Source organism: Ursus arctos, unplaced genomic scaffold (genome assembly GCF_023065955.2).
Source record: "Ursus arctos isolate Adak ecotype North America unplaced genomic scaffold, UrsArc2.0 scaffold_32, whole genome shotgun sequence".
NCBI classification, from domain to species: Eukaryota; Metazoa; Chordata; class Mammalia; order Carnivora; family Ursidae; genus Ursus; species Ursus arctos.
The window spans coordinates 31,119,696-31,263,874 of NW_026623008.1; the positions used below are offsets into that span (position 1 = coordinate 31,119,696).

Consider the following 144,179-nt stretch of genomic DNA (forward strand, 5'->3'; position numbering starts at 1 on the left):
GAAAAGTTTAAAAAAACCATTTTTACTCTGAGAGGCTTCAGAAAAGAAGCAGTCCTACTGGTGTCTTGATTTTAGCCTCCACGTCCTCCTCTTATGGCCAGCTTACTGCCAGCGAGGCATCCACAGCTCAGCCTGGCAATGCTGATCTGCTTATCTGTGCCTAAAGAATGGCCCCGCTGCTTTTACTTGAAGGTTCTGTGGATTCTGAAGTCTGATAGACTTACTGTATAATCAGTTTCTCTGTAGTTTACAGGCCCGATTATTCATATAGGCAAGGATTAATATTACTCATTAGAGAAGGCGGTATGTGATATGCTAAGGGAAGAAAGAAAATCTGTTCAGTGGAAGTTTTTGATGTATCTCTAAATAGAAGGAAAGCACAGATTAGCTTCCAGTATAGAGTCTGGATCGGCTCTCTGTCCGATGTCTGGCCTCCAGAAGGTGATGTTGCACCAATTAGAGATCTCTGTTTCTTTGGAAGCTCAGCACCTTCCCCTCAGCCCCTCCTCCCTGCAGTTAGGAGACTCAAGCATGCTTGCTGGCTTCTTTGACATTAAGACAAGTGAGATATTCAGAGGTCAGAAAACACTCAAGATCATCTGAGGAGTTTCTTTGCATTTTTGCCTCAACAAGGGACTCGTCTAGCCCAACCTTACTCACATATCTTATTTCCAAGAGCTGGGTTCCACAGCTGTTCTCCTGCTTGCTCAGATGAAATCTTCCAGAAAGAAACCTTCCACATCCCTGCTGCTCCTCCATGCTCCTGTTGCTCATCCCAGTACTGGGGATGCTTTCTCCCTGAGTGAGTAATATCCTATTATGGCCCCTAGTTCTACAGAACTAACTTTTCTTATGCAAATTTTAGTAGAAATGCTTTTCATAGCCACGTCTGCTCTGCATTCACTGAGAGAACATCGATTTTGCAGGAGACGCCGGAGCCCAGTCAGTGACCCAGCCTGATGCCCACGTGTTGGTCTCTGAAGAAGCTGCTCTGGGGCTGAGTTGCAACTATTCCTGTGGGACACTCCTGATCTCATCTGGGATGTGCAGCACCCCAACCGAGGACTCCAGCTTCTCCTGAAGTACATGTCAAGGGACACCTGGGTTAAAGGTATTGGAGATTTCGAGGCTGAATTTACAATGAAGTGAACCCTCCTTCCACCTGAAGAAACCCTCAGCCCATGGGAGTGACTCAGCCAAGTGCTTCTGGGCTGTGAGGGACACAGTGCTTGGGATAGCACAGGGAGCTGAACACAAACTCCGTGAGACAGTAGGGAGGATAAGTGCATCTGAAAGGTTTTGGGTTCTGACGCAGTAGGAGCCTCCGTGTTCTTATACACAGTGTAGAGGTGTTCAGAACTCGCTGAGCCGGTGTGGGGCGCACAGGCTCTAACAGGATGGATATGAGAGTTCGGACATGGCACAGGAAGGCTTTACTTTTCATTCATTCATTCGTGATTGTATCTTTCAATAAACTGAACAGAAGGTGAACTCCTTTGGTAGACTTACCTCCTTCTTACAAACTTACTGTCTTTCCAACTTGGTAATTTCAAGATCGTTTTCTTGGAATCTTTCTTCCTGGATCCACTCTGTGCCGGTTATTTCCCCTCATTTTTAGGTGCCCGTCTAGGACAAAGGAGATGATTGGGGTGGTGAGCGGCTCAAAACACAGTGCGCTTGTGGAGATTTTTAGATACTGATCAGGAATGTTGCAGAAAGAATGGTGAATAACTCACATTTCTTCAAGGACTACTAAAAATGTGGAAGACACTAAATCTAGATACCAAATTCTACTTGTTTTGAAGTTAAGATAGTTTATTTTTACCAACTATAACAATTGGTTTCCTTTCTTTTGACACCTTAAATTCTCCAAATCTATTTCAGAAATCTTCAAAATTGGTGGGATAGTAACTTTGGCCAATTTCCAACAAATGTTATCATTATTTTCTCTTTTACTCTTGTTCTATTTTCATATTATTTCACTGTTGGAATATTAAAAATTGGTTCTTATCTGTTTGGCATGTGAAGGGCAGGAAGACATTTTTCTTGGTCCAAGTTTCTTGCAGCTGGACTAAGAATTAAATTTACGGGAGACAGATTAACAGGAGAAAAATAAGCCAAATTTTTATTATTTGTACGTGGAAGCCTAATAATGAAATTGAAATCTAAAGAAATACCAAGACAGGAAGTTTTTAGACTTTTTAGCAAACAGACAATACATCTGCGAGAAATTGACAAGACAAACAAAACAAAACACACCCTTAACTTTGGGAACTTCAATTAGTAAGGATTTCTAAACTCACAGTGAGATTTTAATAAAGGGTTAAAACTCTCATGTAATAACAGAGGATCAGGTTTATCATTAGCTTAATTCCTGCTTCTCATGTGTGGGGGTTCTTTTCATGTTCAGTCCCACTATTTTGAAAAAATGGCAAATTCTAAATGACGATTTATGAAATGTTATGGTAGTCATAATCCACACTCAGGTACTATCTGGGCTAATTATTGCAGAGGTTTTCTGATTACAAATCACAGTTCGATTAGTGTCTCTAGGTTTAGACTGCACTTTACTTCGTGTAGATGAGGACTTAGTTCACGGACATGCTGCCCTGTATGCTACCCATGGGCATCTTCCTCATCCCTTTATAATATACTTCCCCACTTTGCTGGGGAGAAGCCCGACCTACATTTCCCACAATCCCTTTCTTTCACCATCTACTTTAAAATCTGCAGTTGAGAATCATTTCTGGGATTTTAAGAAAATGAAAGAGAAGGAGGAGCCATTATTCTTCAGATTACTGGCCATGGTTTTGTTTGGCTTCTGGGTTTCTTTCTGAGAATCACCCACTTTGGGGTTGCAGGTAGCTGGTCTCATTACACTTCAGAGTTTCTTTTATTTATTTATTTTTAAAGTTTTATTTTTTTAATCTCTTTAACCTAATGTGAGGCTTGAACTCAGGACCCCAAGACCAAGAGTCACATGCTCTTCCTACTGAGCCAATGAGGTGCCCTGACACTTCCGAGTTTCTTGTAACCAGTCTTTGCCATCTTTGCTTCATCAGCTCTTCCCATGTCTGTACATCTAATTCCCTATGTTAAATTTCTTTCTATTTAAAATATTTGGACTTGTTTCTGTTTTCCTGACTGACTTTTGACTAATACCTTTGGGTAAATCTAAGTCCCTTAAGCAGAGCTTGTGAGCTTTTGAAGGCAGGACATCTGAATAAAATTTATTGTTAGCTGGAAATTAGCTTAAGCAATTTTTGTTATTGATCACACATCTGACGCATTCCACTCAATTCTGCTACAATTCGTCTATGATACTCATCTTCTTAGGAACTCGTGGTGTGGATGACAGATTCCCTCAGAGGAGCTGGAGGGTTTTTGCAGCACAGCAACAGCAAGGGACAAGGCTGACTTGGGTGAGTGAAGGAAGTCATGGGACGGGAGACTGTTCACACGTTATTTCTACTTTGACTCCAGCTGGGGTAGGGCAGAGGCATGGACGAAAGGCTAGGGGAAAAGGAGGAAGACACTGCTTCTCACAGGGACTTGACACAGGGTAGAAAGGACGCGGAAGAGCGAGAAGTGATTACGTACTGAAACGATATCCAGACCTAAGTTTTCTACCCAAGTCTGAAGCTTGTTGCTGTTTATACCTTGTTGCAGTACTACGTAGTTGCCTTCTCTGACTTCATGGAGCGGTTGTTTTCCAGAAAGCACGCTGGAAAAGCCTTCCGTGTTCAAAGACAAATATTAGCGGGACTTGACACAAAGCATCCTTTTCCCTAAGTTTGTCCTGTGAACATTTGGAGTTTTGTGTGTTCTAAGTGGAATGGGCAAGCATAGTGGGAGGAAGCAGTAATTCTTTCTGCAGCTGTGACATCGGTACGACCATGAAAAGAGAATGGCTTTAAGGTTCTGTGAAGATTGTAGGCGTTTTCTCATGCTGACCCCCAGATGTGTTTCGCAGACACCACAACTGTCCTCTTAGTTCGGGGTTCTCGAAGGTTCTTTTGTAAATGTGTTTAATGTTGGCTACGTCACAAACCATTTGAGATATTTGTCTTCCCAAAGCTTACTTCTAGAGATTGTGATTTTGTAAGTGGAGAGATCTCCAAATCTGTACTTTTAAAAAAGATTTTGTTTATTCATTTGAGAGAGAGAAAGAGAGAGAGAGGGGAGGGGAGGGGCATGGGGAGAGGAAGTCCCAAGCAGATTGTGAGTTGAGCATGGAGCCTGACGCAGGGCTCGATTTCACAGCCCTGAGATCACAGCCTGATCTGAAATCAAGAGTTAAACACTCAGCGGACTGGGCCGCCCAGGTGCCCCAACAATATTTTATTTTAACTTAAAACACAAATGAGCATTCATTCAGTAATGAGAATGTGTCTGGAGATTGTAATTCCAAGTCATCTTGTTGCATGTATCTCTCTTAATACATCCTTATTTCTGATTTTTTCTGTCTTTAAAATGGGTGGAGGGACACCTGGGTGGCTCAGTCTGTTAACTGTCTGCCTTTTGTTCAGGTCATGGATCCCAGGGTCCTAGATCTAGTCCCACCTCAGGCTCCCTGCTCAGCGGGGAGGCTGCTTCTCCCTCTCCCTCTGCCTGCTGCTCCCCCTGCTTATGCTCTCTCTCTTTCTGACAAATAAATAAATAAAATCTTTAAAAAACAAAAACAAAAAAATGGGATAGAAAGGCAAAGATAATTTTTTTGAAAGATTTTATTTTTAAGGGACACCTGGGTGGCTCAGTTGGTTAAGCTGCTGCCTTTTGCTCAGGTCATGATCACTGAGGCCCACATGGGGCTCCTTGCTCAGCGGGGAGCCTACTTCTCCCTCTGCCTGCTGCTCCCCCTGCTTGTGCTCTCTCTCCCTCTCTCTCTGATAAATAAATGAATAAAATCTTTAAAAAAAAAGACTTTATTTTTAAGTAATCTCTACAGCTAACATGGGGCCCGAACCCACAACCCTAGAGTGGGGGGCTCCACTGACTGACCCAGCCAGGTGCCCCAGGGCAAAGATAATTTTAAAACAATCCGAGGGCACAACACTTCTATCACGTGAGCAAGGTTTCATGTGTTCTTTCCAGTCGCCTCTTTCCTGAAGACAATGACTGCTCGACTGCTATCAGCATAGATTTAGTTTAACTGTTCTAGAACTTTAAATCAATGGAATCATACGGTAGACACCCTTTTGTCCCTGGTTTCTTTCAGTAAACATGACACACCTATATCTTGTGTATCAGTCATTCATTACTTTCTACTACTGAGTATCCTATTAAATGAATATATCACAATTTGTTTATCCATTCAGCTGTATCCACCACTGGCTGGACACAAGATCTGTTAAGGGTAAAATCTTTAACTCCATTCATAAACTTTCAAGGTACAGAGTACCTTAGATTTTTATATTCTTTTGGTGCAAGAGTAGGGTGTGTCTCTAAAATATTTTAGCCAAAACATATATCTTAGATACCTTTATTTAAAGGTATGTTGGGTGCTTGGCTGGCTCACTCAGTGAAGCATGTGACTTTTGATCTCAGGGTTGTAAGTTCAAGCCCCATGTTGGGTGCAGAGTTTCTTTAAAAAAAAAAAAGCAAACCCAAGTCTAACATTCATTTAGCTATTTAATATACTGCTACTTTTCCAATAAAAACCTAAAATATGGTATGCTCTGTTGTTTAGTAAAATTTCAGGTGTGTGTCCGGATGTGAATAGCTGAATTATAGTTTCCTGTGCCATGGCATTCTATTATGATGCAAGCTGATCACCCCTGAAATTCGCTTTCTTGTCTGGGGCAACTGCCTCTCCTTAGAGTTGAAGCTTATTTAAATGGCACACATGCATGATTCCCTTATTGCCTCTGTTGAAAAAAGTTTTAATGTAAATTACACATCTTAACACTTTGATATACAGTTGACCCTTGAACAAGGTGGGGAAGGTGGCAGTGTATGGACGCTGACCCCCTGCACAGTGTCCTTGACCTTTTTTCTTCCTAGAGTAATTTCCATCTACTAGCCTCATGACTTATTCCTTCACTTTTTCCTAGTCTCAGCTCCTAGAGAAACATGTGCATACATGAATAAAGAATGCTCAAAAGGCTTTATTGTGTTGTGTTTCATAGATTTAAAAAATCAACACCTTAATGCTTCATTAATAGAGGAAGGGATGTATAAACAGTGGTATATTCATCATATGGAATACAGTGCAACAGAAGGACATATGTGTGTTAACACAATAAGACCTGCAAGATTTATTATTGAGTTTATAAAGAAAGTTACAGAAAGGTACACACAATATGTATCATTTTGTATTAAAACACTGTAAATAAAACTGTACATTTTCTATGGATTCATATATTTGGTATATGTGTGCAATCTACAGTAAAACACTTGGAGGCATCAACTTCAAATCGAATAATGAAAAGGTAAAAATTGAAAGTGGCAGTCAAAGGGGATTTTAGTCTTTATGGAATGCTTTATTCCTTTAATAATTCATATATCAAGAATTCCTATTGAAGTTATTATTAATAATAAGCAATAAGCTATCATAAAGGTTTATATTTTCCTCTATTCTTTTCATCAAAAAGGAGGAAAAGAGAGAATGACCACATTCTTCATAAGATTTTGTCCAACCACCCCACACAGAAATACTTCTCCCTCCTCTGGGATCATAAAGCTTTTCGTTCATACTCCTCTTAGGGCCCTACTCTCTGACTCTACTATAGTTATGGATATTTTTGTCTTCCCCGGTAGACTGTAAACTACTGTCTCATCCCTTTTACATATTCTTAACACCTGGTGAATTACCTCATTTATGGTAAAACTTCAGCAAATGTTTATGGATTTAGTTTGAGCTATGTAAAAGAAATCAAATAGCACGAGATGAGAATTGCCAAAGTATTTTATGATATTGATTTCCATGCAATTCCATTCTAAAAGTGGGACTTGGTTCACTTTTAATCCCCATTCACTCTAAGCAGTTACTTTGTTTTCTGATCATCTGCCTCATCAAGAAGCATGGAACGATGGTCACCGTACGGTACGTCCTTAGTTTCTGATGTAGGGATCCATGATTCATTGTTTGCGTGTAACACCCAGTGTTCCACGCAATTCGTGTCCTCCTTAATATATATCATAATAAAATTAATTAATTAATTAATTTTTAAAAAGAAGCATGGAATGACCATATGGGGCTCAGGGTCTGTCTGCTGAGTTACTTGGTCTCAAGCGGGCGTCATTTATGTTTTAGTCCACTAGGGGGCACTCTAGGCTTTACAAAAATGAAGGGGTTTTTTTGTGTGTGCGTTTTTTTGTTTTTTGTTGTTGTTGTTGTTGTTTTTGTTTTTTTTTTTTTTTTCTCCTGATGGTAAGAGAGTTGAACGGTTAGGAGTGAACAGAAAATATGCGAGACAATCAAATTATAGATAGCAAAGGTGGGGGGAAACAGGCAACCCTGTCTGTGTAAAGTTCATCTTAGGTTTTCAGTTCTGCCATTCCATATCAACTTCACAAAGATGGGACCTGTATCCATCTCTACAAATCCACTGTGAGGATGATTCTCTGAGACGCGTGGAAATAGGAGTATTTCTGGGCACTTGTGAGGAAGCTCAACAGAAAACGTCCATTAGCTGTTTTCAATTTTTTAATCGTTCTGAATAAAATCCCCCAAACCCACTGACCTAGAAATTATCTCAATACTCCAGCTATCCTACCTTTTCATATATCTTGGTTGAGAATGGAAGGAACAAGAATGAAGAGAAGAAAAAAGGAAAAAAGGGACAGAGAAGGAAAGAGAGAGGACAATATTGACTGTGACCGGCAATGTGTGGCCTGGCCAGACTCAGCTCTGTGGGTGAGCCAGGTGTCCACCAGTCGCACAGGAGAGATGGAGAGGTGGAAATTAAGTCAGAGGGGACAGTGTACAGACATTCTCTTTTTCACCAACCAAATTCTGGTTGGAATCATTTTCTATGCAGATGGTGACTGTCTTGGTTTCTAGAACTCTCTTGATTTCAAGAAATTGTATCTACTTCTGCAATACACACTGCATGCTATCAGTTAGTTTTCCTTTATCAGTATTTTTATTTTCTATTTTTTTAATTTTAAGTATTTTATTTATTTATAAGAGAGAGAGAGAATGAGTGAGGGGAGAGGCAGAGGGAGAAGCAGACTGTCTGCTGAGCAGGGAGCCCATGCTGCCAAATCCCAGAATCCTGGGATCATGACCTGAGCCGAAGGCAGATGCTCAACCGGCTGAACCAGCCAGGCGCCCCATCAGTATTTTCATATAACTGAATTCTCACATTGTCTATCAAACTATGTACGATGCTTCATGGTTCTGTGTAACCCCCTTTCCCCACTGACTCTTCTAGAAAATATGATTCACCTTACTTCACACGGATTTCTTACACAAAGTGTTTTAAGAAAAAAGCCCCTTATATCGTCCTACATTGGAACTATTGCCCCCACCTCCTGCACTGTTGACAAGCACAATTTTGGAGAGATTGCTATGAGTGTCACTGGGCCACTGTGGGTGGAGTCTCGAGTTCCCTGAGTGGCAGGGCTGAGGTGTGACTGGTGCTCAGCGGCTATGTTGGAACGATTGACTGTAAGACACAGTTTCTCTGGCCCCAGGACTCTACTCTCTGTACAGTAGGGTATCGGTAACTCGGCAACTAGACAAGGAATCATGAGCAGACACTGGGGAGCTCTGCTCGGGCTCCTGTGGGTCCAGGTGTGCTGTGAGTGGGGGCGTCCAGATGGGGCTGGGGAGCGGTCCACAGCCCACGGGGGTGGGGGGAGCTGAAACTGGGCTCCAAGAGGGTCCTACAGCCCCAGGGGTGTGTTTCAGGACATTTTACAAGTTTGAAATCTGCATCAGTGACCCCCAGTGACATGACTTGTGTTTGTTCTTCTCTTTCCACGCAGGGGTGAGAGGGCTGGAGGTGGAGCAGAGCCCTTCAGCCCTGAGCCTCCAGGAGGGAGCCGGTGCTGCTCTGAAGTGCAATTTTTCCTGAGCTGTGCGCAGTGTGCAGTGGTTCTGACAGAACCCCGGGGGCGGCGGCCTCACCTCCCTGTTTTTCATGGCTTCGGGCACGAAGCAGAGCGGAAGGCTCAACTGCACACTGAACACAAGGGAACGGTCCAGCACCCTCCACATCGCAGCCTCCCAGCTGGAAGACGCAGCCTCCTACCTGTGCGCCTCAGAGACACAGTGCTGCCTGCTGATCCGGGTCCTGCACGCCACCTGCAGCTGCGCCTGAGCCCCGGCCCCGGCCCCGCCACCAGGAGGCCCTGCACAGCAGCCGCGCCAGCAGGCTTGGACCATCTGGGGCTCTGCCGGGCTCCAAGGCGGGTGGCAGTAAACCTTGACAATGAATTATTACTAAATACAAGTGTGTATGTTGACGTTGCATAAAGCATATTGGAGGGATAGAAGTTCTTAAAATGTTTAGAAGCTCTAGTTTTAAAAATTACTGCAACATTAGAAAGCAAATATCTATAGGCTTAGAAATAGAAATTTAAGGTAAAGATAATAGCTTCAGTGGAAAAGAATACCATTTTCATGTGAACTTTGAACTTATTCAGTGAACCGATTTTAACACAGAGGATAATCTGAAATTAATTTGTCTTGTAACTTAAGATATAATAAGATGCATAAACAGGCATTCTGAATTGTATAAAAATCATGAAGCCACTTTTTAGTTTCATATACACCCTCCAAAAGTTACAGCAAATGTCAGAGAAAACAATAAAATGCTGCGGTATAAATTTACATTTAAAATTAAATTTAGGTTTACATGAAACTGATTGGTATGAAGAGTTAAATCGTTTATAGAACAACTGTTCCACCAGAGGCATCAGCTCTAGATTCACTTTATTTATATTTCAACTAATTTATCAGATATTTACGCTAATTTTGTCATAGCACATAAAATAGTCTTTAAAATCTGTAATATCAGTTGCACCAACAGAACTATCCTTCTCAAAATCAAAAATGTTCAAAAATTCCATTTGCAGCATCGTGTTTACCAATAGCAACTGACATTGCTTTCATTTATATTGATTGAAATGAAGTTACTGAAAGTATTAATTTAGATGGCCAAATAAATTAATTTGGAGAAAAGCAAGCCAGAAAAATATTATTACGATATTACACTACCAAAGTAGTATTATTTATTGCATTATACAAAATTTTTATAATACTTTTTCTAACTTTTTTTGGCAATTTGTCAATTTATATCTTATGTATCACTAAAATTCTATTGTGTTTTATAAGTAAAAAAATTTTATTTTTTAAAAAAAATTTAAAGCTTCTATTTATTTATTTGAGAGAGAGAGTGAGCCAGAAAGAGAGAGAGAAGGAGCAGAAGCAGAGAGAGAAGCAGATTCCCCACTGAGTGGGGAGCCTGACATAGGACTTGATTCCAGGACTCAGATTATGACCTGAGCCAGAGGCAGACGCTTAATGGACTGAGCCAGGCAGGTGCCCCAGTAAAAAAAAAAAAAAAAAAAAAAAAAAAAAAAATTAAAGAGAGCTTTATATTTTATTATATACTGTAACATTTTTTCCTGTATTTTAAACATGGGGCCCCAGATTTTCCTTTGTCATTGCATACCACAAATTATATAGCCATCTCTGCCTGGGAATTTTGAACACCTGAGTTAAACTTGAATGAGGGAGCCAGAAGCTAGAGAGCAATCAGGCCTTGTGAGAACGTACTTTTCGCTTTACATATGTATGAGCAAAAGCTCAGCCACCACAGAGCCAACCCCGTCTCCCTGCCTGTGGTGAATGTTATACTCAGTGAGTAAAGCTCCATTTTATTCCATTTTCCTGTAGATTTAGGTCCTCCTCAATCCATCTTTGGTCTCATAGAAGAAAAGAAAAGCCAGAGAGGATCTTACCCTGAAGACTCAGTCTCTGCTTGTGAAGCGACCACAGGGTGGGTTAGGATCAACCTCAGACCCACTAGGTCACATGTGGTTGGGAAAATGGTCTTGGGGTGCCATGATGCAGGCTGTTACCCCTCTCTGACACCAGTCCACATTGCACACAATGGTCCTCAATAAATATTTCCTTTGTTATATGGTATAAAAGAAATTTAGAGCTGGAAGAGCCCTTAGAAATCCTTTAGTCCAAAGGCATTTTACAAAATACAGACTGTATTCGGGACGACAGTAAGGAGAATCAGGTAGTAAATGAGCTGGGGGAGGGAGAAAGTGGGTTTCCTCACTTCCTCTTTGACATTCTTGCCCCCACCTCCATGCTGTAGGACCAACTTGCTGGGTAAAAAGAATGGGTCTAACGCAAGCCCAGCCACTTAGACCTCTGCAGTTTGGGTCTGAGAAAGTTGTGGTCCAGTCAGTTTCAATGCCTGAATGGAGAGGTCCAATTTATGTAAAAGTTTGAGACCTTGGGCAGGAAAGGAGACTCAGGCTGAGCCACTGTTGCTCTACCAGCAAACTCATGCCTCACTCACTGTTTCTGCAGGACAAAGCCGAAGGTGGTGGTGCCGTGTGATCCCCGACATGTGTTTCTAAGGAATTTTCCCCAAATAGCAAATATATTTATCATCCCAGCCCCTTAAATGCAATGTATGAATACAGAGCATCACTAATACATTCTTATAAAATGTAATCACTGAGAGGAGGAGTTAAGATGGCGGAGGAGTAGGGGACCCCTTTTTCAGCCAGTCCCCTGAGTCGAGCTGGATAGGTACCAGACCAGCCTGAACATCCACGGAATCAGCCTGAGATGCAGGAAGATGCATCTGGATCTCTACAAATGAATATCTCCGGTGTTGAGTATTGAGGTACGAAGCGGGGAGCCATGAAACCGCGCACAGATGTCGGAAGATAAACGGAAGAGGGAGGGAGCCGCCGCGTTCGGGCACCGGGAAGCGGCAGCCACCTGTACGGGGGAGCGGGCGGACTCACTGACGGCACCCGCGAGAGAGCAGACTGAGGCCATGAGCCGGGGAATGCGCGCCACCAGACTGAAACAGAGCTCCGGTGTGCTCACTGGAACCAGACTAAGACCGGGAGCTCCAGGAGCACGCGGGGTGGCAGGCAGCTGGCGGCGTTAGAAACACAAAGGACAGAGACGCGCCAGCCCTGGAAGTGAGGGCTGGGACGCCGGGTGTGGGGCGCACATCCCGGGACGCTGGAGGGTTGAGCCGCACCAACAGTAACGGAGTTAAAGTGGCCAGAACATCAGTGGAGAACGGTCCGCGATCCCTCTCTTCTGTGACAGAGGCTGAGATTCGGCCCCTGATGCTCTGACTCTCAGAAGAGGCACAGCAGACCACCAGGGAAAGCCGTCAGAGAACAAAAGCCTGGAAATACTGGCTCACAGAGTGCCCATCCCCATCCCACCCCTCACAGGGGACACGGAGACTCTACCCAAACAGGGTTGCCTGAGTATCAGCGCGGCAGGCCCCTCCCCCAGAAGGCAGGCTGAAAAATCAAGAAGCCCACATCCCTAAGATCCCTATAAAACAAGGGTGCACTGCCTGGGTCCCGGTCAATAATTTGGGCTCTGGACAACCCCGCAACCTCTCCTCATCAGAATGACGAGAAGGAGAAATCCCCCCGCCAGCAAAAAAAAGACAATAAGTCTGTGGCCTCTGCCACAGAACTAATGGATATGGATATAACCAAATTATCAGAAATGGAATTCAGAGTAACAATGGTCAAGACGATGAGTAGACTTGAAAAAAGTATTAACGAAAATGTTAATGAGTATATAGAATCTCTAAGGGTGGAAATGAGAGCAAATCTGGCAGAAATTAAAAATTCTATGAACCAAATGCAGTCAAAACTAGATGCTCTAACAGCCAGGGTGAATGAGGCAGAAGAACATATCAGCGAATTGGAGGATGGGTTAGTACAAGAGAAAGCTAAAATAGAAACTGGGCTCAAAAAAATCCAATCACAAGATTGTAGGTTACGGGAGATTACTGACTCAATGAAACGTTCCAATGTCAGAATCATCGGCATCCCCAAGGGGGTGGACAAAAACAGAGGTCTAGAAGACATATTTGAACAAATTGTAGCTGAAAACATCCCTAATCTAGCAAAGGAAACAAGCATTCGTGTCCAAGAGGCAGAGAGGACCCTTCCCAAGCTCAACCATGACAAACCTACGCCATGTCACGTCATAGTGCAAATCACAAATATTAGATCCAAGGATACAGTATTGAAAGCGGGCAGGGCAAAGAAATTTCTCACGTACCAAGGCAAAGGTATCAGAATTATGTCAGACCTGTCTACACAGACCTGGAAGGAGAGAAAGGGTTGGGGGGGCATTTTTAAAGCTCTTTCAGAGAAAAACATGTAGCCAAAGATCCTTTATCCAGCAAGGCTGTCATTCAGAACTGATGGAGAAATAAAGACCTTCCAGAATCGCCAGTCATTGGCCAATTTCGTAACGATGAAACCAGCCCTACAAGAGATATTAAGGGGGGTTCTATAAAAGTAAAAAGGCCCTATGAGTGATACAGAACAGAAAGTCACAATCTATAGAAACAAAGACTTTACTGGCAACATGGTATCATTAAAATCATATCTCTCAGTAATCAGTCTCAATGTAAATGGCCTAAATGCTCCCATAAGATGCCACAGGGTTGCAGATTGGATAAAAAACATGACCAATCCAATTGCTGTCTACAAGAGACTCATTTTGAACCTAAAGATACATTCAGCCTGAAAGTAAGGGGATGGAATACCATCTTTCATGCCAATGGACCTCAAAAGAAAGCTGGGGTAGCAATTCTCATATCAGACAGATTGGATTTTAAACTAAAGACTATAGTTAGAGACACAGAAGGGCACTATATTATTCTTAAAGGATGTATACAAGAAGTGGATATGACAAGTATAAATATATATGCCCCCCAACAGGGGAGCAGCAAGATACACAAGCCAACTCTTAACCAGAATAAAGAGACTTATAGATAAAAATATGTTAATAGAAGGGGACCTCAACACTCCACTATCAGCAATAGACAGAGCACCGGAGCAGAAAACCAGCAAAGAAACAAGAGCTTTGAATGCCATACTCAACGAGTTGGACCTCATAGATATATATAGAACACTACACCCCAGAACAAAAGAAGACTCATTCTATTCTAATGCCCATGGAACATTCTCAAGAATAGACCACTTTCTGGGTCACAAAAGAGGTCTCAACCGATACCAAAAGACTGAAATTATTCCCTGCATATTCTCAGACCACAACGCTTTGAAATTGGAACTCAACCACAAGGAAAAATGCGGAAAAAACTCAAACACTTGGAGACTAAGAACCATCCTGCTCAGGAATGATTTGATAAACCAGGAAATCAAAAATCAATTTAAACAATTTATGGAGACCAACGAGAATGAAAACACAACGGTCCAAAACCTATGGGATACTGCAAAGGCAGTCCTAAGGGGAAAACACATAGCCATCCAAGCCTCACTCAAAAGAATAGAAAATCTAAAATGCAGTTTTTATATTCTCACCTCAAGAAGCTGGAACAGCAACAGACGGACAGGCCTAATCCACACACGAGAAAGCAGTTGATCAAGATTAGAGCAGAAATCAATGAATTAGAAACCAGGAGTACAGTAGAGCAAATCAACAGAACTAGAAGCTGGTTCTTTGAAAGAATAAATAAAATTGACAGACCACTGGCAAGACTTATCCAAAAGAATAGAGAAAGGACCCAAATTAATAAAATTATGAATGAAATAGGAGAGGTCACAATCAACACCAATGAAATTGGAAGGATTATTAGAAACTTTTATCAACAGCTTTATGCCAATAAATTAAGCAATCTGGAAGAGATGGAGGACTTCCTGGAAACCTATAAATTACCAAGACTGAGACAGGAAGAAATTGATTTCTGAAACAGGCCAATTAATTATGAAGAGATTGAAACTGATAAAAAACCTTCCATTAAACAAAACTCCAGGACTGGATGGCTTTCCTGGGGAATTCTACCAAACATTCAAAGAAGAAATAATACCTATTCTCCTAAAGCTATTTCAAAAAATAGAAACAGAAGGAAAGCTACCAAACTCATTCTATGAGGCCAATATTACCTTGATCCCCAAACCAGGCAAAGACCCCCTCAAAAAGGAGAATTACAGACCGATTTCCCTAATGAATATGGATGCCAAAATCCTCAACAAGATCCTGGCAAATAGAATCCAACAATACATTAAAAGGATTATCCATCATGACCAAGTGGGATTCATCCCTGGGATGCAAGGTGGTTCAACATTCACAAATCGATCAATGTCATAGATTTTATCGAGAAGGAAAAAGCCAAAAATCATATGATTCTCTCAATAGATGCAGAAAAAGCATTTGACAAAATACAGCATCCTTTCCTGATTAAAACACTTCAGAGTGTAGGGATAGAAGGTACATTCCTCAATCTCATAAAAACCATCTATGAAAAGCCTACAGCAAATATCATTCTCAATGGGGAAAAGCTGGAAGCCTTTCCCTTAAGATCAGGAACACGACAAGGATGCCCACCCTCGCCACTATTATTCAACATAGTACTAGAAGTCCTTGCAACAGCAATCAGACAACAAAAAGGGATCAAAGGTATCCAAATCGGCAATGAAGAAGTCAAACTGTCTCTCTTCGCAGGTGACATGATACTCTATATGGAAAACCCAAAAGAAGCCACTCCTAAACTATTAGAAGTTATAGAGCAATTCAGTAATGTGGCGGGATACAAAAATCAATGCTCAGAAATCAGTTGCATTTCTATACACCAATAATGAGACTGAAAAAAGAGAAATTAGGGAATCCATCCCATTTACAATAGCACCAAAAACCGTACGTTACCTTGGAATTAACCAGAGACGTAAAGGGTCTATATTCTAGAAACTATAAATCACTCTTGGGAAACATTGAAGAAGACACAAAAGGATGGAAAAATATTCCATGCTCATGGATCAGAAGAATTAACATAGTTAAAATGTCCATGCTACCCAGAGCAATCTTCACTTTCAATGTTATCCTGGTCAAAATACCAATGACATTTTTCAAAGAACTGGAACAAATAGTCCTTAAATTTGTATGGAACCAGAAAAGGCCCCAAATCGCCAAGGAATTGTTGAAAAGGAAAAACAAAGCTGGGGGCATCACAATGCCGGATTTCGAGCTGTACTACAAAGCTGTGATCACAAAGACAGCATGGTACTGGCACAAAAACAGACACATAGACCAGTGGAACAGAATAGAGAAAGCAGAAATGGACCCTCGGCTCTTTGGGCAACTAATATTTGATAAAGCAGGAAAAAACATCCGGTGGGAAAAAGACAGTCTCTTCAATAAATGTTGCTGGGAAAATTGGACAGCTACATGCAAAAGAATGAAACTTGACCACTATCTCACACCATACACAAAAATAAACTCCAAATGGATGAAAGACCTCAATGTGAGACAGGAATCCATCAAAATTCTAGAGAACATAGGCAGCAACCTCTACGACATCGGCCAAAGTAACCTTTTTCATGACACATCTCCAAATGAAAGAGAAACAAAAGGTAAAATGAACTTGTGGGACTTCATCAAGATAAAAATCTTCTGCACAGCCACGGAAATAATAAAAAAAAAACTAAGAAGCAGCCCATGGAATGGGAGAATATATTTGTAAATGATACTACAGATAAAAGACTGGTATCCAAGATCTACAAAGAACTTTCAAACTCAATACACGAGAAACAAATAAACAAATCAAAAAATGGGCAGAAGATAGGAACAGACACTTTTCCAATGAAGACATACAAATGGCTAACAGACACATGAAAAAATGTTCAAAATCATTAGCCATCAAGGAAATTCAAATCAAAACCACACTAAGATACCACCTTATGCCAGTTAGAATGGCAAAAATTGACAAGGCAAGAAACAACAATTGCTGGAGAGGCTGTGGAGAAAAGGGATCCCTCCTACATTGTTGGTGGAAATGCAAGTTGGTACAACCACTCTGGAAAACCGTGTGGAGGTCCCAGAAAAAGTTAAAAATTGAGCTACCCTATGATCCAGCCATTTTACTACTGGGTATTTACCCCAAGGAAAAAGACGTAGTGAAGAGAAGGGCCATATGCACCCCAATGTTCATAGCAGCATTGTCCACAATAGCTAAATCGTGGAAGGAACTGAGATGCCCTTCAACAGATGACTGGATTAAGAAGCTGTGGTCCCTATATATAATGGAATATTACTCAGCTATCAGAAAGAACGAGTCCTCAACATTTGCTGCAACATGGACGGCACTGGAGGAGATAATGCTAAGTGAAATAAGTCAAGCAGGGAAAGACAATTATCATATGATTTCTCTCATCTATGGAACATAAGAACTAGGAAGATCGGTAGGGGAAGAAAGGGATAAAGAAAGGGGAGGTAATCAGAAGGAGGAATGAAGCATGAGAGACTATGGACTCTGAGAAACAAACTGAGGGCTTCAGATGGGAGGGGGTGGGGGAATGGGATAGGCTGGTGATGGGTAGTAAGGAGGGCACGTATTGCATGGTCACTGGGTGTTATACGCAACTAATGAATCATGGAACCTTACATCAGAAACCAGGGATGTACTGTATGGTGACCAACATAATATAATAAAAAAACAATAAAAAAAATAAAATGTAATCACTGCAGTTGGGAGACTAAGGGGGAACATCGTCCTCATGCAGCTGGCCATCCCTGAAGGTATTAGAAGAAAGCCTTTCTTAGGTCAACAAGTTTTGGTGATGAGTCAGGCAATATTCAATGAAATAATCCTGAGGCTATGAATGTTGCCCAGGGGGTGATCATACTTGTGCTATAGTTCGTTTATAGAACACTGCTCTGGATAGAGCATATTCAAGCTGTAACATTCAGTTCTGCATAACGTAACTCCAAAGGGCAAATACTGACTTGAAGTTACTGTCTCCAAGAAGAGGGAAATTCACCCAAAGAAGGATTTGGGAATTCTATCCTATGGAGTATGGATGAGTAGACAGAGGAAGATTCTTAGAATGGAGAAATTTTACGTATGTAAAAACACATTTTATATTCACAGACAAATTTATATGTTGATTTGGATTCTTCATCATAGTTGTCCCCAGATTTTCAAGGGTGTGACATGCGGATGAGGACTGTATTTACTCTGCACAACTCCAGAGGACCAGTGAGTATAAATCATAGGAAAAGGGCTTCGACGTATGGAGGTAAGGTAGTCTTGATTTCCCAGGGATCCTTTCTCATGATCACTAGCATATTTGTACTGTACCCTAGAAACATGGCAATATTTAGGCTTTCCTAGATTTTTTTCCATACAGATGTAATTGGAAAATATCCAGTTACTAAAGTAGTTGAGGAAGGGTGTTTGGCAGAAATGGATAATTCTGGAAATCTACAGGACTGAGGAACTTTGTCAATGTCTTGGGAAAAGGACACTGGAGTGGAGTCTGGGAGAAAATAAGAGTGTGGAATCTGAAACAGCAGAAATCTCTATGCTCAGAAAGTTGCCTCACACTTTAGAGGAAATTCCACTAAGGATTTGAGTCAGTTACTGCATTTAGGACCTGGCATTCCTTTTGATACTAGAAAATAAAAGCATCTGTAGAATAAATTTATATATGGGTACATTTTTGAACCTGAAGCCTGATGTATTCTGAGATTTTCTACTCTTTCCCCCAGTGTTTCCAGGATATAATCCATGTAGCAATAGGAATAGATTTCTTAAAGCATGTTGGATTTCTCAGCACAAATCAACCAGGTCTATAGTTCAAATTGTTTCCTAACTCATGGAACTTTTCCTCTGGCTCCTTTATCATTGGAATTTTTATGACTGTCATCTTAACCGATGGAAGAATCCACATTTTGACTGTTGGTGCCGTCAATTCTGTGGAAATTGCAAGGTCACAGGGAGACCAGCTTAGATGAGCAGAGTCAGAGATCAGAGGGATTGGAAATATCTAATCTTTGGCTTCCTTGTTCCTTTTAGAGTTTTTCTCCATAACAGACAATTGAGAACGGTAGATTTGGCAGAAAGGGAAGGTTTTATATTTTCTTTGTTTAAGAGATTGAATCTTGATTCCTTGCTGATGTCAGACATGTGCACCAGGCCCATCACGGAATAAACAGCGATAGCATCTACCTCTTTCCAGCTTACTATCAGTGACTCAGTGGTGCGCAGAGGTATAAATCTTGATCTCCACATTCTCGCTGTGCACTCCATCCCTGATCTAACATATAATTTGCTTGACTGATTGCCGCCTTGCTGCAGGTGAGCCCCTCAGAGGCACAGGTAAGGAGAAGAGCATTTCCCCGGTGAGATCAGTAGCGCTGTGACCACAGACGGAAGTGCACCTGCCTGCGCAGAACACGTGGAGGGCTCGTTTTCCTGCATCTGGTGCACTAGACTGTGGCAGGAGCAGGGCCTTTTTCTCATTGGCTGGGGGACCACGTGGGAAAGTCCTCTGTTAGAGGAAGGGGACGGCCTGACAAGAGCAGGAGCTGAGCTGGCTGGAGGCTGCAGTTCTGAAGCTGGTCTAATGGGGAGGAGCCATGAGGACATCCAGGGGAGCTTTAATCGTGTTCTCGTGGCTGCAGCTGAGCTGTGAGTTGTCAAGTATGGGACACGGAGGATATTAGTGGACGGTCTTCAGAAGTCAAGTCTGGCTTTACTCAGGTTTCCCCCGTTAGTGTAGAAAAGAGCATTTGGACGGGTAAGAACCTGGAATCTCTTCTCCTCTCTCTGACCTTTTCTTTCTGCACAGGGCTCAGCCGAGGAGAGACTGTGGAGCAGCGGCCTTCTACCCTGAGTGTGCAGCAGGGACGCAGCTCTGTCATCAACTGCAGCTATTCAGACAGTGCCTCAGACTACTTCCCTTGGTATAAGCAAGAGCTTGGAAAAGGTCCCCAGCTCCTTATAGACATTCGTTCAAGCATGACCACAAAAGAAGACCAAAGGCTCACTGTCTTACTGAATAAGACGGCCAGACATCTGTCCCTGCACATTGCAGACTCGCAGCCTGAAGACTCAGCTGTGTACTTCTGTGCAGCAAGCACACACTGCTCCCCAGACACCTGCTGCCTGCACTCCAACCTGCCACCGGGGCAGCCCCCTGGCCTTTGACACAGACCTTCCAGGATAGCGTTTGTGCTGTTGTTTGTCTGTAGGTAGAAGCTAATGTGTTAGACGTTAAAGGCATATAGTAAAATATTAGAATGGAGATGACACAGACAGGGTTAGAACATTTTGTTTGATGACTGTTGTTTAATGGATTCTTGAGTGGAATTAGTAATGTTTTTTTCTGAAATTCAGTTTTTAAAGAACTCTACATTTGCTATTAAGACTTGTCTCTTATTAATAACCCTTTAGTACCAACACTACAGTCCTTTTTATGGATGTGCACTTAAATATTGTGTCTCAAAATCATTTTTTATTTTGTGATCCTTAAACATTACATGCCAAATATAGAAATATGGAAAGTGCAAATATGAAAGTGATATTTCTGTAATCATATAATATTGCTAATATTCCTTTTGTCACTAAATATTTGTATTGTAATCAGTTTCATGATCTTTTCACTTTATGTATTTTGAGTTGAGCATTCCCCACTTCATCAATTCTTTACCTCAAAGTTCTTCCTTGTTTTAATTTCATTTTTAAGTTTTGATTTAACATGTGCTTTAAAGTACCTGAGATATTTTAATTAATTACATATTCATATAATTTTCTTCCTTCTCAATGGGGCATAATTTGACAGACCTTTCTATGTACTTTGATCCTTTTTTTGTTCAGAAACTGTGTCATGGGTCTTCCCTAGAGCCCAGGGATAGTATGTACTATTTGTGTGTTTGAGGGAAATTAAGGTCAGGAGTCAGTTGACAATGGGAGCTTCAGATAAAACTCACAAATCTATTCTTGTTTATAAAATTCTGTAAATATCTATTTGCAATAACTCTCTCATACAACTTAAGAGACAGAATTCTACATCTCATTCACTGCTATATTTGCAGTACCTAGCACAAACTTTTTCACATAATCGATTTTAGTAGGTGTTTGTTAAAGAAAGAAGGAAAGGTCAATTCTGCTACTTACTCATAGTTTTAATTTAAGTTTGATGTTTGAATTAGATTTATAAATTGATTTGTGAAAAATGAAGGACCTTATGTGTATATCTGATTATTTGATCGTTTTAGGACATACTCTTTCATTCCATTTATATGTCTCTCTTAATAAAGCTCTGTTGTTTTAAGATAATTCAATTTATTGCAGGGCTTGTAATTTTTTGTCATCCATGTAATGAAAACCTTTCTTTCTGAGATATATGGTAAAACATTTATATGCATGTAATAGCCACCTTACTATTATTAGTAGATTGCACAAAGGCATTTGAACTAATGGCTACTGTAGAGACGATGGGCTGCCAATCTCCCTGCCACGTGTTCGCATTTCATTGAATTAAGCATTACTAGCCACAACCTTCTTTTTAAAAAGCTTATTTCTCAACAAAAACTTAAGATGTACTATATGCTGACTAACTGAACATAATAAAAAAATAAATATTTAAAAAAAAGAAACGTATTTCTCTAGTTCTGTAGAGACATCGATGGAGTGAAAAAAGTTGTGTAAATATTTAATTCTCTCCTTCTCCCACTCCTGCTCAAGGGTAGGCTCCTGTCAAGGTCCCTTGAAGCTTTCCTAGCTAAGGATGGATCTAATTGGCCATTGTCATGGTGAATGTGGTTTCTCTTAGCTGAGTTATGGTTGTGAGTTATTGCTAACTGGCTTGCTCTGATTGGGAAACACATCAGATTAAATTCAGTTTATCACACACAACGAAGGAGGTCAGGACGGCAGCCCAACACATTGATGGGCTTGATTCTTTCCCTCCTTGTACCCCCAGCTCCCGGCAGCAGAAGCAACCTGACTCCTGATTGTCCCATTTCCTGCTGGCCTGACAATGGGGTCAGAAGGAAGCACCCGTCTATGTTATCAGTTCATTTCTTCTTAAGTCAGTTAGAAGCGAGACAGAGGGTGCTCTTGCTACAGGTTTGAAAGCTCGATCCTATTTAGCTGAGCACTGACGCAGTGGAAGCAGCAAGGGTTTAGCCAGAGTGCGCGGGGAGCCCGTAGCTCAGATCCAGACAGGGTCAGGCTTCACACCTTCACGCGGTGGGTGTGTCTGTCTCCTACTGCCTGGGACCGCGGAGCACCAACTTCAAGGCCTTCTCTCCATCCTGTGAGGCCAGACTGGGGCTGAGAGTCTCCCTTTCGTTGGCTTTCTCCAGGCCGGTGCTGACTGCATATGTGTGGTTTCTCCCAACCCGGGTGATGGGGCTGCTTTCTGCACATGCTCACTAGCCACTTACAGAAGCTCCCTCTTGCTGCCCCTGAGTGCGCTGGTGGCAGGTCGCAGGGTGCGATGATGTGCGGGTGAGGCACTGAGTGTTGTGTGTGTAGTGGTTCGTGTAATTAGGTTTGTTGGCTGTGAGTCATCTGTACTCATGTTAATTTCTAAGGGACCTGCTCTGTGTTCACTGTCTTATTAACACCCCCACCATGCGTGTCCACAGTTTGCATACAGGAGTTTGACCTGCTTCCCACCTGTCTTATCCACAAAGGATCATAACTAGGGGCTCTAGGTGGTCCCTGTGAAGGAGCAGAGTGTGAATTTTCCCTTTTGTGAGTTCCTGCTTCTCTTCAACACTCCTTCAAAGGCATTTTTTTTTTGCCTACATGTGACTCAGTTTGCATATGTCCAAGTCCTCCTTGTTTGATCAATGTTCCACACTCCAAAATCCTCACTCTCTTCATTTCCCTCCTTCCACCTCTACCCCCTTTTACTCAGTGCCTTAAAATTAGGGGCACCTGGGTGGCTCAGTCGTTAAGCGTCTATCCTTCGGCTCAGGGCGTGATCCCAAGGTCCTGGGATTGAGCCCCACATCAGGCTCTTCTGCTGGGAGCCTGCTTCTCCTTCTCACACTCCCCTTGCTTGTGTTACCTCTCTTGCTGGCTGTCTCTCCCTCTGTCAAATAAATAAATAAAATCTTAAAAAATAAATAAAATAAAATTGGATGGTAATGAATGGTTAATAATTGGTCTTGTAACACCCTCTTATATTTGTTTGTGAGGCAGATTTGTAGAGTAGAAATCTTAATTAAGTATATCCTCAATTTTTTTAATTATAAAATTATATCTTTTTCACATTCATTTTTACCATTTGAGCATTTTCATTTTTTGAGGGAACTGTTCAGTGTTACGAATACATTTACATTGTTCAAACAGCACCACCATCCACTTCTCGAAATCTTGTCATCTTGAAAAACTGAATATTTGTACTCATTAAACCATAAGTTTCCTTTACTCCATTCCTCAAGTCCTTGAGAACTACTGTTTTGCCTATCTTTCCATGATTTTAACTACTTTAGACCTCGTAGAAGTGGAATTATACAGTATTGGTCATTTTTTGATACATCTTTTAACATAAAGTCCTCAGGATGCACCCACTTGCATCACGTGTCAGAATTTCTTTGCTTTTTAAGGTTCAATAATATTCCAGTGTATGTCATACCACGTTTTGTTTATCCATTCCTATCTGTTGTTGGACTTTTGGGTTGCTTCCACGTTTTGGTAGAAACAGGAATTCAAAAACGTCTCAATATTTATGGTAAATATCCAAATTCTTTCAATTTTTGAGTATATATCATAACTAGATTGCTAGGTCATAAGGCCATTCTATTTTTTAAAAATTTAGACACATTTATACTGTTAATTGGAACAGCTATGCTCTAGACTGCATTATCACAAGCAAGTTTCTAGAAACAGAAACAGAGTGACCACTAGTCATGAAAGGAGCGCCAGTATATTGGTGAATCACAAAATCCTGGAAGAGTTTTTCACTCTTGCTACAGTACATAGCGTATTTCGGGTGTGAATAACTGGTTTGGGCAGAATCGTGAAGCCCCTACCCTCTGTCAGCTGCTGAATAGCAGTTTGGGCATCCATTATAATATGTTTTCTTTCCTCTTTTGGTAAAAGATCCAAACCTGCAATTATTTAATTCTTTTTTAGTAGTTCCATTTGCGTAAATAAAGAACCTATAAAAGACACTTTTAAAATATTTCAAAGGCTTAGGAAGAAGTCATTTGCTGTCTCTCTCTGAAATTTGACAATCTCTGGTGTCAAAAAGAGGGAACAGGCTTTTGCTATCATCCAGCTCTGTGTTCTAAACTATTAGCTCTGCCATGAACTTTCTTGATACTTTTGAGCTTTGTTTCATCGTTGGGAAAATGGGAGAATGTATCTTCTTTAGTATTTTGTTGTGACAATTTATCAATAATATACCCAGAGAGATTGACAAGTAGCAGATGAGCAGTTTAGGGGGGTAATCTCAGTAGGTACAGAAAAAGCATTTGACAAAATTCAGATTCATTCCTGATTAAAACTCCCAACAAATTAGATAGAATTGAAGGAAATTTCCTCAGCTTAGAAAAGGGCTTCAGAAAAATCTACATCAAATGTCATACTTGATGGTGAAAGCTTAACTGCTTTCTCCTCAGTTTCAGAAATAAGGGAAGAATTTTGGCTCTCAGCCAGTTGTGTTTAATATTGAAGTAGAGATTCGAGCCAATGTCAAAGGCAAGTAGAGGAAACAAAAGCCATACAGTTTGGAAGGGAAGAAGTGAACTTATCTTTATTAACAGAGAGCGTATTTGAGCAGAAAATGCAAGGGAACTTACAAAAAAGACCTACTAGAACATATTGGTTTAAGCAAGTCAAATGTACGCCTACCATATGATCCAGTCATTGTACTCCCAGATATGGACCCAAGAGAAATGAAAGCATATGTCTGTAGAGAAATTTTATGTGCAAATGTTCATAGCAGTTTTGTTTGTAAGAGCCCCACTGGGACTAATCGGTATGGTCATCAACAGGGAAATAGACAAAGTGTTTTATAGGCACGTGTTGGGATACCACACAGCAACAGAAAGAAACAAACTCTTGACAGTTATGCCTATGCAAGACTCTCAAAACAATTATGCCGGAAGAAGCTAGACAAAAGAGTACATATGATTCCATTTATACAAAGTTATAAATTATGTAGACTAATTCATGACAGAAACGTTCCCTAGAAATGGGAGTGGTGAGCGCTGAGAGAAGGATTACATTACCTCAGAGAGGTAACATTTAGGGCGATGCGTATGTTCATTATCTCAAATGTGGTGAGGGTTTCACAAATACATACATGTGGCAAACCTTAGAGAATTGTTTAATTTGGTGCATTTTATTGTTATATAAATTATGTGCTAAGAAAAGCCATTAAATATCAAGATTTACTCTGCTATATCTTCGCTCACTGGTGTGCAAGTCTTGTGTGAACCAAAATTCAAAATATTTCTCTGTAGGCCTTCTTTTTAAAGTTACAGATAACAACTGCTGCATCCATGTGCTATACTGTTTATTTTCTTTTTTCCTTTTTAAAAAGATTTTATTTATTTACTTATTTTAGAGAGAGAGAGAGAGAGAAGAACAAGTGGGGGGAGGAGGAGAGAGAGAGGAAAAGAGAAAGGGAGAGACTCCTGAGAAGTGTACAACTCCATGAGGGGCTCAACCAACAACCCTGAGATCATGACCCCAGTCAAAACCAAGAGCGCGAGGCTCAACCACCTGAGCCACCAATCGCCCCCTATTTACTTTCAACCATTATCATCCCAGCCTCTTTGGGATTCTCCCCGTGTATCTGAACACAAGGTTGTAGGGGCTTGTCCCAAATTCCTTCCTAGCATAGTTTTGTGGCAGGACTGACAATGTGATTTGAAAGGTGGAGGGGAAGGGAAGGCGTGTGTGACCCCAAACAGTATCCAAGCCAGAATTTCTTACTTCCCTCTGCATGTGGGAGACTTCCCGTGTTGGCTCTGGATTCATGAACCTCTTTGATCTATTTCTATGGAGAGTGGCCTCCAGGAAACAGCCTGAGCTAAGCTTCCATCTCTGTGTCTAGAGATAAATGTTTACGGGGCTTTACAGATGATGTGTCCCTCTCCAGAACATTATCCTGCTAATCCTGTTTTCTTACTTTGTGGGGATTATTATTTTTCTAAATCTTGGTAACAAAATGTGACAGAGGCATTGTAATGGAAAGCATGCTTGAGGCTACGACCTGCTAAGAGTGCACCATTAGCTTTTTTTCCTGAAAAGCTTTTAATAAAAAGATAGTATTCCTTATGATTGATATTATTTTAGGACCCAGTAAATACTGCATTTCAAATAAAGGCTGTTGTTCATTATTTTTTTTTACTTAACACATATTTAGTGAGTACATAAAAAATGACAGTCATTGTTCTAAATATTGGTGTACAGTGTAGAAAAACAGAATCACTCAGCAATGACTTGACTTATTATTTTTTTCCATGTTCAACTCCTGGCCCCTTTCCTGGCAGTCAGTGGGTTACAGACTGGCCCACGTGGACAATGAGAATATGAAGCACTGTAGTAAGATGCTTAGAAGATTGTTACCCTCCAGCTACAGAAACACCCTGCGATTCTGTGTTAAAGAACTTCCATATCAGTAGTGTCTTAGGAACGAATAGACCTGAGAGGACATGATTTCTGTTGTTCAGCATTCCAAGGGCACCTGAAGACTCACATGTGCCTCATGAAGTCAGGGATGAAAAACACGGTGACTTGGGGAGGATTCTGGCCAACACGCACGCACTCAGTCCCCGTCCACCAGGGGGTGCAGCTTCCCATCACAATCACATTTCCGGTGTGAAATGTGGGCTTCCCCTCATCATTTCTCTGTCACTCCAAGGTTTCTTCATGGTAAGAAAGAAGAACATTATTTAGGTGACACTGCAGAGATGAAGTGTTCTCCAGGCTTCCTGACTGTGATACTCTTAATGCTTGGTAAGTAAAATGCCTCTTAAAACTTGGATTCTTTCTTCCATTGTGTCTGCAAAATCTTTAACTATAATTTTATCCAAGAGCTTTATGCCCGAGGTGACACAGGTCTCTTTTCTCTTTCCTCAGGACAAACCCATGGAGACTCAGTGACCCAGACTGAAGGCCCAGTGACCCTCTCAGAAGAGGCTTCCCTGACTATAAACTGTACTTATTCAACAACAGGGTCTCCCACTCTTTTCTGGTATGTCCAGTATCCTGGTGAAGGTCTACAGCTCCTCCTGAAAGCCTTGAGGGACCAGGAGAAGAAAAGCAACAACGGTTTTGAAGCCACCTTGGACAGCAAATCCAAATCCTTTCACCTGGAGAAAGGCTCAGTGCAAGCGTCAGATTCAGCTGTGTACTACTGTGCCATGAATGACACAGTGACGGGGACTGCAGGGGGAGCTGAGCGCAAACTCTGAGCAGAACAGGGGCCTGGATGCTGAGCGTCTTTGACTGAGCCACTCTGGTTCCAGCTTACTCTGTGGTTGTTTGTACCCCAGTGTCTGCTTGATACAAAATCATAGAGATGTAGAGAGTGTAGGAACCAGAAGTAACATCCTCAACCTCAGCTGTTCCTTAGTGACACTGAGTACAGTTTGATGCCAAGAGTCCCTCAGCCAGGGCATAAGTAATTTCAAGGTAAAACCACGTAACAATGAAGGGGTCTCTTGCTCATCCTTGCAGTGAACGTCCAGCCCCACAAGTTGTTCAGGGCAGCCTGGTGGGTGTGACTGTGTCTGTGACACTTTTAGAGACACACAGTGTGTCTGAGAAGGTGGTGATGTCCAGTGTCTTCCTGACAGAGTGTGGCAGGAGAGGTGATGGGAGAGCTTCAGCCCCAAACCAGGTTTCAGTAGAGAAAGAAGGGAAGGGAAGAAAGGAGGAGGAACACATGTACCTGAGCAAGGAAAAGAGAGTCTGGGGACCTCTGCCCTGCTTTCTTTTCTAGTAAATCACCTGGCCGACACAGACTGATATTCACCATGAAGGGTTGGGGGCAGAAACAGATTTGAGGAAGTAGGTCATGTCCTGGAGGGTTAAATAGGTCAGTTGGCTTTCTGACAGTAAAACTCAAGTGAGATGGTGCAAACTACACACTATTTCTGTATCAGGACAAATTGTCACGAACAGTACATCAAATGATTGGATAAATTTCATTTGCAATGTGCATTAAGAAAAGTAATAGAAAAAGAAAAACTGCCCACAGAATAATCAGAACATGAATTCTCTCCATTCTTCCTCAACCCTTTGTCCCTGACTCCCCTCTGGCTAGAGGAACTTTCACCTGTTATCCTCATGGTTTATTCCTTCTGTTCTTCCTAGTCTCTGTTCTAGAAAAATATGTGCTCATGTGAGGAATATTTAATAAGGTTTATTGTAGTGTAGTATTTCCTGAAAAATAAATCATCTTGACTTTTAATCACTAGAGGAAAGGATGTATTAATGGGAGTATATCCACAGAATGGAATATAATGGAACAATGATGCATATAGGTTAATAGAGTAAGACGTATAAGATTTACTATTGTGTTGATAAAGGAAGTCACAGAAAGGTATACCCTGAATGCATATTTGTATTATAATAAAGTCTAAATAAAATACTATATATTTCCTTTTGATTCAAATTCAGTAAAACATCTGAAACATCAACTCCAAATTGTGAAGATGAACAAAAAATAGGGTAGTAAGTGACGAAAGAGTCAGAATTGGGAGTCATAGTAAAAGGGCTTTTCCTCTGTAGGTAATGTTTTATTACTTTTAATAATTCATATATTCACAAGTTTCTATTGTTAAAAGTAATAAAAGGCATAAAAGTCATCATAAAGATTTATCCATATTCTCCTTTATTCTTATCACCAAAATAAAATAAAATAAAATAAAATAAAATAAAATAAAATAAGAGAAGAGAATATTTGCCTTCTTGATAAGATTTTGTCCAATGACATAAACTATACTTATTTCTCCCTCCTCTGGGGTCATATGTTTTTAGTTTCCGCACCTCTTAGGGTCCTACTCTTTGACTCTATTAAATCATGTAAATTACATGTAGACTGTAAACTGGTATGTTTTCCATTTTTATATATTTTATCTGTTTGTTTATTCTTTCAATTTTATTTCCGGTTAGCTAACATACAGTGTTATAGTAATTTCAGGTGTACAATAGAGTGATTCAGCCCTTCCACAGATCACCCGGGGCTCATCAGGACAAGGACAGTCCTTCATTCCCTCACCAATGAACCCATCCCCCAAACCTCTCCCTCCTAACCATCAGTGTGTTCTGTTTAATTAAGAGTCTGCTTCTTCCTTTATCTCTCTCTATCATTTTTTTCTTTGCTTCTTTGGTTTGTTTTTAAAATTCCAAATGAGTGACATCACATGGTATTTGTCTTTCTCTGACTGACTTGTTTCCCTCAGCATTATACTCTCTAGCTCCATTCATGTCATTGCAAATGGCAAGATTTCATTCTTTTTTATGGCTGATTAATATTCCATTACTCGTTTACATATTCTGAACATCCCATTGAAACGAAAAGCTCAAGGATTATGGATTTCCTTTGAACTAAGGTAAAGAAATCAAATAAATAGCACAAGATGAGAATTACTTAATTATTTTCTGATATAATTTCCTAGAAGTTCCATGCTAAAGTAGGATTAGGTTCACTTGTAATCCCCATTCAATCCAAGCAGGTGTCTTCTTTTCTGACCAACTGCATTTCCTTCATCAGAAAGCTTGGAATGAAAAGGGGTGGGGATCTGGGTCTGCTGAATTGCTTGGTCTGAAGGGGTCTTTGCTGACTGCTTCAGTCCTCCAGGGGGCACTCTAGGCTTTACAAGAAACAAAGACTTTCTGAGGGCCCAGGGTGAACAGTTAGAGAACAGAACTCATGTGAGCCTGTCCAATTACAGATAGCAAAGGTAGGCGGAGAGGGGGGACAGGGATTGTGTAAAGTGCATCTCAGGTTTTGAGTTCTGCCATTGCATAGCAACTTCAGACATCTGGAGGCCATATCTCTAGAAATCCATTATGCACATAATTCTTCACAGATAACCAGGACAGGATTATTTCTCGGTATTGTGACCATGGAAACTCAACAGAGAACATCCCATTATCTGTTGTCAATTGTTATGAATAAAAACTCCCAAACTTACTGGGCTTGAAATTATTTCAATATCCCAGATATCTTACCTTTTCATAGGTCTCTGCTGAGAGTGGAGGGAACAAGAATGAAGAGAAGAAGAGGGGAAAAAATAAGGAACAAAAATAGAAGGAAAGGAAGAGGACAATATTGATGTTGAGCAGCAACGAGTGGCCCAGTCAGACTCAACTCTGTGGGTAAGCAGGGTGTCCACCAGTTGCACTGGAGAGGTGGAGAGGTGGAAATGAAATCAGAGAGGACATTATGCACACAACCTATTTTTCACCAACCAACTTCTGGTTGGAATGATTTTCTATGCAGATGGTGACTGTCTGTCTTGGTTTCTAGAACACTCTTGATTTCAGAAGTTGTAATTACTTCTGCAATACACAATGCATGCTATCAGATAGTTTTCCTTTATTGGTATTTTTATATAATTGAATTGTCACATTGTCTTCAAATTATGCAATTTTGAGAATGGTGTCACTCTTCCCTATGTGTCTTCAAGGTTTTTTGTAACCCCTTTTAGGCCCTGACTCTACTAGATATATCATTCACCTTTCCTCCCACACAGTGCCACAAATTTCTTACATAAAGTGTTCTAAGGTAAAGCCCTCTTATCCTCCTATATTGGAAATATTGCCTATATCTCCCTGCCCTGTTAGCAAGCACAATTTTGGAGAGATTCCTATGCAGTGCACCTGGGTCACTGTGGGTGGAGTCTCGAATTCCACGAATAACAAAGCTGAGGTGTGATTGGCTCAAAGATTCTGTGGGAACCCATTGAGTGTAAGAACACAATTTCTCTAGACCGAGGACTTTACACTCTACAGACTGGGGATGTGGGTTTCAGCCACAAAGAAGAAATATGAAGAGCCACTGGGGAGCTCTGCTGGGGCTCCTGTGGGTCCAGGTTTGCTGTGAGTGGGGGCATCCAGATGGGGCTGGGGAGCAGTCCGCAGCCCACAGTGGTGGGGGGAGCTGACACTGAGCTCCTAGAGGGTCCTACAGCCCCAGGAGTGTGTCTCGGGACATTTTACAAGTTTGGAAACTGCATCAGTGACCCCCAGTGACATGACTTGTGTTTGTTCTTCTCTTTCCAGGCAGGGGTGAGAGGGCTGGAGGTGGAGCAGAGCCCTTCAGCCCTGAGCCTTGGAGGGAGCTGGCCCTGCTCTGAAGTGCAATTTTTCTAGCTCAGTGCAGAGTGTGCAGTGGTTCCGACAGAAACCCAGGGGTAGTGGCCTCACCTCCCTGTTTTTCATGGCTTCAGGCACGAAGCAGAGCGGAAGGCTGAACTGCACACTGAACACGAGGGAATGGTCCAGCACCCTCCACATCGTGGCCTCCCAGCTGGAAGACGCAGCCTTCTACCTGTGCGCCCTGGAGACACAGCGCTGCCTGCTGATCCAGGGCCTGCATGCCAACTGCAGCTGTGCCTGCGCCCCAGCCCCTCCCTGGGGCATCTGCACCCACAGCAGCCTTGGGTCCTTTTCAGATTTTCAGATCCATGTTACAGCACCTTTTCCCTCCAAAATGAGATCCATCAGGGCTGTCATTTCACTTGCTTTTCTTGACCTTATTTTTCTCTACCATGGGCACTTTGGAGCAAGTGATAGAGATGCCCCTATCTACTGCCCTGGGAAAGCAGGTCTTCTGGCAGCTAGCATATAAATTATATGTAAATTACCCAAATGGAAAAGACTCAAAAAATAGATGATAATGAAGAAAAGAAAGAGATGACTAATTTTTTAGTTACCTATAGATGGTTCTACTATCAAAGGATAGTAATGAGAATATGTGTAATGTTTTTTCCAGTCTGTATTCATCTTTTTCCTCTTGGAAATACAAATATAACAAAATAATTTTAGTGGCGCCTGGGTGGCTCAGTCATTAAGCTTCTGTCTTCAGCTCAGGTCATGATCTCAGCATCATGGGATCGAGCCCGGCACTGGGCACCTCCGCTGGGAGCCTGCTTCTTCCTCTCCCACTCCCCCTGCTTGTGTTCCCTCTCTTGCTGGCTGTCTCTCTCTCTGTCAAATAAATAAATAAAATAGTTTTATTGAGGGTCAGGCACTCTAATTATTCAATTACATATACTTTTTATTTCAGCAAGGTAATACCCTGTAAATAGTACTTTTACTTCATGCAAGAATAAGTCAGGATCTTAGAGCGTAAGTGCCTTAGATGAGCTCATATTATTCCAAAGTTAGTGACTCTAAGGGGACATGAGAGCTTATCCTCTGAGCACCTGAGGAAGAAAACACTTAGAATGACAAAATCTTAAGGATTTCTATTGCTCAGTTTATACAATACGTACATATCACTGCCAGAAGTGTCCGTTTAAGTAATTTCTAAATAGCACCTTGTGGGAAGAGCTCATGGAAATTTTCACTCTGTTCCATGAAAATGTACTGCCCTTCCTTGCATTTTGAGTGAATCTACGACTCATGATTATGTAACATCATTCCTAGTTTGGTAAAGGGAGCAGGGAGCTTCCAGGATTACCCTAAATGATCCCCATCTCTGTTGTATCCAGAAACAAAGACTTCTGACCCCAAACCCAAAGTTGAAACTTGCATGTGTAAGGATTCCAGCACAAGGGAATCCCAGCCTGCTCTGGTTGTTATGTTGACAAAAGGGCATTGACAGGAAAGATGGGTCCCTGAAAATTCAGATGGAGATAAAGGGGTAGACTCCCAAAGCTGGGAGCAGAGCCAGCTTCTTGAACAGGGGACCTGGGCAGTTACACAGCCCCCTGCTCTCCCAAGGAAGCCTGCCCTTGGTTTAATGCTGGGCCCTCGCTGTCTTGAAATTCATAGTAATTTTACTTTGTCCTTGTCCTTTCTAAGTGACTCCCGTGAGTGGGAGGAGCAAGTGCCTGAGCAGAGACACACGTGGGGCAGCAGGACACAGGCAGGAGCGCAGGTAGGCTCGGGGTCTGGGTCACGGCAGGTGGTGTGTGCACTGAGCAGCGGGCAGGGCCACCTGGGGTCTGTGCCTGCTTTGGACTAACTGGGGCTTCGACGTCAGCAAAGGGCGTAGTAAATTCTGTCGGGAAATTACTACAGAAGGAAAGTGTTTACATGGACATTTCAATAAAGCTGTTTGGCAGTTTCTTATACTATTTTAACTAAACATACTCTTACAGTCCAATCCAGCAGTGGCTTCCTGAGTATTTACCCAAAGGGGTTGAAAACTTATGTCCACACACAGATTTGTACACAGGTGTTTTATGGCAGTTTATTCATAATTGCCACAACTCTGAAGTAAGCAGCATGTCCTTCAATAAGTGAATGAATAAACAAATGGTGGTCCATCCAAAATGGAATATGATTTGGTGCTAAAAAGTAATGAGCCATGAAGTGATGAAGAGATAGGGGAATCTTATATGCGTTTTACTAAGTGAAAACAGCCCATCTGAAAAGGCTACATAAGGTCTGATTCTTATGACATTCTGGAAAACGCAAAACTCTGGAGGGGGTAAAAGGCGGTGGTTGCCAAGGGTTGAGCGGAGCAGCAGGGATGAAGAGCACGGAGCACGGTCAGTGCAGTGAGCCCACATCTCCGACACGACAATGGTGGACACGTACTTACATTTGTTCACACCCACAGAATGTACAACACAGGCGTGAACTCCAGGAGACCTGCGGGCTTTGGGCAACCCGACGAGGCAGCATAGGCTCCTTCACCGTGGAAGGTGTCCGGGGGGGTTGACAATAGCAGAGGCGATACCTGTGTGGGGCACGAGGTGCACCGGAAGCCTCAGCACGTCTGCCTCGGTTTTCTTAGAACCTGAATGAGATGGTTGAAAAGAACAAAGTCTTTCAAAAATCAAATTCAGAGACATGAAACTAATATGTATGAAGAGTTAAAGCATTTTAGATAAATGGCTCCCCTAGAAACATCACCTGATGACACCTTTTCCCTGCTTTTTGAATAAAGATTCCAGATTTTCATTTTGAAATGATCTCACAAATTGTATAGATATCTGTGGCTGGAAATTTTGAAACTCCAAAGTAAGGTTTCAAGGAGAAAGCCAGAATCCAGAAAGAAATTATGCTCTTTTATTTTTTATTTTATTTTATTTTATTATTATTTATTTATTTATTTTAAAAAGATTTTATTTATTTATTTCCAGAGAGAGAGAGCAAGAGTACAAGCAGGGGGATCAGCAGGCAGAGGGAGAAGCAGACTCCCCACTGAGGAAGGAGCCGACACGGGACTCGATCCCAGGACTCTGGGATCATGACCTGAGGGAAGGCAGATGCTTAACTGACTGAGCTACCCCGGCATCCCTATTTTTTCATTTTTGTCTACAAGCAACTCACTTTATTTTTTTCACTTTTTTGTTATTTTATTTTATTCATTTTTATTTTATTATGATCTATTAGTCACCATACAGTACATCATTAGTTTTTGATGTAGTGATCCACGATTCATTGTTTGCATATAACACCCAGTGCTCCTTGCAATATGTGCCCTCCTTAATACCCATCACTGGGCTAGCCCATTACCCCCCCCCCCGAAACCCTCATAAGTAGAAAATATTCTATGAAACAATCAGGGAGCTGGGAATTTTGTCCAATGGATGGCCTCATCAGTGCAACAGTTAATACATAAAATAGCATTATTCATATGAATGGTCACATTCAGTCCCTTACATTCTGTTCTGCATGTCACGCCTAAAAAGCGCAAATATTGACCTAACTACCTATCTTGGAGAAGAGGGGAATTTTCCAAGAGAAGAGTCTGAGAATTCTTATTTAATAAAGAATGGGTGAGAGAAAGGAAATTTCCTCGAATCAAGACGTTTTCCTTTCATAAAAACAATTTCATATATTCACATATGTTTATATATTCAGTTGATGTTCTTCACCATAGCTGCCTTTAAATCTTTCAGGGTGGGAAAGGTGGAAGGAAGGTAAGTTTATTCTTTGTCAATTCAGAGGATCCATGAGTAGGAATCACAGGAAAGGGGCTTCCACTTTTGGAAATGAGGTAGTCTTCCTTCCCAGAAACCTTTTCTCCTGATAGTTCTTTAGGGCCAGGTTCCTGCTGGTACCATTCCTGGAACACATGCAATATTTATACTTCCCTGGATTCATTCTCACAGAGGTCATCAGAAATTTCCAGAAATTCATGTGAATGAGAAAGAGGTTTTGTCAGAGAGAGATAATTCTGGAAACTCAAGGACTGGAGAACTTTATCAATGAGCATCAGGGAAAGAACACTGTAGTGGCGTTTAGGAGAAATCTGATGGAGTATGGAACATGAAGCAGTGTTGCCAGGAAGTGGGAAGCGTGACAGGATAGATGGTAACACTATAGAGGAAATCGTCCTGGGGCTACGAGTCAGTAATTGCACTGGAGGACATGTTATTTATTTTGATTGGAGAAAATGTAATCACTGCAAGTTTAAAGTTACATACGGTTATATTTTCTGAGTTTGCATCTTGAGGTTTTCTCATCAGTAGAATTTCTACTCTTTCTTTCAATACTCTGCATTATATAAGACACAGAGGATTCAAATAGATTTCTTAAATCATGTCAGATTTCTCTATGAAAATTATTCAAAGCTTGGGTCAAAAAGTTTCCTATAGTTGACATAGTAATAACAGATGGAAGTTACTCCCCTGCTCCCTTATCTTTGAGATTTGGACTTTTACTTTTGTCACTGTCATCTTAATTGAGGGAAGATGAAACATTTTTTAAAAAAGATTTTTATTTATTTATTTGACAGAGACAGCCAGCGAGAGAGGGAACTCAAGCAGGGGGAGTGGGAGAGGAAGAAGCAGGCTCCTAACTGAGGAGCCTGATGTGGGACTCGATCCCAGAACACCGGGATCACGCCCTGAGCCGAAGGCAGATGCTTAATGACTGTGCCACCCAGGCGCCCCAAGATGAAACATTTTGACTGTTGGTACAGTCACCTCTCTGGAAATCACAAGGTCATGAGCAAGACCAAGCAGGAAGAGCAGAGTCTGAGCAAAGAGCCATTTGAAATATCAACTGATGCTCTCTCTCTAACTCTAATCCTTGGCTCCCATGTTCCTTTTAGAAATAGTTTTTCTCCATAACAGACCATTGAGGACGGTAGATTTGGCAGAAAGGGAAGGTTTTCTATTTTCTTTGTTGAAGGGAGTAAATCTTCATTCCTTGCTGATGTCAGACATGTGCAGCAGGCCCATCACGGAATAAACAGCGATAGCATCTACCTCTTTCCAGCTTACTATCAGTGACTCAGTGGTGCGCAGAGGTATAAATCTTGATCTCCACATTCTCGCTGTGCACTCCATCCCTGATCTAACATATAATTTGCTTGACTGATTGCCGTCTTGCTGCAGGTGAGCCCCTTGGAGGCACAGGCAAGGAGAAGCGCATTTCCCCGGTGAGATCAGTAGCGCTGTGACCACAGACGGAAGTGCACCTGCCTGCGCAGAACACGTGGAGGGCTCGTTTTCCTGCATCTGGTGCACTAGACTGTGGCAGGAGCAGGGCCTTTTTCTCATTGGCTGGGGGACCATGTGGGAAAGTCCTCTGTTAGGGGAAGGGGACGGCCTGACAAGAGCAGGAGCTGAGCTGGCTGGAGGCTGCAGTTCTGAAGCTGGTCTAATGGGGAGGAGCCATGAGGACATCCAGGGGAGCTTTAATCGTGTTCTCGTGGCTGCAGCTGAGCTGTGAGTTGTCAAGTATGGGACACGGAGGATATTAGTGGACGGTCTTCAGAAGTCAAGTCTGGCTTTACTCAGGTTTCCCCCGTTAGTGTAGAAAAGAGCATTCGGACGGGTAAGAACCTGGAATCTCTTCTCCTGTCTCTGACCTTTTCTTTCTGCACAGGGTTCAGCCGAGGAGAGACTGTGGAGCAGCGGCCTTCTACCCTGAGTGTGCAGCAGGGACGCAGCTCTGTCATCAACTGCAGCTATTCAGACAGTGCCTCACATTACTTCTCTTGGTATAAGCAAGAGTTTGGAAAATGTCCCCAGCTCCTTATAGACATTCATTCAACTATGACCACAAAAGAAGACCAAAGGCTCACTGTCTTACTGAACAGGACGGCCAGACATCTGTCCCTGCACATCGCAGACACGCAGCCTGAAGACTCAGCTGTGTACTTCTGTGCGGCAAGCACACACTGCTCCCCAGACACCTGCTGCCTGCACTCCAACCTGCCACCGGGGCAGCCCCCTGGCCTTTGACACAGACCTTCCAGTATAACGTTTGTCCTTTGCTGGTCTGCAAGTGGAAGCTAATATGTTAGGCATTAAAAGCATATGATAAGATTAGGATGGAGATGACCCATTCTTAACTCACATAAAATAGTCACCTTATGCTGGAGTCAACAGAACAGGGAGAACATAAGAGAATAATCACAGATTCGGGTGCCTGAGTAGCTCAGTGTGTTAAGCATCCAACTCTTGTTTTATGTTTTTGTTTTTTAAGATTACATTATTTATTTGGAAGAGAGAGAGAGGGAACAAGCAAGGGAAGCAGCAGAGGGAGAGGGAGAAGCAGGCTTCCCACCAAAAAAGGAGACTGACGTGCTGCTCCATCCCAGGACCCTGGGATCATGAATTGACATGAAGGCAGACGCTTAACCGACTGAGATACCCAGGGCCCTGAACTCTTGGTTTTGGTTGAAGTTATGATCTCAGGGTCTTGAGATCAAGTCCTGCATCAGGCTGCAATTTCAGCGAGGAGTCCACTTTCCCTCTCCCTCTCCCATTGCCTCACCCCTCACTTTCTCCTCTCCCTCTCGAAAATAAATAAATAAATCTTAAAAAAAAAAGAATCTGAGATCATTCTGTGGGATTCAACTTCATTTATGATGTTTCTTCTGTCTAGAATTCATATATTCCACCATTGAACAATTCTGATTTTCCGGAATATTTGACTATTAAAATTATTGACTATAAAATAGTGTGACTTTTCTTCTGAAAGCCTTCATTAAAAAGATAAGTATTCCTTATAATTGGTATTATTTTAGGACCCAGTAAATACTGTATACCAATTAAAGGCCATTTGTTCATTTCTGTTTAATTTAACAATTATTTAGGGAGTGCTTAAAAAAATGACAGTCACAGTTCTAAATATTGGGGCACAGTACCAAAAACGAAGAATCACTCAGCAATGTCCTGACTTCCTATTACTTTTTCCATGTTCAACCCCAACCCATTTCTGGCAGTCGGTGGGTTACAGGCTGGCCCACATGGCACATGAGAATATGAAGCACTGTAGTAAGATGCTTAGAAGATTATTATCCTCCCACCTACAGAAACGCCCTGCGATGCTGTGTTAAAGACCTTCCATATCAGGTAGTGTCTCAAGAACAAAATAGATCTGAGAGGGCAGGATTGCTGTTCAGAATTCCAGGGGCACCTGAAGACTGACATGTGCCTCATGAAGTCAGGGATGAAACACATGGTGACTTGGGGAGGACTCTGGCCAACACGCACGCACTCAGTCCCCATCCACCAGGGGGCGCAGCTTCCCATCACAACCACATTTCCTGTGTGAAACGTGGGCTTGCACTGTTCATTTCTCTGTCAATCCAAAGCTTCTTCATGGTAAGAAAGAAGAACATTATTTAGGTGACACTGCAGAGATGAAGTGTTCTCCAGGCTTCGTGACTGTGGTACTCTTAATGCTTGGTAAGTAAAATGCCTCTTAAAACTTGGATTCTTTCTTCCAAGTGTCAGAAAACTTTTTTTTTAAAGATTTTATTTATTTATTTGACAGAGAGACAGCCAGATAGAAAGGGAACACAAGTAGGGGGAGTGGGAGAGGAAGAAGCAGGCTCCCAGCGGAGGAGCCCGACACGTGGCTCGATCCCAGGACTCTGGGATCACGCCCTGAGCTGAAGGCAGACGCTTAACAACTGAGCCACCCACGCGCCCCTGTCAGAAAACTTTTGACTATAATTTTATTCAAGAGTTTTATGCCCAGGTGACACAGGTCTCTTCTTTTTCCTCAGGACAAACCCATGGAGACTCAGTGACCCAGACAGAAGGCCAACTGACCCTCTCAGAAAAGGCTTCCATGACTATAAACTGTACTTTTTCAACGACATGGTCCCCCACTCTTTTCTGGTATGTCCAGTATCCAGGAGAAGGTCTACAGCTCCTCCTGAAAGCCATGAAGGAGAAGGAGAAGGGAATCAACAAAGGATTTGAAGCCACCTATGACAAAGATTCCAAATCCTTCCACCTGGAGAAAGGCTCAGTGCAAGTGTCAGATTCAGCTGTGTACTACTGTGCCATGAATGACACAGTGACGGGGACTGCAGGGGGAGCTGAGTGCAAACTCTGAGCAGAACAGGGGCCTGGATGCTGAGCGTCTCTGACTGAGCCACTCTGGTTCCAGCTCAGTCTGTGGTTGTCTGTCCCCCAGTGTCTGCTTGATACAAAATCATAGAGACGCCGAGATTATAGGAACCAGAAGTCACATCCCCACCCCAGCTGTTCCTTAGTGACACTGAGGAGAGTTTGATGCCAAGAGTCCCTCAGCTAGGGAGTAGGTAATTTCCAGGTAAAATCACATGGTCTCTTGCTCATCCTTGCAGTGAACATCCAGCCCCACAAGTTGTTCAGGGTATCCTGGTGGGTGTTGCTGTGTCTGTGAAACTTTTAGAGGCACACGGTGTGTCTGAGAAGGTGGCCTCTGCCCAGTGTCTTCCTGACAGAGTGTGGCAGGAGAGGTGATGGCAGAACTTCAGCCTCAAACCAGGTTTTAGTAGAGAAAGAGGGGAAGGGAAGAAAGGAGGAAGAACACATGTACCCGAGCAAGGAAAAGAGAAGCCCAGGACCTCAGCCCTGGTTTATTTTCGAGTAAATCAGGTGGTAAACACAGGCTGATTTTCAACTGAAGAAGTAGAGGCAGAAACAGAATGGAGGAAGTGGGTCATGGCTAGCCAGTTAAATAGATCAATTGGCTTTCTGACAGTAGGAACTCAAGGAGATCCTTCTCAGAGCCTAGGAAATACGGTGAGAGAAAATGCTCTTGCACTGATGTTTCCTAACAATATAAATAGATAGGCGACACTGAGGGGGAGATCCTATAGATGTCTCTAATTCTTGTTTTGCAAGCTGTCACAGGGAGCCACAAATCATGGGATTGGGAGACTGTATGGGGGATAAGTGAAGTTGTACAAAGAATAATAGAAAAGCAGTTGTCTGTATTGCAGTGCAAGACTTTGCCAAAAAGGCTGCAATCTTCTTTATTTTTTAAAATATTTTTAAGGTCTTATCTGTTTACTTTAGAAAGAGAGTGAGAGACAGCCAGAGCATGTGGGGGGGGGATTTGGGGGGTGCGGGAGGTGGGGAGAAAATCTCAAGCAGACTCCTCATTGAGCGGGGAGCCTGACATGGGGCTTGATCTCAGGATTCTGAGATCATGACCTGAGCCAAATGCAAGAGTCAGTTGCTTAACCAACTGAGCCACCCAGGTGCCTGGTGATCTTCTTTAATTATTATCCACTTCAGTAGATTTTATGAATGAGCTGTGATTAGAATATTAATACATTTCCCTATATATTAGTGTATATTCTTGGTTTAAATCAATTTTTTATTGGTTTAAAATATAAACTTTTTTGAAACCTCTATCAATATAACTACATGTCAGAATGTACTTGAAACAATTCAAAAAGGTATATAATAAGGATTTTTCTCGGACATTTGGATAAAATGGTAGACTAGGGTTACTGTGAGCTCAGAAGGTAGAGCTGCTATTCTGGATCTCGTGGTTGTAAGTTCGAGCCCCATGTTGGGTGTTGAGACTACTTAAAAATAAAATCTTTAAAAAAAACCCATGCTAGATTAATAATGCATGTTTACCTCTTGATTTTTCTAAAACTCTATTAAAAAAGATAGTAAAGATATCTGAAAGGGCAGAAAGCTGCAAACACAGAGAGAAATAGAAAAGAAGCTCCTAGCAGGCAGTGACACCAACTAATTTTAGAAAATGAGCTGTAGATGGAGAGGGGCAAAGACTTGCATGAAAGACTAGAGAAGGGTTGGGGCTCCTGGGTGGCACAGCAGTTAAGCGTCTGTCTTTGGCTCAGGGCGTGATCCTGGCGTTACGGGATCGAGCCCCACATCAGGCTCTTCCGCTATGAGCCTGCTTCTTCCTCTCCCACTCCCCCTGCTTGTGTTCCCTCTCTCGCTGGCTGTCTCTCTCTCCGTCAAATAAATAAATAAAATCTTAAAAAAAAAAAAAGAAAGAAAGACTAGAGAAGGGGAAACCCAGGGCTGGTGTGGAAGCAACTTGGTGTGTGCTGTGCCCTCAGGAAAGGGTCAGGGAAAAGAAGTACCACATAGTTTGGATAATTGAGGAAGATGGTGTTGCCCACGTTGGGGGGTGTGTGTGTGTGTGTGTGTGTGTGTGTGTGTGTGTGTGTTGAAGGTATTGAGGTGGAGGGAATAAATTACGTGGGCCACATGAGAAACTGTCTAAGTCACAGAACAACCGTGTACTCCTCGGCCCTTTATAAGAAGCAATGATCACTTCTAAACCCAGCACAACACTGCAAGTTGGTCTTTGAGGAATTGAGAGGAGCACATAAATAATTTCCCCTCATCTTGTGTATTACTATGCTTTTAATTTTTGCTCATCAGTTCAACATTCCTTTACTTAAAGAAGTTTTTCCCTTCCTCCCTCTAACCCCTGGCAACCACTGATCTTTTTACTGTCTCCATAGTTTTACCTTTTTCAGAATGTCCTATAGTGGGTATCAAACAGAATACAGCCTTTTCAGATTGGCTCCAAGAAATAGGAAGATCCGTAGGAGAAGGAAGGGAAGAATGAATGGGGAGTAAACAGAAGGGGGAATGAACCATTAGAGGCTGTGGACTCTGGGAAACAAACTGAGGGCTTCAGAGGGGAGGGGGGGTGGGGGATTGGGATGGGCCGGTGATGGATATTAAGGAGGGCATGTATTGCATGGTGCACTGGGTGTTATATGCAAGTAATGAATCATGGAACATTGTATCAAGAACTGGGGATGTACTGTATGGTGATTAATATAACAAAAGAAATATTATTTTTTAAAAAAGAAATATGCATGTAAGTTTCCTCCACATCTCTCCATGGCTTGATAGCTCGTTTCTTTTTAGCACTGAATAAGATTCAGCTTGTCTGGCTATACCATAGTTTACTTACCCTTTCTTCTACCGAAGGACATCTTGGTTGCTCTCATGTTTTGTCAAAAATGAATTAAGCTGCTATAAACATTTGTGTGCAAGTTTTTGTGTAGCAGAATTTCCAGCCATTTGGGTAAACACTAAAGATTGTCATCGCTAGATCATTTGGTAGGAGTCTGTGTAGTTGTGTAAGAAACTGCTAGTCTTGTGTTCCAATGCGGTGTTACCATTGTGCATTCCCGTCAGCCATAAATGAGGTTTCCTGTTGCCGGACAGCCTTGCTGGTATTAAATAAAATCCAAACAGATAAGCCTTGAAAATTCCCTGGGCAAAGATCACTTCCAAATCAGTTTAGTCCTACAAATAAAGCTTGATTTAGTTTATTTTGTCAGACCAACTTGACCTGCATCGTTTTGGCTGTGCCTTTGGAAATCCTAAGCGAAACTTGAACTGTTTCCTAAGTTTGATGTGAGGCACCCACTGAGCCATCTCTGATATCAGTTACAGCAACTCTGGTATTATAACCAGTCACTGTGAAGAAGATACGCTCCGGTCTCCTCACTATACAAACTGCTTTCCGACAATATACCCCTGAGCTCCATTCCATGGTTAGGTTTGAGTGCTCCCAACTCATGAACTCTCTTTTTGGGATGTGCACATAACACTTGTACTAATTAACACTTTGGTGAAATTCATTGGATTGACCTGGACTATTTCTGAGTTTTTGACACCAGCATTTGGTGGTGTTAGTGTTTTGGATTTTGGCCATTCTAACAGGTAAGACCTGTGATGTCTATTTTTTTTTAATTTAATTGGTATCGTGTAAAAAACACTTACCATGAGATTTTTTTTCTGTTCCATGAAAATCCATTGCTATTCCTTGCATTTTGAATGACTCTATTACTCATGATTTTGTAACATCATTCCCAGTTTGGGAAAGGAAGCAAAAAACTTCCAGGATTACCCTAAACATCCCCATCTCTGTTGTAACCAGAGACAAAGACTGCTGACCCCAAACCTTAAGCTGAAACTTGCATGTGGAATGATTACAGCACACACTGAATTCCAGCCTGCTGTTGTTTATGTTGATGAAAGGGCATTGATAGGAAGGCCTGTGCCCCGAAAATTCAGATGGAGGTAAACGGGCAGACTCCCAAAGCTGGGAGCAGCCAGCTTCTTGAAGAGGGGACCTGGGCAGTTACACAGCCCCCCGCTCTCCCAAGGAAGCCTGCCCTTGATTTAATGCTGGGCCCTCACTGTCTTGAAATTCATAGTAATTTAATCTTTGTCCTTGTCCTTTCTAAGTGAGTCCGTGAGTGGGAGGAGCAAGTGCCTGAGCAGAGAGATGCATGGGGCAGCAGGACACAGGCAGGAGGCTCCAGGTCTGGGTCACGGCAGGTGGTGTGTGCGCTGAGTAGGGGGCAGGGCCACCTGGGGTCTGTGCCTGCTTTGGACTAGCTGGGGTTTCGATGTCAGCAAAGGGTGCAGTAAATATTGTTGGGAAATTACCACAAAAGGAAAGTGTTTGCGGGGATGTTTCAATAAAGCTGTTTGGCAGTTTCTTATACAACTAAACACAGTCTTACAGTCCGATCCAGCAGTGGCTTCCTGAGTATTTACCCAAAGGGGTTGAAAACTTATGTCCACACACAGATTTGTACACAGGTGTTTTACGGCAGTTTATTCACAATTGCCAAACTTGGCAGTTCACAGCATGTCCTTCAATAAGTGAATGAATAAACAAATGGTGGTCCATCCAAGATGGAATATGATTTGGTGCAAAAAAGAGATGAGCCATGAAGTGATGAAGGCATAAGGAGACTTTATATGCATTTTACTAAGAGAAAAAAGACCATCTGGAAAGGCTACATATAGTATGATTCCAATTCTATGACTTTCTGGAAGAAGCAAAACTATAGAAGGAGTAAAAGACTGTGGATGCCAAGGGTTGAGCGGAGCAGCAGGGATGAAGAGCACAGAGCATGGTCAGGGCAGTGAGCCCACATCTCCAAAACGACAATGGTGGACACGTACTTACATTTGTTCACACCCACAGAATGAACAACAGCAGGAGTGAACCCCAGGTAAACTGTGGGCTTTGGGCGACCTGACGTGGCAGTGTAGGCTAGTCCGTGGTGGAAGGTGTCCGGGGGAGTTGACCGTGGAAGAGGCGATACCCGTGCGGGGGCAGCGGTGCACTGGGACCTCAGGACACCTGCCTCATTATCTTGGAACCTGGTTGAAATGTTTGAAAATAATAAAGTCTTTAAAAAATTAAATTGAGAGACATGAAACTAATATGCATGAAGACTTAAAGCATTTTCAAAAAATGGTCCCCAAGTAACATTACCTACTGACACCTTTTCCCTGCTTTTTGAATAAAGATCTTACATTTTCATTTTGAAATAATCTCAAAACTTGTATAGGTATCCCTGGCTGGAAATTTTGAACCTCCAAACTAAAGTCTTATGGAGAAATCCAGAATCCAGTAAGCAATTAGGCTGTTTTAGAAAGTGCTCCCAACTTTTCATATTGGTGAGCTCACCCACCTCCCCTCGGTTGTCTCCACTGCGGAGATTCTTTCTTTTTTTCATACGATACATAAATAATATGTAACAGATACCTAGAAGAAATACAACTGCAGAAGAACACCCTGTTTACCCATGGCTCAGCCTTGGAGGCCCCTGGTCTCACTGCCTACAAAGGGCTTTCCACTCAGTGAATAAAGTTCCATTTTTTTCCATGTTAATTTGGATTTAGTTCTCCTTGGCACCTTACTGATCTCATGGAAGAAATGAAAACCCAAACAGGACCTCATCCTGAGGATTGTGTGTCTATTCTGAAGAGGGTCAGGGTCAACCTCAGACCCACTATACCCTGTGTGGTTGTGAAAATGGACTTGGGGTCCATGATGCAGGTAATTTCATCCCACTCTGACACCAGTCCACACTGCACACAGACAGTTCTCAACACATATTTGCTTTATAGTATCAAAGGAATTTGGAGCTGGATGAGCCCTTAGAAATTCTTGAGTCCAACTTCATTTTACAAAACAGAGACTGTAACCAAGATGACAGTATGGAACAATTAGGTACTAAATGAGCTGTGTGAGAAAGAAAGTGGGTTTCCTACTTCCTTTAAAACATTCTTTCCCCTGCCTCTGTGCTGTGGGACCATCCTGCTGCGTAAAGAGAAAGTGTTTAATGCAAGCCCAGCCATTTAGATCTCTGCAGTTTGGGTCTGATAAAGCTGTGGTCCAATCAGTTTCAATGCCTGAATGGAGAGGTCCACTTTGTGTAAAAGTCTGAGACCTTAGGCAGGAAGGGAGACTCAGGCTGAGCAGCTGTTACTCTACCAGCGAACTCATGCATCTCTCACTGTTTCTGTAGGACAAAGCCAAAGGTGGTGGTGCCGTGTGAACACCGACATGCATTTCTAAGGACTTTTCCCAAAATAGCAAATACATTTCTTATCCCAGGTGGACATCCCTTGAAGTCACAATGACTATAATGACTATATTTCACACATTGTCAGCAAAATGATCATTGGAATGAAGACTCATGTAGCTGGAAGTCCATGAAGATGGTAGATGAAGGTTTTCTAGGCCAACACTTTAACAAAAAGTAAAGCAATATTCTATGAAATCATCATGGAGCTGGGAATTTTGTTCCAAGAATGGCTGTTTCTCTGCAATAGTTAACTCATGGAAGAGAGTCATTCATATGAATGGCCATATTCAGACCATTACATTCGTTGTCAGTGTCACACCTCACAAGAGCAAATATTGTCTTATCGGTCTCTGAGAAGAGGGAAATTTGCCCAGAGAAGAGTTTGAGAATTCTTATTTTATGGGAAACCGGTGAGAGAATGGAAGATGCTCTGAATCAAGAAGTTTTCCAAACATAAAAACAATTTCATATATGTGCATATATTCATATATGTGCAGCTATCTTCACCATAGCTGCCTTTAAATCTTTCAGGGTTGGAGAGGTGGAAGGAAGATGAGTTTATTCTTTGTCATTTCAGAGGATTCATGAGTAGGAATCACAGGAAAGGGACTTCTGCTTTTAGAAATGAGGTAGTCTTCATTCCCAGAGACGTTTTCTCCTGGTCAGTTCTTTAGGACCAGTTTCCTGTTGGTACCATTCCTGGAGTACATGAAATATTTATGCTTCCCCGGATTTATTCTCACAGAGGTCATCAGAAATTTCCAGAAATTAGGGGCGCCTGGGTGGCACAGCGGTTGGGCGTCTGCCTTCAGCTCAGGGCGTGATCTCGGCGTTATGGGATCGAGCCCCACATCAGGCTCCTCCGCTATGAGTCTGCTTCTTCCTCTCCCACTCCCCCTGCTTGTGTTCCTTCTCTCACTGGCTGTCTCTATCTCTGTCGAATAAATAAATAAAATCTTTAAAAAAAAAAGAAATTTCCAGAAATTAATGTGAGTGAGAAAGTGTTTTTGGTAGAGAGAGATAATTCTGGAAACTCAAGGACTGGAGAACTTTATCAATGAGTGTCAGGGAAAGAACACTGTAGTGGCGTTTAGGAGAAATCTGATGGAGTATGGAACGTGAAGCAGTGTTGCCAGGGAGTGGGAAGTATGACAGGATAGATGGCTGATACTTTAGAGGAAATGGTCCTGAGGCCATGAGTCAGTAATTGTATTTGAGGACATGCCATCTATTTTGATTTGAGATAATGAAATCACTTCACGAATAAACTTTTGCGGTTATATTTTCTGAGTTTGCAGGTTGAGGTTTCATCTGAATTTCTACTCTGTCTTTCAGTACTTTCCAGAATATAAAACACATAGCATTCAAAAAGATTTCTTAAATCATGTCGGATTTCTTTATGTGAATTAGTCCAGTCTTGGGTCTAAGTGTTTCTTATAGTTGAAATATTAAGAACTAATGGAAGTTATCCCCCCTGCTCCCTTATTGTTTAGATTTGGTCCTTTACTTTCTGTTTTAGTCATCTTAAGTAAGGGAATAGTCCACATTTTGACTGTTGGTACTCTCGATCCTCTGAAAAAAAGCAAGGTCACGGGCAGGACTAGCTAGGAGGAACAGAGCCTCATATCAGAGGCATCTGAAATATCAAATGATCTTCTCTCTCTTACTCTAAGCTTGGGTTACACGTTCCTTTTACAAAGAGTTTTCTCCATGAAAAATGAGAATGATAGATTTGGCAGAAAGGGAAGTTTCTCTAACTTCTTTTTTAAGAGAATGAATCATGATTCCTTCCTGATTTCAAACATGTGCACCAGGCCTATCATGGAATACACAGCAGTAACATCTGTATCTTTCCAACTTACTATCAGTGACTCAGTGGTGCGCAGAGGTATAAATCTTGACCTCCACATTCTTGCTGTGCACTCCATCCCTGATCTAACATATAATTTGCTTGACTGATTGCCGTCTTGCTGCAGGTGAGCCCCTCAGAGGCACAGGCGAGGAGAAGCACATTTCCCCGGTGAGGTCAGTAGCGCTGTGACCACAGACGGAAGTGCACCTGTGCCGACGCAGAACACGTGGAAGGCTCGTTTTTGTGCATCTGGTGCACTAGACTGTGGCAGGAGCAGGGCCTTTTTCTCATTGGCTGGGGGACCATGTGGGAAAGTCCTCTGTTAGAGGAAGGGGACGGCCTGACAAGAGCAGGAGCTGAGCTGGCTGGAGGCTGCAGTTCTGAAGCTGGTCTAACGGGGAGGAGCCATGAGGACATCCAGGGGAGCTTTAATCATGTTCTCGTGGCTGCAGCTGAGCTGTGAGTTGTCAAGTATGGGACACGGAGGATATTAGTGGACGGTCTTCAGAAGTCAAGACTGGCTTTACTCAGGTTTCCCCCGTTAGTGTAGAAAAGAGCATTCAGAAGCGTAAGAACCTGGAATCTCTTCTCCTCTCTCTGACCATTTCTTTCTGCACAGGGCTCAGCCGAGGAGAGACTGTGGAGCAGCGGCCTTCTACCCTGAGTGTGCGGCAGGGACGCAGCTCTGTCATCAACTGCAGCTATTCAGACAGTGCCTCAGACTACTTCCCTTGGTATAATCAAGAGCTTGGAAAAGGTCCCCAGCTCCTTATAGACATTCGTTCAAGCATGACCACAAAAGAAGACCAAAGGCTCACTGTCTTACTGAATAAGACGGCCAGACATCTGTCCCTGCACATCGCAGACTCGCAGCCTGAAGACTCAGCTGTGTACTTCTGTGCGGCAAGCACACACTGCTCCCCAGACACCTGCTGCCTGCACTCCAACCTGCCACCGGGGCAGCCCCCTGGCCTTTGACACAGACCTTCCAGGATAGCGTTTGTGTTGTTGTCTGTCTGTAGGTGGAAGCTAATGTGTTCGATGTTAAAAGCATATAATAAGACTATTAGGATGGAGATGACGCAGACAGGGTTAGAACATTTTGTTGAATGACTGTTTTTTGGTGGATACTTGAATGGAGCTAGTAATGTTTTATTTTGAAATTCAGGTTTTAAGAAAATTTACATTGGCTATTCAGAGTCTTCTGCTGTAAATAACCACTAATACAGTCCTTATTATGAATGGGCACTTAATACTAGTTTCAAAGATAGCATTTTTAATTTTTCTGATTCTAAAACATCACATGCCAAATATAGAAGTATGGAAAGTAGAAACATGAAAGTGATAATTCTGTAAACAGATAATATTGCTAATATTCCTTTTAGTCTCTACAAAGATTCATTAGAATTACATTCATGATTTTTTCACTTTATGGATTTTGATTTGAGCATTTCCTACTTCATCAAATCTTTCCCTCAACGATCTGGGTTTTTTTTTTTTTTAATTTTATTTTTTTTTAAGTTTTCATTTAACTTGTGATTCAAAATAGCTCTGTGAGGTATTTTCATTAATTATGGTTTCATATTAGTTTTGTTCCTCTGTATTTGGCGCAAAGTTGACTGCTGAAATTTTCTATGTGCTTTGACCACTTTCTTGTTCAGAAACTGTGAACAGGTTTTCCTTTAAAGTGTGGGAGTGGTATGTACTATTTGTGCATTTGAGGGAAATTAAGATAGGGAGTGATTTGACAATGTGAGTTTCAGAAAACTCAGAAATCTACTCTCGTTTACAAAATTTTGTAGGTCTCTGTTCACAATTACCCTCTCATAGAATTTAGGAGACAGAATTTTGTATTTCACTCACTGGTATATTTTTAGTAAGTAGCACAAACTTTTTCACATAATTAATTACCAGTAGATGTTAAAGAAAGAAGGAGAATTCTGCTACTTACTCATCATTTGAATTTAAGCTTTATGATTGAATTAAACTTATAAATTGATTTTGAAAAGAAATATCCTTATTCTGTATATCTGATTATTTGATTGTTTTACAACATACTGTTTCTTTCCACATATATGCATCTCTTTTTTAATAAAGCTCAGTTGTTTGAAGATAATTTATTCTTGGACTTGTAATTTTCTGTTATCGTTATAATGAAAATCTTCCTTCTGAGATATGTGGGAAATTTTACATGTGTGTGTCAGCCACCTTACTAGTATTAGCAGATTGCACAAAGGCATTTGGACTAATGGCTAATGTAGAGATGACAGCTGCCAGCCTCCCTGCCACGTGTTCACGTTTGACAGAATTAAACATTACTAGCCACAATGCTCTTAAAAAAAAAAAAAAAAAGAAGTAGAAGTGGTATCTCTAGTGTTGGAAAAAAGTCAAAGGAAATAAAGAAGTTGTGTAAATATTTAATTCCCTCATTCTTCCACCCCTGCTCAAGGGTAGGCTCCCGTCAAGTCCCTCTAAGTCTTCCTAACTAACGGTGGATCTAACTGGCAATGGGCACAGTGAGAATGGTTTCTCTTAGCTGAGTTATGGTTGTGAGTTATTGCTAACTGGCTGTTCTCATTGGGAAACACATCAGATTAAATTCAGTCTATCACACAGAACAAAGGAGGTCAGGACTGTAGCCCAAGACGTGGATGGGCTCGATTCTCTGGCTCCTTGTACCCCCAGCTCCCCGCAGCAGAAGCAACGTGACTCCTGATTGGCCTATTTCCTGCCAGCCTGACAATGGGGTCAGAAGGAAGCCTGCGTCTATGTTATCAGTTCATTTCTTCTTAAGTCAGAAGCGAGACAGAGGGTGCCGTTGCTACAGGTTTGAACGCTCGATCCTATTTAGAGGAGCACTGGCGCAGTGGAAGCAGCAAGGGTTTAGCTGGAGTGTGCGGGGAGTCCGTAGCTCAGATCCAGACAGGGTCAGGCTTCACACCTTCACGCGGTGGGTGTGTCTGTCTCCTACTGCCTGGACCACGGAGCACCAACTTCAGGGCCTTCTCTCCATCCTGTGAGGCCAGACTGGGTGCTGAGAGTCTCCCTTTCGTTGGCTTTCTCCAGGCCGGTGCTGACTGCGTCTGCGTGGTTTCTCCAACCCAGGAGATGGGCTGCTTTCTGCACATGCTCACTAGTTGCTTACAGAAGCTCCCTCTTGCTGCCCCGGAGGGCGCTGGTGGCAGGTCGCAGGGTGCGATGATGTGCGGGTGAGGCACTGAGTGTCGTGTGTGCCCGTGGACCATCTGTGGGGGGCTGCAGGCTAACCATGGAGGCTGTGCCATGGTTTCTGGGTCCCTGTTGGTTTACTGCCCCCCAAAAGCCCTGGGTGCTGTTCTGCCAAGTGCACCCCGCTCCCCAGTGAGCAGTACCCCTCAGTGTTCTGGCTGGGCTAGAAAGAGGTTTTTCTCATGCAGCCTCCTCCGGAGCTGGAGGGCCATGTGTTCATTCACATGTTCTCACTTCCCTCCATGTGGAAATCACAGGCTGGAAGGTTTCTCTGGACTCGGAGCTGTGTCACATGGGTGGGGGTGAGGAGGGTAAAGTGAAATTGGTCTTCGTGCCCTCCTCAATCTGTCCAATCTCAGATTGTTCTGTTCCACGGTGTGCTGTGTCTCCTCTCTGGACTTCTTCACAGGCACTCTCTGTAGTTTAGTTATGACTATGAAAATCACTGGTTTTTTTGGGGGAAGGGATGGTGGAGATGGTAGAAAATTCCTATTTTGCCATTTTGATGTCAGTCTTGAAATTATTTATTTATTTATAATACCTCAATTGAGTTTTTAAAAAGATTTTTTAAATTTATCTGAGAGAAAAAGAGAGAGACAGAAGGGGTGTGCAGGAATGGGGGAGGGGTGGCGGGAGAGGGAGAAGCAGACTCCTGGCTGATCATGGAGCCCAATGCAGGACCACATCCCAGGACCCAGGATTATGACCCAACCTCCCGGCAGACCCTTACCCAGCTGAGCAAACCAGATGCCCCTACATTTTTTATTTTAAAATAATTATGTAGAAAATTCACTATTTTTGGTGTCCATTTCTGTGAATTTTGAAATTTAACACATTGTATAGATCATGTCACCATCGTACAATCACTGTACAGAATAGTTTCTTTGCTCTCCCAAGCTCCCTTGTGCCATTCTTCTGCCATTACACGCTTCCATATTCCCCACTCCTCGCAACATTGGTCTCCTCATATTTTTGTGTTTTAAAAGCGTCCAATTGATGGCAGCATGCAACACATAATCGTTTGAGAACTGCATGTCTCGGTGGGAGGAACCACATGCCACCGGGCACACCCATGACCTCACCTCTGTCACCACTCTCAGTGTTTCCTACCACTGAGATTTTGAACTTTGACGTCATTTTCATAGGAATAGCTCATCATTTCAAGTGTTCGAATTCCTTTAGAGACTTGACACATAGTCTACAAAATATGTCTGCCAGTTGATATCGCAGAGATGGTGCTGAAGGTTGGATCAGCTCATATAATCAAGATGAGTCACGTGCTGTGCACGAGTTTTGTTGTACAAACGTCATCTTAAATTTTTATCAGTAGATACTTTTTCACATTTTAAGGGTAATTTAATTGATGAAGATTCACTCTCTAGCAGTGCCAATTAGGGTATGGTTATTACTTGTTTTTTCCAGGAGTTCATATGAAATGACACATCCAGTGATTTTTTAAAAAATTATTTCATTTATTTTAGAGAGAGCTCAAGTGGGAGGAGCACAAGAAGAGGGAGAGAGAATCCCACACGGGCTGCCTGCTGAGCACGGACCCCAATGCAGGGCTCAATCTCATGATCTTGAGATCTCAACCTGTGCTTGAAATCAAGAACCTAGTGCTTAACCAACTGCTCCACCCAGGCAACCCTGCAATAATTCTTAAACTTTGTCGCACTGGCAATGGCTGTGCTGAGCTGAACTACAGCACCGTGGTGGGTATTGTCTCAAATAAAGGCTATGCGCATGCAAGTTATTTTATTAATAGGAGAACAAAGTCAAGATAATCAGAAATATGTAACACTTCACCATTAAAATGGGAAAATACCTCTAAAGTTTCAAAATAACCTCAAAAGAATGCAAAGGATTAAAATTGGTGGTTCCAAACATCTAGGAGAGTTCTCTTCTAATGGCCTGGGTGGAACTGTCTGCTTTATGCAATTACATGCTCATTTCAATACGTGCGTGCACAAGTATTTCAATGCTTGCATGTACTCTTATCTGTGTGCTGTTTCTGCTGATTCTCCAGAGAACCTCAGTTTAAGATCTCCAATACAAGTAACTCTCTCAATTCCTGTCAGTGAAGGATGCATAATGTCATACTAGTCGATAAACATGTAACCAAGGATCCATTTCTCCTACTTTATCTGCCAAACTGGTAATAAATTGTATATATAAGGTCATTTCATATATCTCAAGGGCAGTCTTTTTCTGGGATTTTGTTCAGAGCACCAAAGGTTTAGGTCATGTGATGGTGATTAAATGACTGTCCACAGAGCAGTCTGTACCTGGGATGAAAGGAAGAGGGTCTAGTTCAGTTTGTGAAGGTTGGAATGCGTGTGGTTGGGGCATCTGAGTTATGTGGGCCACAGTGAGCAGTCCATCATGAGACAGCCCAGGACTTGGAAGGATGCAGGGCCGTGAGGGCTAAGGCTGTACCAGGCCGCAGTAGTTCAAGGGGAACTGCTACAGTGACTCATTTCAGTGTTAATATTCCATTTGATGTTTCCACTTTTCCAGAGGGTTGGTGTGTGACAGGAGAAGTGAAGTTTCTGTGTGAGGCCTAACCTTACCTAACTGTCCCAGAGAAATTTCCTCTGCTACCTAGAGAGTAATTGAAATGGCACAGGCAGTAACACAAAATCCAGTTGATATTTAACTCTTGTGATTGCTGTGGCTTTCAGGCAAGAGACTGGTTCAACCCACGTAGAAAATAACATACCATTACCTGTCCACCCTCATAGCTCATGGAGGGAACGCAACTGTGTCAGATCCCTTCGGAGATACTCAAATGTTTCCTTAGGACAGTATTTCAGGGTGTATTCTACCTTCCAGATTTTATGGGATTTCCTTGACTCCCAGAAAGGCATGGACAGCCCCATTGTCAGCCATCCTAGAAAAGTCTCCCCACTAGTGTTTGTTTAATGTTGCGTCCAGTATATTCCCAGCGTGAAGTATTGTCTCTGGTGGATCATAGCAAGTGCTCCCTAGAGATCATTTGGTTGCACCAGGCAGCTGTCCTGACTTTGATATATCTTGTTTCCACGGATCAGGAAAATCAATCATTCATAATGATTCTTTACAAAATTTAGTGCCAAATTTTCTGTAACTAAGATTGGATTATTGAACTTTTCCATGCTTTTGTCTTTATCTTTTTAAAGAGGTGGTTATATCAGGCTCTTAGTTGGAAATGTATATTCAGATGACTTCCCAAGCATTTTTTCTTAGCTTTTACATTGTCTTTTTACTGTGAGACATTGTATTTCTTACACTATTTTTTTTGAATTACATGAATACATCAAATACTCATGAATTTGATGTGCATTTCTAATAGGATGCAGGAGACACATGAAAGGGTTAAGAAAAGTTAGAAAGTTAAGAGACCTCATCTTCTTTATAGTATTTGGAAGTTGTGACCAACATTAAAAACATATTGACCGACACTGACCTCATAATTTTTTTGTAAAATTACATATATATGAGATTTTCATTAATTCATCTTCTTGAATTAATGTAGCTTCTCCAAGGTTTGGATTTTATAAAGGGGTCTGGAGTAGCAATTGCATGCCCAGCCTCATGTTGTCTCTCAGTGTTTTAAGGACTCTGGCCAACATGCACTATTTCAGTCCCCGTCCACCAGGGGGCGCAGCTTCCCAGCACAATCCCATTTCCTGTGTGAAATGTGGGCTTGCATTGATCATTTCTCTGTCCCTCCAATGTTTCTTCATGGTACGAATGAAGAATATTATTTAGGTGACACTCGAAGATGAAATGTTCTGCAGGCTTCATGACTGTCGCACTCTTAATGCTTGGTGAGTAAATGTCTTTTAAAATTTGGATTCTTCCTTCTTTTGTATCAGCAAAAGCTTTGACTATAATTTTATCCAAGAGCTTTATGCCCAAGGTGACACAGGTCTCTTTTCTTTTTCCTCAGGACAAACCCATGGAGACTCAGGGACCCAGACAGAAGGCCAAGTGTCCCTCTCAGAAGAGGCTTCCGTGACTATAAACTGTACCTATACCACAACTTTGTACCCCACTCTTTTGTGGTATGTCCAGTATCCGGAAGAAGACCCACAGCTCCTCCTGAGTGTGTCGAGGGACCAGGAGAAGGGACGCAATAAAGGATTTGAAGCCACCTTGGACAGCAAATCCAAATCCTTCCACCTGGAGAAAGGTTCAGTGCAAGCATCAGATTCCGCTGTGTACTACTGTGCCCTGAGTGACACAGTGACGGGGACTGCAGGGGGAGCTGAGCACAAACTCTGAGCAGAACAGGGACCTGGATGCTGAGCATCTCTGACTGAGCCACTCTCGTTCCAGCTCAGTCTGTGCTTGTCTGTCCTCCAGTGTCTGCTTGTTATAAAATCATAGAGATGTCGAGAGTATAGGAACCAGAAGTCACATTCCCACCCCAGCTGTTCCTTAGTGACACTGAGGACAGTTTGATGCCAGGAGTCCCTCAGCCAGGGCGTAAGCGATTTCATGGTAAAACCACGTAACAATGAAGGGGTCTCTTGCTCATCCTTGCAGTGAACGTCCAGCCCCACAAGTTGTTCAGGGCACCCTGGTGGGTGTTGCTGTGTCTGTGACACTTTTAGAGACACACGGTGTCTGAGAAGGTGGTGATGTCCAGTGCCTTCCTGACAGAGTGTGGCAGGAGAGGTGATGGGAGAGCTTCAGCCCCAAACCAGGTTTCAGTAGAGAAAGAGGGGAAGGGAAGAAAGGATGAGGAACACATGTACCCGAGCAAGGAAAAGAGAGTCCGGGGACCTCTGCCCTGCTTTCTTTTCTAGTAAATCACCTGGCCAACACAGACTGATATTCACCATGAAGGGGTGGGGGCAGAAACAGATTTGAAGAAATAGGTCATATCCTGACCAGTTAAATAGGTCAGTTGGCTTTCTGACAGTAAGTACTCAAGTGAGATAATTCTCAGTGTCCAGAAAATACGGTGAGAGAAATGCTCTTGCACTGATGTTTCCCAACAATATAGATCGATACGTGACACTGGGAGGGAAATCCTATAGATTTCTCTACCTCCTGTTTTACAGCCTCTCACAGAGAGCCACAAATCATGGGTTTGGGAGACTGTATGGGAGTCAGTGAAGTTGTATAAAGAATAATAGAAAAGCAATATCTGTGTTGCAGTGCAAGACTTTGTCATTATTGTTCAATCTTCCTTAATTATTATCTCCTTATCTGCAGATTTTATGAATGAGCTATGATCAGAATACTAATATATTCCCTATTATGTTAGTTATATATTCTTGGTTTAAAGTAATTTTTTATTTACTTGGTTTAAAATGTAATTTTTATTTTCCAACCTGTGTAAATATAAATGCATGTGAAAAATATACTTTAAACAATTGGAAGGATATATAATAAGAGTTTTCTCAGACATTTGAATAAACATGGTAGACCTGGGTCCCTGGCTGGCTCTGTGGGTAGACCTGGGACTCTGCATCTCAAGCCTTTGAGTTCGAGCCCATGCTGGGTGTAAAGATTACTTAAAAATAAAATCTTTAAAAAAAACCATGGTAGATTAATAATACACCTTTATCTCTTGATTTCTCTTGTATTGTTTTTTTAAAGGATTCTTTATTTATTTATTTATTTATTTATTTATTTATTTATTTATTTTTGAGAGAGAGTGTATGAACAGAAGCAGGGGGAGGGGCAGAAGGAGAGGGAGAAGCAGAGTCCCCGCTGAGCAGGGAGCAGGAGACAGGGCTCAATCCCAGGACCCTGAGATCCTGACCTGAACTTAACTCAGAAGCTTAACTGACTGAGCCACCCAGGCGCCTCTTTAAAAAATTTAGGAAAGACATTCCAAAGGGCAGAAAACCATAGGCACAAACAGAAACATGAAAGAAGCTATCAGCAGACAGTGATGCCAACCAATTCCAGAAAATGAGCTGTATGTGGAGAGGGGCAAACTTGCATGGAAGACTAGATGAGGGGAAACCCGGGGCTGGTGTGGAAGCCCCTCCATGTGTGCTGTGCCCTCGGGAAAGGGTCAGGGAAAAGAAGCACCACACATTTTTGGAGAATTGAGGGAGATGTCATTGCCCACACTGGTGCACGCCTGTGTGTGCACGGGTGTGCATGTGTGTGCATGTGTTGAGGGTACTGGGGGGGAGAGAAGGTATATAAGAAGACCGGGTGGTCCCCTAGAGGGCTCAGAACTGAGCGTACGAACCATGGAAGCTTACTAGGTTCAACTGATGTAATCGGAAAAATATAAATTCAAAAGATTGATAACCTAATGACCAAACTCTGCTGTCTATTCTGGCCTTTCTGAGCAGAGCTGAGCTGTGGCGACGAAAACAGTGAGGAGAAGGAGACTTCGGTGACAGGATGTATGGTCTGAGGGCTGCAGCCCGAACTCTTCGGCAAAGAGTGATTTGATTTTTCTGTCTTTGGGTCCAACATAGGCATCTGAGCAGACATGGGTCTTGAGGAGGAACGCTGGCGTAACAATATGCTACATTGAAAGAGCGACAGTGATTAGTCTAAACACTTTACCTTCTTATCATAAAGTGATTTATCTCTACCCTGGGTGAAATCACATGGTGTGAACATACATGACGCTTACATCTTTTTTCATAATTCTTAAATCTTATGTGGTTTCCATAATTCATTACATGTAGTATTTAAAAGTTATAGAGTGCTTCGTGACTTTGCATGTCATTCTTGCACCTGGGCCATGTTAATTTTCTCTGGATCATTCTAATTTTAGTATATGTGCTCCCAAAGGGAGCCCCACCTGTCGTATTTTTGGTAAGTGCCACGCACCCACTTTATCACACATGTAATGAATGAACATCACAGTTAAACCATCAATCCTCAAATCCTCATTTCAATATAAATTTTGCTCATGCTTATTTTCAGATGTAAGGTTTTCAATTAAAGTTGCTTAATGGAAAAGAATTTTCGGTAGTGAGACTTTCAGCTGGAACATAATTACGACAGGACCCACACACTTGCTCCACCAGGAAACCCCTGATTCCTGTTCCGGGGCCACAGCAGCACATACCCAGCAATCCTTCCCTCACACTGTCAGGCTCCCCTCACTGTGCCAAGCCCTGAAATTGAAGAAGAAGAAGAAGGAGGAGAAGAAGAAGACATTTTCCATCTAGTGGGAGAACTCAAACATGTTGCTCTCCAGGCTTCTGAGGGTGCTCGTGGCTTCCGTGTGGCTAGGTAAGACGGTCCCTGTGGGAATATGCCTCCTCTATGACCTAAAATCTTGAGAGATAGGATCTTGCGGATACCTTGGGAAGGAGGGATGACAGTGAGTAAAATAGAAAGTTCTTTGTGCACATCACATATTCCTGAAGTCTCTGATTCTGTGCTTTTTCCTTCAGGATCCAGTATTGCCCAGAAGGTAACTCAAGCCCAACCGACAATGTTAGTGCAGGAGAAGGGGGCTGTCGCTCTGGAATGCACACTTAGTACAAGTGACCCAAGTTACAGTCTACTGTGGTACAAGCAGCCCAGCAGTGGGGTGATGATTTTCCTGATTCGTCAGGATTCTTACAGCAGCAAAATGCCACTGATGGTTGCTACTCACTGAATTTCCAGAAGACAAGAAAATCCATCCAACTTGTCATCTCAGCTTCAGAGCTGGAGGATTCCGCAGTGTATCTCTGTGCACTGAGGGAGGCCACAGTGAGTGGCTTGATGGAGGGAGGTGTACCCAAACCCAGGGCTCTTCCTGATGCCCCTCCCTGCTGTTGGGCCCGAGGGGGGGCATTGCCATCCCAGACAGGAAGTGGCTAGGGCTGTGGCAGCACACGTGTAGGCTTGGAGGGAAACCTCACTCTAGGAAAATACCTCTCTGGATAAGAGTTATCATGCATCAAACACTTCCTCATCCCTGAAAATTTATGTTGTAATTGTTTACTGAAGACTAGAATCGTCACAAAAAATAATTTGCCCTTTTGTAATTAGATTCAGCTACAATGATTGGCTAAGGAAATTTAGAAACCCTTGACTCAAAACTCAGTAACAATGTGTGGGAATTGCAGGATTTTTCAGATCAATTTGTTCAGTACATATTTATGTGTATATTATGTTACAGGCATTGTTTGAGTAAGAAAGGCCATGAATGTCTGTGTGATTTTCCTTTTCTTGTTTTATATCATGATGTTTTATACCATTTAATGACTTAGTTTAATTCGGTTTGTTTGCTGTGAGTCATCATATTCACATTCAGTTTCTCACGTGCCTGCTCTGTGACGTAGTTCGTACTGGTGTTCATTCCATCTTACTAACGCCTCCAGTGCAGATGTGCTCAGTCTGCATCCTGGACGTTTTCCTGCTTCTCACCAGTCTTATTTCCAAATGCTCATAACTAGGGGCTCTTAGGGGGACAGTGTGAAGGTGCAGAGGGTGAGTTTTCCTCTTTGTTCCTGCCCTTGACTTCAACACTCCTTCAAAAGCACTTTTGCCTGGTATTTCCCAAAGAGGCAGACGTAGTGAAGAGAAGGGCCGTATGCACCCTAATGTTCATAGCAGCATTGTCCACAATAGCTAAATCGTGGAAGGAGCCGAGGTGCCCTTCAACAGATGACTGGATTAAGAAGATGTGGTCCATATATACAATGGAATATTACTCAGCCATCAGAAAGAACGATTTCTCAACATTTGCTGCAACATGGACGGCACTGGAGGAGATAATGCTAAGTGAAATAAGTCAAGCAGAGAAAGACAATTATCATATTATTTCTCTCATCTATGGAACATAAGAACTAGGGAGATCGGTAGGAGAAGAAAGGGATAAAGAAAGGGGGGTAATCAGAGAGGGAATGAAGCAGGAGAGACTATGGACTCTGAGAAACAAACTGAGGGCTTCAGAGGGGAGGGGGGTGGGTGAATGGGAGAGACCGGTGATGGGTAGTAAGGAGGGCACGTATTGCATGGTGCACTGGGTGTTATACGCAACTAATGAATCATGGAACTTTACAACAAAAACCAAGGATGTACTCTATGGTGAATAACATAATATAATAAAATATTATTATGAAAAGAAAAAAAAGCACTTTTGCCAACATGTGGCTCAGTTTGCCCACTTCTGGGCACTGCCTGTTTGATCAATGCTCCACACTCCAAAATCCTCATTCTCTCCATTTTCCTACTTCCATCTCCAACCCCATTTCTCCAGTGTCTTAAAATTCGATGGTAATGGATGGTTGATAATTGGTCTTGCATTGCAACACTCTCTTATATTTGCTAGAAAGGCAGATGTGTAAAATAGAAATCTTTAGAATCTCTTCAAACATTTTTAATTATAAACTTGTACCATTTTAACATATATTTTTACCATTTAAAAAATTTTTCAGTGTAGAGTTCGGTGGTATTAAATACATTTATATTGTCGTTCAACCAGCAACACCATCCATTTCCAGAATTCTTTTCATCTTGAAAAACTAGGGGTGCCTGGGTGGCTCAGTTGTTAAGCGTCTGCCTTCGGCTCAGGGCGTGATCCCGGCATTCTGAGATTGAGCCCCACATCAGGCTTCTCTGCTGGGAGCCTGCTTCTTCCTCTCCCACTCCCCCTGCTGTATTCCCTCTCTAGCTGGCTGTCTCTCTCTGTCAAATAAATAAATAAAAACCTTTTTTTAAAAAAAAGAAAGAAAAACTAAATACTTGTACTCATTAATCAATCACTCTCCATCGCTCCATCCCTCCAGTCCTTGAGAACTACCGTTCTGTTTTCTCTTTCCATAAGTTTGATGACTTCAGATACCTCATAGAAGTGGAATTCTGCAATATTGGTCATTTTGTGACATTTCATTTGACACAATGTCCTCAGGGTTCATCCATGTTGCAGCATGTGACAGAGTTTATTTCCTTTGTAAGGTTGAGTAATATTACAGTGTATGTACCTACCACATCTTGTTTATCTATATGTATCTGTGGATGGACTTTTGGGTTGCTTCTACCTTTTGGTGGAAAGAAGAATCCATAAATATCTCAATATTGTGGGTATATAGCCAAATTCTTTCCATTTTTTAGTAGAATCCTGAAGTTGAATGTGGTTATTCTTAGAAAACATATTGGAAGCCCTAACGTGTGACTGTGGAAGCAGCTAAAATGTCAGCAGTGTTCCTGTTCTCAGGCTATTAAATGCAATGGCCCAGTAGGAGCAGGATCCCATGATCCCCAGGGGCAGGACATAAGCTAAAAGCTCATGTAATCCTCAGTCCCCCCTTTCTGCACCTGGCTACTGCTTGCCCAGACATCCCGCTCCTCCTTTATCCCATGACTGACTCACTGCGTGCCTACATGTAGGAAACAGTGCAAGCCTGCTTCAAGATACTTGCCATCCCCTTCTTCTCCTTTCCTATGCTTGGAGGCATCTGTCCCTGCTTTTCTGATAAAAAAACAAAATAAGAGCTATCTGCAGGATTCAGCTACTGCAGCTCTCCCTTGCAGAGGCAGCCCTGCACAGCCGCTCAGACGGGTGTCTGAGAACTTTGTTTCAGTGCGCGACAACAGTTGAGTTTCTGGATCATAAGGCCATTCTATTTCCAAATGTTTTGGAAACGTTTATAGTAGTTAATTGGAGCAACTATGCTCTGGACTGCATTATCACAAGCAGGTTTCAAGGAACAGAGAAAGAGAGTGACCACTAGTCATGGATGGGGCTCCAACATATTGGTGCATCAAAAACCCTGGAAGAGTTTGTCACTCTTGCTACCGTGCATTGCTTAAATCAGGTGTCTACTAACGGGTCTAAATGGAATGGTGAAGCCACTATCCAGTGGTCAGCTCCTGAGTATCAGGTTGGGTATCCATTATGCTACGTTTTCTTTCCTCTTTTGGTAAAAGAGACAAACTTGCAATTATTTAATTCTTCTCATCACTTCCATTTGCATAAATAAAGAACCTGCTAAAGGGCGTCTTAAAATATTTCAAGGGCTTGGGAAAAAGTCATTAGCGACCATCTGGTCTCTCTCTCAATCCTTCTCTGACAATAGTCTATATTGATCAAAACAGGGAACAGGCTTTTGCTATCATCCAGTTCTTTTTTCTAAACTATTAGCTCTGCCATGAACTTTCTTGATACTTTTGAGCTTTGTTTCATTATTTTTAAAATGGAGAGTGATATCTTCTTCAGTATTTTTTGTGACAATGTATCAATAATATATCCAAAGAGTTTGACGAGGTTACAACTAATGAGCAATTTAGGTGGGTAATCTTAACAGGTACAGAAAAAGTATTGGACAAATCCAGATTCATTCCTGAGAGGAAGTCCCAACAAATTAGATAGAATTAAAGGGAATCCTCACCTTTAAAAAGGGCTCAACAAAAAGCCTGCATCAAATGTCATACTTGATGGTGAAAGCTTAAATGCTTTCTCCTTAGTTTTGAATGTAAGAGAAGAATTTTCATCCTCACTTGTATATAATATTGAAGCAGAGTTTCCAGCCAATGCAATAAGACACGTGGAAGAGACAAAAGCCATACAGTTTGGAAAGGGTGAAGTGAACTTATATTTATCAATAGCAACATCACTGAGCAGAAAATGCAAGGGATTCTACAGAGCATCTACCAGAACAAATTGGTTTAGCAAAGTCAATTGTACATCTGCCATATGATCCAGCCATTCTCCCAGATATGGACCCAAGAGAAATGAAAGCTTATTTCTAGAGAATATCTTAAACACAACTGTTCACAGCAGTTTTATTTGTAACAGCGCCATGGGACTAATTGATAAGGTCATCAATTGGTGAATAGACAAATTGTTTTATAAGCACGTGACGGGATGCTACACAGCAACAGAAGAACCTGCCTTGATAATTATAACCCGTGAAGAATTTAAAGATAAATATGTTGAGAAGAAGCCAGACAAGAGTGCAATTTGTACAAAATTTATACAAAATGATGAAATATGTAGACTAATTCATGATTGGAGTGTTTCCTGGATATAGGGGCAGGAGAGGGTTGAGAGAGGGATTAAGAGACATGAAGAAACATTTGGGGTGATGCATGTGTTCGTTATCTTGATTGTGGTGATGGTTTTATAAATATATACATGTGTCAAATAATATAGAATTGTTTAATTTTGTGCAGTTTATTGTATGTAAATTATGCATTAAAAAGCCATTAAATATCCAAATTTACTATGCAGCATCTTCCCTCAACATTGTCCAAGGCTTCTTGTGTGACCTAAAAAAGCAAAATATTTCTCCTGTAGGCTTTCATTGGCCGGAAACTATGTTTTTTCTTTAAGGTATGTCTTTTGCATCCATGTGCTATATACTGTTTATTTTCTTTCTTTTTTTTAATGATTATTTATTTATTTGTTTATTTATTTATTTAAGAGAGGGAGCTAGAGGGAGTGCAAGCATGGGTGGGGGAGGGGCAGAGGGAGAGGAAGACAGGGAGGGCGAGAATCTGGAGCAGACTCCTGGTGAGCCTGGAGGCCCATGGGGGCTCCATCCCAACATCCAGATCATGACCCCAGTCAAAACCAAGAGCCTGAAGCCCAACTGACTGCCTGTTTATTTTCAACCAGCATCATCCAACCTCTTTGGGATTCTTCCTTTGTACCTGAATACAGGTTTGTAGGGGCTTGTCCCAAATTCCCTTCTAGCATAGTTTTGTGGCAGGTTCTGACAATGTGATTTGGAAGGCGGAGGGGAAGGGAAGAGATACATGAACTGAAAGTGTTTCCAGGCCTGAGTTTTGTACTTCACTCTGCATCTGGGAAACCGTTCCCATGTTGGCTCTGGACTCATGAAGCCCCTTGACCTGATTCTCTGGAGAGTGGCCTCCAGGAAACAGCCTGAGCTAAGCTTCCATTTATATGTCTGGAGATAACTGTTTACAGGGCTTTACAGAAGATGTGCCCCTCTCCAGAACGTTATCCTCATAATCCTGATTTCTTACCTTGTAGGGAAATCTTTCTTTTTTAAATCTTGGCAACAATGTGACAGAGCCATGGTAATGGAAAGCATCCTTGAGGCTAAAACCTGTTAAGAGTGCAGCATTAGTATTTGCTGCCTGATTCCCATACACTAGTCACCTTATGTTGGAGTCAACAAAACAGTGAGAACATAAGTAAGAATTTCAGATCATTCTATGCAGATCTGACAACTTCATGTATGATGTTTCTTCTGTCTAGAACTCTTATTTTTCACTTTTTAATGATTCTGAAATTTAGGAATAGTTGACTATTAAAAATTTGGTTATAAAATACTGTTGATGTTTCTTCTAAAAAGCTTTTATTAAAAAGATAGTATTCCTTATGATTGGTATTATTTTAGGACCCAGTAAATACTGTATTTCAAGTAAACACCATTTGTTCATTATTTCTGTTAAATAACAAAGATTTAGCGAGTACTTAAAAACTGACAGTCACAGTTTTAAATATTAAGGCACAATGCCAAAAACACAGATTCTCTCAGCAATGACCTGACTTCCTATTACTTTCTCTGTATTCAACCCCATCCCCTTTCCTGGCAGTCGGGATTATACGCTGGCCCACATGACACATGAGAATATTGTGGAATATTGTAGTAAGATGCTTTAGAAGATTGCTACCCTCCAGCTACAGAAACACCCTGGGATGCTGTGTTAATGAACTTCCATATCGGGTAATGTCTTAAGAACAATTAGACCTGAGAGGACAGAACTGCTGTTGTTCAGACTTCCAAGGGCACCCAAAGACTGACATGTGCCTCATGAAGTCAGGGATGAAACACACGGCCATTTCCCAGAGTCCATAGTCTCTCCTGATTCATTTCCTCTTCTGTTTACTACCCCCCCTCATTCTTCCCTTGAGGGGGATGGAGGATTGGGACAGCCCAGTGATGGATATTAAGGAGGGCGCATATTGCGTGGAGCACTGGGTGTTATACGCAAATAATGAATCATGGAACACTACATCAAAAACTAAGGATGTACTGTATGGCGACTAACATAACATAATAAAAAATTATTATTGAAAAAAAAAGAAACACATGGCTGACTTGGGGAGGATTCTGGCCAACACGCACGCACTTCAGTCCCCGTCCACCAGGGGGCGCAGCTTCCCACCACAATCCCATTTCCTGTGTGAAATGTGGGCTTGCACTCATCATTTCTCTGTCCCTCCAACGTTTCTTCATGGTAAGAATGAAGAACATTATTTAGGTGACACTGCAGAGATGAAGTGTTCTCCAGGCTTCGTGACTGTGGTACTCGTAATGCTTGGTAAGTAAAATGCCTCTGAAAAATTGGATTCTTTCTTCCATTGTGTCTGCAAAACTTTTGACTATAATTTTATTCGAGAGTTTTATGCCCAAGGTGACACGGGTCTCTTCTTTTTCCTCAGGACAGACCCATGGAAACTCAGTGACCCAGACGGAAGGCCAGTGACCCTCTCAGAGGAGGCTTCCGTGACTATGAACTGTACTTACTCAACAACTGGGTATCCCACTCTTTTCTGGTATGTCCAGTATCCGGGAGAAGGTCTATAGCTCCTCCTGAAAGCCTCGAGGGACCAGGAGAAGGGAAGAAATAAAGGATTTGAAGCCACGTATGGCAAAGATTCCAAATCCTTCCACCTGGAGAAAGGCTCAGTGCAAGCGTCAGATTCCGCTGTGTACTACTGTGTCCTGGGTGACACAGTGACGGGGACTGCAGGGGGAGCTGAGCGCAAACTCTGAGCAGAACAGGGGCCTGGATGCTGAGCATCTCTGACTGACCCACTCTGGTTCCAGCACAGTCTGTGGTTGTCTGTCCCTCAGTGTCTGCTTGATAACAAAAATCATACAAAGGACTAGAGCACAGAAACCAGAAGTCACATCCCCACCCCAGCTGTTCCTTAGTGACACTGAGGACAGTTTGATGCCAAGAGTCCCTCAGCCAGGGCGTAAGCGATTTCAAGGTAAAACCACTAACAATGAAGGGGTCTCTTGCTCATCCTTGTAGTGAACGTCCAGCCCCACAAGTTGTTCAGGGCACCCTGGTGGGTGTTGCTGTGTCTGTGACACTTTTAGAGACACACGGTGTGTCTGAGAAGGTGGCCTCTGCCCGGTGTCTTCCTGACAGAGTGTGGCAGGAGAGGTGATGGGAGAGCTTCAGCCCCAAACCAGGTTTCAGTAGAGAAAGAGGGGAAGGGAAGAAAGGATGAGGAACACATGTACCCGAGCAAGGAAAAGAGAGTCCGGGAACCTCTTCCCTGCTTTCTTTTCTAGTAAATCACCTGACCAACACAGACTGATATTCAACATGAAGCCTTGGGGGCAGAAACAGAATGGAGGAAGTGGTCATATTTATATCACCCACTGTGCCCCTACTATTATTCTTGGTAAGTACATGGATCATTAACCTTCTAACAAGTAGGTCTTGAATGAGGAGGTTTTTCAGTGCCAAGGAAAGCTGCACCGTACGTGTTCCCCCTACACCCTCTGAAGCCCTATGAAAAAGATGGTAAGAAAATTATAAAGGGCATAAACCCACAAAGAGAACAGACAAAAATGACGGTGGACCGTGATGTTAGAGACATTTTAGAGGGTGAGCTGCATGTATAGGGAGCAATGCAAACTTGCTCAGCGGACCAAATAAAGAAGAAACCGAGGAGCACTTAGGAGAGAAGCGTGTCAGTGTGTGCTGTAGCCTCTGGAAGGGGTTAGGGAACAGAGGCACCAATTCCATTTTAATAATTATGGTAGGTGGTGTGTGTGTGTGTGTGTGTGTGTGTGTGTGTGTGTGTGTGTGTGTGTGTTTGGGGGACATTTAGAAGGTCATAGGAGGACAGAAGAGAGAATATGTAAGTAATGGACACCCCATGTTCTTTACAGAGCCTATATAACTGGCAGGGATCACTTTTCAAATTCTGCAGAAGAATGGAAGGTAGTCATTATGGACTGAGGAACACACATCAAAAAGTCCAAAACCCAAGAGCACCTGGGTGGCTCAGTTGGTTAAGCATCCGCCTTTGGCTCAGGTCTTAGTCTCACCGTCCTGGGATGGAGCCAGGCATGGGGCTCCCTGCTCATGGGGAGCCTGCTTCTCCCTCTCCCTCTGCCCCTCCCCCTGCTTGTGCTTGTGCACTCAGGCGTGCCCTTTTTAAAATGCTTATTATTATCCTTTTGACTTTATGGGGTTTTTTTTGCCATCCAGAATTTTAAAAATAATATATAGTAAATTTAATGAATTTTTTAATGGATTCTGAATCATGTGTCCTGCTTAACAATCCATATTTTCTTTAGCTTCTCCCAAAGTATTTTTATCTTTAAAATTTTAATTTGGATGTGTGTGTGTAAGAAGTGAACTTGAGGTTCAAGGCTTTCTATTTTCTTTGATTTTGTTTCTTTATTTTGAAGCCACTAACCAGGCTCGACATCCATTCTTGAATGACTAATTAATTAATTATTCTTCATTGATATTAAATATTCTCTTTGGGTTTTTTTTCCACTTTTAAAATCTTCCTTATTAAGGTTTTCAACCTAGCCACTGCGTTTTCATCCACAATTTATACTTGAATATTTTGGTGCTTCATGCCAATAGCTTACTGGATATGCAAAGAATATATATGTCCACTCAGCCTGGAGCCCATTCTAGAACTTAATACAGAGAAAACGATGTGAATGGAAGAAATGCCATTAGAGAAGGAGGGAGAGGTAAACCCAGCCCATGACTTGACAAGATGTATAGCGAGAGGTCATTTCAGGCCATGTGCACAATCTGTCTGTTTTTCTGACTCTGTCAGTTGTTTTGGGTTGAGGGGACCCGAAGTAGCTGGTGTCATGCTCGCAAGTGATAAACCCAAGAACGGGAAGGGGCACCAGATTTGGAGAATAAATGCAACTTTGTATCTCGCGTTCTTCTCTAAGAGGAGGAATTAAATAACCGAGACTTGGGGTTGGAGTTGAGAAGAGGCCCAGCTACTTGAAATGCCTTGAAATCTGCTGCCGCCTCAGTGTTTTGGATCCTGGCGTTGTTTTGCAGGGAATTTCCTGACTTTTCCCCCATGACTGCATAAGCTTCTTGATGAAGTTTATGGAAATTCATTGTAGTGACTACCATTGCCTCTCTTGAGGGTGCTGCTTTAGATGGACTCTATTTCAGGCATCGTGCCCTTATTTTAAGCAGAATGGGTATGGACTGTTCTGTTGTTTGAGGTTCTCTCTTTCTCCCTCTCCCCCTATCCTCTCCTCTCTTCCCTCAGCCTTCTCCCTCCTGAGTTTGCTGGAGCGATTCTGTGTTTCAGTTCTTCCCTGAAGTGAGTGTCTCCGAAGGATCAACCATTTCTTGGGGCTGCAATATCTTCACCATCAATACTTTAAAAACCATTTTATTGTGAAATCCAGCAAATGTTTACAAAAGTACACAATGCAAGCAAACCATCTGCATTATTTAAGTGTATACAAATTAAAGACTGATTTTTTGAATATGAAATTTCTTCATTAATTTTTAAAAATACTCTCTGTATTAGTGAACATTCTCCAGAGAGACAGAATCAATAAGATCAACAGGGTGTGTGTGTGTGTGTGTGTGTGTGCATGTGTGTGCATGTGTGTGTAAAGAGAGACAGACACAGAGAGACAGAGATTTTAGGAATTGGCTTATGTGATTGTGGAGACTGGCAAGTCCAAATTCCATAGGGCAGGTGGGCAGGCCGGAGACCCAGGGAAGAGCTGATGTTGCAGCTTGTGTCCAAAGGCAGTCTGGAGGCAGAATTCCTTCTACATCCAGGACCTCCATATTTTTCTCTTAAGATCTTCAACTGATGGCATGAGCCCTACTCACGTTATGGGGAGTAGTCTTCTTTACTCAGTCTATTGACTTAAATGTTAATCTCATCTAAAAAATACCTTCACAGGGGCACCTGGGTGGCTCAGTCGGTTAAGCTCTTGATTTCGGCTGGGGTCATGATCTCTGGGTCGTGGGATGGAGCCCAGGGTGGTGTGGAGCCTGCTTGGAATTCTCTTTCTCCCTCTCCTCTGCCTCTCTCAAAACAAAACAAAGCAAAGATGAAAAAAACTTCACAGTGACTTCTAAACTGATGTTTGACCAAATATCTGGGTACCATGACCTAGTCAAGTAGACACATAAAATTAACCATTGCACCTTCTTTACCTCCAATAATTCTATTCCTAAAGCCTAGTTTGTTTTCTATGCATACAGTATGCCAGGTTTCTTTTGATAAGTGTTTCCACGGTATACCTCTTTCCATCTTTTGTATCCGGCCACTCTGTATACTATACTTCAACCTTGCAATGAGGCCTCATACATCTACATTCTCAACTATTCATTGAGAAAATAGAAGCGATAAGAAGAGAATTTTCACAAGCTTCTAAACTTACCACTTACCGGTATCTATGCTCAAATATTCTGCCTTTCCTCTTACTAGACTGTAATTCCATGAAAGCAGAGACTTTGCTTATTCTCAACACATACAAGCATACCTGACAAACAGCAGGCCTACAAAAAATTTGTTGAATTACAAATGAGTAATAAAAAATACCATCGGTACTGAAGAAAAAATTATTAATTCATTCAATAAAACTTTGTTATGTGCCCATTTCTACAAACTGAGGATATAGGAGCGAACAGAACAGATATCCTAAGGAGTTTATATTTTAGTTGAGCTCCAAATCCAAACTATTCCCTGCTGTAGGCACTTTATATGCATCTTCTCTTTCATTTAAAAATTTTTCCAGTTTTATTGATGTATAATTTGCCAAATAAAAATTGTCTTCATTTAGAGTATACCACATAATGGTTTTTATTTTTTTTAAGATTTTATTTATTTATTTGACAGAGAGAGAGGCAACGAGAGAGGGAACACAAGCAGGGGGAGCGGGAGAGGGAGAAGCAGGCTTCCCGCCAAGCAGGGAGCCCATGCAGGGCTTGATGCAGGGCTGGATGCGGGGCTCGATCCCAGGACTCTGGGATCATGACCTGAGCCGAAGGCAGACGCTTAACGACTGAGCCACCCAGGCGCCCCTCACATAATGTTTCGATATAGTATACGTTATGAAATGATTACAACAAAGCTAATTAATGTACCCACTACCTCACATAGTTACTGGGATGTGTGTGTGTGTGTGTGTGTGTGTGTGTGTGTGTGTGTGTGTGTGTTGAGAACGCTTATGATCTACTCTCTTGGCTAATTTCAAGTATGCAATACTAACAACTTTAGTCGCCATCTTGTATATTAAATCTTCAGAACTTTCTCAGCTGGCATGGCTGAAACTTTACATTCTGTGAATACATCTCCCCATTTTTGCCCACACCCAAGCCACCTTAACACCACCATTCTACTCTCTGCTTCTGTGAGTTTAACTTTTTAAGATTCCTCATACGGTTTGATTATTACAGTATTTGTCTTCCTGTGTTTTGCTTATTTCATTTACTATGTGTCCGTCAGGGACATCCATGTGGTCACAAATGGCAGGACTTCATCTGTTGGTGGACATGTAGGCTGTTCTCCATACCTTGGCTATTGTGAATAAAGCTGCAATGAACATGGGAGCACAGAGACATTTTGAGTTACTGATTTCATTTCTTCTGGATTTATACCCAGAAGTGGGACTGCTGGATTGCATGGTAATTCTATTTTTAATTTTTTGTGGGACTTCTGTACTATTATCCATAGTGACTATACCAATTTACATTCCCACCAACAGTGCCCCAGGGCTCCCTGCTTTCCTCTCTCTCTCTCTTTTTTTTTAAAGATTTTATTTATATATTTGACAGAGAGCACAAGTAAGGGGGAGTGACAGAGGGAGAGGGAGAAGCAGGCTCCCTGCTGAGCAAGGAGCCTGACTTGGGCTCAATCCCAGGACCCCGGGATCACGACCTGAGCTGATGGCAGATGCATAACCGACCGAGCCACCCAGATACCTGGCTCCCTGTTTCCTACATCTCACCAACATTTGTTGTCTCTTGCCTTTTTGACAAGAGCCATTCTAACAGGTGTAATGTGATATCTCATTGTGGGTGTGATTTGCATTTCCCTCATGATCTGTTATTCTGAACACCTTTCTATATACCTGCTGGCCATTTGTATGTCTTCTTTGGAGAAATTTCTATTTCGGTTCTCTGCCCATTTTTGAATTGTGTTATTTGTTTTCTCGCTGTTGAGTTGTTTGAGTTCCTTATATATTTTGGATATTAGTCTCTTATCAGATGCGTGGTTCATGAATATTTTCTACAATCCCATACATTATCTTTTCACTCAGTTGACTGTTCCCTTTGCCATGGAGAAGCTTTTTAGTTGGATGCTCCCACTTGGTTATTTTTGTTTTTTTTTGTCTGCGCCTTTGGGGTCATACCTTAAAAAAATTAGCTAGCTGGAGGATCAAGCTCCGTCCATTGCTCAGTGCTCTCTGTGAGATAGAAACTGGCTTATGGAGCATGGTTTGAATTATTGGGCATAAGGCCTCCTTCCCTTCCTTTTCCTCTTTGTGGGGGTAAAACCTCAGTTCTGCACTTATTCCCAATCTTCCAAGCAGTACCAGTTGTAGGATGATGCCCTTCCTTTACTTTTGTTCCCAGCTGTCCCAAGGGATCAGGCTCTGCCTGTTGTTCAGCATTCGTATGAGGCAAGATAGAACTCAGCCCCATGGAGGGGCCTGAGAGGCTAGGAAGCCAGGTTCATGCTCCATTCTCACTCCCCACCCTCCAAACACCTACCTCTCCGTGGGAGCAGTCACAGGCCCAGGCAATCTTCTTGGTACTGAGCTAACTTGATGCGGTGGAGGGGCAGACCTGGGTGAAGTGGAAGTGTTCTTCTTCCCTGTATCAGTGTAAACACTCTCAGTCTGTGCTCTTCTGGGCTGCTTTTACTTCTTAGCTAGATTCTGAATTTGTCTTCAAGGTACTAGTATCATTGTTCAGTCAGTGTAGTGGTTCTATACAGGAAGAGATGGCCTGCGTCATGTCTTCTAAATCTTTCCGAAATTGTCAGGTATGTGTTACTACACTTATTTTCAGACAAGAGAGCTGACGCTTAACTCTTCTATCCAAAATCACCTTTAGCCTGAACTCAGACTGAAGGGTTCAAACATGTTTTCAGCACTAGTCTACTGTGCTTGTACAGGGCTTATATCCTCTAATATTGCAAATGGCATGGAGAAAACCCAGCAAGAAGGTTCATCAGAGCTTCTGAGCAGCTGTAGCCACAGCCCCAAGATGGCAGTGTTCTCAGTGACCTTGCCTGTGGAAAGATGGTTTTTGGAGGGGCATGTGGTCTCTGATTGGCTGATCACACCCTTGAGAATCCCTTTGTTTAGTGTTAAAAAGACGTTGAATAGACAAGTCAGCCTTTGTGGGCAGCCCAGTGCAGAAGAAGGATGGAGAAGCACCTGAGAACGTCCTTGGTGGTTTTGTGGCTTCGTTTTTGGTGTAAGTGAACACAGAGTTTTAGCCGGGTTGATGTGGGAAGTTCAGGGAGCATGTTCTTAGGATTTTCAGCAAAAATGTATGGCATTGGGGTAAGAGAAGGGAAGAAAATGGGGCCATTTTATAGTTTACCTGGGATTCATTGTGGAGAGAAGGAAGGGCTGTAGATCAGGAAGCATTCAAATGGATGATTTGTTTCTTCAATCTCACTTTGCTTTCTGAATATGTGTGAGTGCAAAAACCAAGTGGAACAGAATCCTCCATACCTGATGGTCCTGGAGGGGGCGAACTGCACAATGCAATGCAACTATACAGTGAGCCCCTTTAGCAACTTAAGGTGGTACAAGCAGAGCACCGGGAGAGGTCCTGCTTCTCTGGCAGTCATGACTTATGGTGACAGCAAAAAGTCAGATGGAAGGTATACAGTGACTCTGGATGCAACCACCAAGCACAGCTCCCTGCACATCACAGCCATGCAGCTCAGTGACTCAGCTGTCTACATCTGTGTGGTGAGTGCACTGTGTTCCCTGGGCACTTGCAGCCCGTACCCAAACCGCACCTGCAGGTTGTGACGGCCGCCTAGGAGGTGAAGCAGAGCCTTGCTTTTTATGTCATATACACTTTCACAAGTGAGCTGGTCCTTCTTGCTGCCATATGACTGAGTTCGAACTTCAGCTGGATGTCTACATAGCATAAGGTTATCTTCACCCAACACATAAGGTTAACTGCCACATCCAGCTATTCCCCAAAGTAAGACTCATGTTGCATTACTGCTATTGAAGTAAATAATAATTTTGCTGTAAATGGAGAGATCAGCTCTGTCTGGGGTCCAGCGACTAGTAGAATGTCAACCAAGTGGAAAAGCAACATGTTGATGGGGCTGAGGACAATATCTGATAAGCTTCCTTCCCCCTGACAGATTTTTATTCCTCACTTAATGGCTGTTCAAGTTCTTAGGAAGCGTTCTGTGGAGAGAGGTCTGCTTTACCAATTTATCCATGCTCCACATCCAGCCACCTTTCTAGATGGGGCACCAACTCATTTATTGTCTTCCACAGCTGCTCCTTTGGAGAACTTCACCGCTCATACTATCATGCCAGCATGATACTGGCAGGCACAGTCGCTCCCAGGCAGCAGGGCAGCTGTCCCAGGCTCTTCAACTAATAGTGTTCTAGAAAAGAAACTTAGGGGACAGAATGTCTTCATGCTATGGGTAGTCTCAGATTGCACAAATTAGCTGTGATGTTCTTTTTTGAGACAGAGAAATTTGAATATGGTTTGAGAGTTAGATGAGACAAATATTTCTTTTATTTGAAAGGTACTGAGAAATAACTGAGAAAAACAAGAAGGATATATAATAAGATATTCAAAAAGGTCATCTCTGAGTGGTAGGAATACTTCATTTTTATTTTTGCATCTTTCCTTGTCTATATTTCTAATTTCCTATAGTTCACAGGTTCTGCTATGTCAAAATAAATGTTATTACAAAACGAAAACCAGGGACTTCCAGTTGGTTGTTCTGCATATAAGGGAGCTTTATTTATTTTTTGTCAAGATTTATTTATTTATTTATTTATTTATTTATTTATTTATTCCTTTATTTAAGAGAGAGAGAGAGAGAGAGCACAAGCAGGAGGGGCAGACGGAGAGGGAGAAAAAATCTTAAGCAGACTCCACGATGAGTGTAGAGCCCGACCTAGGGATCAAACACAAGACCCTGAGATCAGGACCTGAGCCGAAACCGAGAGTCAGATGTTTGACCTGTACCACCCAGACACCCCTTCACGTAAGGAGCTTTAAAGTTACCACTTGTCCTAACAAGTAAAGAGCTGACAAGCCGAAAAATCAACAACTGTTCTTAGATCTGTAGAGGAGGAGAACACAGGACAAACTGCTGCCCCCATGACTGGAGAGACAGACAGTGAAAACAGGGAGTTGCAGCTTATTGGAGCAAAGACTCATGAGCACAAACTGCAGTAGGAACCAGTGCTGGACACGAAACCCCAAACTGTAATTGATGAATTGCTGGAGGCTTAGTGTGGACAAATTAAAAACTTCAGGGCACTCAGTCATAGGGGAACCCCACAATATTGTGATATTATGTCTAGGAGCTCATCAGGTACCTACAGTAAATACTGGAGAAAAATCCCCCAAATGCTAAAAGGGGTGGGGGAAGAACTACTTTGAAATGCACGAGGGAAATCTCTTCTTCCTTAGGGGAATAGTTAACCAGCACTTAACCTGCTGGGATACTATCAGAGCCTAACTAACCTAGGTTAAAGGGAATTCCCAACTCCAGCCAGTTTAGCCATCTTGCCCCTCCTAATGGGGGAGAAACAAATAGAAACAGAAAACTAGAGAAGTTCAAAATCCAGAAGTACAGGCTCACTGGAAGACTGAGCTCCTTTAACAGGACCACGGACACTTCCCTCTTTCCCCATCTCACCACCATATTCCCAACAGCTTACTTCAGCAGCTCCTTTTGCCCAGTACATCCTGTCTGGCTATTAAGGAGAAATGACAGGGCAGACAAAAAAAGAGCATACTTTGGAGAGACATAGCAAGCATCAACCAGACGTTGCAGAGATGCTGGAATTATAAGACCAGGAGTTTAAAACAACTACAATTAATATGCTAAGCCCTCTAATGGATGAAGCAGACAGCATGCAAGAACAAATGACCCATGTCAGCAGAGAGATGGAACCCCAAGAAAGAATCAAAACAAAATGTGGGAGATCAGAAGCACTTAGACCAGAAACAGCTGAAGGAAAAAATCTCTGACTGTGATGGTATCTGAACAGAAACCTCTAAAACTGAAAAGCAAAGAAAACAAAGATTGAAAAGAAAAAAAAAAAACAAAACAACCCCAGAACAGGATATCCTAAAGCTACAAAAGTTGTAACATATGCTTAATGGAAATATCAGAAGGAGAAGAAACAGAGAGAGGAACAGAAGAAATAATTGTAACAATAATGGCTACTTATGTTCCCAGTTTAATGTCAGACACAGATTCGGGGAACTCAGAGAACACCAAGCAGGATAAATGCCAAAAAACAAAAACAAACACATTTTAAAAAACCACACTTAGGCATATCATTGTCATACATAGAAAATCAAAGATAACAACAACAACAAATCCCAAAAGAAGCCAGGCAAAAAAACGCCCTCCCTTAGAGGAACAAAGATAGGAAATACATCCGACTTCTTTCAGAAACCATACAAGCAAGAAGAGAGGGAAGTGAAATATTTAAAGTCTTGAGAGAAAAAAAAAAAACCCACAAACCTAGAATTCTGTACCCTGTGAAATTATCTTTAGAAAGTGAAATAGAAATAGACTTCCTCAGACAAACAAAAATTGAGGGATTCTTTTTTCTGCTAGACGTGCCTTGCAACAGACATTAAAAATTCTTTAGAGAAAAGGAAAAGAATATAGGTCAGAAACTGAAATTGGCGTAAAGCAGGGAAAAGCATCAAAAAAAGAATAAGTGAATGTTAAATAGAAACTTTCATTTTTTTAGTCTTAATCTATCTAACAGACACACATTGAGTTTATTCATTATACAATTATTTATTGAACATAGAATAAGTGACAGATATTTTTGTAGATTTACAATGTAGAGTACCAAACAAAACAGACAAATGCAGACACCAAAAGACCTTCCCTAATGAGGCGTGAATCTAGATTGGTCTATGGTGTTCACTTTCTTTTAAGGAATATACTATTAAGTTAATTTTCCAATGTAGGCATTTTCCTTGCTTGCTTTCAGTGACTGGCACATTTCATGTGGTGATGAAAGGCATAGACATTGAAATCTTGTGCTTACTAAATGATGTGATGACAAAATTACTAAACTTAGAGCACCTATATTTCATCATCTATAATAACATATACCTCATCACATAGTTGTAAGAATTCAATTCAATTCAATTCAATTCAATTCAATTCACTGAATTAAATGAATGGGATTAGCAGAAAATGATTTTTCAACTAATGGTGGCTATTCTTGGACATAGATGGGATGAGGCAGGGAAGATAATTTAAGAAAAAACAACAAGAAAATATCAAATACAGATTAAGGCTTAGGTCTTCATCATTCCACCATTGATTATGTTACTTTACTATGGTGATGGCTGGGAGTCTCCATTTATTTCACATTGGACTTATCCCATCCAATTATCTGAAGCGACTGTAATGGCTTTCTTGTTCTTCTTCTTCTTTTTTAATCTCATAGGTGTAAGGCACAGCACAATCACCATTTCTTGCTTCTAGTGTATTTTTTTTTAAGTAGGCTCCACGTCCAGTGTGGAACCCAAAGTGGGGCTTGAACTCACAACCCTGAGATCAAGACCTGAGCTGAAATCAAGAGTTGGATGCTCAGCTGACTGAGCCACCCAGGTGCCCTACTGCTAGTGTATTTAATGTAACGTGTAGGATGGATCCACACAAGCTTTACGAAGCAGGGCTCGGATAATATGAGGTCATTGCACTGGGCTCCAGTGCCACCAGCTAGATTCCCACGTAGGGGCTCATCTAGCAGATTTCTTCACTGAGAAGAGAAAAAAGAACCTCTCTAGGTTTTCCTTGGGGGAGGGATGATTTTTCATTTTTCAATTTATAACTTGTACATGATAGATGCTGAAGAATTTTGTAAAAGAAAAAAGGAAAGCGAAGCATCTAGGGGACGAACGATAGATGTAGCTCTCCAACGAATCTGCACTTGGTCTTGACATGATGCTCTTTCCATACGATCTCTTCAGAGGTCAGGAATAGCTGAGTGAGTATGTGCACAGGGGAACGGATCTAATCCCTGGTTACCTGAGGAATCTCTCAGCTTCCTGTGATGACAGAAGTATAAATAAGGCTTGTAGTGTCTGAGAGCTCTCAGACTCCAGGCTGAGTCCTCAAGAGTCCAATGATAGGAAAATGGGGAAGTCCTTGGGAGCTTCATTTTGCTACTTTCTTTGGCAGCTGTGTTTTGAGTTTGGGGGCTTTGGAGATTATGAACAAAAAGAGCAGATCCTAGTCATCTTGGCCATAAACCTGAGAGTTATAGAAGGGTGGTTAGAGCTACCCTGTTCAGCTGGGGGGATTGTGAAAAGACACTCTATTCTTGCACAAAATAATCAGCCATTAATAAATCTTTGTCTGTGGTTCTGTTTAAACAGTTGAACAGCCCATATACATTTGAGCAGAGTCCTTCACTCCTGAGTATCTAGGAGAGAGCACACACCATTCTTAATTGTACACCTTCCATTGGTTCAAGCAGGATTCTGGGAAAGGATTTGCATCTTTAACTTTAATTCAATCAAGCTGGAAAGAGCATGCAGACAACAAAAATTTTAAAGAACTGCTTGGAAAAGAGAAGTTGTATAAAGTTTTGCATATTCCAGCCTGTCATCCTGGAAATTCGACCATCTACTTCTGTGTTTCGTGGCCCAGGGCTCTCCGAGCTCCTGCAGTCATACCGCAACCCAAGAGCTGGGCCTCTTGACACAGGTGGGTGGGAGCGAACCTGGTTTCCTTATTTATAGAGGCAATTTTCTGTATAATTTTTGTCTCCATGCAGAAGTGAAGGATAATATACCATCTCCCTTAGGTGATGAATCTGAATTTGTATTGACTTGAATTTCCTTTGGTTGCTATTGAAATTTCATTGCTCACTGCAGACTGTACTGATCCTGAACCTGCGTACCCAGAGTGCCTTCCACTGCTGTCCCTGAAAGAGGGCAGATCCCTCTGTGGCTCAGGCTGTCAGTCCTCAAAGCAATTTTTCACTAAGTGCTACCCTCACTAGCAGCATTTTATTCATTTGTTTATAATCTCCATGACACTTTCTATATCATGTACCATTTATACCATTGTCTAATAATTTAATATTAAATTGACTTTTATATTAAATAGTCTTTAAAAATAACTACATAGAAGTTATGCTTGTTTTAACTGACACCCTCTGTGAAACCTTATATTTGATGTGCTGGTTGTATTTTTTCTATTACAAATTACAACAATGTGATATATGTAACAAATAAAAATGTATTGCCTAACCAACTTCTAGTATCAATCACACTTTAGGAAGCACTGATTCAGCCACGCCCCTTATTTAACAGATGGAAGAATTAGGATCTACAGGCACTGCGTGACTCAAAGCATGACTTACAGCAAAATGGAGGCTAGAGGTAGAACCCAGACGTTCTGACCCATCATCAATTGCTTCTTCCGCTAAAGATGCAAAGTAAGATCTAGACTTTGAAGGAATGAGTTATGTGTTTTAAATTCAAATTAAGTTTAAAATTGTATTACTTAATTTACATGTTAACTTCAGATTAGTTAGGAGGTATAGACACCCCTTCCAAAATAGAACAGTCCCATAATTTCATGATATAGAAATGATGACTATTACTATTCCTCAATTTTTTGTGAGTGCACACATACAGCTATATCTTTCTATGAAAGGGACTTACAATGTACCTGGTATTTATTAGCATGCTTCTTTCTCTCAGCATTATAATCCAGGTATTTCCATGCCAGGAAATATATATATATATATATATATATATATATATATATATATATACACACACACACACACATACACATACAAACACACATATATATTACATATATACATATATATATCTACACACACATACACACACACACATATGTTACATATGTACATATATATATCTACACACACATACACATACATACACACACATATATATTACATATATACATATATAAAATATATACATATATATTTTTAATATATCTAAAATACACACACACATTATATATATATATATATATATATATTTATTTATTTATTTATTTATAAGTAATCTCTATGCCCAATGTGGGGCTTGACCTCATGATCCCAAGATCAAGAATCACATGCTCCACTGACTGAGCCAGCCAGACACACCCAGGAAACACAGGAAACATATATTGAGGGCATAATTTTAAGTGACTGCTGGGTTTCCATTATATAGATGTATTTTTAAAATTAATCACTTTGTTTTCTCTTTTAAAAATTTAACTTAATTTAATTTAGTTATAATTCTAGTTTGGGTTAACATACAGAGTTATATTAATTTCAGGTGTATGATATGATGATTCGACAGTTCCATACATCACCCAGTGCTCATCACAAGTGCATCCCTTAATCCCCATCACTTATTTCACCCTAAATTAACCACTTTTTGGCATTATTTCCAACTATCCAGTATTACAGATAATGCTTTTATGAACATCATTAAAGCTGTAGCTTTAATGGAAATGAAATTGCTTGAATAAGGGAAAAGACAAGACACTGAATATCTGATTTCCCTGAAGAATTTTGTAACTAGCTATGACTTCAATAGGAGAACATGAGGCTGCTGATTTTCCAACACTTTGCCAGATATGGATATTATTATTTTAAAGTCCCTTCCATTTTATTAAGTGAACATTTTCCATGTTCACTTTAATTTGCTTTTCTTTTAACCTGTGGGTTTATACATTTTGTCATTAAAAAATAAACAAAATAAGATTAGAAGACACCGGGGTACACTATACAGAGTTAGAATAAATATCCCTTCATAAAATAAGACCTATTAAACAGAGTTTGAAAAACACTCTTCTGGCCCAAGCTACCTTCTAACTGGTTTCTTTTCTCTAAAGGCAGTGTATTTCCCACATCTTTGCTGCTCAAAATGTGGACCAGCAGCATCGGAACTTGTGCAGCTCTCAGCTCCACCTTAGATGGACTGAATTTAAGTCTGTGTTTCACCGAGATCCCCAGATGATTCTATCACTAAAAGTTTGAGAAGCAGCAGCCTGACTAGTACTCAGAGTGGTCATTTATTCTTTTATTTTAGTGTTTTTTTTATTATATTATGTTAGTCACCATACAGTACATCCCTGGTTTCTGATGCAAAGTTCGATGATTCATTAGTTGCGTATAACACCCAGTGCACCATGCAATACGTGCCCTCCTTACTAAAGCAGAAGTCAAAAGTTGTCTCTACTTGCCTAAAATGCTCCCATGGTTTTCTATTGCCCCTACAGTAAGATACAAACTCCAGGTTGTAATATACAAAGTTCGGCATAATTTGAATCTCTCCTGACCCCTCAATCTCAGCTCTTAACTCTCTGTCCTTGGCTCTCTGTGCCGCAACAACACTGATCTCCTCTCAGTTTTCTGCACTTGCCATATCCTTTCCCACATTTGGTCTTACTCTTTCATCCATCCGAGACACTCTTCCCCTAAATCTCAGCAACCTGACTCATTTTCATCTTTCATCTTTCAGCTCAAATATCATTACTGTGGAAAAAGCCTTCTGACTTCTGCTGGTCTCTCTGCCTAAGGCAGCCCCCCGCAGATCTCCTCCTAGCTCTCTGTCACAACACCCTGGTTATTTCCTTGATGGTAGTAATCAGGGCATGCAGTTATATTGTTGACTTATGTGTCGATATGTTCATTGCCTATACCTCTGATCAGAATACAAGCTCTATGAGGCCAGAGGTATTATTTATTTTGTTCATGGCTTTGTCCTTAGTGCACAGAATAGTGACTGACCCACAGTACTCAGTTATATGAGGTTAAAGGAACTCAGGGATTTTACTGCTCTATCATTCTAGCAAATGAATGAATGAAGGAATGGAGGAATGAATGAATGTTGGCCCTCCTTTCTGTCTCCCTTTTTCGTTCTTCTCATCCCCACCCTAGCAATTCTCAACACTGTATATTCTCTTTGCTTAAGTATGTGGTACAATTTAGTTCTCTCTGGCTCTTATTCTCCAGACTCAGATCCTGGCCTTTCTTTGCTCAGTGCAGTCTGTCAAATAATTATATCCACTCAGGGTTTCAGCCTGTGTCCACTCAACTGACCTCACTTTATCAGGTATAATCTGAAAGAGCTGGGCCAACTCGAAGGCTAGCAACCCCATAGTGAAATACCTAAAAGAAAAAAGAAAAAAAGACATATCCAAAAGGCTTTAGAAAGTGGAAAAGTAACTTCAAGTCAAATAATCATGAGCTCATGTCAAAGTTTTATTTCAAATTATTGCAAGAGAAAAGCTCCTCAGGAAACAAATTCAAATAATTAGCCTTGTTAGAGACATGTCATAGGAGACTAGATTTTTTTGAAAGTCTGATTAAAGATCATTAGTATGGTCAGAGGACTGGTTCATAATGATCTACTTTTGAATATCTGTGCACTGGCTATTAGGTACCTCAAATTATTATTAATCATTTGAGTAACACTATTTTCCCAGAAGGAGATTTTATTTCATTTAAGTATATCAGAGAATTATTCTAGCATTTTATCAGAAATGATAATAAGTCCCATATGGGGCTATACATTACATCCTTCAAAAAAAAGTCCATTCTAGAACAGTTTGGGGAAACTTATCTTTCTCAAAGGAATTAAAATCTTTACTATAGTATTTATAAATGTGGGAGAGGGGGTTTGGCAGGACTTGGATCTTAACCTTCTCACAAGCTAATAAGCTTATTGTTTCTTTGCTGCTGTTGTTGAAGACACAGGGCTCTTAGGTCAGAGACAACGCATTTTATCTTTGCAAATCAATAACATTGGCATATTCGCTTCAGTTGCCTTTGCTTTTAATTCTCACAGGGTGATATAATGGGTGCACAGGGATGCTATGCATGCAGTGGGATTGTGTCATAGCCTAGGAGCACTGAGCTTGGGGGATTTACTGCTTTTTTAGCAAGCAGTAAGCAAGCTTGCTCTTTGTCTCAAGGAAGACATTACCTCATTGCTCAAGGTTCAGGTTGAGTGGTTCAGGTCGAGTGACCACGGCCTTACATTATTGGCACACCCAGCAAGCTATGCAGAAGTATGAAAGATTCAGAGTGGATTGTCTTTCAACAATAACCACTCCATGGTCTTACACTGTGTGCTTCTGGAAATGTTTCATGAATATGCCAGTCCATCAGCCATCCTGATTAATCCGACTGACAGAGACCAAGACTAAATCCATTCAATTTGTCTTAAACAGCAAGTTAATTAAAGCTGCTATTAGCAGAGCTCTAAGCAGCAGGATGACACCAATTTGCAGTATTAACCTCATCCATGCCTCCTAGGATCCCAGATTCAGTCCACTGTGAATAAGTCCCAGGATACAGAAGCTCGGATATGGGTAATATTGGTTATGTTCCATGCGAGAGAGTTTAGACTGACACACTGAGCTTTGGTTTAATTGTAAAAAAAAAAAAAAAGAAGAGAGAGAGAAAGAAAAAAAAAAAGACGAAGAAGCAACCACATTCCAATGGAAAGATGTTCTCTGGCCCTTTTCTCCCCAGACATAAACATATAACCCAAAGGGACACAAGTTAATCAGTTTGGGATTTATTGTTAGACTTGATTACAGTCAACGTTACATCACTTTGGTTAAGCTGTCTGAGCCTCGTTCCTGAGGATTTGCAACGTCTATAGCAAGTCAGGGGGCGTAGCTCAAGGCCGTCTGGACATCAGAAGCATATATGTTGGTCCCAGTCAGACTGAAAAAAGGCTGTGCTGGTTTATGTTTGTCTACACATACGGTGATGGGAATCCATATTGGGAAGCTTCCATTGATGGTGTCAGGCACAGCAGAATAGTTCAGACCAGGCCATATTCATATCAGTTTTTCTGTTTTGGTAGAATGTGGAAGAGAGGGGCGCCTGGATGGTTCAGCTGTTTAGCGTCTGCCTTCGGCTCAGGTCATGATCCCAGAGTCCTGGGATCAAGCCCCGCATTGGGCTCCCTGCTCAGCGGGAAGCCTGCTTCTCCCTCTACCCCTCCTCCCTGCTTGTGTTCCCTCTCTCACAGGCTGTCTCTCTCTCTGTGTCAAATAAATAAGTAAAATCTTAGAAGAAAAAGAAAAAGAATGTGGAAGAGGATGACAAACGAGAGGAGGTCAAATTGCCAACCACAGCTGTTGGTTGGCCCCAGCAGACCATAGGGTTGTTTTGCTAGGCCGCAGTGCTAGGTCTGGCACACAGAGACACCATTCATCCCTCACCCTTCCCTGCCTCTCAGGGTCTAAGGTTTTCCTTTCCCGGGTGCCTAGGTTGTTGCTCTTTCTCCATCACCAAATAATTGGAGATTTTTATATACATGGAAACACACACATCTTTACCCATTGTGTGCTCATTAACATTACTGTGTTGTTTAAGCATTTGATTTTTAACTCGTAGAGGAAAAAGAAGGAGATACAAACAATGTATGGCACTGCCATGTCATCAGCACCCAGAACGTGGACCTGAAGCACGTTAGAAATACGTGAGCTCAAACGGACACAAAATCACTAGCATTTGCAATATGAGATGAGTTCCCTTTGAATGGGAGCCTGTCCTGCAGTACTTCGAGGTTCACAAGACATGTCTAAGAAACGCACTGGTGTGGAAAACGAAGACTACCTAAATCGAATGAGAGAGGGGACTGTGGGGTTTCCTTTTGATTGATCGCCTCAGCATCGTCCTTCCATCATCTGAAGGAGTTCCATATGTTCTTTAGACAGCATTAGGCACGGACGCTTCTGCAGGCAGGACCGTGGTGATGCTCTGTGGATTCTGTCACCTTGCCAGCACGGATAAGGCTTTGTATCCCCCACAGTATTGGGTCGATTAGCCATTTATATTCATTTTTGTGACGAATCTTAAAAAAGGGTGTGGTGCTTCATACAAAGACTGTGCTTCAGGTCGACATTCTATTTTTAAGGCTTTATATTTGGGGTTCATAAGTTCCCTAAGACCGTGGTGCTTAGCATCTTCTGTGGCCGTTGCATCTCCTTCGGTTTTTACCTTTACTGAGCAATGGCTGTATGGTTTCTGTCAAATGGAATGTCCTCTCAGAGAAAGGGATTCCAATATTAGCATCTTTTCCCTCATGCTGTTTCCAACACAGTTTTCAGTGGGAATGGGAAGGGCCTGACTGCCCCCTCTTGTCTGGATCCTGATTACATGGGTCCTGACCAGAAGAGAGCCGAGCCACTGCTGGTCCGTAGCCACCAGCTTCTGCGAGGACACGAGGTTGGTTGTGGAACAGGGAGGACAGCTGTTGTCTGTGCTTCTCTGTAGTCCCAGAGAAGCTTCTGGCATAGATTGCCCTCTGACAAATCTGGTTTGCTGGCTAGGGTAGGATGGAGATGTAGAGGGCGCAAGACCAGATCTGTAACTTTTGGAGTTGAATCCCTAAATACGGGCGCTTTATGCAAGAAAAGGAAATAAGAATTAGACACACGAACCGGTACACTAGGTTTTCTCTATAGCCTAGATATTGAAGTCAAGTCCATCTCTACAGTAGTAGTAATAATAATGATAATAGTAATAGCTCTAGTAAGCACTATTTTGGTGCAAAATGGTATGAAAAATCCCAAATTCCTCCAGTCCTTGGCCTTTCTAAAAAAAAATTGCCCAAGTTTTGAGCTGGAAACATGTTTATTTGGTCAGATTTTAGGCCACCTGTCTTGAAAGGATTCTTTTGAGTTAGAATAAATTTCTTTAAAAATTGGAGGTGAGGGAATGAGATAGGAAGAGTCTGGCCTGATGTGGAGAAGAGCTACACATTATGAAATGCTCCTCGAATCGCAAGAATCTCGCTGGGCTTCTAAGCTAGAATACTCTATGACGGCTTTTTCGGCGCAGGAAAGTGGCTGTTTTCTATAACAGCTTTTGCTCAGACAAGCATTGCCATTTCATGTAAAACACGTTCACATCTCCCTCTCCCCACACACATTGACTTGGACGATCTGCTTCTTAAATTTTTAATTTTACTGAAGTGGCGGATTTTTACTGCTGTCAGTTCATACAATAAGGGTCTGCATTTTGAACATTTCTTTGATCTCTATCATGAGTCCACAAGATGGCAGTGTTTTCTCAGAGAGTGAGGAAAGCTCTGGTGTGTGTGTGTGTGTGTGTGTGTGTGTGTGTGTGTGAGAGAGAGAGAGAGAGAGAGAGAGAGAAAGAGAGAGAGAGAGAGGGAAAGGGAGAGGGAGAGGGAGAGAGAGGGAAAAGGAGATGAGAGGAGGGGCTTGGTGTAGCAGGGGTGGTGACAAGATCTCTTTTTTCCTAGTTGGTAGAATAGATTCTATGATTCCTAAAGCAGAAGAATTTGAAATGTCTGAGCTAGACTCATTTTTTTAGGACTTAAAATCTGAATCCTCAGTGCACCAGAGGAGGAAAGAACGATGAAGTCAAGAGTTTTACTAGTGATCCTGTGGCTTCAGTTAACCTGTGAGTTTGGGGCATCTCTCTGGGAATAGAAAGTACAATGTTTGGAGTTATCACCTATTCTGGGGCTGTGGGTAGAAGCATGAACGTTTTTCCCCCACTAAGAGAGGGTCAGGGTAGGAGGCCTGTGAAAATTCATTTAATTCTGGAGAGTAAGCATTCCCTACCCAACGAATATCCTTTGACTGACCGCTATCTTTTTGCATAGGGATGAAGAGTCACCAGAAGGGAGTGGAGCAGAGTCTTGGATCTCTGAGCGTTCTGGAGGGAGCCACTGCGTCTCTCAACTACAATTATAGTGACTGTGCTTCCCAGTACTTCGTGTGGTACAGACAGTACTCCGAGAAGGGCCCTGAGCTGCTGGTGTACCTGTACTCCCAAGGTGACAAAAAGGAAGGAAGATTTTCAGCGCAGGTCGATGCAGCAAAACAATATGTCTCCCTGCTCATCAGCAACTCCCAGTCCAGCGACTCAGCCACCTACCTCTGTGCAATGAGCACACAGTGCTCCCCTGACACCTGCTGACTGTACCCAAACCCTTTGGGGCCCCAGCAATACCTGATATAGAGACTAGGCTGCAGGGTAGAAAATTTCTGTTTGCTGTCTAGACGCACATGGGAATTAAGAGCATTAGCCATAGCCCTAGAATGCCTTATACCCCAGGCAGAACACGGGAGCTCAGAATGACTTCACATTTCCTGAGAAGGGTCTCTAAGTAAGTACCTAAAAGAATTCCAGACACCGAGGAGCTTTGTTATGGTGATTAAAGACCTGAGTGGATCAATTATCCAAACCATATGGTATTGAAGATGTCTTAGAAAATGTTGGTGAGGGGTGCCTGGGTGGCACAGCAGTTAAGCGTCTGCCTTCGGCTCAGGGCGTGATCCCGGTGATCTGGGATCGAGCCCCACATCAGGCTCTTCTGCTATGAGCCTGCTTCTTCCTCTCCCACTCCCCCTGCTTGTGTTCCCTCTCTCGCTGGCTGTCTCTATCTCTTTCGAATAAATAAATACAAAATCTTAAAAGAAAAGAAAAGAAAAGAAAATGTTGGTGAGGGAAGTTGATAACACCAAAGATTATACACAGCCCCCCCTTCCCTGAGTCCTTGGTACTTGGGAATTGCCCTACAACTTACGTCCAAGTCCAGGAAAAAGGTTTGTGGCTTGATAGAAATAAGGCGTTGTGATAGATGTTACAATTACAGGGGGGAAATGTAAAAGCCACATTTATTGTAAAGCCAAAGATGTGGGCTGTTAGGACATCGTTTATGTAGTCCAAAGGGTGGGAAAACCTGGAAATGGGGAGTTAAGATATCTGTTCCATTTTGTTCCCATAGTCACTGACTAGAAGGATGCAACCCAGTCGGGAACTTGCTTCAAATTCTCAGTTTGTGGACTAAAGACTATTCACAAATATTTCCAAACCATGGAAGAAAGATTTGAAAGGCAGTGAGAAAGAGCAGGACGTCGTGCTGGAATCAAGACACTTGAATTCTAGTTCTATTTGTGTTGTGTGTCTTCTGGTGTCATGGTGCACTGGGAAGAATTTGGTCTGTGGTCCCAGCTTGAATATCTTTCATGTTACCAATGGGCCATTTGATCTTAGGCCCATAATATATATATTTCTCTCTTTTCAAAAGATTTCATTTATTTATTTAGAGAGTGTGTGCAAGTCGGGGGAGGAGAAGAAGAAGAAGGAGAGAGAATTGCAAGCAGACTCCACACTGAGCTGAAAGCCTGACCTGGGGCTCCATCTCATGACCCTGCAATCATGACCTGAGCTGAAATCAAGAGTCGGACGCTTCACCAACTGAGCCATCTAGGCTTCCCCAGCCCATGTTATATCTATTTCTACCATGTATATTTCAGGACTGATTTCAGGATTAAATGAGATTCTGTATACCCTATGCTTCTCCCATAGAAGTACAGTAGCCGGCTGGAGCATACAGAGGGAGACCAGCATAGCTAATCCACATATTGACCTTCAATTTGTCCCCTGTGTCTGTCCCTCCTACCCTCCATCAGAATCTGTCTCAGCCCAGAACCTCTTCAGGGTCCTAAGAGGTCAATTTCCTTCACTCACATTCTACCGACATCTTCTCATGCTTCATTCTGGGCTATGCTTTTCCCCTCTCCGTCTCACTCATCACTGTGCTCATATCCACGTTCCTTCTTATGGGATTGTTGATGTCTTTTATCTTTTTACTATTTTCCCATTATGGATTTAAGTTCATCCTGTTTATGCTTCTAAATTTTATTTCAGTGACAATTTGGGGGAGAAAGGAGGAGAGTACATACACTTAGATATTTTGAATCATAAACACATTCCGGTACATTTAAAATTCCAAACTGGCCATGTGATTTAGTCCCATGTGTGAAAGAAATCTATAGGCAAGAAGTAAATCAGAAGCCCGAGGGAGAACTGATTTCAGGCTGGTGCAAGTCAACAGAGGATTCAGAAAGGAGTGAGTTGTTCTGTCCTTCTGAAAAGGACTCCTGTTGACCAGATTCTCATTTCACCTGAGATTTCTCTCTTTAGTGATTTCAGTCTTAAGGTTTCAGTGGTCTCAACATAAGTTGAGGACGGAAGTCTTACTATTTTCATCTTACTGTTAGAACCTAGAGCAGACTTCCCCAGGTAGAGAGGCCCTGTGCCTGCTGTGTGGACTGTGTTGCTTCACTGCATTGAGTGTCCCTGATCATCTACTTCCATGGCTTCTACACCCACCCCCGGAAGTTCCTCTCATTTCCGTTCTGCTGGCTGCCCTCTGTCCAGCTTTACTGAGTTCATACAGATTCGCTTTTTTCTCTCTCTCCTGAATTCCTTCTAGAATCACTTATTTATATGCCTTATTTTCCTTACATTTATAATTCTGCTCACTTTTCTGCAAATGTTCCTCTGTCGATGTTCTTTCTACTGTGAGGTCCCCATCATTTGGCAAAATATATCAGTCTGTTCTGACCATCAGCAATTGTAACAGGACTCTCGCTTTCTCCACTTAAACACGGAGTGCCCAAGTTATTCTCTCATAGCCTAAACATGCATCAAATGTGTTCACCTGAAACCAAGGAATCTTCTTCACACTTTCTGCCTGACAAAGAAAATTACTGCCTTAGTAAGTTTGCACTGGTTATATAGTGTCACATGCCCCAGGCTGATCTGAAGTATCATCCAGCAGCACGAGGCCATATGAAGCTCAGCTCTGCTGAGGCAATTGATCTTAGTCATTCTGCCTGATGAACGGCTTTAAAGGTAATATAGAGCCTCTCAACGGTACTCCAAAGTCTAGAATAGTGACTCATTTCTCAGGGAAGCAAGTTGCTCTTCTATTTTTACAAAGCTCCCATTTCTCCCTTATTTTAGGATTAATACCATGTCCTGCAGAAGGTGACATCATCACAGATTCAGGGAGGAAGAAACACTTTCTGGTGACGTTCTGATGAGCACATCTCTGACATGAGAGCAGAAGACCACTAGGTCTCTTAGATCCTTGGTCCTGCCTCTGGAGACAGAGGGTGATGTTGCACAAATGAGACGTTTGTTCTGGTTGCAGGTCGTTGCCAGACACTCAGCCCCTCCTCCCTGCAGCTGGCTGGTGTCTGTGCAGAGAGGAAGCTGTGACAAGAGGAGGCCAGAAGAGGAAGACTCCTTCTAACCATCTTCAAAACTCGTCAAAGCAAGGGGCTTGTCCGGCCCAACGTCCCCACTCTTCCTATAGCTCTGAAGTCTCAGTGACCTTGGCCACTGTCCCACATGCTCCGGAGCCCACAGTGTGTCCCCTGCTCAGCCATGCTCCTGCTGCTCATCTCAGTGCTTGATGTGATTTTTAACCCAAGTAAGTACCATTTTTTCCTTTCCTTTCCTCCCAACACAAAAGTGACTGTGTTCTAATTGGATGCAGAATAAAGACACCGTCTCTTCATAGGTAAGTCTGTCCTGGTCTCACTGACTCAGCATTGATGTTTCAGGAGGAACCGGAGCCCAGTCAGTGACCCAGCCTGTTGCCCACATCACTGTCTCTGAAGGATCCCCTCTGGAGCTGAGGTGCAATTATTCCTATAGCAGAAATCCTTATCTCTACTGGTACGTGCAGTACCCCAGCCAAGGCCTCCAGCTTCTCCTCCAGTACTTTTCAGGAGACACTCTGGTTCAAGGCATCAGAGATTTCGAGGCTGAATTTAGGAAGACTGAAACCTCCTTCCACCTGAGGAAACCCTCAGCCCATGGGAGCGACGCGGCCAAGTACTTCTGTGCTGTGAGAGACACAGTGTCTGGGACTGCAGGGGGAGCTGAACACAAATCTCCTGAGACACTGGGGCTTTTTGTGACTCAAGAACTCAGGAGAGTTTTCCAAGCTCTCTTCTTCAGTGAAGGCAAATCGGGCAGGACAGGCTGGGCTCTGGGGAACGCTCACCCCCTGAGTAGTTGCCTCAACAGCCATGCTGTGCTACATTCCGACAGACTTTGCTCCAGATCGAGGTCTTCTGATGAATTTCTCCAAGACAGACGCACCCCACCAAGTCCCCACCCCACTCCCACGCTGAGTATGTCATTAAGTGTCAGAGTTCTGAAGCAAAAAAGGCAAGAGCATTTTTATTTTAAAAAAATCATTTCTAGCATTCATGAAGGTCATTAGCATGGCCTCAGGTGTTGAGCTCCATGTGGAAAACCGAAGAACGTGGTTATAATGTCAGCTGACAAGCTGTGTCACGTACATTCTCAACAAAGGGAACACAAACAACATAGATTCTTTTTTTTTTTTTTAGATTTATTTATTTATTTATTTATTCGACAGAGATAGAGACAACCAGTGAGAGAGGGAACACAAGCAGGCGGAGTGGGAGAGGAAGAAGCAGGCTCATAGCAGAGGAGCCTGATGTGGGGCTCGATCCCATAACGCCGGGATCACACCCTGAGCCGAAGGCAGACGCTTAACCGCTGTGCCACCCAGGCGCCCCCACAACATAGATTCTTAATCAGTGCAATATCGAGGCTAGACCTAGATTTGAAGCTTAACTTCTAGCACATACGTAATACCCAACCGTGTGACACTCCCATTTTTAAAGTAAAATAGACGTCACAATATCTAGATTTCCAATCTCGTGTAACACAAAACCAGTGAACCTATTTTACATGATTCTTAAGCAATATTGAGAATCTAAAAGCCACCCAGTGGTAATTGTTTTTTGAAATAGCTATCCCAGTGATTTCCAAATTAAAAATTTGAGGTTACTAACCCATAAAAAGATATCAAATATGATATCTGCTGAAAAACTCCTAGGCATTTTGTAACAAGTCACACTCATTCATGATATAGTATAAAACTGCATACTCAACAGAGGTTTCTAGACTTTCAAGGCACATTAACAAAGCTCAGAGGAAAATCAATCTTCATGACCAAAGTTCATGGTATCAAAGATTACACAAATTCTAATAGGGATATCCAAGACCAGAGAATATTTTTATGTCCTCCAAAATAACTGTATCAAAGAGCTCACATGTTTAAGATATTTTGTGTATATGATTATGGCTCTAAATTGTTGTTTGTGATTTATGTGATTAAAAAAATCACCCCCAAAACGTTATAAAAAGTTTACACACACAAAAACTAAGCCTCACGGAACAGAAATTAATTTTGAAATTAGTAGTAAAGTAAGTAATTATATTTCATGTTCCCCCAACTTCTTTCTACATCTCTGTCCATCTCCTCTTTTTTTTTTTTAAGATTTTATTTTTAAGTAATCTCCACACCCAACATGGAGCTTAAAGTTACAACCCAGAGATCAAGAGTTGCGTGCTCTACCAACCAAACCAGCCGGGAACCCTTCACTCCCCCTCTTCTATTTTCATCTGGGAAACATCTCTATTCCACTCCCAAGATAATATCTCTACTTAATTTCTTGATAACATTCCTTTTTATCTTTTCTGGGGAAAGGACAAAATGATCACGTTCTTATTAAATCTTTGTCTAAGTGTCCTCTAAGAAATGTCTCCTTATTTCTGGGTTCCTGTTGTACTTTTCTGGGATGCTCTTTGGGATATGAATACGCACACCCTTCCATGTCTGTCTTTCCTGCTATACCATAGTGTTCTACGAGCAGTGATAATGTTTCATTCAGGTTTTGATCTTTTAAGACCTAGCACAAGATCTAGTTTATAGGAGACCTTCAATAAATTGATGCGGACTTATCTTGAAATAGATTGGAGAAATTACATACAAGCCTGAAGGTGCAATTTGACAAAATATTTTAAGATAGTAACCTTCATTAAATGGCATTTTGAGGAAGAAATCAGTTTACTTAAAAAAAAAAAAAAAAAAACAAACCTCCAGCCTGGTTTTCGCCAGTAGAGGGCACTCTAGGCATTACTCTAAATGAACAACTTTATCTCTCCAGTTCTGAGATAGTTGAACATGAGCGAAAATTTGAATGAGGGCTAGCAGCAGTTCGGAGAGCATCTGGTCTTGTCATACCCGGTCAGAACAGAGAGAGCACCATATATTCATCTGTGAGGACGGTCTGCTGACGTGAATGCGGACTCCAAGCAGACCTGAGCATCATCTAGACAAAGGGAAAGCTGGAAGCTCCAGGAGAAAATATTTACATTACATATTTACTGTTTTGGTGTTTATGACTAAAAACGCTAAAATATGAGCCCTTACCCTCACTTCAGAATTATTCCAATGATTCCTACCTTCTATTATATCTCTTCTGAGATTAGAAAAACAGGGAAAAAAGGAGAGGAGAAGATGAAATGGGAGAAAAATAATGAGTATATGTAGAGAGCGAGGAGAAAAGAGAGTGAAGAGAAGAGAAATTGGGGAGAAAGAAATAGAACATAGTTACTTGAGTTTCAAAATGTGGCCTATTCTTCATAGTCACAGAACAGAATCAGCCAGGTGTGCCTGCAAGGTATACAGAGAAACTGTTGGACAAGAGAAGAATGGAGATAGACATGAGGTCAGGGTGACCGTCATATACACGTTCTATTTCTTTCCATAAGCCAAAGTCTTGTTGGAGACATCGTATTTGTTCATAGTGACCACAAGTCTGAGGTTTACAGAATTCTCCTAATTTCATTTAATTATATTTACTCCTCTAAGGGGATTGAATAAATTAACAATGCATTCAATGATGTATTCTTTCTTTGACACAGATTTCTTATAAGTGAATTCTCAATCACTTTTCAGACTACGTGTCCTGATTTTTGGCTAAGGCAATTGAGTCACTGACCCTGATCATTTTTTCAGGCTGTACTTGACCCAGGTGACGCCTTTATTTCTCTCTGAGGTTTCTTTTTCCCTTTCTTTACTCCCCTCCTGACATGTCTGATTACTGGGGGCAGTCTATGTGGAGGCGATCCTGTGAGAATGAAGAGCCTAGATGTTTCTGTGCCCCTGGTCAGCAGGGTAGCAGCCGGCAAGGCACTGATAGAGCAGATGTCAGTACCCTGCTGAAATACTAGAAGGTAGCCTTCTTGCTCTCTGATATCCTTGTACTCCTCTGCATTAAGGACAGACTCAGCCTACTTGTTACTTCCTTTTTGGCTATTTGGGGGCTAGAGGAGAGGCTTTCTCAAGAGAATGGTTTCCTTCTTAGAGGTCCAGTAATCTCTGCAGGCCAAGCTCTCTCAATGATCCGTAGTTTCGTGCTCTTCATCCCTGAGTTCCCTGATACCTGACCCCAGATTGATATGTGACTCCCCATAGGATTCCTCACTTGAGCTCTCTTGGCATCACTGGGTGATTACCAGAGGCTCCTTGGCGAAGCACAGGGAATCAGGGGCGTTTTCAATCTATCATCTACCTAGAATTGCTTTCTTTCTAAGCCAAATGGTTGTTTCTTTGTTGGCCTGTTTTTTAAAAAACGTGTAGAACTTAAATTCTAAAAGACCACTGCCTGGTGTAGGGAAGGTCAGAATCAGTGATGATGGATGGAAAAATCACTTGATCTGGTACTGTTTAAACATTTTATTAGTGTACCCATACAGAAGTTAATATTTCTATGAAATGTGATCTATCAATAGTTTCTGTTATGCGTTCTGACTGACATGCTCAAGCAAACTATGACCATCCTCAATTTATTTAAAGAATAGCTTATCTTTTACTTAAAAATTTTAAATATTATTTCACTTAGAATTTATTTTGTAACAGATACTAAGGCAGATTTCCACATTTGTTTGTCGATCTCTAAGTAACTCCATTTATGAAGGCACATTTAATTTTTTTAACTTCTCTTTTCCCCGTTTTTGTTATAACTAATTTTCCATAAGTAATTTGTATGTTTAAACTTTCTATTCCATTCCATGGATTTCTCTATCTGCACCTTTATAGTAGCATGCTTTTTCAATTAGTATAGCATTACACTTTGCCTTATTAACTGTGAGGAAAATCCCTCTTCGTTCTGAGAATGTCCAGGCTTCCTTGAAGAGCAAGATTATCTGCAGTATCTGATTTTGCCTCTAGAGGAAGATGTTACACAAATTGAACTTCGCAGAAAGCCAGAAACCCACCACCTCTTTGAGGAAGAGCCTTTGCTTTACACACCAGTAAGCTCACTTCCCACTCTGTCAGTGTGCGTGTGGCTGAACTGTTTGCAGAAAAGAGCTTCCTGTTTCTCTGCGGCTCTGCCATGAAGGCCACCCTCCTCCTCTCAGTGTTCCTGATGATAGTCACACTCAGTGAGTATAGTCCCTTTTTATTCTCTTTCTGTGGTCTTCTGATTTAGATTAGTTGAAAGGAATATTCTCCTCAGCCCGCAAGACTCTTCCTGGTGCTCAGTTGGTGTTACAGGAGGAACGGGAGCTCAGACAGTGACCCAGCCTGAGGACCACATCTCTGTCTTTGAGGGGACTCTGTGCAGGTCAAGTGCAGCTACTCATATTCTGGGAGTCCTGTGCTCTTCTGGTATGTCCAGTACCCCAAACGAAGCCTCCAGTTACTCCTGAAACACATCTCAGGAGAAAGTATCAAAGGTTTCACAGCCAACCTTAACAGGAATGAGACATCTTTCCATCTGAAGAAACAATCAGCTCAAGAGGAAGACTCAGCCACGTATTACTGTGCTCTGAGGGACACAATAACTGGTTTCAGAAGGGAAGCAGAGCACAAACCCTTTAGGAGTTACGGAAAGTATTTCTTCATTAGTTCTTTTTTTTTTAAGATTTATTTATTTATTTTAGAGAAAGGAAAAGAGAGTGCAAGTGAGCGGGGAGAGGAGCAGAGGGAGAGACAGAGAATACCAAACAGATTCCATGCTGAGTATGGAGCCCAACATGGGGCTCGATCACACGACCCATGAGATCATAACCTGAGCTGAAACCAAAAGTCTGATGCTTAACCAACTGAGCCACCCCGGTGCCCCTCTTCTTAGGTTTTCTATATGGCCATGGAAGGGCATTTTTTTCCTCTGCAGTCTGACATTGAGTTTACCTCCTAGGTATGAGATCATTGGTTGTCAGTTAGCTATCGATTCATCTCAAAAATCTGTCCAAGGAAATTCTCGTTACCTACTCTGTTTAATTACTTTTAAAGATATAAGTGCATGTATTCTGTCCAGTAGTACCTGGAAAAATGCTTTTGAAATAAACTATATAGCACAGCATAAAAACCATTTTTTTCTTGGCCCAGGGCAACTCTCCAGTGGTTGGGTCTCACCTCTCCCACTCCTCTGCCACCCCACCCCACCCCACATGTGTCCATCACCATATTCCTAAGCACGGCTCCTTAAAACTACTGTACTGCTTCACGGCATGTGATCGCTGGCCCCTCCGCATGATGTCTTCCCTGTCATGCACTTTATGGATGCCTACTAACTCAATCAGGAGAAAAAACAAAACAGAACACCAAAGTAATCTGAACAAGGAAAGTTTAATACAAATGATTATTAACTGATAATAGAGAATCAGCTACTAATGAATAAAAAGAACTCTAAAGAACACAGAAATAGCATATGTAGGGAGAAGCTCCTATCCTAGGACTAAGCCAGAGTTCCCAAGTAAGGGACATATTGTAATACCACACCCTCCAAGGATTCGGATCTCGCTGGGGAGTGTGTGGCTGTGGCCTGCGGAGTGGTGGAGAAGCGCACTGAGGTGCCAGAGAAAAAGGCTGGCAAGCAGAAAAACACCTACCTGGCTTCCAACAAAGTTTATAGGAAGCTAGCAAAAGAGTGCTGCTGAACTCGCTCGGCGCACTCGTGAATCTTGCCAAGAAGCTGATGGGTGGCTGTCACTGAGCCTTGCTGCAGGTGAATGCCACTGTGTGTCCCACAGGCTGGCCAAGAACTGCAGGAGCAAGAAATATGAAAATGTACCAGAGCCAGGAAGAGAAGCTTCTCCCTCCTGCAGTGCCCTTCCACATTCCTCTTATTGGCATAGCTTGATATCATGCCAGCTGGTGAAGGAGAGATGTTCCCATGGAATGGGTCCAATATCACAAATGGGGCACTGAAGGGTGGATTTGGCAATAAGAAAGGCAATAAATCAGTAACTGGCACACTTTATCCCCGTGGTTACTTATCTTTCATATGCGCTTCTGCACACACATTTGAACTTCTAAACAGCAATGAAATGACTCTATGTTACCATCCAGCAAGCTAAAGCTGTCCTTTGAACAAGAGAAGTTCTTATCCTTTCCCCAAATTAAGACCTATAGTCCCAACAGTCACTATACATCTCTTGCTCTATTAATCATTTCTAAAAATTCGAAGGAAATTCCATTGAATATGCTGTTATATACAGACTAAATCACAAAGTCAGTCCTTGAAAATGTATATATAATGGTAAGAAGGAGGGAGAAAGAAGAAAATGACAGCATATACAGAACACACATGGATAAAGAACAAGGAGAAGATAGAGAAAGCTGCTACACTCTTGGAGTCCAGATTTGGTCATGGGGCTGAGGGGCCACAGCTCACTCCTGTTGCTTTGCATTTTCTGTTTCCCTGCCCGAAGCCATGACCTCGCTGGATTTGGGTTGTTTGCCTTGTGAAGTGACCCCAAACTTCATTCTCGAAGGGTCTGAGTCCTAATGATCCTACTTTTTCATTTATTGCTCTGGTAGTCCATTAACATTTACAATGAAAAGTTTCCCTCTCAGCCCAGCTAGCTCAATTCCCAGTTCTCCTCAGAGGTCAGCAATGTCTCTGTTTCCTTTTATTTTTTAAAAAAAGGTATTACTTATTTATTTGAGAGCGAGATCATGAGTGGGGTGAGGAGGGGGCAACGGGAGAGGGAGAAGCAGACTCCCCCCTGAGTGGGGAGCCCAATGTGGGGTTTGATCCCAGGACCCTGGGGTCATGAGCTGAGCCAAAGACAGATGCTTAACCAACTGAGCCACCCAGGGGCCCCTCTGTTTCCTTTTTCTGCTTCTCATTACACTTTTTGTGTATACAGCCAAATAGATTCAAATAGTAAGGGAACTCAATTCTTATAAGGTGGTGGACAAGTCCCTTAATTTCTTAGAACCAGGGGTCATCTCCTAACCACTAGTCAAAAATTTCCTCACAAATTTGTCAAAAGTATGTAGCAGAGAGCAGACAGATTAAAATGTAAACTCCTTAAATAACATCAGTTCCTGCCTCAGAAAGCTTTACGATTTCTTTGTCTCATAGTGACAAACACCCAGGTTTGCTGTGGTAGTCACCCAACACAAACCTTCTTCTAGAAGTACCTCCTAGCAGTCTCCAATCTCCAGCCAACAACCTCTCCCCTTCTTCCTTTCTTTCCTTCCTTCCTTATGTTTCTTCCCTCCCCACTTCCCCATCTCTCTATTTTACACACAAAATATCTTAAAGTCAGGTTTTGAAACCATTTAGAAAATACTCTAGGGAATGTTTGCCATTCCTTTTGACTACTCACCATCAGAAGCCATTTTCTCGTAACAACAATAATTTTTGAGTCATTGGTAATTGTCAGGCTCTGCTCTAAATTGCATTTTCTTATCTCATCAATCATTTCTAAAACTCTAAAAAAGCAATATTATTATCACTCATCATCCACACTTCATAGTCAAGAGAATACAGACACAAATGATATAAACAGCTACTGAATGGGTAGATCTAAACTGGACCTCCCTGGCCTCACTGCAAAGCTGGTTCACTTCTTGCACCCTACTGCCTCCTGCCATAGAAACAGAAATATCAGATACTCATTGTTATGAGATGAATTTTCTCCCCACCAAAATCCGTATGTTCCTAACTCCCAACACCTCAAAACGCGACTGTATTTGGAGTAGGGTTATTAAATAGGTAATTAAGTTAAAGTGGGATTGTTAGGGTCGACTCTCCTCCAGTATGACTGGTGTCCTTATGAGAAGAGATTAGGATCGGGCCACATGCACAGAGGGAAGACAGTGAGGACATGGCGGGAAGGTGGGTATCACTGCTTTGTAATTGTTTCTGAATCGCTCCCTTCACCTTTCCAGAGTACATTCTATCGGCAAGATGATGTTGCTACCACGAGATGGCAGTGTCTGTCCTCAGACTCAGTAGGTTTGAAATCAGTTTGTACTGAAAGCAAAGGGATGCCTCTGACTGGCCAGGTGAGACTCTGGTGTGCAGAAGGAACAGATAAATACACCCCACAGAGAGAGCCAACGCTTTCGACTGAGTATCCTGGCTGCATTTCAGGCCCCAGAGCTGAGTCTTCTGCGATTCCAACAAGGAAAAAGAATGGAGAAACTTGTGGAAGCATCTTTGCTGATACTATGCCTTCAACTGGCCAGTGAGTTGGGGTTCTTGGTAATAGAGACAGGGTGACCAAATTTATGGGAACAGGGTGACCTAAGTTCGGTGCCCACAAGACTGAGTTTGGGCAAACTCTTCTTGTTAAGTTGAAAATACACCAGAAAGTTATGGAAGGAAATGTAAATACTAAAGAGGGAAAATACAATGACCAACTTCCGGTGTCTGGCCTTCTGTCTTTGCCTAGGGGTGAACAGCCAGCAGGAACAGTATTATCAGGTCCTGACCGTCCAGGAGGGCGAAAATGCCACCATGAACTGCAGTTACAAAACTTCTATAAGCTTCTTACAGTGGTATAGACAAGACTCAGTTTGAGGTTTTGTCCAACTGATTTTAATACGTTCAAACGAAAGAGAGAAACACAGCGGAAGGCTACAAGTCACACTGAACAACTCCATCAAAAGCAGTTCTTTGTCCATCATGGCTTCCCAGACCGCAGACACCGCAACTTACGTCTGTGCCACGGAAAACAGTGATCGCCAGGCAGCTGCAGCCCCCACACAAACCTTGCCCAAGCTGCTGCTGTGAAGCCCCACAGTGGGTAGCATTAGTGGTTATGACTTCCCAGGAAGGAGAGTCTACAAAGAGCGGGCAAGATGAAAGATGGACCCTCTTAAACTCATGGCTTCTTTGGAAGCACCTTGTACCAGGGCAAAGGGTATGAAGGTTAGAACGAGAAACTGCAATGCCAGGTTCGGCTCTGCCAGTCCCGGCCCTACAGCTTTGGGCACAGCATCAGCGAAGCGGCCTTCCATTTCTTCACCAGTAATGAAGGGTTTGGACCGATGAGCCCAAAAGACCCTTCAAGCTCTAATTTTATCAGGGAAAAAGCTAAGCACTGGACACATGTGGAAAGGGAAAGGACTTCTGGGTATTAGAAGGTCTCATACGTGCAAGCCCCTGGTGACCCAGATGGCTCCTTGAGATGCGTGAGATGATTTTTGCTTCCCTCCAATTCCTGTATAGGAAAAAGAATTAAAATGGATCTTAGAACTCTTTCAGCCAAATTTTTCATTTTAGAGCTGAGGAGTGGAAACTTGTGTACCCATAGAAACAAAGCTCCAAATCTCACTCTGCATTTACTAGTCTTATGATTTCCAAGCTTCAATCTCTCCATGAATCAAATGAGAACTTACGAGAAAGTCATACTTTTTCCCCATCCGTGTGAGAGATGCATGTTCTCCACTACCAGGCCCTGAAATTTTGTTTTTAAGAAGTGGGTACTTCTATTATCAAATACACCATGGTTTTCCTTTATGTCTTGTACCTAGTAGGATAAATAAATGTTGAATATAGTTTTCAAGTATAATTCAAGCTAATAAACATACAGTGCTATATTAGTTTCAGGTGTGCAATACAGCGATTCAACAATTCTATACATTTCCCAGTGCTCATCACGACAAGTGTAGTCTTAATCCCCTTGGCCTATTTCACCCATCCCCCCACCTACCTCCCTTCTGATGACCATCAGTTTTGTTCTCCATAGTTAAGCCTGGTTTTTTCCTTTGTCTATTTTTTCTGTGTTCACTTATTTTGTTTTGGAAATTCCAAATGTGAATGACATCATATTGTACTGGTCTTTCTTTGACTGGTTAATTTCGTTTAACGTTATACCCTCTAGACCCATCCACGTTGTTGCAAACAGCAAGGTTTTTTATTCTTTTTTGTGGCTGAGTAATATTCCATTGTATCTAGATCCATCTATATCTATAGATCTCTCACATCTTCTCTATCCACCCATCATCGGCAGACACTCGGGCTGCTTCTGTAGTTTGGCTATTGTATATAACGCAGCTATGAATATAGAGGTGCATGTATCTTTTCAAATTAGTGTTTCCCTTTTCTTTGGGTAAATATCCAGTAATGGAATTACTGGATCATATGGCTCGAATGTAGTTTTTTTTTTTTAAAAGATTTTATTTATTTATTCGACAGAGATAGAGACAGCCAGTGAGAGAGGGAACACAAGCAGTGGGAGCGGGAGAGGAAGAAGCAGTCTCCTAGCGGAAGAGCCTGATGTGGGGCTCGATGCCATAAGGCCGGGATCACGCCCTGAGCCAAAGGCAGACGCTTCACTGCTGTGCCACCCAGGCGCCCCTGAATGTAGTTTTCTTAATGAAGTTTTGATACTACTGAAAATGTGTGGACAAAATTGGGGCATTTGTATTTATGTACATGTTTGGTGAAACAGGTGGGGGGAGGGTAGAGGAAACATCCTACAGGGCAGTGGTTGCCAAATGCCAGACTTCAACCACCAGCAGCACCTGTATCAGAATCACCCAGAGCACCTTGGAAGATCTGGATTATTGGCTCTCTCCCAGCTTACTCCCTCAGTCTCTGTTGGAAACAATGGATTTGTGTTCTTAACGAACACCATCTGTATGAGTTTAGAGATTGGTTCAGCTTCACGTTACAGAAAACTCAAATGATGATATTTTTAACAGGGTGGAATTTATTTTTCTCTCACATAAAGAAGCTCTCTCATGTGCAGGGCTGGTATGCTAGCTTCCTCATTGTAGGAAGGATCTAGGGTCTTTCTAGCTCACTGTCTTAAGTGACATCCTTAAGACATCACTGTTGGTTTTATACTTTAAAGAAACTGCTAGAGATCTGTCCACTTTAAACACCCTCCAGGCAGAAAGAAAGAGAAAGTCAGAGGGCAAATGGGCACATGATGGCCGAGTCAATCTTTTCCAGAAACTACCCCCAGTGGTTTCTATTTCCATTTCATTTACCTGAGTGTTATTTAATGTCTCCACCTCTCTCCCATCTGCAAGCGAGGCCGAGATATCAGGGCTATTTTTTATCTTAACATGTTGCCACCCATGTTAAAATTGGGATTCTGTTAGTAAGCAACAGGACACAATGGGCATCGTAGAGGGAACTAGCCATTTCTGCCACAGCCCCACACCAGGGTGTATTAGGACTTATATGCTTTTTACTTATTCATAATTATTTATTTTTGAAATACTGAATCCAATCTCACTCCCAGTTCTGTCGAATTTCTCCTAAGAGTCTTCCAGAAGACATCACGACCCCCCAAACCCAGTTCAACTCCACCATCTTAATTAAAAATCCACCTTAAACCCTTGCTTCCCTACTCAGCATGTTTAACATTTAACCTCACGACTCCTCAATGTACTCCTTTGTAGTCTCTTGTCAGAGTGAACATTTGACCAGGTCAATCACCTGAATCCCCATCTGCTCTTAAAATAAAGAAAAAAACTTCTTAATGACCTACAAAACCTTGCATAATTTAGGCTCTTGCTATGCGACCCTGTCAGCCTCATCCCACGGTATGCTCTGTCTCTCCCTTCCTCCCACTCTCTGTCTGCCTGTCTCTGTCTTCACAAATACTGGTGTTATTTAAGTTCCTTAAAAGCACTTTGTTCCTCCTATACAACCCTTTCATAGCAACTGTAGGTGATTTTCTCACATTCTCCCTTTCATAAAATTCTTTTCCCTTCCTTCAAAAGAGTAAAAACCACCAAATGCCTGCTCTTTCTCGTACACCTGGCGAAGGATAACTGAAGAAAGGTCAATGTATACTCTTAGAATCATAGACCCCTGCCTTTCTAAACTTGCAGTTTTTCCTTTATTTCTTTGATTATTTGATTAAAAGCTATTTCCACTACTACTCCGTGAGCTCCCTAATGGCAGGGACAATATCTGCCTTTTTACTCCAGAATTCTCAGCACCAAAATATCTTAGGCATTAAGATCATCAAATCTCCTTCTTTCTCCTTTGTATCCTTTGCTTATTTAATATCCTTCCTTTATTTTAAGCCCCCTCGAGGCTAATATTGATAATATTGCAGTGACAGGACAAAAAGAACAACACATGGCTGAGTCTGTCAGACTGTAATCTGTGGGACTTTGGAGGTTTATGGGTAAATTCCTGGGGCTTAGCAGGGGTTGGCAAACTACAGCCCACAGGTCAAAGCTGGCTACCACCTGTCTTTGTAAATGAAGTTTTATTGTAAAAACAGCCATGCCCATTTATCTGTGCATTGACTAAGACTGCTTGTACTGTAACAGCAGAGCTGGGCAGTTGCTTGGAGATAATGACTTCAAAGCCTAACGTATTTACTATTTGACCCTTCGCAGAAAAAAGCTTGCCAACCCCTGGGAGACAGGAATTACCTGAGAATTTTTAGATTTGGAGTTTTCTGTTTGATGACAACAAAATAAAAAAATAACAGCGTATTTCTAATTATCTATATGAACAACTTCGAATACTCCCCTTGGTTTTGATACTTTTGTGTTCTTTATGCCACTTTTACTGAAGACAAATGGAATAATGGCATTCTACAAATAAAGACATCACAGTTGTTTAAATGGAGAAAATGGCTTAGGAAATTTTGGTTATGCTATGGCATGTGGTACTACACACAGGCCAAACTCCCAAGAACCTATGTTGCCATGGTTACCACAATGTTTCCATTGAAAGCGGGTGAGTCACTAACATTCATTGTTTGGACATATCAACATGCAATTCAGTAGATGGAAGAGTAGCAGTAGATACATAATATGTTTTTTTTTTTCAGTGCTGATTTTTGGGTGCTTTATTACATTTATTTATTTTACTTTTGTAAGGGGGCAAGTTAAATGGATATTTTTGAATAGGAAAAGTAAATGTACTCGGAACAACTAATTATATAACTCAGACAATAGTACGTGAAGCTCCAGATCGTCTCAGTCCTGTGAGTTACCAAACTACCCACATCTTTAGTATTCTTCTAATGAGACTGCGCCAACCCTTTGTTTCAGCAAAAGATCACTTTACAAGTTATTTGAATTTGGTTGATTTTGTATTTTGTTTGCGTTTTTTGTTTGCTGTGGTAACTGTGTAAGACCTGTGAGCCTAAAATGTTTACACTGAACTTCAATTTGTGTATGTTACAGCATCATAACATTTTTAAAAAATAGTATGAGAGTGGTTCCTTATACGGAGATCTGTACCTTACTCAATTTTGAGAAACACTGAATGCACCTGTATTTGAGGTCTGGGATCTGACTCTGGGAGAAGCCAGAGGCCTGAGGCATATGCTCTCATAGAGGCTGTGCTGCATAATAAGATAATCGTACCTACCAGACATAGCCACTCATTCATTTATTCACTCATTCTTCAGATATTTTTGAGCATCTCCTAATGGCCTATATATTTTGAGAAACTGGCCGCTGAGACTAATCTTTCAAGTTCCCGATCTCAGGGGCACCACGTCTAGTTTGAAAAACAGAACACAAATGATTCTACTATGAGGTAGTAATGACAGTGTAGATAGGTACGTAGAGTGGGAAAAGAGAGGGGCGCCCTTAAAGACCTGAAGGTGTCCTTCCGCAAGGAGATGCTGCATAAATTGGTTCTTAAAGAATGAATAGAAGTTACTTAGGCAAAGGCAGGGGAGAGAAGGGAGCACGTTGTCAGCAGGGGGGCTCATCCCTTGGTTCGAGGGGGATCAGTGGAGGAATATGTCAAGAAAAGGTCTCAGGTCATGCTTCTTTTTTTTTTTTTAAAGATTTTATTTACTTATTTGACAGAGATAGAGACAGCCAGCGAGAGAGGGAACACAAGCAGGGGGAGTGGGAGAGGAAGAAGCAGGCTCCCAGCAGAGGAGCCTGATGTGGGGCTCGATCCCATAACGCCAGGATCACACCCTGAGCCGAAGGCAGACGCTTAATGACTGAGCCACCCAGGCGCCCCTCAGATCATGCCTTTTTTACACTTTCAGTATGCCCTAAGTATACCATGATAGCTTCAAACCAGCTTAATCCTCAGCGGAACAGACACTAGCTGCTGGGATGAAGGCGATTTGGGGAGCCATAGTGTCCTGCTTCTTAAAGATGGTGACAGACCCACTGTCTCAGCCTCAGGCACCACTTGAAGTCTGCAAAAACTTTTGCTGCTTCCTTCCTGGAGCCCTACCCCTCACCCCAGACACCCATTTCCCTTCTATGTCTACAACGTAGGCTCCTGCCAGGGTCAATACCAATTCAGTTGGAAAGTGGCCCGCAGGTCGGGGGGAATCACGGGAAGGCGCTGCTCCCTTCAGCTGGTGGTTTGACACAAATTCATCTTCCACTTCTGAGCATGTGTCTCTTTTTTTAGAGCCTGTGAGGTGATCTCGCAGGGTAGTTTGTCCTGCTAAACACCTGAACCAAGATTTTCTAAAAGATTGCACTGAAGGATCAAGAACCTAGAGGAACGTCCCTCTCAGCTTTGGGTGTATCCCCAGATGAAACCTCCCACCGCTTCTCCACAAGCCATGCCCTCTGCTTCCTACTCGGGACTTGTAATCTTGCTGATACTGAGTAAGTGACATTTATTCGAAAGTCCCATGATGTTCTATTGCTTGGTTTGAGGATGGTTTTTTGCCTTTACTAAACTGGAAACTATCCTTCTTACATTATCCATAAAGCAAAGTCTTTACCTTTCTTTTCCCCCAGGAGGGACCCGTGGAGACACGGTAACGGAAGGCCCCGTTACCCTCCCCGAGGGGACACCACTGACCCTGAACTGTACCTATGAGCGCAGCTGCTCGGTTTCTGTTTTCTGGTATGGGCAGCACCAGAACAAAGAGCCTGAGCTCCCCCTGAAGAGCTCATCAGAAAACCAGAGGGCTGAGCGTCACGGTTTTCAGGCCCATCATAACAGCGACAAGTCCTTCCCGCTGGAGAAACGTGGGGCGCAAACGTCGGACTGGGCCCTGTACTACTGCCCGCTGGGAGCACAGTGAGAGCACCTGCAGGGGGAGCCAGGCAAGAACCCAGAGCGGCGCAGGCGGGGCCTGGCTGTGGGCAGCCTGCAGCGCAGAGGATGCTTTCTCGAGTTAGTGTCCTGGGCTGGGCACTAGAGGGGAGGGAACAATGTCCAGCTCGGATGCCTGCGCGCTCCGGAACCCGGTGCTACTTTGAGCGAGGAATGGAGAGAAGCGATCTAGGTGAAAACTTAGATTATAGATATGCCTATAAATAGAATCTTTTAATACATGGCCTTTTGTGTCTGGCTTTTTCACATAGCATCATCTTCTCAAGGAAAATCCACAGATCAGTACTTTGTTACTTCTATGGCTGCACAGTAATCCATTGTATGGACACCCCATACTTTATCCATTCATCCATTGATGGGCATTTTGGCCGTTTCTGCTGTTTGGCTGTTATGAATAATGCTGCTATGGACGTTCACATACAGAGCTCTGCTCTTTTAAACTCTAATATATTGTAAATTAGAGGTTTCTGAGTATTTTTGTTTTTGATTTTGCTTTTTTGGTACTAACATTTCTTTGTGGACATAAAATGAATACATATATGAGAAAATGATCCTTACAAATAATGATTTACACCAAAGTAAGATATTATTATTCTCAGTTATATCTACATTCAAGAAAAGTTTTGAGCACCTACTCATGTGCGTCAGTCATTTCAATAAGGATTGGGAATACAGTTTAGGTAACAGATCTCCGGCCTTAGAATTTTATAATGCAGTGCATTAAAATACCATATAAGTCTTAAAATAATGCTTTTTTCATAAATAATTTTATTCATGCACTGACTTCTATTTGTTCCCAAATATTTATGGTACTTACAGTTTTATGTGACTTGGGCTAAGCACTTTAAATTCCTCCCCATCCCTCTCTAGGTACTACCAAATGCTTGCTTTACACATGACAAAATTGAGGCTTAGAGATGTTAGGTGACTTACTCAAGGTTACATAACCAGCTGGGCGCAGAAGTTGGGCTAGGCCCAAATCCGACGCGTGACCAATATTCTTAAATTGGTTGAGCCTTCTTAGAAGTCCGTCTTCTTTTTTTCCCCAGAATGCAATTGTAATCTTAGATTTCATCATTGTTGATGTTTTTGTTTGGCAGAGAAGAACCCAATGCAATAGTGAAAGCTGCAGTTTACTCAATCGGCAATCACAAGAGTCTATATACATATCTGTTTACTGAAGCCCAAAACACACTCACCATCTCTCATGTTCTTGAACCGTAAGGCTGCTCATACGCTCTCCGACTGAATAGCCTGGCTATTCTAGGAGTCATCGCTGAGCCCCAGTGGCTGTTATCCGGAGACATACAGGTATTTGTCCTGGAAATGGGGGCTCTATTTTCCAAATACAAACAAAAATACTGGATATGGAAAATATGTCTACTTGTTGCGACTGCAGGACACAGTACTTTTGGTTCTGCTACAGCGTATATCTGATTAAAACAAATCCTTTTTCAAAGAATTAGTAAATGCAGGTATAATGTCAGTATCATGTGAAAGTTTTATTGGTTTCATGGATTTTCCCAAGCACATGAATAATTGTTTCAAATCAAAGAACTATCAGGGGCAAGTTTTTACTATTAAAAAAAGCCTCAACTCTACTTCAGTATCAGCCGAGTTTGTTGTAGTGGCTTCAAGAATTTCTAGGGTTTTCAAGGTAAATCTACCCGATGAAGCTGAGAGTGAGGATATAAAGACCATGGGGCTATACTCACCACTCACGTTAACAACATTGATTCATGAAGAATAATAACACTAAATTTTTTTAAAAGATTTTATTTATTTATTTGACAGAAAGAGACAGCCCGCGAGAGAGGGAACACAAGCAGGGGGAGTGGGAGAGGAAGAAGCAGGCTCCCAGCGGAGGAGCCTGATGTGGGGCTCGATCCCAGAACGCCGGGATCACGCCCTGAGCCGAAGGCAGACGTCTAACGACTGCGCTACCCAGGCGCCCCAATAACATTAAAATTTTTGATGAACCAGCTCTTATAAGAGACACGTATGTTCTCATGGACCTATATCTAGAGAGGCAAAACCTAAGTCCCAGCATTTAAGGCTGCAAAGAGTTTACTGATTATAATGCAGGGGGCAAATGCCAATAGGTATTGAACTCTGCTGGCATTCTTGATAGGATTTCTATTGTTTTTGATAATGTTGTGGCTACAAAGTTGTATATTTTTAGGATTTCTCCCTCTCCCATTTTCCACCATAATTAATGTGTGTAGTTTGGAAGAGGAGGGGTATTTTGGAAATATGTGTATTGAGTTATATCAGAAATTCCTAAGCTTAGGCACAGAGGAGAATTTTCTGGACAGTAGCTCCTGTGTCTGCTCAGAGGGAGGCAGGACCACTTTATTTTCCCTAACTAAATAATTTAAGATATATTTGCTCATATTTGCTGACAGCCCAAAGAAGAAATACTCTAAGACGTGAGCAATAATCATGCCAGCTTTCAAACTGCTTTGGTTTCAACCTTGAGCGTTACCGGAACAAACAACCAGCAAAGTTCCACGAGATAAAAGCTAACAAGGAAATGGCATTTTCCCCCTGAGGAGGTATTCAACCAACAGATAAGTTGTGAGACACTAAATCATTATAGGTTATGGTGGGGTTTTTCCCCTTTTATTTTAAGAGTATGTAAATACTTTTTCAATACACCTGAAATTTGACTGATGGATGCATTTTCCCTGAAATGAGGTCATAGTTGACAGAGAAGATACCCTCATCCTGTATCCAGGTAAAATGCAAGCTGTCTTGGGAGTAGGATGAGCTTTCTAACCCGCTCCAAGAAACTAGGAGAAAGTATCATCCAGTCTTAGAGCACGACACAGCCTCTCACTTCTCTGCTCATTAACAGGAATATGGATGCTACTAGGGTCACTGACCTGCGTCTCTACTAAAATTGTTCTCATTGCACCAGACATCCTCTTTGCTTCTCTGTAGCTGACAACCTGTCTATAACTCCTGTGATCATACCTTCTGGAAGGAAAATGGGGAGCACAGCAGGTGAGAAAAGATCAGTTTTGCTGCTGAGAGATGTGGCCTAGACACTGAAACACTGCAATTTCATAATTTCTAAGCATGATTCTTAAAATGTAGAGTGGTCCTGGAGTATGTATAGTCACTATTCTTACCTTACAAGGCCCAGGTCTCCTACCAAACACAATAGATGTAATCCCTCCTCTAAACTTTCCAATCACTTCTTAAGCCTTCTTGGTACTGGCCACTGGATACCTTGTCTTGTGGTCCTGAAAATTCATATCTATAACAACACTCTGCACAGAGTGGATAAAGTGAAGAAGACAGACAACACCAAGGGTCTACAAGAGCATGGGGCTGTGGGAGTTCTCAGGTGCCACTGGAGGCAACGTGACCTGGTGCAACCTTGCAAACCATTTGACGATACCTATAAAGCTGAACATATACATACCCTGCGATCCAGCAATTACACCTGTAGGTATATACCCCCAAGAAATGTGACCTCTGTTCATTCATAAGACATGTGTGAGAAGAAGAACATGTGTGGCATCAGTAATTGTAATACCCTACAGATGTCCATCAGCAATTTCAAGGATAAGTAAATTCAGAGACTAGACTACACAGCAAGAGAATGAATAAACTTGCTATATGCTCGATGCGGAATGAGTCCCACAAATGTGACTGAGTGAAAGATGTCAGACACAGAAGAAGCTCAAAAATTGGTCAGACTAATCCATGAAATTATAAGTCAAAGAGTAGAGGTAGCGGTTATCTTTATGGGAGACAGTGACTGAGAGATTGAACAAGGGAGGTTTCTGGGATGTTGATTACATCTGTTTCAATCTGTACGCTAATAATATGAGTTCACTCAGTGAGAATTCACCAAGCTCTACACTTAAGTTTTGTGTATGTATGTATATCACACTTTGATAAAGTTTTTAAAAGTATACATTATTTAGTCCATTAGCTGAGTTCTGAGAACACGATTCATAATCCATCTATTTTCATATCCCCATTGCCCCTCACACTGTGCCCCCATTAACAGATGCTTAATAAACATTTGCTCAGTAAGACTTAGCTACTTTGGACACATATTTGCAAAGATTCTCTGCTCCCAGTTGCAGGAATACAACATGCCAGTGGACTTGAACTTCCCTCTAGTGCAAGCTTCTCTAGAGGACCGCCCCAAGTGGAAACTATCAGCATCTCACATCCGGTTTTCTGTAACAGCCTTTGAACTAGCCTTCCTCCTAATAAGGTCTCCTCCCTGGATCCTACTCCATATGCCACAAAACAATTTATCTTTTTAAAAAACACAGCATCGATCGCATCGGTCCACTGCTTAACAACCCTCAGTGACCATCCTTTGTTGGCAGTAGTAAGGTTAAAGCTCCTGGTGTGGCTCTCAGTGGCCTCTACAGTGTTGTCAGGAACTTTCTGCTTCAGCAGATTAAGTCTGGCTCAAGGGTGAAGTTGGGGAACACTCACTGTACTCCTTAAAGAGTCCTGCCTACAATGCGTTTCTCCCATAATCACCTCTCCCTAGTGCTTGCCATTATGACTCCTCCCAATCCCAGAGACTATCTCAGACCATTCCTGCCTCATGAAGAATTTCCTGGTCATTCCAGCCCACGGTGTCTTCTCCTTTCCTGTGAAAAGCCCTGCCACTAATTATTACCTCTGATAAGTAACCTAATATGTTTTAAATATTTCAATTGCACCACCTAACTTTACAATGCACTTTCATAAGCATTAGCTCATTTGCTCCATACAATGTTGTGAGCAAGTGAAGGAACACAGGATTAATCTCATTTTATGGTTTAAAACCCTAAGGTTCAGAGAGATGAGGTGACTTAAACCAGTGTGTTCAGCCAAGGGTAGAGCCCAGGCTCATCCGAAGTCTCTATATCAAACTACCCAACTGTGAGTTTATATATTATCACCCCAGAAAGATTATACATGTTTTGAAATGTACTTGCACTTTTTTGAGGGATACTTCAAGTGCTGGACAAGGCATTTAGGGGACTCTGCAAAGCTAAGTTCTTCTATTTCCATATTGTCCCCATTCTGCTCAAGGACTGATAAAAACATACTACTTTGGCTCTATGAGACTTCTGTGGCAAAAGCTAAAGAAACACGTCACTTCGTCTTCAAAATATTTAGCTTTAGAGCGTAGGGAGAAGGGAAGAGCCCTTCTAAGGCCAAGCAGCCTTAATTTTGCCTCTGTAAATTGAAAAAAAACAAAAGTTTCAAAGGAAGCCAGCAGAGGTAGTGGCAATGAGCTTCAAAAACCTCAATGTAATCACGATAAAATAAATTTCATATTGATCACATTTCAGAGATCATTTCTCAAATAATTCAACTTTCAGGCAAAATGGAGAACTTTTCGATTTTGAAACCCAGTTTTATAAAATTTAAGATATATCAATAAAAAACTTACTTTTATTTATGCCAAGGCTAGACAATACTAAATCTTCCTGGAAGCAAGTCAGAGAATTAATGTGATGAGAAGGGAGAAGGATCTAGGCATATGTTTAGACACCCAACCCTGAAGGTAAATACTGCCTTCTTCCCTAACATCCTGGACTCCTGGGTATTAGACACCTGAGCAGTGAAGGTTGAACATCACGATAAACAGGCCTAAGAAAGGAAGAGGGAGATGGAAAAGCAAAAATAAATCTAAACATTAGAAATAAGATATTCAAACAGGTTTTATTCACCCAGTGATAAATGCATCAGCTATCTATTTCCTGTCTGATCCCTCATTCCACCTGCCTGCGCCTGGGCTCCAGGGAGTACAGGCAGGAAATCGGATTTGTTCTACTTATCTGATCCTCACCAACTGAAACCAATTTGAGATAGGAATCGTATCTTGCTTTGGTTTATATGCTTTTTATGGAGTTTTGCACATCATAGATAACTGTAAATTTCCAGAATGAATGCTTGAGCTTAGGGATTCCTGAACATGCAGAGTAGTTTAAGAGCAGCTGGGTTCTGAGCTTATCTAGAGAACCTTGCCAGCATAACTCTACTCAAGACCCTAATCTTAGTAAGAGTTAAACCAAAGTCAATTTTAATTGGTGACAAAATCTATTCAAAGTGAATATTTATCATCTGAAGAAGAAGAATCATTCTTGCGTTCACTGATTTGGTTATAGTAATTGTTATTATATCAAAGACACTATCCCTCAGAGCCTACGTAAGAAAATATCACAGCTGTCTGTCTGCAATAACAAAGTCCTGATGCCTTAAACGTATGTAAGCAGGGAACACTGTTTTGACTTCTTACTATAACACAATCATACTCTGCATAAAGCAAACCCAATCTAGAGAAATAGAGAAATAACGAGCTATGGAAATGACCCTTTTCAATCTGCTGGGTTTGTTTCAGTAGCACAAATAATTACAAAGGAAACTAAACAAACCAACCAACAGACACAGAGCCCTTAATTGACATTCCCGAATTCTCTAATAAAGCAACATAGCAGGAGGCAGCTAAATACCATATACATGCCTCTGGAATGAAGAGAACCTGGCTAAGAATATTAAACATCTAAACCTGGCTTTCTAAAATACTGGGGCGCCTGGGTGGCTCAGTCGATTAAGCGTCCAACCCAAAAAGATGACGCAGGTGTTGGAATGACCAGACATGTACTTTAAAATAATTATGGTAGGGGTGCCTGGGTGGCTCAGCTGGTTAAGTGGTTCAACTCTTGATTTCGCTCAGGTCGTGATCCCAGAATATTGGGATTAAGCCCCACATTGGGCTCCCTGATGCATGCACAGGCTGCTTCTCTCTCTCTGCTGCTTGTGCTCCCTCATGCGCTCTCTCTCCCTCTCAAATAAATAAAATCTAAAAAAAAAAAAAAAAAGATTCTGTCCCTCCCCTCATTCATGCTCGCTCTCTCTCCAAAAACAAATAAAATAAAATAATTATGGTAAAAATGCCAAAGGATTTAACAGAAAATGTAAACAATACACATGCAAAGATGTGGAAGTTTAGGAGAGATTAGAAATATGTATAAAAAAGGAAGTGATTCAAATGAGCAAAAGAGAAACTTGATGATAAAATAGGAAAAGACCTTCAGTGACCTTGAAGACAGGTCAACAGAATTATCTCAACTGGAATAAAAGAGGTAAAATGGTAATAATAAATAGAACAAACTTTTGAGATCTGAGGGACATAACAAATGGTCTAACATGTGTATAATCAAAAATTCCCGCAAGGAAGGTAAAGAATGGAGCAAAAAAATATATTTAAAGAGATAACGGCTGAGAACTTCCACATTTGAAGAAAGTTGTTAATGGACAGATTAAAGAAGGTCAGAGAATTCCAAGTGTGATAAATACAAGGGGGGCCCCATCTAGGCACATCACAGCCAAAGTTCTGGGGAAAAAAATTAAATAAAGATCAGATCTTAAAAAGCAGTCAAAGGAGAAAGACAGACACATTACCCTCATGCAGGAACAAAGATACAAATGATAACTGACTGACAGCCAAAAACAGTAGAAACAAGAAGACAATAAAACAACATTGTCCAAGTGTTGAAAGAATCAAAATAAGATCACCTAAAATATCTCACTTGCAAAAATATCCCTTAAAAATAAAGACAAAATAAATATATTTTCAGAGAGACAAAATCAAAGATTATTCATCTCCAGCTGACTTGCAGCTGAGAGATGTTGAAGGTCTTCATGTTATAGGGAAATAATATCACATGGAAACACAGATTCACAAAAAGAAACAAAGAATATCAGAAAGGGTAGATAACTAAGTAAATTTTTTTAAGTTTTGTTGGTAATTTTAATAACTTCACTTACTTAAAAATACTACAATTTCTGGGGTGCTTGTGTGACTCAGTCGGCTAAGCGTTCAACCCTTGATTTTGGCTCAGGATCGTGGTCTCAGGGTGGTGAGATCAAGCCCCTTGTGGGGCTCCATGCTGGGCGTGTAACTTGCTTAAGATTCTCTTTCTCCTTTTCCCTCCACCTCATCCTACCCCCAGCTCTCTCTATCTCTCTCTCTCTAACAAAAAAAAAAAAAGCTGTTTCTTTAAAGCAACAAAAACAATGTGCTGTGGCCTTATAGCATACTCAGATGCAATCAGAGCACGTTTTTTTCCTAAAGAGAAATAATATTATTTAAAAGCAGGCTAGGATAAATTAAGATGCTTATTTTAATCTCAAATGCTGCTCCTAAAAATAGCACAAAACAGCAGAGACTCTCTTGGAGACCTCAGAGCAGACAGAGACTTCTTGGCATGGTACAAAATATGCTAACCATAAAAGAAAGTTTGAGAAGTAGGACACAAGCAAAATGTAAAATTTCTACTCATCAAACAACAATAGTAAGAAAAGCAATAAGCCATCCAAAGTCTAGACAGAAGTATTCCAGAAAGAAGTAGTTGGAAAAGAATTATTTCCAGAATATATAAAGAACTCTCATAAATCAACAATGAAAAGATAACACAATAATAATAAAGTACATAAATAGGGTGATGAATAAGAACACACAGTACGCTCAGTGTTATTAATCATCAGGGAGAGTCTAATTAATTCACACGCAGATGCTATTTACCCCCACTAGAAGGCCTAAAAACAAACCATGTGACAACCTCAAATATTGGCAAATACATGGAGCAACTGGACCTTCCACACACTGCTGATAGACGGCAAGTTGGTACCAACACTTTGGGGAACAGCTATGGCCCAACAAGTCCACAAATAGTTATTTACCGAAGGGAAGTGAAAACGCAGACCAACAAATGACCCATACGAAAATGTTTGTTGTGGGCTTATTCATATTCACCATAAACTGGAAACAACCCAAATGTCCATCAACAGGAGAATAGGTGACAATTAATGGTATGTAAGGAATATGACTGCAATAGAAAGGAATGAACCACTGACTGATACACACAACAGGATGGATCTCTAAAATCTGCAGTTGCTGACGGAAGCCAGACCCTTCCTCCCAAATGCTGTATGATTCCATTTATATGAACTTCAAGAACAGAAAAAACGAAGCTTGCTTGGAAAGTAGAAAGGCAGTTTCCTCCAGGGAGAGAGGTTTGCCTGGAGAGGGTCACAAGGGGACTTCCTGGGGTTAAGTAAATGTTCTCGATTTTGCTTGGGTGGTGATCACATGGGTATATAAAATTTTCAGGCTCATTGAAATGAACATACAGGGACTGTACATTGTTTTGCAAATAAGTTATACTTCGATAAAAAAGAACCAAAAGAAATAAAATAACCCACACGTGGAGAAATGTGCATCTGAATAATTACAGAGCTAGAAGAATTGTCACCTATTGGAAACACCCAGGTAACCAGCACCAATATGGAAAAACAGGGCATTACCCACATGCCAGGCCACTCCTGTACCTGCCGCCTGTCTCCACCACTCTCGGTAACCACTATCCTGACAGTGACCACACAGAATAGTTTTCTCTGCCTTTGTACTCTATGCAAACAGAATCATTTAGCATACACTCTCGTAGCCGGTTTCTTTTATATGATCTTACCTTTGTAAGATTTATTCCTATAATTATGTGTAGCTGTGGGGATCTTTATTCTGAGAGCTGTATTCTATTTTGTATAATCATCTCATGTGTATATATTTAGCCTCTCAGCATGTTAATGGCCAGCTAGCCTTTGTCGCTTCCTGGTCTCCGGCGGTTGTCGGAAGGGTTGGGAGTACGCTGTAATCACAGCAGACAGACCAGAGCTGTTCTGTAACAATTAAAAAATATGAGTAAATTTCTGTAACACCTACAGAAAGCTGGACGAATTAATTTTCTCTGTACCCATTTTATTTTACTGTGGATCACTTTTTTTATTGAGGTATAATTTTTTTCTACAATGAAATGCATAGATCAGTCCAGGGTGTCTGGAGAGTTATATATATGTATATAATATATCCAAGGAACAAAACAATATATAAAACATTTCCTTCACCTCAGAAGGCCCCCGGGGCCTCCTTCCAGTCAAACCCCTCCTCTTAGAGACAACCATTTTTCTGATAGTTGGGCCATCCTAGACTCCTAAAAAATTCTATTTTCTCATAATATAACATGGATGTTAGATGTCACTGAATAGACACATTCATTTCTGGAAGAGAAAGTAAATAGGTGATTAAAAGCTGCAGTTGCCTGAATCACAGTCATAAATCAGCTCATTGATGCCAAGCAAATCAGACACCAACTTCCACGCTGCAGAAACAGGAAGCCATCGAGCTACTGCTTCCGGTGAAAGCCTCTGAGCCACAGCTGCAGCAGAGAGCTGAAGAGACCGTTGCAATTTTTGAACGGCTCCTTTTTTGCTGTAAGAAAAGAAGAATGCATGATCTGGTGAATTTGACCTCATTTCGACTGGCAGGTGCAATATTCGAAAGCAAGATGTTTCTAACACACTTCCTATTGACTGCTGTTAGGCACGTGCTGCTGGACAAATGTTGTCAATCAGGAAACTAGCTGTGGTAGCATGACACAGACAAGGAACTTCATCCAGTGGAAATTTCCGCAGAAACCAATGCCTTGGAGTGTAGGAAGAAAAGTCATGACAACTGAGAGTGAATAGTTTTAGCTTCTTGTCTGGGAGAAAAAATCTCTGAGTATATTTTACTGTAGATTTTGTCTGGAGACAAATAAAAAAAAAAGCACACACGGTAAAAAAGATGGATGACTATTTGTCCTCAGAAGTCACCACAATCCTAACATATGTATTTCCTTTGAAACTTACCAGTCCATCATAGATGCACTGGCTGAATTTGGCAGATGGGTGAATATTGATGTCCTACAATTCAATGTACCTTGTAGTACATGTCCAGATATAATGGTTGTGAATTAAATTACCAAAAGACTAAATAAACAAGGTAGACTCTCCCCCCACATAAACAAGCCACGGCACGACGCAAGCCCGCGGGGAGCAAACTGCATTTCCTGTTGTGGCACAGAAACTTCCTACAGCTCAGTAATGGTGTGTGGGCCCTGTGAGGTACAGGGCAGGCATTTAGACCCGAATTTGAGACAGAGCAGAGCACATTTCACTCAGAGGACACGCTTCCAACATGCTGCTCCCCAGCCTGCTGAGCGCAGTCATAGCCTCCATCTGCCTTGGTGAGGCCAGTGAGGATGGCCACGGACACACACTCCAGCTCCTCTGAGTCCTGAGTCCGGGGCTAGAGGCAGGTGCGGCTCTTCCTGTCTGGTGGCATTTAGGAGAGGGAATACTGGGCCGGGGAATCAGAACTCTCTGTCCTACATGAGTTCCTTAAAACCCTAGGCATACTACCAGGAGAATCAGCCTGATTCTCTCTTTCTTTTTGCAGGATCCAGCATGACGCAGAAGGTGACTCAAGCCCAGCCTGCCATTTCTATGCTGGAGAATGAGGCTGTGACCTTGGATTGTGTATATGAAGCTAGTGGTTCTAGTTATTATTTATTCTGGTACAAACAACCACCAAGCGGGGAAATGATCTTCCTCATTCGTCAGGACTCGTACAGCGAGCAGAATGCAACAGAGGGTCGGTCTTCTTTGAATTTCCAGAAATCAGACCGTTCCATCAGCCTCACCATCACAGCATTACAAGCTGCGCACTCAGCAGTGTATTTCTGTGCGCTGAGAGACACCACAGTGATGCGGCACCTGTGGGAGCCCCAGAAAACCTCAGATCTCTGCAGGAAGCACCCCCAGCCCTGAACACCTGGGAGGGTGGCAGAGAGGAAGGAAGAAGCAGGGCTGCACCTGGCGGGGGTTCTAAGGTGGACACTTCACTCGAAGGAAAATGCGATTTCTCTGGCTCAGAGAACATATCAAACCCTGTCATTCAACAAAAGCATTTTTATCTTCGTTTCTTTACTTTGCGGTAGATCATTTAGCAAAGGATTTAAAAAAAAAAGTTGTTGGTGATGATTACATTAAAATGGAAGACCCAAAATCTAAATGGCTTCCCTGTTTCGACCTGTAGTGCCGAAGGGGGTCTTCCGGTGTCCGAATCTGTCCTGGTGTTGTAAAAGCGACTCTGGGAAGCTTCGTTTGAAGGATTTAGCGTCTTCCACAGCCCGAAGCTGAGTCTGCTGCTCTGTCATGGATGCACTTCTGCTCTGCAGAGCGCCCCCCTCCTTATGTCCTCTTCTGGTCACTGCTGCTCTTCCAGGGAAACCACAATCCCGTAGATAGGTCCGTTTTGCCTGGTTTTGAACTTTGTATTTTTTCTATCCTATCTGGATCCTTCTTTTTATTTTATTTTATTTTATTTTATTTATTTTTTTTAATGATTTTTTTATTATATTATGTTAGTCACCATACAGTACATCCCCGGTTTCTGATGTAAAGTTCCATGATTCATTAGTTGCGTATAACACCCAGTGCACCATGCAATACGTGCCCTCCTTACTACCCATCACCGGCCTATCCCATTCCCCCACCCCCCTCCCCTCTGAGGCCCTCAGTTTGTTTCTCAGAGTCCATAGTCTCTCATGCTTCATTCCCCCTTCTGATTACCCCCCTTTCTTTATCCCTTTCTTCCTTCTCTTAATATTCTATTTCTGAGATTCAGCTGTGTTGCATATGGTTTAGTTCCTTTCACGGCTGTATTGTGAGCATACTACAGGTTAGCCACCTACTGAAATGGTTATTTGGATTCTTCTAGTCCTTGGCTGTTATCCACAGTGTCGTATGAATAGCCTTATAGTGTTCTTTGGTGAACATAATTACATTCTGCTTTGGGGCATATATGTTGGAATTTCTGGATTAAAGGGTCTAGATAGATCTGGCTTTAATTCCTCCAGTAGTGAAGCCATCAGAAAGAGTGTGAATGATTTCTATGTTGTAGATCAATAGAAATTTTCAGTACTCATCATAGCGGACCTCTCAGAAACTTTTGACACATGAGCTGTGACCACTTACTCTTATGACCACTTACTCTTAAGACTCTCTCCTCCTTTTCTCTGATGAACCACTTTGACTCCTGTGCACACTCTCATCTCCCTTCCAATCACTAGCTGTTGGAAGTCCTCAAGGGTTAGCCCTGGACACCTCCTCTCCTTATGTTATTCTCTCTCTCTAATATGACATTTTATTCACGCCTCTAAGACTCCCATATGTATACCTCTGTACCAGGCTCACCATTTACTTTCTCTTACTTTACACTCAATTAAAAAAAGGATATCACCAGCTGCCAGGTACATACACAGGTAAAAATGACAGAACAGTCAGCATCCTGGACATAAACATAGTAAAGTGAGAGAAGTTGTCGTCGCAACCTTGTGTGACCCTCTAAATCCTCCAAACTCCATGACATGCAGTTCAGGCTCTCTGAGCAAACTCTTGATTCTCCCCTCATGTGGCTGGAGGAAGATTGGAAATAGCGCAATACCACAGATTCAGTCCATTCTCTCCAACTCTTTAGAGAATTCTTAGTTTTTTTTTCATATATCCCATATATCTGGATAATAGACTAAGAACAATTTAACAGTTGGGTTTTATATATGCTTGGCATGTGTCCCTAAGCCTGTGTTGTGGTCTCTCTATACATGTTTTCATGTACTGAGAGCTCTCTCCAAAGACCAAGAAACATTATAATTAATATAGATGTATTTATGTCTATATCTATATTTATGTATAGATTTTAAAAAATTCCTGTAACTGTGAGCTCCATAGGGTAAGGAAACCTGTATGTATTACATGTGACACAGTACTTGGCACATAGTGGTTGCATATTAACTATTTGCCGGTTGAAGAAGAATAAATTGATCACATCAACAGATACTGAGCTTCTATCCTTTGGAGGCCTTTAGATAAGTGTTGATTAATTATTTCCTGTCTTTGCCCATTTCTATGACCATGAGAACACTCCTTCTGTTTGCCATAAATTCCCTTTCTGTACCTACAGATTTTTCTCATCTGACACTATTTCCAGGTTTGCAACTTAGATGGTCTCTATCTTGCTGGCATAGATGGAGGCATCTTTATCCCATGAGTGATGGGGAGAAAGGTGTATGTCTGATTCCGTTTCTTGTGGACTGGATGTCTCTCAGATATGTATGCTGATTCCTCTTGGTTTAGGCTAGTGATGACATCCCTCTGTTTTATCTCTTCTCTGGTTTGATCTCCAGGGTTTTTATCTTAGGATTTGAACCTCAAATATTTATTATGGCTGGAGATATGAGTCCTATAAAACTATGGGTGGTGATGGCAGGGGGGTGGTGAAGGAAATCACAGCTAACTCAGTTTTCTTTGTGTCCCCATATTTTTCAATTTCATCCTAATTTCTGGAACACAAACGAAATGACCTTTATACAATAGGTGTTCTCCATACACTAGATACTGCCCTTGTGTATAATTGGATTGGGTCAAACTATCTATTGTCATTTGTCTTTACCATTGCCATGGCGTGCTCTCCTTCATTGTACATTTTTCTTTCAAGTCTAGTGGCCTAGTTGATTCACTTAGCTTTAGGGTAGACATTCCTATCATTGGAAGTCCTAATGTAAGACTTAAGGAAAATGAGCCTGTTTTTCTAATTTCCTGATTCTGATTCCAAGGGCTGAATTATTTCAATCAAGAATACTTTAAAGCTCCTGGATTCTTAGCCCTTAATAAAACTTTTAAGAAACTATTATCCTCAATTGTAATATTGGTCTTTTCAAAATCCTCTCATGAGAGAACAAAATCATCCCTGTCCCTGGGGTGGTAGGAAGAAGCATCACTACATCCTGGAGGAATGGAGCTATCTGACCTTGGAAATGTGTCAGTGGGAAAAGGCAGATAAAAGCATGTGGTTTTAGGGAAAAGTAATAACAAGAAGAGGGGTTTTTCATTCTTGGGACAATCTGTAGAGAACATTCTTTTCTTCAAGAAACACATGCTCAATTATCAGGAAAGAAGTTATATACAAGGAAGGAGAATCTTGCTTTTAGTTCAGCTTAAAGTTCAGATTTAAAGATGACAGATGGGTATTTTTCTCAGAGATTTTTAAAATTTAAAAGAATGTGAATGTTAGGAAATATTACAGTTATCCTTTGTCATAACATAGATGTAACCACTTGGCAAATTCATACTAGAAAACATTTCAAAGGCTGATGAGTTGAGAAGGGTTTGGTTTGGAAATCATATTTTTAAATTTACCTTTTAGTTGGGGAAATCATGGTAAGTATAAAAAAGGAAATTTGCAGACTCACTCCTCTGTGAGAAGTCTTCAACTTACATTTTGGTTATGCTGCTTTGACCTAGTTACATGATCACAGCAAACAGGTAAGGACACATTCCTCTTTTTAAAAGAATCTTTAAAAAATTATGAAAAGTTAGCTCTAAATGGATCATGGACTTAAATGCAAAATGTAAAACTATGAAACTTTTAGAAGGAAACATAGGAGAAAGTCTCGGGACCTGGAGCTAGATTTGACATAATGTTCTTAGATTTGACACTAAAGTATCACACACACAGATACACACAGACACACAGACACACAGACACACACACACACACACACACACACACACACACACACACACATATACTGGACTACATCAAATAAAAACTTATCCTCTGCAAAAGACCATGTAAAGAAGATGAAGAGATAAGCTACAGACTAGGGGTAAACATTTACACACCACGTATCTGGCACAGGGCTTGTATCTAGAATATATAAAGAATCCTTACATCTCAACAGTAAAAGAAAACAAAAACAAAACCACAATTAGAAAATGGACTAAAGAGTTGAATCTATTATTTCACCAAAGAGGATACGCAGATTGCAAATAAGCACATGAAAAGATGTTCAACATGATTAGTCATCAGACAAATGCAAATTACAACCACAATGAAATATCACTGCACATCTAACACAATGGCTAAAATAAAAAATAGTAATAACCCCAAATACTGGCAAACATGTGGGGAAACTGGATCATTTATAAATTGCTAGCAGGATGTAAAATGGTAAGGCACTCTGGAAAATAGTTTGGTGGTTTCTTAGAAACTGAATATGCCTTACCATGTGATCCAGTGATTACACACTTGGGCGCTTACCCGAGAGAAATGAAAGCTTATCTTCACAAAAAACCCCGTACATGAATATTCACAGCAGCTTTATTCATAACAACCAAAATTTGGAAACAACCCAAATGTCCTTCAAGGGGTGACTGATTAAGCAAACTGTGGCATAGCCATACCATGGAATACTACTCAGAAATAAAAAGGAACCATCAGGTTGGATATACACAATAACTTGAACAGATCTCACACTTGTATTACTTATGTGGAGTGAAAAAAAAAAAACCCAACAATCTGAAAAGGTTATGACTATGCAAGTCTATTTATACAGCATTATCGAAATAAAATGGTAGGGATGAAGAGCAGATTAGTGATTGTCAGAGCTTAATGACATCATGCTACAAAGCGGGTAGCATGAGGAAGCCTTGGGGTAGGAAATCATTGTGCATCTGGATTGTGGCAAAGGATCTGTACATATAAGACATGAATTCATGTATCTGTACATATATAAAATTGCACAGAACTACACACACACACACACACTCTCAAATGAGTGCATGCAACACTGTGCAAATCTAAATAAGCTCTGTGGACTGTACCAGGGTTAATTTCCTGGTTTAGATATCACTGGAGCAGACTGCGTGAAGAGTACATGTGACCTCCCTGTATGTGTTTTGAAGCTTCCATGAATCTATAATCATTTAAATTTTAAAATATTTGTTAAAGATTGTATTTATTTATTTATTTTAGAGAGCGCAGTCACACATAAGTGGGGGGAGGGGCAGAGGAAGAGGGAGAGAGAGAATCTCAAGCAGACTCCCAGCTGAGGACAGAGCTCAAGACAAGGCTCAATCCCATGGCCCTGAGATCATGGCCTGAGCCAAAACCAAGAATTGGACAGTTAACCCACTGAGCCACCCAGGTGCCCCCAAACATTTAAAATATTTTAAAAATTTTAACAAAATTCCCATGGAACTCACAACTGTGAATCATCTCCTTTGGCTCTGTTACGCATCACATATTCAGCTCCCCGGTTCTCGTAGCTACAATCCCGCACACGGCTCCGGCACTAATCTAGCAGTTATCTTTTCACTTTCTTTCTGAGGCACACACAATCAGTGACAGAGAAAAACTGCCTTTTACATATGATTTTTAAGAGCCAGAGTCTGCTAAGCGTGGCTAAAATAAATCATATCAGTAGATGATAAATTGTATACAAGTTAGTGCGATGATTTTTAGATCACTAAGAAATTATCCAACTCTCAAAGAAAAAGACAAAAAACCCACAATGAACATTGTACTGTTAGTACTACAAACTCTACGTAGCTCATATTTTCTGGTTACTGAGTGAGAGGATGGATGGAGTGACATCAGAGCAGTGCATCTGAGAGTGGATTTTTTTTTTCCTGGGGTGCAAAGCATGCTATTTGGACAACTCTGAAGAGAACTCATACAAATGGTGGTTAACTCAACAAGATAAGGCATCTTCAATGACAAAATCCAATGGAGTGTCATAGAATCAAACAATTAGGCAATGCTAGTTTTGCCGTGGATATCCTAGCCTCTGTTACTAATTTCAATATTAGTATTGAAATATTGTTAGTTACCCTCTAAATTCAATAGCTCTTATTTTTTGTAGTAATGCGATACTGTCTAGAACATTACTTTGAAATTTTTACGAATTCATTTAAAACCAGACATGCTGCTTCTAAAACTCCGTGAAGATGAAATACGCAGAAAATCAGATTCAAGTTTGAAATAGAAGAATAATGGGGATGGGTTGGACCCAAAACTCTATCATACATCAAATAATATAATAAAGCTGGAATAATTAAAAATGGTTAGTATTAGCAAATGTAGAACTAGAGAGACTATGGAAGAGAAAACAGAAGGCAAAAATAGAAAGAAATTACAAATAAGAAATTAGTATACCACAACAGTAATGCTTATCAGGAAGAAAGCAATGGAACATCAGATAATGTTGGGCAGTTGTCCAGCTGCCTGAAAAAATTGGCCCCTAAACTTACTCCTTAGGTCAAAGTAATTCCACGTGGTAGACTGAAAATACTAAATTTTAAACACAATAGGAAATTTCAGGACTTTTTAAAAGCATTCTTTATGTGAATCAAGACTTTCTTTCTTTTTTTTTTAAAGATTTTATTTATTTGACAGAGATAGAGACAGCCAGCGAGAGAGGGAACACAAGCAGGGGGAGTGGGAGAGGAAGAAGCAGGCTCATAGCGGAGGAGCCTGATGTGGGGCTCGATCCCAGAACACTGGGATCACGCCCTGAGCCGAAGGCAAACGCTTAACCGCTGTGCCACCCAGGCGCCCCTCTTTTTTTTTTTTAAGATTTTATTTATTTATTTGACAGAGAGAGAGAGACAGCCAGCGAGAGAAGGAACACAGGCAGGGGGAGTGGGAGAGGACGAAGCAGGCTCCCAACAGAGGAGCCGATGTGGGGCTCGATCCCAGAATGCCGGGATCACACCCTGAGCCGAAGGCAGACGCTTAACGACTGAGCCACCCAGGCACCTCTGAATCAAGACTTTCTAAGCATGCCTCAAATTTCAAATTTCAGGCAAAATAAACAATAAATAAACAATAAATAAGAGTACATCAAAGCAAACATTTCTACGTGGCAAAAACCTCATCAAAATCAAATGCCAAACTGGAATAAAAATATTCAAAAACAGGGAAAATGTAACTTTACTATATAAAGAGCTTTTGAAAATGAATAAGTAGATTAAGTCTCTAAAAGAAAATTGCACCAATAATAGCTAATATTAATCAAGTATATTTGCTATGTCCTAGCCATTATTCTAACTTATAACCATATAAATATATATGGAATCTATGTCAATACATATTTCAAATGATACAGCAATTCTAAAAGGAATGTACTACTCTTTCTCCACACTCAGAAAAGCAGGGAAAAGCAGGCTCCCAGCTGAGCAGGGAGCCCAAAACAGGGCTGGATCCCAGGACGCTGGGATCATGACTTGAGCTGAAGGCAGATGCCCAACCTATGGAGCCACCCAGGAGCCTCGGGACCACTTACTTTTACTGTATGTCATTTACTTACGTAAAATGTTTGTGATTTGCATGGATAATAGTTACCCTCCCCCAACACACACGCGGTGACTTTCTGATTCTTTGAGGTCTAGAAATGGAGAGGTCTTTTCTCCCTCTGTGGTGCTCTTCTCTCCCTCCTATAACTCTCAAGTTTGTGACCCTGAGTTTTGGTCACACCTGATCCCCGTAGCCAGGCATAAAATTATTTGAAGAAGTGGATTTCTTCTAGTCCCTATTTCCAATCAATGAGGTTTCCAGATGTAGCCACGCCCTGTTTGATTTCCCTCTTTTTGAACTCTAGTCCTTTCAAGGTGTCACCTGATGAGATTCTTGCGTATTATACAGAGAAACACAATCCATTACACCTACACTTGGGTCCAACTCCTTTATAGCCTCTGGTAGTAGTTTAAAGGCCATTCAAGGAACAATGAAACAATTAAATGTGTAAATAAGAGCAGGCTTTTCTGACTATGACTTTGAACCTCATAGATACTAAACTCACCAAAAGCAAAATGTCCTTCCCTCAATCTTTTATTTGGAGGCTACATGAAGTGGGTGCTGTGAGACTGTGCTGTTGACCAGGAGGTGGCAGTGATGCCATTCCTCTTCTTCCTTGAATTCTATAAACATCAAAAGCATGAAAATTACTTTTGATTGGCTGAGCCCCTAACAGAAAGGCTCTCTCCTGCATCAGAGAACAAGAGCCAAGACCCAGGGACAGAGCCTCAGAGAAGATTTGGAATCGTCACAAATTGTACCAAGACTCAGACGTCAGGATGGAGAACATGCTGGAATGTGCATTCATAGTTCTGTGGCTCCAGCTTGGCTGTAAGTTGGAGGTTAAGAGAGAAGAACCACCAAATAAAGGACGCATTTATCCAAAGCTGGGGAGAAGAGATAGGGGTTCCGTGTCAGCTCACCCTGGGGTGTCCTTGTCGGAATTTTTCAAAACTGCTGTAAAATTTCCGATTTTGTCTTCCTCAACAGGGTTGAGTGGAGAAGACCGCGTGGAGCAGAGTCCTCAGACCCTGAGACTTCAGGAGGGAGACCATGTCAGCCTTAACTGCAATTACACGGTCAGCTCCTTTAACGGGCTACAGTGGTATAGGCAGGATCCTGGGCAAGGCCCGGAATTGCTCTTCCTCCTGTATTCAGTTGGTGCTGAGAAGCAGAAAGACAGACTAACAGCCACACTATTAAAGAAGGGAAGTTATCTGCACATCGAAGCCTCTAAACCTCAAGACTCAGCCACTTACTTCTGTGCTGTGGAGACACAGTGCTCCCAGACGGCCCCAGCCTGTCCCCGAACCCTGCAGCTGCACGTTGGAGTAAGGGCACCTCTGCTGTTTCTCCGCCTCGAAGAAGTACTTACTCAGCATTCAGAGCCTCTTTCCAAATGGCCTTATGGAGAATAAAATCTTGTGACACAGCTAGATGGCACAGATTTCTGCTCATTCTGTCCTGGTCTCCTGGACAGTCCCCTTTTTGTGTTCCTGCATCAGTCTGCTCTTCCTAACAGCCCAGAGCTTCCATCCCATGGATACAGAAGGCATAGCTGTGCTATAGACAGCCTTGGGTTCTTGTTTGGGGTCACTTGAAAAGAGACTGCCCAGGAATACACACTCTTCCCAGAAAATTTTTTTAAAAGTGTTTTCCATTCTCTTATAGTAATCTGGTCTAATCTCTAATAAGTGAATCTTTCCCATTTTAATACAGTCTTCTTGAAGCCCACATCTCCACCAGCCATATTTCTACATTCCCTTCTCCTTAAGCACCAAATTAATGAAAAGAATTATCTGTACGCACTGTGTCCATTTCCTCAACGCCCATTCTTCACCTCCACCGGAGTCTGGCCTCTGTTAGCGTCACTCCAACAGAATCTTTTGCCTTCACTCCCCTGGCTGTGGTGTTGATAAAACCAATGGATGGTTACTTTATCCAGTCCTCATCTTTTTTTTTTTAAGATTTTATTTATTTGACAGAGAGAGAGACACAGGGAAAGAGGGAACACAAGCAGAGGGAAAGGGAGAAGCAGGCTTCCTGCTGAGCAGAGAGCCCAACGCAGGGCTCGATCCCAGGACCCTGGGATCATGACCTGAGCTGAAGGCAGACGCTTAATGACTGAGCCACTCAGGCGCCCCTATCCAGTCCTCATCTTGTCTGAAATTCTCAGCGGTCTCTCTTCCTTTCTTTTTAAAAATAAGTGTTCTTTTTTTTTTACCAAGATCATACTTCATATATTTACAAAATCAAATAGCACCGTTTTTGGGCCCCACTCCTCCACATACTCCAGTCCTGGAATGGATTTATTGGGTCATAGAGTAGGCATATATTTAGCTTTAGTGGCTGTTGGTAAACATTTTTCTAAAGGATTGAACCAACTCAAAATCTTATGAGCAATGTATGAAAGTTCCAGTTACTCCATATTCTCACCAAAAAGTGGTATGAGTTTTTGTTTTGTTTTTAATTTAAGCCATTCTGGTAATGTATAGTGGTATCCCATAAAATTATGGTTTTAATTTGTTTTTCCTGAGGAATAATGATGCTGAACACCTTTTCATATGCTCATTAGCCATCTGGAAATTCTCTTGTGTCCAGTATCTATTCAAGTCCTTTTGCCCATTATATGTTTATTACCCACATGCATGCATTCTTTATATATTCTGGCTATGGGCTCCTGTTAAAATTTTGTACTGTGAATTATCTCCTAATCCATTGCTTGGCTGTTCAATTTCATAATGATGTCCTTCGATGTAGAGAAGTTCCTAGTTTTAATAAAGTCCAGCTAATCATTTTTTCCTGTATTGATTAATATTTTTTGTGTGTGCCCTGTTGAAAAATCTTTGCCTGCTTCAAGGCATGGACGTTTTTGTTTTTGTTTTTGTTTTCATTTAGGACCCTATTCGACCTCATGCCAATATTTGTGATAATATGCAATAGGTGTCAAGGTTCCAATTGCTTCATAACCATTAAGTGAAAAGATCATCCTTTCTTTCCTAGAATTGCAGAAGCATTTTTGTCACATATCAAGTGACCATACATATGTAGGTCTATTCCTGCACTACCATCATTCCACCTGTATGATAATGTGTTTATTAATGTAGTTTTATAGTAAGATTTGAAACTCATTGTGTTTTTCCTTCATCTTTGTTCTTCTCCATATTATTTTATCTACCGTAGGTCCTTTGCAATTCCACACAAACTTTAGAACCGATTCCTAAATTCTAAATCCTTTTCAATGTCCACAAAATTTCTGTTGCAATTTTGATTGATTTTTCATTACATCTATGAGATTGTTTTGGGGAGAATCGATATCTTAGCCATTTTGAGTTTCATGTCATAAATATAGACGGTCAATTTATTTAGGTCACCTTCCATTTCTCTAAGCACTTGTTGTAATTTTTACTTTCGTGATCTTGCACTCCCTATGTCGATTTACATCCATGCATAGAGATCCCGTGCAATTTTTTAGATGTTATTTTCCAATTGTTGCTGGTGTACAGACATAGCACTGGTTTTTATACATTGACCTTATAGTCACTGAACTTGACAAATGTCGTGGTTAATTCTAGTTGTTTGTGAATTTGTTTGGATTTTCTGTCTCCATAATCATGCTACCTGCAAATGAAGGAAGTTTTATTTCTTTACTTGCAGTCTTTATTATCTATTTTCCTTGCCTTATTTGCCAGCCTTTGTGGCAGGGCCAGCTTCCCGGAAACACTGAGATCTGCTTATTATTACAGGTTGGCAAAGATTGAAAAATGCAAAAGATACAAACAGAATGAGTGTCTGGAGACCTGCCTTTTAAGTTAGACCAATGACTAATCTCCTCCTCATAAATGGACTCTGAACAACAGAATCATCTGTCCCATCCCTTCCTTGTGGGGAGGGGGTGGGGGAAGGCCTAGAAATAAGGAAACGTAAATGGAAGCTTCCTGATTTGGGGAGAGAGACAGAAGTATTCTTTTATCCACATCACCTGGTTTTGTTCCGTTTTAGCCCGTTGGGTTTATAGCTTTACAGTTTACCCAACGTTCTCAGGTCAAGAGATCAGTAAATAATCTTGGGATTCTTGTTTTGACCCACCCTCATTTTGCCGTCCCCATTGTGACCATTATTGCCTTTATTATCATTTATTGACTCCTTAGCATATACCAAGTGCATTGCCCAGCACTCCACTCATTCATTTCAGAATCCAAAAAACAGTGAAGTAATGTTAACACATCCTCAGATAAGGAAACTGAGGCTTAAGTGGGTTGAAAGATGAAGGAATAGCTGAGATAAAGGAAAATGGTGTGGGCACCGTGACAGGAGATCGAAAAATAAGAACTCGTGAGCGAACCAGCTGGACAATACTTCTCAAATCTTCTGGACGTTTAGGAATCACATGAAGACGTTATTTCAAAAGCGCAGATCCCATTCTGATCAATAGGTCCTGAGTCAATAGGTCTGGCATGAGGTCGGGGGCCACTTTTTAGTGAGTTACTGATGATTTGGGCTCAAGTGACTGGAAATCTTACTTTGAAAACCAGGGCCGTTGGGAGGCTGCTGCCTTTCAGGAGGATGGGTGACTCAGACCTGCCAGTGTTGGGGGTTAACGCAGATGGGAGGTGCTGAGGGACCCTCAAGCCCCACCGTGGCATGCCTGAATGCAACGCACACCTTATTTCTGGTTAAGCCATATCCTGTTTTAGTTAGTAGAAAACTTCCTTTTTAACGATAATAAGGTAGTATTTTTTTTTCAACAGCAAAAAGAAATTTATCCATGGTTTGAAAAGCAGCAGAGAGGAGTAAAAGATAGACAAGGTTTTGGGTTATAGAGTTAACCAGAAAAAAGGCCAGAACAACTTATTCCACTCTCCAACACGGATAAAAGTTTATTTGTTCTTTATTTGTTTTAAGATTTAATTATGTATTGGGGGGGCAGAGGGAGAGGGTGAGAGAGAATCTCCAGCAGACTCCGCACAGAGCACAGAGCCTAACTCCTGGCTTGATCTCACAACCTTGAGATCATGACCTGAGCTGAAATCAAGAGTCAGACGCTTAACTGACTGAGCCACCCAGCCACATTCTTCATTTTTAATTAAAAATTAAAATAAAAATTAAATTCTAAAATTAAAATCTTCCTATATGTTAAAGGCCATAAGTCAATTATCCCTTAATATTTTCTCCTCTCTTCCAAAATTTAAGTGTATTGTATTTAGCTTATTTTAATTAATCTTTTTACTCTCTCTGGATTCTTTACAACACCTTTTTTTTTAAGATTTTTTATTTATTTATTTGACAGAGAAAGAGACAGCCAGCGAGAGAGGGAACACAAGCAGGGGGAGTGGGAGAGGAAGAAGCAGGCTCCCAGCGGAGGAGCCCGATGTGGGACTCGATCCCAGAATGCCGGGATCACGCCCTGAGCTAAAGGCAGATGCCTAACGACTGCAGTACCCAGGCGCCCCAACATCTTAACTTCATATTGAAGAAAGCTGGTTACAACACTGGTACAGATCTGCTTGCTGCAGAATATAGCACCATAGTTCTCTACTCTCTGCCTTTAGAGTTCTCCTAATAATTTCCAGTGGAGACCACAAGATGACTCATAACCATTTATGACCATGTTTAATCTTCTGCCACATCCTCATAGCCAGGCTTTCCTTTTCCAATATTTATGGTGAATTTTGGTTACTATGAAGTCTCTTACTTAATCTTGTCCCCCAAACTTACCTAATATTAATGGAACATTCTTAATATTCCTAATATTGTTGGAATATATAACATATATTTATTTGTATATTTATAATCCATACCGTATTTATAGAGCTATATAGTTATATAATATATAATTATGGGATATATATTATAGAATATATAATTATGAGATATAGTTATATATTATGTAACATGTAGTTATGGGACTGTATGTGTACATATTTTCATGTTGTTTTTTTGAAGTATTAGAAACTTTTATTTAGAATCATCTAGGGATGCCTGGCTGGCACAGTTGGTTAAACCTCAGACTCTTGGTTTAGGCTCAAGTCGTGATCTCAGCATGGTGAAATAAAGCCCCACATGGGGCTCCATTCAGCGCAGAGTCTGCTTGAGATTCTCTCCCTCCCTCTTCCTCTGCCCCTCCCCCTACTTGCACTCTCTCTCTCTAAAATAAATAAAACCTAAAAAAATAAAGAATCACCCATAGAATTAAATATTCTCTTTCCAGTTAGATGAATAGGATTACTGGAAGGCATTTTCCATTGTCACAAATTTGGCAACCAGGGCCCAAAACTAGGGACCAAGAAGCCTTAAGCATCCACCATTTTCCATTAAGAAAGGCTCACAGCCAGACACTCCCTCTAGGATTTATGAAAAAGTGAGCAAACAGGCTCTATATCCCCCAACCTCCAATCTTCACCCCCTTAGCTGATGTGCGGAGTGGGAGGAGCCAAGAGAAGACAAAACTGTTCCCCTTTCCCCAAAAGCCACCTGAGAAGTCAATATCCTCCCTGCAAATGACTTTTAAAGGTAAAGTGACCTGAATAAAAGGGACAATTGTGTGGCATTCTGTCTTTGGATATCTGCTTCTGAAGCAGATTGTGATCTCTTTTTACACCTGCTTAAACAGAAGACGAGGAAATTGGAGAAAGATGGTGGAGTGGGGAGGGGTGGCAACTGGCTGCCTGGGTTTCTCCATTAGGCATGGTGAGGAAGAGCGAGGGTTCTCTGGGCAAGTGGCTCCTCTGAAGCCAGCAGGGCTTGAGCTGTCCCACCAGTGTTCCAGGCAGGAGAGAAGAGAGAGCCAGAAGCTGAGGAGAACATCCCGGAGTGGGAACCTCTGCGAAGGGACCAGCCGGGAGGGGAGAAGCCAGCCTTGAGGAGGTCCCTCCAGGTCCCCTGGTGCTCTCTCTTGGGGAAGCCCACCCCACAGAGACCATCTAGGAAAAAGGAGAAGGAGGTGAACAGAGCAGCCAAGCTGACCTCACTAGGGACCAAGAAGCCTTAAGCATCCACCAGCCACGGATCAAGACTCAAGTTCAGAGAGCCAAGGAGAGATGGCAATCAATGGAAGACATAAACAGGGCGGCACTGAGATTTGTTTAATAACTGAAAATGGCCCAGAGGTTTTGCCATTTTGTTTCCATGATGTCTTTAAGGGAATAAGGTCCAGCGTCCCTCCAAAGCACCATCAATACTTTAAGCCTCTTTGTTTGTTTTTGATACTCTTTCCTCCCCACTTTGCTCCACCTGGAAAATGTTGATTACGTCTTGGTAGGTAAACTTGCATTATATCATCGTATGGTCCCCTAAATCTGTAGGTGATGTCAGATCCTTTCATTTGCCTATAGGGCTGAAACTTTTGAAATAAAATGGCAGGAAAATCAGCTGTATTTTCTTTTTCCAGCTGTACATTCTACCCTCGAAGTGATGAGCCAACAATTACCCCACTGCCTGAAGGGAAAAAAGATCATGTGGTTTTTTTAACAATGAAAAACAAGCAAAAGCTCTTAATATTGCAAAAGTTGTCCTGTCCCACGTGGCGATCATTCTGAAACCACGAATGACCAAAATTGACATCCTTTCTTTAACACCATAAACATATCTCAGCAATTCTCCTCCATGTCTATAAAGCAGCTTTACTAAAGCAGGTTTGTGGACTCGCCCGGGGAGGGAAAGAAGGCCTTCGTGAGTCTAGTCACAAGAGGGGGATGGATGCTCTATTGTCAATAGCATCCCTGATCAGTTGGGGGAGGGGGTGTTTGGCTAGCATTCAATATTGAGGTTTTGCAGAACTGTGACAAATGATATATTTTGTTCTCTTCATTATAAGCAGAACAGTCTGTGCACAGCTTCCAACATTCGGTGATTCCTGGCCTTGTCCCAACCCATTATGAAAGGTTTTCTTTCCACTCAAAATAGGATGACAGAGGAAGACGGGAAGTGGCTATGCTATTTTCAAGCATAAATAAATAATCTATTTTTGTCAGTTTTTTGTAGTGATAGAGAAAAGTAGAATTTTGGGGGGAGGGTGGGAAGGAAATTATTTTACTCAATCTATTTCAGTTTTCTTAAATTTGGGAAGATAACAGGAACAAGTTTTCAAGGTCACTCTCTCCTTCTTTCCTACAAGAGCCTTTCCTCTCTCCCTCCTTTCTGTCCTCCTCTGTAGGTCAACTGTGCCTGACCATGAAACACACACGCAGAGAATGGGGAAGGCGGGTTTTGAGCAGGGTTTGTGGAATATAAAAGGGGGTGCAATTCCAGGTTTCTGGTTTTCTTTATACCAACACGTGAAGTCTCTAAATGCCCTCCTAGAGATGCATGACCCCTGGAGGTATTTTAGGAGACCAGAGAATCAGAGAACTTGGCTCTGACCTTCACCTCTCCAGTCACTTTGAGCAGTCGCTTTCTGCATCTGAGTCTCATTTGCTTGTTCTTGTCATTTAGATGGGCTTTCTCGGTCCTCTCATGTATCGTACTTGGTGGTTTCCTGAATGTAAAGAAAAATCCTCTGAGTTTCCCCAGACCATCAGGTTACTGAAAAGGTATATTCTTTCTCTTGGGTTGTGAAAACACAGTAAGAGAAGGATTCTGGGAGGATGCTGTCCTTAAGGTTCTTATTCTCCTCCTTCAGACTCACCCTCTTGGAGTTTAAAATTCATAAATGCTCTCAAGAGACCCCCTAGGTTGAAAGTGGATGCCTCTGTCACGTGTTTACCCTGGCTCCAGGGACATCACTAAACCAGGGAGGGGTGTCAGCCCAGAAGCTACCATCTCGCCGGCTGAGTAGAGGCCTGGAGTTCCCCAGCATGACAGCCGCCAAGCGAGGGGCAGTGACTCAGCTGGTGTGTCTGTTCTCTTACCTCTTACCTGATGGGTGAGAAACGATATAAAGGGACTTTTCAAGAAGTGCGAGCTGAGGAAAGTCAGCACTTTAGGGCTGAGTGACAAGAGGAGGGAGCAGTTCTAGGAATCTGAAGAAAGCAGCTGGATAGTAAAAACTCAGGTTTCTTTTCTGCTATAAGCATTTGTACTCTACGTTTTTCTCTATGCATGGATATGTTGCATCTACACGGTATTTAAAACTTTGTTGTCATTCAGGAGGAGAGAGAAGTATTTCTCTGGCAATGCTGGGGTGGGTCCTCAGATGGCAGTGTTTCCATTTCTACCTCCTACTATTTGCAAATCAGTATGTGGGGGGCGGCAGGAGTGCCTGCGCGCATGTGTGCTGCGTGTGAGCGTGGGACCTTTCTCTGATTGGCTGGGCTGACGCTGTTTCCGGTAGATGTTTGAACACATGCGGTAGCAAAGCAGATTCTTTATCTTGTGAGCCCTTGTCAGTATTTGAGACACAAGAACAAGTTCTCAGTGACTCTAAGTGGCAGAAAGAATGGACAAATCCCTGGGCTTGCTCATCCTTTGGTTGCAACTAGACTGTGAGTGAAAGGGATTTGGAAATGGGCAAAGAACAGACGGACCCCAGGGCATTTCTCCTCGGGGAAGAGAAAGAAAGATAGGGAGTTGTACCAGTGTGATGTTTTGTGTAGATTGAAAAGCAAAATCAAAAGTAATTTCCAAAGAGATAGCCACTAACCAGTCCGTCTGTCGTGTTCTCTTTCTGGACAGGGGTGAGCAGTCAACAGGAAGTGAAGCAGAGTCCTGAAGCTCTGAATGTCCGCGAGCGGGACAGCATGGTTGTCAACTGCAGTTACACGGATGGCACTCTTTATTCCCTTCAGTGGTTTAGGCAGGACCCTGGGCAAGGGCTCACATTCCTGCTGCTAATTCAGTCAAATCAGAGAGAACAAACAAATGGAAGAATTAAAGTCTCCTTGGATACATCGACAAGACAGATTGTTCTGTACATTGCAGCTTCTCAGCCCAACGACTCGGCCACCTACCTCTGTGCAGTGAGGCATAGTGCCCAACCGGCTCCTGTCACCAATACCTAAACTCTGCAGCTGGGACTCCAACCACGTGTCCTGTCTTGAAGCTGGGGAGCCTTTCTCCATCAAGGCGTTTTCTAAATTGACTCCCCAGATAGAAGCAATGAAATATGCAAAACCTCATCTGTATGTTGAATCTATACATATACACGCACACGTATATATGAATGTGTACACACGTATACACATATACATACATACACATATGTATCAGAAGTTAAATTTGGCCTTTAGTTTTTTATCAATTTAAATTTAAATAATAGCTTTACTGAGATTAATTCACATGCCATACAATTCACTCTTTTAAAATGAACCATTAAGTGGCATCTAGTACATTCACAGTGTTGTGTAACCAGCACCTCTGCCTAGTTTCCAAACCTCGTCATCACCCCAAAAGGAAACCACATACCCACTAAGTGGTTACTCACCCCCTCCCCTCCCGCAGCCCCTGGTAGCCGGCTTTCTGTCTCTGTGGGTTTCCTATTCTGTTCATTTCATATAAAGGGAATCACACTGCCTCCTCTCACTCAGCGTACTGTTTTGGAGGTCTGTCCAACTCAGGACCAGCTGGAGAAGGGCAGATATTCACCACCACCCGGTCACATAGGATGCCCCACTTCTAGCTATCCTGCTACATCTTCTCCATGTTTTCCTTGTTTTGCTAGAAGTTTGTCAGTTTCACTGATCTTTTTAAAGAACCAGCTCTTTGTTTTATTGATTTTCTCTACTGATTTTCCATTTTTCTATTTCATTGAGTTCCGCCTTTATTATTTCCTTCCTTACACTTGTTTTGGATTGATTGTTGTTTTCTTTTTCTGGGTTTTTGAGGCGACCCCTTAGATGATTGATTTGAGCCTTTCATTCTTTTCTAATATTCGCGTTTAGTGCTATAAATTTCCCTCTCAGCACTACTTTGGCTATGTCCCACAAATTTGGATACGTTGTATTTTCATTTCCACTCAGGCCAATATACATGTGATTTCCTTTGAGACATTCTTTGTGACCCTTAGATTAAGAAGTGTGTTGTTTAGTTGTTAAGTATTCGCAGATTTTCCTGTTATCTTTCTGTTACTTATTTATAGTTTTATTCTCTTGTGGTCAGAAAACACACTCTTTATGATTTTAATTCTTCTACATTATGCTTGTTGAAGTTTGGTTTCTGGCTCAAGACGTGGTCTTACTTGGCATGTATTTCATGGACACCTGAAACCAATGTGTGTTCTGCTGTCACTGGGTGGGGTGTCGATGGGTACAGCTGGCTGTTAGATCCTGCTGGTTTGTGGTGTTGTTCAGTTCTTCTATGTCCTTGCTGATTTTCTAGTTGTTCTGTCACTTGTGGAGAGAGGAGTATTAAAGTCTCTAACAATAATTCTAGATTTGTCTATTTCTCCCTTTAGTCCTGTCAGTTTTTGTTCTCCTTATTTTTCAGTTCTCTTGGTGGGTGCACACACATTTAGGATTGCTATGTCTTCTTGGCAATTCATCCTTTTTATCAGTATGGAAGGTTCCTCTCTGTTCCTGGTAATTTTCTTTGTTCAGAAGTCTATCTACTTTACCTGATATTAATATAGCCATTACTCCTTTCCTTTGATTAATGTTCATATGATATATCTTTTTCCATCCTTTTACTTTCAACATGCCTGTGTCAATTAAAATGAGTTTCCTTGGGGTGCCTGGGTGGCTCAGCCGTTAAGCGCCTGCCTTCGGCTCAGGTCATGATCCCAGGGTCCTGGGATCGAGGCCCACATCGGGCTCCCTGCTCCGCAGGAAGCCTGCTTCTCCCTCTCCCACTCCCCCTGCTTGTGTTCCCTCTCTGTCTCTCTCTCTGTCAAATAAATAAATAAAATCTTTTAAAAAATAAAAATAAATAAAATGAGTTTCCTATAGACAGTTATAATTGGGTTATGTTTGGTTTTTTGTTTTTTTGAAGTTTTTCCTGCAATTCTAATAATTCAAATATTGGACCTTTGGCCTAGACCTACAGGTCGCTGAGGCTTTGATCACTTTTTTCAGTGTGTTTTTCTTTTGTTCCTCAAATGGGAAGTTTCTATAGTTTTATCTTCTCGGTCATTGATTCTCTCCTCTGACCCATCCATTCTGCTGCTGTGCTCATCCACTGAGTTTTTTATTTTGCTTTTTATTTTCAGTCCTAAAACTTCCATTTAGTTCCTCCTTATATTTCTTTGTTGAGTCTTTCTTTAAAAAAAAGAAGGTTTTATTTATTTATTAGAGAGAGAGAGAGATCACGAGCAGGGGGGAGGGATAGAGGGAGAAACAGACTCCCTGCTGAGCAGGGACCCCCCCCCCACCCATGTGGAACTCGATCCCAGGACCCCAGGATCACAATTCCAGCTGAAGGCAGACGCTCATCCCACTGAACCACCCAGGCGCCCTCTTTTTGTTTTCAAATTTCTTTTGAACATGTTTATGGGTGCTTGTTGAAGCATTTTTTATGATGGCTGTTTGAAAACCCTCGTCATATAATTCTAACTTCTGCATGAGCTACGTGTTGGTGTAGTTGCAGCCAGGATATTTTGAGTATTACGTTGAGAGACCGTGGAGCTTATTGAAACCTGTCATATTAGATGGATGTTTCTGACATCACTATGTCAGGGGAAGAGAAAGTGCCCCCTCATTATCGCCAGGTGGAAGTAAAAATTCAGGTTCACCATTCAGCCTTCTTGACACCCAGGGAAGACAGTGCACCTCATTACTGCTGGGTGGGAGCTGACCGTCTGGCTCCCCACATGGCCTCCTCTGACACTGTGGAGGTGGCCTTGTTACTATGGGGCAATAGTGAAAGTCCTGGCCTGTACTATGTCTCTATGAGAGCACTCCTGTGGGGAAAGGGAAAGGCAATTCATTGCTCCCAGTGCTGGTGGAAATCCAGGCTCCCCCCAGAGTCTCCACTCACACCTAAAGAACAGAGTAAAGCTCATTGCCAGAAGGCCGGAATTAAAGTTCCCATTCTCTATTTGTCTTTCTCTGACATCAATAGAGACACTAAAGTTGCCTCTTTGTGTTTGCAAAGCAAAATCTAGGCTCCCCACTTGGTATTTGATTGTGTCGGTGTGCGTGGGGTCACGTTTTTTTCTGTGGTGTTTGGCTAGTTTACAACGCTTATCCTCTAAATATTTTCTTTTTTTAAAAAAATATTTTTTATTATATTATGTTAGTCACCATACAGTACACCCCTGGTTTTTGATGTAAAGTTCGATGATTCATTAGTTGCGTATAACACCCAGTGCACCATGCAATACGTGCCCTCCTTACTACCCATCACCAGTCTATCCCATTCCCCCACCCCCCTCCCCTCTGAAGCCCTCAGTTTGTATCCTCTAAATATTTTCTGTCTTGCTAAACAAGACTCTTTTCTGGTCCTTTGACTGGAGAAAGCAGGCTTTTTTGAAAGGTCTTTTAAAAGTAATACGCTCTGTAATATTTAGACATTTTCACCTAGAAGAACCATGATGTTCCCTTTAGGGTGTTGAGAATTTGGCAAGGTTTGCAACGGAGTGATTGGCAGTAAGCGTGAAGGTAAGGTCTGTGGCCTGTGTAGTAGAAGATGTCTGTTTTGCCAGCAAGGACCCATCCCTGCTTTTTTTAGTAATTACACCTGATATTTGCTTTGAGGCATAACTCTTCTTCCACTTTTAGGGTACGTGGTTTAGGGGAGGTTCTAATGTTGGCTCTAGCGATGGAGTCCAGGCTGATCAGTGGACTGAGTCCCTTTTGACCAGGGTTCTCAACCTTGAGAGCCCACTGGAACAATCTTGGGGCTTAAAAGAGCATTGATACCTGGTCCATCTCAGGCAATTAAATCAGGCCTCCTTAGGTGGTTCCCAAACACTGAAGCTTGTGTTTCTCTCTCGTTTTTTTCCCCCAGTTGTCCTGGATTCAAATGTGCAACAATGATGACAGCTGGATCCAGATACAGTTACTGGTGAAGGTGGAGGCTTGTGGCTAAGTCTTGATAATTAGCACAATTCCGTGTAGATAGTAACTGGTTCAAGGATGAGATCTGCTTTGAGGGTTTCGTTTTTGTTTTAGTTTGTTTGTTGTTTGTTTGTTTTGAGTAACACAAGCTGGGAAGTCCTTTTTTTGGTTTGTTTGTTTTGTTTTGTTTTTAAGATTTTTATTTATTGGGTGCCTGGGTGGCTCAGTCCATTAAGCCTCTGCCTTCAGCTCAGGTCATGATCCCAGGGTCCTGGGATCGAGTCCTGCATCAGGCCCCCTGCTTAGCAGGGAGCTTGCTTCTCCTTTCTCCCTCTGCTGCCACTCCCCCTGCTTGTGTTCTCTCACTCTGCCTCTCTCAAATATTTATTTATTTATTTTCAGGACCTTGTAATCATGACCTGAGCTGAAGGCAGATGCATAATCCACTGAGCCACCCACCCAGGCGCCCCGAGTGGGGAAGTTTATTAAAGTGAGAAGTACACACTCAAGATAGGAGAGTGGGTGAGCTCAAGAGAGAGCTGCGCTGCAGGGCTTCCTGACTGAGCCCAGGGGTGTTTCCTGATTGTCAGCTTCCTCAGATCCAAATATGGAATGAGACAAAAAGAAAAACCCAAGAAACTCACCATATTGTTTTTTCTCAGGTCTCAAAGTCCCTAGTTGGTAGCATTTCTTCTGTCCACTTTTTTTTTTTACTTTGTTCATAATGTCCAGGGGTTTTAATCATACAGGACTTAGAGAAAAGTACATCTATTCCATGTTCCCAGTAGTGAAAGTTCATGCATTTAATTTTCAGAACAAGTTCATAACATTATGTAATTCTTTAAGCTTGCTTTTCCTGCAGTTCAAATTTCTAAACCTGCATTTAAAGAGATTTGAAACAAACAATAATAGTACAATTGTTGCAGAGAGAAGCATAGTATTGAGTTTTGTTATTCATGAGAACATTTGTAGTTTCCATTTGTGTTTAAAATATAAAACAGAGTGAACACTATAAGGGGTAATTTTTTAAGTGCAAATTTAAGACACAGATGAATCATTTATTGAATTTGAGTAATATTTTAAAAATCAAAATACCTTCTTTATTAAATTGTTAATTGTTTACATTAAAACTACAGAACTCATCAAGAAAATAAGCCTTCTCCCAAATATACCAAAATGACTAAACATTTTTGTGTAGAGAAGAGTCTTAAACTTTATTTGATCCAGATGTCAAATAAGCTAGTCATGCCACTAGTCATCGGCCAGAACTTTTCCATCTCTGAAGTCCTACTTTGCCAGATGACAATCACGTGTTTTGGTTTCTCTCATTTAGTTAGTCCCACCAAATCTGTTCTTTAATAACATCTGGTCCTCCATCGCCTTCCTGTACTCTGTCTCATCTTCTATGTTCTCTTCCTTCCCATCCAGCATTCTCCATGGCATATTTCTTCAGCTGCTTTGTGTTAGTAGTCTCATCTCACTTCATCCGTTTGTTATCCTATGACACTTATATTAGTCATGGTTCTTCAGAGAAAATTAATGGGATATATAGATATATATAAAAGGAGAATTATTATAGGAATCGGCTCACCCATAATAGAGGCCGAGAAGTCCCACAGCCTGCCATCTGCAAGCTGGAAAGCCAGTGGTATAATTGAGTCCATGTCCAAAGGCCTGAGAGCCAGGACCCCCATTGTACGACAGCAGAAAAGATGGGTGTTCCCGCTCACAAAGAGAGAAGAGGTAAGAGGGAGAGAATGTGCTCTTCCTCCACCCTTTTGTTCCGCTCAGATGCCCAGTGGGCTGCACAATGCTTGTCCACACCAGTGAGAGCAGATTGGCACTCATTCTACCCAATCAAATGCTCATCTCTCCTGGAAACACCCTCAGAGACATATGCAGAAAGAATGTTTTACCAGCTATCTGGCCATCCCTCAGGCCGGTGAAGCTGACACAAAATTAACCATCATAACCCATCTGGTAAATTCCCCTTCTGGATCAATCTTCCTGCTTAGTCACATAGCTTGACTGATGAGCATAGCTGGTAAAAGTCACATAGTCACACAGAAGGTTGTCTCCACATAGTAGTGGTTTTTAATATCAATTGTACATGAAATGGTACATGAAAATATTTTATGTTTCTGTAATCTGCTATCATCCCATACTCCACAATATCTCCCTTGAACCTCTATGCTGCCAAAAGATGTATCCCCCACCTTTTGATCAGTCGTGGTAGATGACCATAAAGACAACTGGTACCATTAAATGAATCGCCTTCAGCTTTCTGCATCTCAACTAAAACTTTGGTGCTTTTTATACATATGATTTACCTTCCCTCCCATAATAATGTAATTCTATATACACTGTATAAACCTGTGAGGAAGATTCACAAAAATGTGAACGCGTCCTTCGCTTTGTTTGGCCCCTAGAGGGCGCTGTTGCCCAAATTGGAAATGTTTTTCTGTAAAAGCTCAGAATACGCCCACAAAAACCTTCTTTCCCTGCAGCTTAAAGAGGTGTTCTGGTGGCAATTTTAGACAGTGACATGTAAAGAATCTCAGACACCGGGGGCAGACAGTTTTGCCCAGAGAGCATCTCTTCCTAACAGTCCCTAAGAAGAAGGAATCTAAATCCCCTATCGTTCCTCCCCAACCTCGAGCCATCTAGATTCAAGTACCCCAGATTTTATCTTACTTATTTTATTTGTGAGGAATTTCCCAGAAAGGAACTCTCTGCTTCTTCAGTGCTCAGCCATGACCTTCCTGTTCATCTTGACGCTGGGGGTGCTTCTGTTCCTAAGTGAGTAACATTCCATTTAACTCCCTCGTCCACAAAGAAAACATTGTTCTGGTCTGACTCTGAACATAGACTTTTTCTTTCAGCGGAGTTCACTGACTCAGCATTGATGTTTCAGGAGGAACCGGAGCCCGGTCGGTGACCCAGCCTGATGCCCACGTCACTGTCTCTGAAGGATCCCCTCTGGAGCTGAGGTGAACTACTCATCTTCTTTTCAGCCATATCTCTACTGGTTCGTGCAGTACCCCAACCAAGGCCTCCAGCTTCTCCTCCAGTACATATCAGGGAACACTCTGGTTCAAGGCATCAAAGGTTTCAAGGCTGAATTTAAGGACAGTGAAACCTCCTTCCACCTGAAGAAACCCTCAGCCCACGGGAGCGACTCAGCTGTGTACCTCTGTGCTGCGAGTGACACTGTGCCTGGGACTGCAGGGGGAGCTGGACACAAACCTCTTGAGACATTGTCACTTAAAAGACTCAGGGTCTCAGCCTGAGCTATTTTTCAGGAAGTTGACATGTTCCGTGAAAATAAACAATGCAGAGAATACAGAATCCTGGGAAGTGTTTGGTTTCTATGGACTTAGATATTTTTCTTTCTTTTTTTTTTCTTTTTCCATTTTGCAAAGGCAAGACTACTGTTTTTTGAAGTGCGGCATTTTTATCCTCTAGAGTCAGGATTCTAAAGGGAATGAAGCCATAGGGTTTTCAACAACCTGGAGGAAGTTACCTGCTCTCACATCAGTTGAGGGCCTCTGGGGGGCTCAGTCGGTTAAGCGTCTGCCTTCAGCTCAGGTCATGATCCCAGGGTCCTGGGATCGAGTTCCACATCAGGCTCCTCTGCTTCTCTCTCCCTCTGCCTGTCCTCCCTGCTTGCACTGTCTCCTTCTCTCAAATAAATAAATAAAACTCTTTAAATTTTTTTTTGAAATATTGATGGGTGAAAACGGTTTGGGGTTGGCCATGTGAGTTGGCATAAGGCAAATTGGAGAATTCTGCTTTGCAGAAACCAGGACAATTGCTTATGTCAACTTGCATTATCTCCAGAATATTTTACTAGTATACTGAGAGGCTTCTTTCCTCAGAGAACTTCAACACTATGACTAAAATATTTGAGAATGAACCTAATTACAGCTGACATTTTAAGGATACATACAGGTGACCTTTAGAAAGAAGGGAAAAGGGCCTTCTTTATCCAGTGGTCCTTGGTAACAGACACCCTAAATCAAACACACCGTCATGCTGAAGTTCCGTGTGAAATCTTGGGCTTGTTTGTTCTATGAGTGACTGGCCTTTCTCTGTCAGATGCACCAGGTTACTGCACCCCTCTTTTTCTCTCCTCTAGTTCAATTTCTCTAATACCCGTCATCATCTTTTTTTTTTCTACACTTTTTCTCACAGTGCTGTTAATAAACATTTGCAGTATTCTTGAGCGAGTCACCCGATCTTCAGTGTCTGCGGATCACTTGACTTCAGGAAAAATATGGAGGCCTTCGTTTTCCATTCCTTGAACCTCCAAATGCATCTACAGATGATTCTTGTTATTTATAGAGTCTGAGACAAGAGCACAAACTGAAATTATATTTGTATGTTTTCAAACAGTTATTTTTCTTTTAAAATGATCAAAGCAGAAAAGCAAAATACAAAAAATAATAAACCATTTCAATAAAATGTATTTAAACTGAAATTTTATTTAAAAAGTTTAAGCTTAGTTGTAAACGTTTTTTATAAAAATAAGGATATTCACAGTTCTAGTGTCAACGTCCATCCAGTTCCTAAAGTAAATAACACCACTTTTTATGCAGGTTTGGTCTAGACTAAACATGCATCGTTTTAAAATAGTATTGCTGAGTTCTGCAAAGTGTTCCAACCATTATGAGCAGCGGCTATGAGTCCCATGCTGATGTGAGCAGCCCTCAGTGCCACAGATGAGTACAGAGAGAAGCAAGAAGACGGTTCCTTAGCGCTCCTGGGAAATATTTCATTAAGCAAGAACCTATTGCATCCATGCCATCTGAAAGGAAAGACTGGGTTAGTTCATTGATTTTTCTTTTCTTTTCCCTCAAATCCCCCCAAATTCCAAATCAGAGTCTGCAGCAGCACAGCTCACAAATTTTTCTGATAGTCAAATGCAGCTTCAGAGGCAACTGTTAAGGTATGTGAATAAGCCTTTTCCCTGAGCTAAACGGTTTTAGTAGTTACTTAAGGCTACAGATTGTGCCCAGATCCGAGCGACAGAGACACCCGAATGCTTTAATACATTTATTCGTGTGTGTGTGTGTGTGTGTGTGTGTGTGTGATCAGTGGTCCTGTCCACATACTTCCTCATCTTCTCTGTTCTTTGTATTTAAAAATCACAGGCCACCCTTCAGAGATCGCCCATCTCTGCTTTTATTCCTCTCCACTCTTGTCACCTGCATAGAAGGCATACGGCATCACCTGCCCCACTGAGCTGCCTCCTATAACAGAGGCTTAAAGGAATTGTTGCTGTCTTGGTGTTCGTGTAGTATTTATGACATGATTTTATTGCTGCATCCTCTAGGCCTTTATTACATTTGAGAGATGTTTGTCTCCCTCACTATTATCACAAGCTCTCTGAAGGAAGATCTAGTGGCTAATTCATTTTTGTATTTTCCCAGGTCTGGAACACTCTTAAGTACATTGGCTAAACTGTATTGGATCACATTGGGGGGAAAAAAAATCACATTGGGGGCTTCATTTTTTATAAGTTCCTAGGTAAGAATTAAATAGATTATTTTTGTATCATTACCTAAAATTATATTACAGGAAATTATTTATTTTCATAATAAGGCACTGTGAGGACTCATGGTCCAATCCACGGCTCTCTCCATCCTTGTGGACCCTTCTGTGATTTTGAGTCAATCCACCCCTGACAAGGATGGCCGGGTTGAGCTATGTACACCTGCTGAGTAAGAGGTGTTTCTTTCGTGAGCGCCTGTCAGTTAAGTGTCTGCCTTCAGCTCAGGTCATGATCCCAGGGTCCTGGGATCGAGTCCCGCATTAGGCTCCCTGCTCAGCGGGGGGTCTCCTTCTCCCTCTACCCCTGCCCCCTGCTTGTGATCTCTCTGTCTCTCACTCTCTCTCTCTCAAATAAATAAATAAAATCTTAAAAAAAAAAAAAGGAGAGGTATTTCTTTCTTAAGGTTCTAGCCCATTAGGAGGCACTATAGGCTTTTCTTAAACCAGGACTATGCTAAAGGACCTAGTTGTGAATAGTACCGGTAATAAGTAGTAAAGAAGGCAGAATAATTGTGTATGAGGAAAAACTGCATCATTATCAGCATATGAGAAACATGCTTCTTGCTGAATACTCATTTCAATTCCTAGCTCTGCCTTATTCCCTGATTCAAGTACTGGAAGTTTCTAGCTGTAATGCATAGATCTGTGTTTATGTTGTTATGACCTTTATCTATATCATTACCTTAATCTGCCTCTATCAGAAAAGACTTCTAGGGGCGCCTGGGAGGCGCAGTCATTAAGCGTCTGCCTTCAGCTCAGGGCATGATCCTGGCGTTACGGGATCGAGCCCCACATCAGGCTCCTCTGCCGGGAGCCTGCTTCTTCCTCTCCCACTTCCCCTGACTGTGTTCCCTCTCTCACTGGCTGTCTTTCTCT

At 41.8% G+C, this 144,179-nt stretch overlaps 1 protein-coding gene, 1 non-coding gene, 3 pseudogenes and 7 gene segments (V, D, J or C); 11 read left to right on the plus strand and 1 right to left on the minus strand.

Moving 5' to 3' along the window:
* Window positions 1-26,836: 26,836 nt before the first annotated feature.
* Window positions 26,837-27,376, plus strand: LOC130542277 (T cell receptor alpha variable 9-2-like). The segment is given in 2 exon segments: window positions 26,837-26,918; window positions 27,042-27,376. Coding segments are annotated over 2 exon segments (381 nt in total).
* Window positions 27,377-30,961: 3,585 nt separating this feature from the next.
* LOC130542278 (T cell receptor alpha variable 22-like) lies at window positions 30,962-33,105 on the plus strand (annotated as a pseudogene).
* Window positions 33,106-38,658: 5,553 nt separating this feature from the next.
* Window positions 38,659-39,398, plus strand: LOC130542279 (T cell receptor alpha variable 9-2-like). The segment is given in 2 exon segments: window positions 38,659-38,740; window positions 39,064-39,398. Coding segments are annotated over 2 exon segments (381 nt in total).
* A 15,085-nt stretch (window positions 39,399-54,483) lies between these two features.
* Window positions 54,484-55,021, plus strand: LOC130542280 (T cell receptor alpha variable 9-2-like). The segment is given in 2 exon segments: window positions 54,484-54,564; window positions 54,687-55,021. Coding segments are annotated over 2 exon segments (381 nt in total).
* A 2,390-nt stretch (window positions 55,022-57,411) lies between these two features.
* Window positions 57,412-57,516, minus strand: LOC125282192 (U6 spliceosomal RNA). The gene has a single exon (XR_007189344.1). It is a non-coding gene; the product is annotated as a U6 spliceosomal RNA (small nuclear RNA).
* Window positions 57,517-57,909: 393 nt separating this feature from the next.
* Window positions 57,910-65,125, plus strand: LOC130542281 (T cell receptor alpha variable 14/delta variable 4-like; annotated as a pseudogene).
* A 6,929-nt stretch (window positions 65,126-72,054) lies between these two features.
* Window positions 72,055-72,675, plus strand: LOC130542282 (T cell receptor alpha variable 10-like). The segment is given in 3 exon segments: window positions 72,055-72,106; window positions 72,152-72,195; window positions 72,337-72,675. Coding segments are annotated over 3 exon segments (435 nt in total).
* Window positions 72,676-77,425: 4,750 nt separating this feature from the next.
* LOC130542283 (T cell receptor alpha variable 12-3-like) lies at window positions 77,426-85,848 on the plus strand. The segment is given in 4 exon segments: window positions 77,426-77,600; window positions 83,290-83,374; window positions 85,259-85,326; window positions 85,532-85,848. Coding segments are annotated over 4 exon segments (645 nt in total).
* A 3,216-nt stretch (window positions 85,849-89,064) lies between these two features.
* LOC130542284 (uncharacterized) lies at window positions 89,065-104,802 on the plus strand. Its single transcript, XM_057305182.1, has 3 exons — window positions 89,065-89,158; window positions 89,292-89,696; window positions 104,513-104,802. The coding sequence occupies exons 1-3, from the start codon at window positions 89,077-89,079 to the stop codon at window positions 104,800-104,802; spliced, it is 777 nt and encodes a 258-aa protein (XP_057161165.1). The 5' UTR covers window positions 89,065-89,076.
* An 11,079-nt stretch (window positions 104,803-115,881) lies between these two features.
* Window positions 115,882-116,513, plus strand: LOC130542285 (T cell receptor alpha variable 19-like). The segment is given in 2 exon segments: window positions 115,882-115,930; window positions 116,143-116,513. Coding segments are annotated over 2 exon segments (420 nt in total).
* Window positions 116,514-124,661: 8,148 nt separating this feature from the next.
* LOC130542286 (T cell receptor alpha variable 20-like) lies at window positions 124,662-125,300 on the plus strand. The segment is given in 2 exon segments: window positions 124,662-124,713; window positions 124,873-125,300. Coding segments are annotated over 2 exon segments (480 nt in total).
* A 15,203-nt stretch (window positions 125,301-140,503) lies between these two features.
* On the plus strand, window positions 140,504-141,040 carry LOC130542287 (T cell receptor alpha variable 8-4-like; annotated as a pseudogene).
* Window positions 141,041-144,179: the final 3,139 nt, after the last annotated feature.

Excerpts from the sequence above, each read along its gene's own strand:
- LOC130542284 (XM_057305182.1), top strand. The coding sequence starts at position 89,077 with ATGCTCCGGAGCCCACAGTGTGTCCCCTGCTCAGCCATGCTCCTGCTG. Across the intron at positions 89,159-89,291 it reads TGATGTGATTTTTAACCCAA|GAGGAACCGGAGCCCAGTCA; the intron begins GTAAGTACCATT and ends TTGATGTTTCAG. Across the intron at positions 89,697-104,512 it reads AGCTCTCTTCTTCAGTGAAG|GAGGGACCCGTGGAGACACG; the intron begins GCAAATCGGGCA and ends CTTTTCCCCCAG.